The sequence below is a fragment of the Rhinolophus sinicus genome, chromosome 15 (genome assembly GCF_057876585.1).
Source record: "Rhinolophus sinicus isolate RSI-liver-muscle chromosome 15, RSI-T2T, whole genome shotgun sequence".
Lineage (NCBI taxonomy): Eukaryota > Metazoa > Chordata > Mammalia > Chiroptera > Rhinolophidae > Rhinolophus > Rhinolophus sinicus.
Window position 1 is genome coordinate 95,264,211 of NC_142515.1, and position 103,614 is coordinate 95,367,824.

General features: G+C 49.8%; 1 protein-coding gene, 1 long non-coding RNA gene and 1 pseudogene across 11 annotated transcripts; 1 reads left to right on the forward strand and 2 right to left on the reverse strand.

Moving 5' to 3' along the window:
• Positions 1-354: 354 nt before the first annotated feature.
• SMARCA4 (SWI/SNF related BAF chromatin remodeling complex subunit ATPase 4) lies at positions 355-86,280 on the forward strand. 10 transcript variants are annotated; one of them, XM_088792508.1, is made up of 36 exons: positions 355-644; positions 13,661-13,702; positions 14,487-14,739; positions 16,813-16,945; positions 17,696-18,106; positions 18,399-18,497; positions 19,424-19,682; positions 21,728-21,854; positions 22,405-22,578; positions 24,526-24,699; positions 25,899-26,066; positions 26,169-26,219; positions 31,020-31,150; positions 31,331-31,388; positions 41,514-41,635; positions 41,974-42,124; positions 43,533-43,696; positions 48,967-49,033; positions 50,074-50,184; positions 51,711-51,953; positions 53,584-53,697; positions 54,371-54,478; positions 55,564-55,650; positions 56,508-56,554; positions 57,632-57,798; positions 60,196-60,359; positions 62,430-62,657; positions 62,918-63,016; positions 63,250-63,327; positions 64,069-64,286; positions 68,527-68,790; positions 82,636-82,744; positions 83,088-83,189; positions 83,945-84,077; positions 84,282-84,424; positions 85,774-86,280. In XM_088792508.1, exons 3-36 carry the CDS (start codon positions 14,518-14,520, stop codon positions 85,804-85,806), a joined length of 4,959 nt encoding a protein of 1,652 aa, XP_088648634.1. In that variant the 5' UTR covers positions 355-644; positions 13,661-13,702; positions 14,487-14,517; the 3' UTR covers positions 85,807-86,280. The 10 variants fall into 10 exon arrangements, with proteins under 10 accessions (XP_088648634.1, XP_088648633.1, XP_074194273.1 ...); XM_088792509.1 differs by having other exon boundaries at positions 514-644; positions 14,490-14,739; XM_088792507.1 differs by lacking the exon at positions 13,661-13,702 and having other exon boundaries at positions 413-644; positions 14,490-14,739.
• On the reverse strand, positions 33,412-34,144 carry LOC141572711 (pancreatic progenitor cell differentiation and proliferation factor pseudogene; annotated as a pseudogene).
• A 6,391-nt stretch (positions 86,281-92,671) lies between the features above and the next one.
• On the reverse strand, positions 92,672-98,504 carry LOC141572816 (uncharacterized). The gene is made up of 3 exons (XR_012498306.2): positions 98,276-98,504; positions 98,001-98,117; positions 92,672-95,455 (listed from the first exon to the last, which is right to left on the reverse strand). It is a non-coding gene; the product is annotated as an uncharacterized LOC141572816 (long non-coding RNA).
• Positions 98,505-103,614: the final 5,110 nt, after the last annotated feature.

A 103,614-nucleotide genomic window follows, 5' to 3' on the forward strand; every position in this document is an offset into this window, starting at 1 on the left:
CCAGGGATGAAAGCGATTCTCAGGACCGCGCTTGGCCGACTTTGCTCAACCTCAGACCAGCTTCACTCACAGGGTCTCAGGTCCTCATTCCGACTATCAGGGCCACTCGGCCATCCCTTCCCTGCAGACGCCACCGCCTCCCCGTCCCATCCCCCAACCTGCCGTCGCCGGCACCACCACCGCCGCAGTGGCGCTCGTTCTGCGCACGCTCGGCGGCGTCGGGACGCGCGACGTGCGGAAGAAGAAGACCCCTGTGCGCAGGCGCAGGACCTTCCTGGACATCGGTGGGAGGTGCGTCGGGCGCGTATGCTCTCTCTGGTCCGGCCCACCTCCCCTGTCCCCCGTCCGACGCGCACGCGCGCTGAGAGCGGAAGGGCGGGCGGGCGCGCGCACGAGGCCGGGCGGGCGGCGGAAGCGAGAGAGGCCGTCCGTGGGGGGGAGGAAGCCGGTGACTGCGCGCGCAGCGGGGACGCGGGAGGCGTGGGGGGGCGGCCGAGGCGGGCGCGCGCACGAGGCTTACTCTCGCTCGGTGGCGGCGGCGGCTTCTTTGTTTCGTGAGGAGAGGCGAGAAGCTTACTCTGCCTCCGGCCCCGCTCGGAGGGGCGGGGGAGGTGCCGGGAAGGCGGCGGTGCCGGCGGCTCCCGGTAAGGAACGCGGGCCGCGGGGGGAGCGCCGCGCGGGGCTTGGGAGGGTGGTTTGAATGGAGCCGGGGGGCCGAGGGGGGAGTGGGCCACTGGCGCCCAGAGCAGGGCTGGGGTACGGCGGCGCCCGAGGGTCAAGAAGCCTGTCCGGCACCGCGCGCGCGGGGAAAGCCACAGTGTAGCGAGGCCGCGGCGGCTACAGCATCCGCGGGCGGGTGGGGTGGGGGCCCGGGCCGCGTGGAGGCCGCGCGACCCCCGCGCGCGCTCTCGCCAGGGTCGCGGGACAAAGCTTGCTACCCCCTCGGCGGGCCAGGGGTCTCTGCGGCGGCTGCAACAATAGCCGGGCTTCGGGGATTTTCTGGCTATGTTGTAAAAGGTCCGAACCGAATATTGCCCTTTAGGGAGGCTGTGATCGCGGCTCCGTAAGAAAAAAACCCAGATGTGTCCAATGCCTCCTGGCAGCACCCCTGGGTTAGCCGACCTAAGATTTTATTTTAAAAATCACGTATTCTAGATTTTCAAGGAAAGGTAAATAACTTGGCCCATCCCTTGCAAGTAGTGACTTCAGAATGTTTGCCCTGAGTGGTCGACAGCAAAGTGGCGGAGGACCGGCACCGTTTGCTATTGAAAGCAGTGTATTTGTTTTGCATCCTTTTCCCTTCCTCCCAATTGATTTTCCAGATGAAGGCTTTTATTTAAAGCATGGTCCTTTAAGAGAGTGTTTTGACGGTCTGGAAGACACCAGTCTTGATTTTTTTTTTTTTCTCCCAGTGAATCCTTGGAAAAGTAGGGAATAAATAAGTGAAAGAGCCACTTCCCAGGAATTTGAAACAAGTTTTCTGTTTGAATTGACAGACAGAATTAGGGTTTGATTCCTGGCGCTGTTGGTCACTTAGCTGTGTGACTTTAGGTAAATAGTTTAATCTATGTACCTTTTAGATTCCTCCTTTGTGAAATGGGAATAATGTCACAAATGGAGCTGGTGAAAGCCTGAAAATGGTTCCTGGGAAGTGAGAAGCCCTGTTGTTGCTGTCTGGTTCAATCTCCTTCTTCATTGTTCAGCAAATATCCATTGAGTCCCTAACTGGGTGTCAGATGATTGGTGGTTGGATGCCCTGAGGAGACTCTCCAATCTTGTAGGAGAACAGGTGGTAAATGTGGGAACAACTCCCCTTGGCTTTTCATTTAATCTTCACAACTCTTACTGTGAAAGGACTACAGTGGATACCCAGGGGAGTAGCTGGAGCCAGAGATCAAGGAGGCTGCCTGGAAGAGGGGGCCTCTACTCAAGAGTCAGGGAGGATGTCCAGGCTTGTTTTTTGACTGCCCTGTGATAGTCATTGTTCCCTCTGCTACACTCGCACATTGCCTTGATCCTTTCCTGTGTAGAAGTTAACTCCAGGTTGTAATTCCACATCCAGTCTTCTCTGAGGGCCATCAGAGTAGGGTGGTGTCTCCCGCAGTGTTCTTTGGGCCTGGCACATGGTAGGCCCTTAGCAAACGTTTGTGCAATGAGTAAAGGGCTCTTGGGAGGATTGAGTGAACATGTGCGTGAAGTGCTTGGTACAGGACTGATTAGTGGTGGGTTGTAAGCAGTAAACATTTTAGTTGTTGGTTTTTAACTTTCTAGGCTATTGTTTCCCAAACCTCATTCCCCCAGAAGGAGGGTGTGGGTTGGTAGTTAGTGTGGAACGGTGGTGAGGAGTGCTGTTCTGGAATCAGACCTCCTGGATTCACACTCAACTCTCTAAATCTTAGCTTGACCTTGGGCAAGGTACTTATCAGTGGGTCCCCCCACTTGTGAAACAGGCATGACAGTGATGCCACCTCAAACGGTGGTTGTGAGGATTGAATGAGATAACATACCGTGTTTCCCCAAAAATAAGACATAGCCGGACAATCAACTCTAATGTGCCTTTTGGAGCAAAAATCAATATAAGACCCGGTATATATTATATTATATTAGACCTGGTCTTATAGTGAAATAAGACCAGGTCTTATATTAATTTTTGCTCCAAGAGGCGCATTAAAGCTGATTGTCCGGCTAGGTCTTATTTTCGGGGAAACACGGTTTGAAGCTGCTTAACACACTGCAGCACCCCGCATATGGTGAGCTAGTTATATATATTTTACTAATTTGCCTTACAATCAATGCATACATAATTGTGAAAATAACAAATGTTTGTCCTCGTGCCTTCTAAAATCATTTTGTGTCTCACTCTTCTGGAGACATTGATCTTTCAGGGTTTGAGTTCGGTGGGGGTGGGTGACATCAGTGCCGTGGTCTCCAAAGTTTTTTCTGTCTGTGCAAAGCATCCCACATACACGCATTTTTATTTACATACCTTTGCCACTCCTTGTGGACCCTCAAAACCCTGGGAGGTAACCCTAGAGCACATGTGGGAAGGTGGGAGGAACCCCATATTTTGGGTGAATGTCTGGTGAAAACATTCTGCTAATGAAGAAACTGACATCCAGGGCTATTTCTTCACCTGGGGCTCTCCAGTCAGCCGTCCGGGGTTTTGATGCCAGGCTTTGCCACTTTTTTTCTTGGTGCCTCAGAGAAATGGGGTTGACAGTAGCTTACTGGCACATAATAAGTCCTCAGATTTGCCAGCTGATTTTGGCCTCGGTCATCAGGGCTGCCATGGCACAGGGGACCTATTCACATTGACAGTAGAACAAACACAATGTGAAAGGTGCCTCCTGGAGTTGTGCAAGATGTGGTCCAAGAGGGACCCATTCACACCGACCACAGATAGAACACAGTGTGAATGGAGTTGTGCAAGAAGCGGCCTAAGCACTCATTTCCCATTCATGCAGTGAACAGACGTGCACTGAGTGCCTGCCACGAGCCAGGCACTGCTAGGGGCTGGCGATTCCATCGGCAGCAGGCACGCAAGGGCCCCGTTCTGGTTCGCTCAGATCCATCTCCTTATTTGCAGAAGGGGGCAGTAATAGTACCCAGCTCGTGGGATTGCTACAGACTCAACAGCAAAATGACAAATGTAGAGTGCGTCGAAAGGTGCCTGACGCATATTGGTAGCTGTTGTCATTTATGAAGATTCCTACAATACCTTGGTGGGTACAGAATATATTTTTGTCCCTTTGCAGTAGTTCCATATGTTTTCAAGGTGGTAACGAAGGCATCAACTCCTTCATTTTGTCCTTAATACTTAAAAGTTTGTACGCTTTGCAATTTCACCATAAGGCACTAGAAAGAGGGAAGTGTGTTTGGTGGCATGGCTTTTGAAGATATCAAATGTTCATTGTTCACTTCATGTATTTCCTCATAACTTGTAACATTGATTGGAACATTTCAAAGCGAATCAAAGTTTTTAAAAAAAATTAGAATAAAAGGGGTGTGGAAAACCTATAAAAAGGAAGTAACAGCTCTAGGAATATGGGGGGAAATGTCAGAGGAGCAACATGTCAGAATTGGGTCTGAGGCCAAAATGGAGCTGCTGTTGCTGTCAACCTTATAGCTGTCACCCTGAAGAAGTATTAGGCTCATTAATATGATCAGTGATACCTTGGTTGGAGTTTTCTAGTTGCACGCGGCTGTTACTAATTTTTCAGGATATGGAATTGACAGACATGGGAAATTTGGCCTCTACTCATCTTCCTATATGGGAAAGGGCCTCGGGAAGCGCCAGGTGTAACTGGGTTTGTGGGGGGATTAGATTTCACAAGGCAGAGGAAGGGAGGGGATGCATGGGTTTCCCTCCAGTTATCTCACGGCAGGGGCTTTCTTTAGAAAACGGGATGTGTTAGCAGGACATAAACCTGCTCTGGCCCCTTCCTGGCCTTTGCACCCAGATTTGTTTCCAGAGCTTTACTTTGGGACTCATTTACTTTGCTGAAGGGGCACGTCTTCATTTTTGCATTTTGCTGAGAACAGTCTGAGTTTTGTTCAGTGTGAAGTTCACCAGCTGTGAGTGTGATCAAGGAGGATGGGCCCCAGTTTTAGTAGCAGTGGCCTTTCAAATGTCTCCTTGGGCTGCTTTAGATTCCTCTTTAGGCAGCAGGTCAGCCCCACTGGCTCAGGAAACAGGTGGCCACATGACAGTTGCTGCTTCACCTGTGACAGTTGGAGACTTGAGGCGGCAGGGTTTGAAGTGTGCCATCCTGACTTGCCCGGAGTGGTGTCCCAGTAAAGTATCACGGTCCTAATGGTGACACTCACTGCACCCTGTGAGCTGCATCTGGCCCTGGTGACCACTGATCACAGCCTGGGCTGCACGTGTGCTGAGTGCCTTGGCCACCTCCACAGAACACCCCCTATGTGCTCCTGCCTGGAGGAGGGCTTCCCTTTGCCCGCACTCCACACCCTGCCAGGCTCTCCTCTGCTTTCTGATCCTCAGCCGGAATCAGTTACTCAAGACAGACGAGGCAGGATTCTACTTCCTGTGTGGTTTGGGGCAAATGACTTAACCTCTCTGACCATACAATCCTGTTACTCCCGTAGTCTCCACACTTGTCAGTATTGAATGAAGGGGATGTGAGTTGGGGCTGAAATCTAGCCTGGCTGGGCTTTGCCAAGCTTGGCGTCAGGGCTGAGCAGCCCCAAGTCTCAGGAATAAGCCATTTCCGCAGGGTCACCTTGGTCGTCCTTGACCCCCCTCGCCCCACATCTGTTCCATCAGCCTGTTCAGAGAAATCTAAAACCATCATCAGATTGAGCCACTGCCCTGCCCAGAATATTCCAGTGGTTTCCCATTGCACCTGGAGTAAGACTTCTCCTTCCTCACCACTGCCTTCAAGGTCTGCTATCTGCTCTCCTACCCGTCTCCGACCTCATCTGCCACACACCCCTTGCCCCCAGGTCCCACCCCAGGGCCTTTGCACTTGCTGGTCCCTCTGCCCATAGATAGCCATGTGACTCCCATTTCACTTCAGGTCTCTGCTCAGATATGTCCCCATCACTGAGACCATTCCTGGCCACCATGATTGAAAGAGCACCTTCCATCAGCTAAACTGTTTGCTTGATTATTTTTTCATAGCACTTCTACCTCCTACATGATGTCATGTCATATTTGTGTATGTGCTTGTCTCTGTCACTCAGTTATCAGTCCCACCAGGCAGGGACTTTGTTCTCTGCTAGATGCCCATTGCCTGGAACCTTGCTCAGCCCAGAGTGGGTCTTTGGGTGGCTGGGAGTGCCTGTCCCAAGTGATACTCGGCAGGTGTGGGTGCCATGCCTCCCAGCTCAGTCTTGCCCACGCTTGCAGTTTCTGAGCTCCCACCTTGGAAGCCTGCTCTCCTGCCCTCTCCCCGCGTCGTGCTCAGTGTTGCGTATGCACAGCAGGCACCACAACATACCCAGCGGTGAGTAATGACATCCATCTAGGTTTGGCCAGCCTTCAGGGGACCAGGGTGAGGAGGGATTTGTAAAACTTGTTGCAATTACCTGAGGTGTGTTTGTGTTGGGCCATGTCCTGACTCTGGGTCATGATCAAAAGAGTTTGAAAAGCGTCCATCTAGTGGATAGATAGGACGGTGTTCGTGTTCTTACCGTGTGGACACTATACCTGTCTTCTGGATTAGACTGTGAACTGCCTCAGGGCAGAAAACCAGTGGTTTTCAGGTGAATGAAAAAGTTTTTAAAGAGTAAGGGGTGGATTCCAACGAATAAAGTGATACATAATTCCCAGTGCTAAAAATAATACCTGTTAACAATTTGGCTTGTCTACCTTTTAGATACCTACCCTGCTTCCCTGAAAGCAAGACCTAGCCAGACAATCAGCTCTAATGCGTCTTTTGGAGCAAAAATTAATATAAGACCTGGTATTATTTTATATTATACCTGGTCTTATACTAAAGTTAGACCGGATCTTATATTAATTTTTGCTCCGGAATACACATTAGAACTGATTGTCCGGCTAGGTCTTATTTTCGGGGAAACATGGTAGAACTGAGTTTCTCATTGATCATCATGACATGACTTTTTCCTTTCTGAAAGGCATTCCCTTTTAAATGTAGGGCAAGGTTTTGCTGCTTAATTATATTGCAAGGAAAATGCTACAGGACACCCAGCATTGGGGAAGCACAGTCTCAGGAATAAGCCATTTCCTCTGGATCCTTAAGACCACAGATGCCTCGCCCCTTAAGTCCATCCCAGGTTCAAGGACTAGAGCGCCCCACAGCATCAGGTCCCGTGTGGAGGCTTTTCTTAGTAGAGTGAGTATTCAGAGGGAAATGTTTTGTATTTTAAATGTAATGAAGGGGGCTGGTTTTGCCCAGCTGCCCTGGATGGCTTTGAGCACCCTGCCATAACTTGACTGCCCTGTTGTATCTGCTGATGAAACGTGTTGTATCTGCCGATGAAACGTGTTTCTCCACACCCAAAGACTACATGGCAGATATCCTGGGGCCAACCTGGGGCTGTTTTTCTGGCAGCAAAACAAACCATAATTCCAGCAAGCAGATATTAGAGGGTCCCTGCTACAATGGCTGGCCATCAGGGTCCTTTTTTATTTATAAGAGAAAAGCAAGGGTGTTAGGAAAGAAGAAACTAGACCTTTAATCCTCCAGCAGTCTGGTTCCTCATTTGAATGGCGACAGACGTTTCTATTTTAAATGATAATTTTGATGAAGTTGAAAGTAGATGGAAAATAATGCAGTCCTCAGACCCTTTCATTTTTCTCTTTTATTTCCACAGAAGGCATCTTTTCTGGGTATTTAATTCTCGGGTATTTTTCTGACCTAGGGTTGTTTTCTTTTAAGTGTTTTATAAAAATCTGATTACAAAAGTAATAGAGGATTATTGTAAAAGACAAACACACATAAAGGAAAAAAACACTAGAAATCCGTGATGTGGAAAATGTACGTTCCCCATCCAGAAAGCTGTGTGCTGCCCGCTGCCAACCAGTTTGGTATATATTTTCTTTGGGCTGGCTTCTAGGCTTAGATTAACGTGTACACAGTACAGTTGACCCTTGAACAATGTGTGGGTTAGGGGTCCCCCCTTCCCCACCCCACCCAGTTGAAAATCTACGTGTAACTTTTGACTTCTCCAAAACTAAACTAATAGCCTACTGTTGACCAGAAGCTTAGCGATAATATAAACAGTCAACTAACACATTCGTTGTGTGTTACGTGTATTATATACTGTATTATAATTTGGAGAAAAAGAAAATGTTAAGAAAATCATAAATAAGAGAAAAATATATATTTACAGTATTGAAAAAAATCTTCATATAAGTGGACCCATGCAGTTCAAACCATGTTCAGGGGTCTGCCTACCAAAATGGGGCTCATTCCAAGCACTTTGACTCTTTCCCCTGCTTCTTTTGGATCATCCTGTGTCCACGTGCACAGAGCTCCCTCATTCATTGTTAACGGTGCCACGACTTCTGCAGCACGGATCATGGGGGCATTTTATGGTGGTTTGGCAATTGAGGTGGTTCTCAGAGAAATCGAGGTACTGTGGCCAAGTCACTTCCAGACCCTTTGGCCCTAGGAACCCGGGAGCCTGTTTTTATCTGTGTCCTCCTGAACGTCTTAATTTTCAGCTTTTTGATTCTTGCCCCTAGTAGTTTTGACTTCCAGTCACATTCCTTTGGGCTGCATGCCTGGATTCCCAGGCTCCCTTCCTCCTCATGGAGCCGTGATGCACCCAACCCATGTGCCACACACATCTGGATTACGCTCCCAGACACACATGCTAGCGGTTTCGCCATTTTGGCCCCTGCATTCCCTTGTTCGTCATTTCTTTCTCATCCGCTTAGGTGCGGCTGTCTGGTTTGAGATGGATCTCAGTGTTGTGTGAAGACGCGTTCCCTTTCCCAGCCCAGAGACCAAGTGACAGGTCAGAGAGAGACTTGCTTCAGGAATCCGGGCAGCACCATAGAAGCCACCCGAAACCTCCGAGACCTGACTTAGCATGACCTCGGGGACCCAAGGAATTTGCTGGAAAAGCCAGCTCTTTAGTTTGCTGTAGAGAAAAGGGCACGGGTGTTTGGTGATGAAGGAAGGGGTGGCGAAAAGGGGCGTCCCTTGCCCTCTTTCTTCTCGAATTCCTATCTGGCCCTCCTGGGTAGGCATCTCGCTGGAGGACAGCGGTACCCCATCCCACACCCGTCCCAGCTCTCAGCAGGGCCAGGCCCACCCCCGCCCCTCAGGAAGGGTTGGCTGGCACATTTTGTGGCAGTGGGAACCTGGAGGTTAGGTTCCCAGGTTAGGAACTCAATCCTGCCCATTGAGTTCCAGGCTGGACTTTGCCCAGTGCTGTGCTGCTCTTCAGGGAGCCGCTGCCCCTCCAGTTCTGCAGTTTGCCTTGTGTAGACTCTGCTTCTGGACGGGACAGGCGAGCGAGGTGTCGTGAGCGCCGAGGGCCGGGAGCATTAATCCAGGTTTGCCCTGCAGGGAGGCTACACTTAGGGAGTTCTCCAGAGTGGTTACTTATTATGTGGCTCGTTCCCTCATCTCTGTATGGGGAAAGAAGGGTGGAAGGACTTCATCTGAGTGACACTTCTAGGACAGCAGTGACCAGTAATAAGCAATTGCTCGGTAAATGTGAGGACCCTCAATTTCAGCAGAAGTGTGGTAGCACATCCTGCCTGTCTGAGCCTTGCATGTGTTAGCTCATCTCATGCTGGCTGCGACCCCTGATGGAGGCACGGGTCTCAGCTCCAGCCTACAGAGGAGGAACCAGAAGCTCAGGTCACGTCACTCACCCAGCGTTGCGCACATGGCAGATGACAGAGTCCATGCTCGAAGTTTGGGTTGCCCTGCAGCCTGGCCTTGTGACCCCAGCTCCTCCACTGACCTGCTGTGTGGTTGCCGAGCCTCAGGGACCTCTCTGTCCGCAAGGCCAGTGATAGTCCTTGCGTGTCGTGTGGTGGTGAAGGCCTGGTGAGGATATCCGGGTCCTGCCCACCAAATCCAGGTCCTGCCCACAGCCCTGCTTCCCTCTCGGTCTGGATCCTCCTCCCTGTAATTTCTTTGTGACTCAGCAATTGTAAGTCACCAGGGGCAGGGGCAAGTCACAATCCCCTTGGATATTAAAGTATTCCTTCCCTTCTTCTATCCCATGAGCTTGAGGTAGTAGAGGGAAACCTGTTTCCTCTGCTCACACTTCTGACACCAGACGTTGATTTCCCGCATCAAGCAATTCTCCAAGTTTCTGCGCACCAACTGGGTATTCTGCAGTTCCGTTCTGGGAGTAAGTGCACTTAGTGCAGACTCCACAGGTTAAGGGCGCAGTCCCCCAACTGTCCCCACTTCTGATGCCAGTCACAGCTAGTGGGCCCTCAGGCTCCCCACTCTTCTGTCTGACTTAGCTGCAAATCAGGAGTTCCCAGAACTCCCTCCTCAGTTTTGAAAATGTGCTAGAACATCTCATAAAATTCAAGGAGACATTTACTTATGTTTCCCAGTTTATTCTAAAGAATTAGACGTACAGTCAGATGAAGAGATACAGAAGGTGAGGTCGGAAAGGGTCCTGGGTGCAGGCGCTTCTGTTCTCGTGGAGTTGGGATGCGTCCCCCTCCTTTCATGTGGGTATGTTCACCAACCCAGAAGGTTCTGGACGGTGTAATTTAGTTTTTATGGAAGCTGCACCACGTAAGTGATCAGTTAACTCAAACCCCAGCCCTTCTCTCCTCCCCGGAGGTTGGGGAGTTTGACTGAAAGTTTCAAGCTTCTAACCATGGCTTTGTCTTTTTGGCAGCCAACCCCCATCCTGAAGCTTTCTAGGAACAAACCTCATTAGAACAAAAGGCGTGTGTATCACTCAGGAATTTCTAAGGGATTTTGGAGCTCTATGGAATATGCTGCTATCACCCCTGTCACTTAGGAAATTACAAGGGTTTTAGAAGCTCTGTGTCAGGTATAGAAGGTAGAAAGCAAATACATATTTTTTGGTATGTCACAGGTAGACAAAAATCTCTTAAACGGGACCCCCCCCAAACCATTAACCATAAAGGAACAAACTTGATAAATCAGACATGATTAAAATTGAGAATCTCCTTTTCATCACAAGACACCAGTAAGTGAGCACATGTGAGTCATAGACTGGGACATGGTAATGCCAACCACTTATTCCCAATCAAATGTTAGCAAAAACGTAGAACCTTTACAGAAGTGGCTATTTCACTGGCCAGTAAGAATACGGAAAGGTGTTCAGCACCATTAGTCATAAGGGAAATACCAATTAAAACTGTAATGAGATATGATTATACATATGCCCAAAGGACGTTACAAACTAGAAAGACTGACAGCGCCCAGTGCTGGTGTTGACGTGGAGAAACTGGAAGGCTGACGCACTGCGGGGGTAGAGGGTTGGGGAGGGCGGTGTGTCAGACCTCAGTCCTAGTTGGGAAAAGCACACTATCCACCCAAGCTAAGTTAAGCTTTCCTTATGGCCAACAGTTCGAGTTTTGGATACCCAAGAAAAATGAGCACCCACGCTCCCCAGATGATGTTGTTTGTAGCAGCTTTATTCGCGCTAGTCCAAACCTAGTAGCCTGAGATCCATGAACAGGACAAATAAGCACAAATGACTGCTACCCAGCAACATGCATACCCCCGCCCAGATAAGCCAGAGGACGCTGCTGTGTGATCTTCTTTTCAGATGCAGTTCAATATCAGGTGAAACTAACGTGCAGTGGTCGAGGCCGGACTGTGGTTCTGCCTGGGAGGAGGGTCTTACTGGGAAAGGGGCCGAGGGTGCCTTCTGAAATGTTGGAAGTGCGATGTCGGGTCTAGGCTTCATGCAGCCGTGCACCTAGAATCGGGCACTTCAGGTATGCTGCACCTCAGGTCAGGTAAATGAAAGGAAGAGCCCCTCCCTCCTCAGCACTGCACTGAGGATCAGAGAGCCGCTCCCGGTTCCACTTGTCCTGTCGTCTCCAGCACGACGGCGCATGCCCACTTGCAGGCCAGCACTTGGTTGGGCACCTCAGTGTGTGATGGAGCCCTACCTGTTGTGCTGCTTAGGACAGCTTTGTATCGTGTCTGCGCTTTTGTTGGGTCCCCATTACTGTTGCTCCCCCATGTGTCTGAGCTTTCACTCCAGAAGCATTGCTGGTAGTGGCTCTGTGCGCTTCCTGCTTCGTTGCAGCCTGACCCTTCAGAGGTGGCAGCTTCTGAAGCAAATATCATTTTCAAAGTTGTGAAGTGCTGTGCTTCTCGGAAGCCAACATTGCCATATTTGGGCACGGGAGTCTTTTTGTGTGCCCTCCAGTATCTGTGGTGGCCTCTGTGTATTGTCGATGAAGTTAGCACTGCTGAGTGGAGGCAGGTAATTCCTAGAGGTGCCATGCGCTTTGATGGGAAGAAGAGGGGGAAAGGCTGATTCTAAGTATAAACCACCTTTAGAGGAGCCATCATTCCAAAGACACTTCCAGTGTTGGCTGGTTGGCATGTCTGCCTTTAGACAGGGAGATGATGTCCCCGAGGTGGCATGGAGTCTGTTTTGCTGTCAGTTGCAGTTGGCTTGACTTAGAGACCTCCAGGTGAGAAAGAAACCCTGGACTGCCAGATGCTGCAGGAATCCTTAAGGATTTGCAGGACCACTGTGCCTCTTCCCACCTCACTGCAGTGCTCTGTGGACCTGAAAGGGCCTGTGGACGAAGAGGGGCCAGAGGGGAGCCCTGGGGCGCCATAATTGTCCACGCAGCTGCAGCCATGTCCGTGTCATTTGGCTTCACCTGTGAAATGTGACCACAGGGGCATCCTCCCCTGGACTAGAGGTTTCAGACTCCAGAATCAGCATTTTAGCAAAAGAAATACAGGGCACAGACCTGTGTCACATGGCAGAGACTTAGATGGCATCTCAGGATCAAACAGGATTCTGTTTCCTTGGCAGAATGTGTGAATATCCACATAGAAGTGAATTAGATCAGGTTTTGCTCCCAAATGAATTTGTATCAAATATATCTGTATTTTAAAATTTGTGGGTCCCCCGTTCCCCAACCCCAGCTTATTGGGTTTGGATTTGTGGGGAAGTGATTGTGAGCAGACAGCAATTTTCCGGGACTCTGTATGGTTGATTTAAGGTCCAGTACGGAGGCTCTTTGCACTTTGGAGGAAATCCAGGACGCCCAGAGGCTGGGAGAGCGTTTTCCTCACACTGGGGTCTGTTCCCATCAGGCCACTGTGCCGGCCGCTGGTGCCTGCCCTGCCCTCCCTGCCGAGGTTTTGGACCCTCTCTGCTCCAATTATTTGATCAGGAAACTGGAATGAAGAAGTTTGGGCTTTTCATCTATTATCGAGGAAAATAACCCCACCTTTCAAATTAAGTATTTTATTAATCAAGAGAAGTGAAAGTGTTCTTACACTTCTTAACAGGATTTGTCCCTTAGAATCAGAAGTGCCCAGTAAAGTTTAGGGGCAACAAGATTCCTTTTGGAAACCAAAGCAAAAACCATGTATGTGACATGCCAACAGGAAAGGGGCTTTCCTTCCCCCCCCTTCTACCCCCCCCCCTTCAAGCCGCTGTTCCTTAGTCTAGTTGTGTAGGACACAGCTCCCTGGCCCTTGCTGGTATTGCGCTCCCCCGGCTGAGACAGTCGGTCACCGGTTGTCAGTAGTCAGTCGGCCTCTCACGGCAGCTCTCAGTGGCTGCCGGCCACTCAGGTAGCACATGGCAGCTCGGTCTGGCTGCCGACCATTCACGCTAGCCACTGGCCGCTCACAGCAGCTCACAACAGTCCATGGCAGCCCATAGCAGCTCACATCAACTTCCCGCTGCTCACGGCAGCCCAGCCCCAGGGAGAGCTGTTGTTCACAATCGTAGTTGTAGAGGGCGCAGCTCACTGGCCCATGTGGGAATCAACCAGCAGCCTCAGCGTTAGGAGGCTGGATGGCTCAGATCCGCCCTCACTGCTCTGGGGGCTCTGAGGATCCCCACCGGCCCTCTCTCCCCACACACCTCCTCCTCTGCTCTGCTGGGAGGGAGGGGTAAGGAGGGCGGAGTTGCTTCTTCCTCTCTTCAGGACCAGCAAGCGCTTAACTTCTGTGTCTGGTGGGTGATGAGTGATTTTAAGCTTCTGTATTCTTTTTGTGTTTTCCAGATTTCAGCACTGAGGCTGTATTACTCCATCATGATGAAAGAGGTTATTAAAGAGAATTTTATTTAAGGCTGTATAACTACATAACAGATTAAGGATTACCTGAAAATTGAACACTTACTGTAGAGAGCCTTTATAAAATTTATCAGCTCCTCTTAGCAAGCATGATTTATCAACATTAGATACTTTTTTAAGCTTATTTATTTATGGTTCTTTATGGAGGTTCTAGGTCAGAGTTCCGGGTATCAGTTTTTAGTTTACAACAACCGTCACCAAACTTTGCACACTTGATTATCACTGTCGAAGTATTTGAGATATCAGAGTGCCATTCATGTAAATACTTATTTTTAAGTGTACCTACTTTTTAAACTTAAATTCACTTATTTTAAAGGAAACTTGGTCTCGCTGCCTTAAATGGAAAACCAGTGTCACTTGCCATGACTGTTTGGTTTTGTTGAATTTACAAGGGTCCGGTCAGATGCTGTTGCCAGCAAAGGATTTGGGCCTTAGTCATGCTCTCCTTTTTTGTTCAGTTGGAAGGTGAGCATTTGAGCAGTGTGCTGTGAAGTGCAGGCCAGCGTCACCCTTTGCTGTAATCAGAAGCGAGGCACCCACCTTACTTAGGGGACTTTGATTTGATTTTGTGTGCCTGATGTATGCCCTCCTTCCAGGGGAATAGAGGAGAAAGATCTTGGTGACAGGGGCTTGCATGTCAAATGTGCCAGCTCCTTGTCAGATGGGTGCTTCTAACATGACTGGTCCTCCCGCGATACCCTGACCCACCTAGCCGATGGCCATGACCCCCAGACTGACTGAGACTTTTTTCCAGCAGGAGGCCACTGTCTGCAGCTCCTGTGAAGATGTCCACTCCAGACCCACCCCTGGGCGGAACTCCTCGGCCAGGCCCTTCCCCGGGCCCTGGCCCCTCTCCTGGAGCCATGCTGGGCCCTAGCCCGGGTCCCTCCCCTGGCTCTGCCCACAGCATGATGGGGCCCAGCCCAGGGCCTCCCTCAGCAGGACACCCCATCCCAAGCCAGGGGCCTGGAGGGTACGCTCAGGACAACATGCACCAGATGCACAAGGTAGGGAGCCCTGGCCCCCCGTCCTGACCAGCTCGTCTGCGTGATTAGAGCTGGGAGGGGGAGCCGTGCATCCTGGCCCCTGCTGGGGCTGGCGGCCATGTCTGTCCGCACTGCCCCCACCCCCGCACCCCAGCCCCGTGTCTCCCACACCCATTCTACATGGGAAATGTGGTAACGTTGCTCCTAAGTTGCCTTTGGATAAAAATGTTCAGATCCCTAAAAGATAGCTTAAGGCACGTGGTCTCCACTGGGGTTGCTCTGCGTACCCAGGGAACCCACAGAGCAGGGCAATGTAGGCCCTTTGTCCCACACTCGGGCACCACCGTCTCACCGCTTACCTGACCTGATCAGGTCTCCTTTTGCCAATGAGGTGAAAAAACCTCTCAACACAAATAGTTTTCCTTTCTTTCTCTGTGTTCCTGGGAGGTGGTTGGAGGAAACAAGGAACTATCTCCTTATATAGATTAGCATTAGCAGGAAAAGGTGCCATTTCCCAGCCTCAGGGACCACAGGAGGCCTTCAGGTGAAAGATGCCCGTGGTGTGGCCTGGGGTGAGGGGTCCTTGCTGACCCTCCGGGCTCCCTACCAGGGCTGCCCATGTGATTGCACCATATTCCACTTCATCCCCACCCCCATCCATCAGGTATAGGTGGGTGTTATGCCCATTTTACAGATGAGAACCAGGGTCTCAGAGAGATGGTCGCTCAGCTAGTAGGTGGCAGAGCTGTCTCATCCCTCCGTCGCTGTCTGTACCCCAGGCCTGTGACACCTCAGTGGCTTCTAGCATAGCAAGGAAACCCCCTCCCTGCCTTCCCATCTCCTGTACATTTCTGTTAACTTCGGGACAGTATGTCTCGTCACTGCCTTGCTGGGAAGCTGTTGGTGACTCACTCCTCCACACACACACTGGTTAGGCCAGCTTCTCCTTTAGCACAGCCCTCTCTATCCTTCTCCGCCCCTTTTATTTCTTCCTCCTAGAATTGCTCATACAAACATGCACGTTCACAGACGTCTGTCAGAGGCCTGCCATGTGTCCACCCAGTGTCCGGAGCCTAGGAGCCGCGTCTGATGATGACAGGACACCCCCCTGTCTGTACTGAGCTCATGCTCTGGGTGGAAGCAAGCCGATCGGGCAGCTCTTCCAGCCCAGGAAAGAGGGTGTGGAGGGCAGGCCCGCACCCAGGGCTCCTGTCAGCCTCCTGAGGGCCCCACTCATTTCTGGTACAGGCAGCTGCTCATGTCCCAGCCAGACACCCTCTCAGCCTCCTCTCACTGCACATACTGAGCTGCAGTTGACTTTGCTGGGTCACCCATTAAACTAAATTCCCGGAGAGCGGGACATTTGCGTCACCACGGCCTAGCAGAGTGCCCTGGGAGTGTCTTGGGACATGTCCCCATAGGCAGCCATTCCCATAGAGGAAGTGCTCCGTGCTGAGCGTTAGGAGGAAAGTAGGTGTCATCGATCAGCCACGGCCTGAGAGTGCCTCCTAGGAGGGACAGAACGATGGCACAGACAGACTCCCTCAGCTAGCGGGCAGGAGGCTGCCCTCGGCTCAGTGAGGACATCTGACATGTGGGTACCATACTTGTGGACAGGAGTTTCTATGTAGCCCTCTTATTTACAGTCTCGCAAGGAAGAGAGTCCCTAATCTAAAGATTTGTGGTTATGAGGTCTCCTTATGACAATGAACAGAGAGTCTTACGTCCTAGCTAAAACTGCCCCAACCAGAACTGTCACTCGTGTCCTTTCCTCATGGGGTTTTGGCCATCTGAAAGTGTCTTCCTGCTCTCGCCAGGCACCCTGGTCCAGTTGTCCCCTTGCCTCCGGACCCCCAGTTTCCCAGGCAGTCACCCTCCCCTGGACGGCATTATTTTATGCATCTGCGGGACACATCAGTAGCTGTCAGTTCCATGTCTTAGACATAAGCTGATTGGTCATGTTCGCGATTCAGTAAATACCGTGGCGACATTGGGTGGATGTTTTCAGTGACATTGAACTTCTCTCGGGTAATGCTTTGCTGTGACACCTCCTCCTGCTCCTGCTGATGGTGCCTTGTCATTGCCCCCTCGCAGCCAATGGAGTCCATGCATGAGAAAGGCATGTCAGACGACCCCCGCTACAACCAGATGAAGGGGATGGGGATGCGGTCGGGTGGCCACACAGGAATGGGCCCCCCGCCGAGCCCCATGGACCAGCACTCCCAAGGTATTACCTTGTTTCCCTTCTTGCCTCATGTTGGTCACCCCCCGGAGTCCTGAGGTCATTTTCCTAATCGGGTCTCCCCCAGGCAGGACTTAGGCCGGTGGGAGACCCGCTTCAGGAGGCTATGGAGCTTGGCCTTGGCTGGTGCCCTGCTCAGGCCGTCTTGTCTCAGGGAAGCCCCAGAAGGGCGGACGCTGGTGGGAAGGAGCCGTGTAGCACTGGGTGTGTGACAGCAGCCCGGGAGAGTGGGCTTCTCAGGTTAGCAGCTCCGCTGCCATCCTGGAGCATATTCTAAATGCAGATTCCTGGGCCTAATCCTGACCGGCCGAGTCACAGACTCTGCACTAAAGTGCTCCAGATGGCATTTCCAGAAGTTTGAGAAGTGATGGATAGTTGACTTCCTGTCATTAAGGCAGGAAGCTCAGGGATCCCCAGATAACAGAAGTGAGGGGAGTGGCCTGGCCAAGGTGAGGGCCAGGAGGGCAGGCCTAGAGAAAGCCTGGATCTATGTAACCTCTCAGTATGGACCATCAGCAACTTACTGAAAGGTGGGCCAAACAAAACTAATCATTCTAGCCACCGGTCAGGCTGCTGGTATGTGCACTCTGGGTACCTCTTATTTGGACAAGAATGAAAACATTTGGCCATCCCATGTTTCAGGATAGGTGCCAGTACAAGCCTTGTGGAAAGCTTACCATCTTTGTCTTAAAAATACGCTGCTGAGCGACCTTTCGGGTCTGCATTTCCCTGCAGGTTACCCCTCGCCCCTGGGTGGCTCTGAGCATGCCTCTAGTCCAGTTCCAGCCAGCGGCCCAGCCTCAGGCCCTCAGATGTCGTCCGGTCCAGGAGGGGCCCCGTTGGATGGCGCTGACCCACAGGCTTTGGGGCAGCAGAACCGGGGCCCAACCCCGTTTAACCAGAACCAGCTGCACCAGCTCAGAGCCCAGATCATGGCCTACAAGATGCTGGCCAGGGGACAGCCTCTGCCCGACCACCTGCAGATGGCAGTGCAGGGCAAGCGGCCGATGCCCGGGATGCAGCAGCAGGTGCCAACACTACCTCCACCCTCTGTGTCTGCAACAGGCCCCGGCCCCGGCCCCGGCCCTGGCCCTGGCCCTGGGCCAGGTCCGGGAGCAGCACCTCCAAATTACAGCAGGCCTCACGGTAAGGCCCGCTGTCCCGAGCCCTTGGGGGAGGGAAGGGTCTCTTAGTGAACCACACATAGTGGGGGCAGCAGTGTCAGGCAGACCTAGGGAATAGCACAGTGCCCAGTGCTCAGGGCGCTCGGGTAGGCAGGGCTGCTATCAGGATACATGCTCGTTCTCCAGCTCCCCTCCACCCCCGATGCCCACACGGGATTGTTGGGTGCCCCCTGGAAATAGGACAGTCCACGGGATAGGTGCAGGGAGGAGAACAGAACATGTTTATCCTCTTGTTTGTTTCTCCTTGTGTTTAGGAATGGGAGGGCCCAACATGCCTCCCCCGGGCCCCTCAGGCGTGCCCCCCGGGATGCCGGGCCAGCCCCCTGGAGGGCCTCCCAAGCCCTGGCCTGAAGGTGAGTTCCCTCTGTCTTGGTCGTGTCTGTGCCCTGAGTCCCATGACGAACTTGTGCTGTATCTATCCTAAGAGGAGCCTGGCCAGGTAGACGGCCGAGGACACATCCTCGCTTCTTGGGGCCTTACCTGTTCTTGGTTATTTCCCAGATGCTTGGGTTGCTTCCACTCCACGGTTCTTGCCCACCCTTGTCCTGTGGGTTGCAGAGATTCTGGGGTCTCTAAACAGATAACAAGAAGAGAATGATATGAATGAATGTATCCCCTATGACTCCAGGGAGAGGCCACGGGGAGGCATGGCTGCAGCCACAGACGCAGTCCTTCAGGATGTGGTGCTTCCAAGCCTGGAGGTCGCAGCGACCCCCTGATCCTGAGAATCCCCACTCCCTGATGCTATGGGAGGCAGGCATCCTGACAGCGGCTCAGGGTTCTGTCCTCACCATGTGTGGCCTCTCTGTCTGCTGTCAGTGTAGTTGTTAGCAAGTATTTGAGGGTCACTTCTGTTGGGTTGAAGCAGTGGGAAAAATGGACTTGTTTCCCATCCTCTTAGACCGGAGGTTTAGTGAGGGGCACTGACAAGCTAATCGCTGAAGTCAGGTTCTGTTGGCATCGTGGCGGATGGGAGTCAGGCGGATGCCGGTCCTGTGAGGCCACAGCCCAGAAAGCCCGAGCTCAGGGTCGGCCCTCGGATCAGTGCAGGGCTTTAGGAAAGGGCTTGGAGGCTGAGATCTGGAAGGGGCTTGGACCTTGAGACAGGAATGAGGAGACCCCTGAGTGAGAGCGAAGCTACCTGCCAGTTCAGGGGGAGATGGGGAGGTGCGGCCCTCGCAGTTCGTGTGACCCCAGGGCAGTGAGCACCCAGCAGGCTTTTCCTTTCCATCTGGGACTGAGCTGGAGCTCAGTTGACCTGCTGCTTGACTCTCCCCAGGACCCATGGCGAATGCTGCTGCCCCCACGAGCACACCTCAGAAGCTGATCCCCCCTCAGCCTACAGGCCGTCCCTCTCCTGCGCCCCCCGCTGTCCCGCCCGCTGCTTCCCCCGTGATGCCGCCCCAGACGCAGTCACCAGGGCAGCCAGCCCAACCCGCCCCCATGGTGCCGCTGCACCAGAAGCAGAGCCGCATCACCCCCATCCAGAAACCGCGAGGCCTGGACCCCGTGGAGATTCTGCAGGAGCGGGAGTACAGGTGAGGACTCCAGGGTGCCGCCCCCAACCCGCTCAGCCCCACACGTTGGTGTGGTTCACAGTTCTAAAGGCCAGTGGGGTTTGCAACCAAAAATCACCATCTGCCTCTCTCCCCAGGCTCCCAGTTCCCTGGTTGGCATGTATCCTTCCAGAGAAATTTTGTGCGTATACAGGCAGATAGGTGCAGGTAGCCCAGTTGTCCCCAAACGGTTCATGATGTATTTCCTCCCATAGCAACATTATGGAGATCATTCCCTATCTTTCCAAAAGGAGCTTTTCTTTTGCCTGGTTGCACAGTATTTTGCCTGGTTGTGATACCATCATTTATTCAGCCGGTGACCTGGCTAAATGGACATTACGTTTCTAATCAGTCGTTAAGACAATGCCGTAGTAAATATACTGTGTGTTTGTTTCTCATTTCACATGTGTACACATATGTCAGAATAAGTCCCTGAAAGTGGCATTGCTGGGGTACAGGGGACGTGCACAGGGAAATTTTGTAGATGCTGCAAAACTGCCCCCATAGGGATCGGGCAATGTGTGTTGGAATGAACGTGCCTGTTTCTCGTCGCCAACGCAGTGTATCCAACTTATGGTTCATCAGCACTCAACAAAAAACCCAAAAACCCCCCTGCAAGCTCTGCAGTGGCTCCTTCTCACATGTCAGTAATGCTGGCTGTTTTGCCAAGGCCTCCTGGGCGCCAGGCGCCGTGTGAGATGCCTGGGGCACAGCAGGTATGTGTGCTCCATCCCACACCGCCGGGGTTGTCTCAGAGTCACTTCCCAAGCACCTGACGCTTCCCGTTTCCCCACTGCATTCATAGCTTACACAGAGCAGGCCTCCCTTGGTGAATGTATGCTCCCTGAGGGGAGGGGCTGTGCCTCGTTCACTGTGTATCCCCAGATGCAGCAGTAAATCTGCCTGATGACCATCTAAGGTGCTTCCCAGCTGTGACAGTGCTTGGAGCTCCAGCTTCTGTACCCAGCCTCCCCCGCCGCCCCCCAGCTCCATCTGGATGGCTTTAAGATGGCCTGTCCAGGTGTCCTCATATCCCCTGCTTTCCCTGCTGTCTCTGTCCCATGTGCCCACCCGCCCGCAGCCCCTTGACTCTTGCTCGCCCTCCCTGACCCCTGTGTCCCATCGCAGGATCCTCAGCTCCCCTCCCCTCCCCAGCAATGGCTGCCCACCCCTCACTGTAACTCTGCCCCCTGCTCTGCACTTCCTCCCAGCCTCCCTGCCCTCACCCTTGCCTATACAGTCTGTTTCCCACACAGTACTTGGAAGTCTCTCTTTACACTTAATGTTAGATCTGTTCCCCAGGTTAAAACCTGGTGTGGGCTTCTCTGTCCCTATCCAGTAAACTCCGTTCAGTTCCGCATCTGCCCATGCTCTGTCCTCGCCAGCCCCACTTTCCTGGTTTCAGTTTCCGTTTCCTTAACAGTTTAGACCCATTTCTGCCCTAGGGCCTTTGCGTAGGTGATGCATGACTCCTTGTGCTCACCGAGGCTTCATTGCTGAGGTCACCTCCTCAGAGAACCCCTGCCCACTCCCTCACCTCCAGCCCCCTTCTCAAAGTACTTGCCATTCTGGAGTTCCCACAGATATTTTAACTCCTTAATGGCCTGTCTTTCTGATAAGGTGGTGGGCACACAGTAGGTGCTCAGTAAATATGTGTGAAAGACTGAGTAAGGGGATTATCTCTCTGAACTGCAGGCACAGCCTGTGGCATTGCTCTTGAGGGATCTCCCCAGTTTATAGATGAGGACACGGGCTCCCAGGCTAAGTCAGTTCCTAGGGCTGGGAGAGAGAGCCTGGCTCATGCCGCTGAGATGCCGTGAGCCAGCTGCACCCTGTCCGTTTTCCTGTGGCTCTGAGTGCTCGGTGGCCGCCATCGTTTTCTGAGCCATCTCCTGCCTCATGACCAGCATCTTCCTCTCTTAAAGGATGGATTCTTCTCAGCCTCCAGCTTTCAAGAAATGGTGTAGGCGGACTCCTCGTAAGCAGACCTCTCATTGCCTGTCCCTTTCTCTGTTTCTGCCTCCCAGGCTGCAGGCTCGCATCGCTCACCGAATTCAGGAACTTGAAAACCTTCCCGGGTCGCTGGCCGGGGATTTGCGAACCAAAGCAACCATTGAGCTCAAGGCCCTCAGGCTGCTGAACTTCCAGAGGCAGGTGGGCATAGGTGCAGGCCCGTTGCTTTAGGGAAAGGGCCCTTTCTGCCAATGCTGATGCTTAGATTCAAATAACTGTTCGTTGGGCAGTTGTTAAATGTACCTCAGCCATTAAAAGCAGCAGTGCGCACCGACACTCGGTAGCTCGCTGTGCCCTCCTTCCTCTCCATGCTCTGCACAGTGGTAGCACGTTGGCTGTTCCCTAAGGCGGCAGTTACCAGCTTGAAACAGAAATGTACATGGGTCTATTATCTGAGGGTGCTGAACTCTTGAGTGACCCATAAGAAATACTGCTGTGTGGCTGAGCGAAGGCAAAGCTGGAGACCGGCGGGTGTCAGAGGACCTGCTGCTTGGTGTCCAGAAGCAGTGTCTCCTGCTTGCTCCAGCCTTGGGCACTTCCCCGGCGTCCTCCACACACGTATCTGTGCTCTGGCGTTTCGTAAGGCCCCGTGTGGAAGCAGTCGTGGTCTGCCTAGCTTGTACTGTAATTGTGCATGTTGTGTGGACCTGACCAAGGTGTACCCATCCCAGTTTCTCCTCTTCTTCCGAAGCTGCGGCAGGAAGTGGTGGTGTGCATGAGGAGGGACACGGCCCTTGAGACAGCCCTCAACGCCAAGGCCTACAAGCGCAGCAAGCGGCAGTCCCTGCGCGAGGCCCGCATCACCGAGAAGCTGGAGAAGCAGCAGAAGATCGAGCAGGAGCGCAAGCGCCGGCAAAAGCACCAGGTGCGTCCCCAGTGGCCGCGTGGCTCTCCATGCCAGCCCACCTGTGTACCTGGGTCCTCACCTCGCGCATCGTTGAGTCTCGTTTGTTTTGTGTCTAAACATGCAATTTTTCTTTTCTGTTTGTAATAGTATTTTAGGCACTAAGAATGTATTAGTGAAAAGAACTGAGTGGTAGGGTAAGACGGGCCATAATCCAGTGGGCAGGCAACATTGGGAGGTGATAGGATATAGAGGAGCATGAAGCAGGGGTGGAGTGTGACGGGGAGCTGTTGACACAGGACGGCTGGGAAAGTTCGTTCTGTGAAGGTGAGCTCTAAGCAGAGACCTGAAAGAGAGCCACATAGATATGTGGGCAAAGAGCTTTCCAGATTGATGAGGAGGTGCAAAGGCCCTGGGGCTGAAATGTGCCTATGTGTTCTATGAAAGGCAAGGATCCCTTGGTAATCAGAGTGGAGTGAGCAAGAGGGAGAGTGGAAGGTGGTGAGGACAGGGAGGGGTGGCTGGAGCGTGCAGGTCCATTGGCTGAGGGGACAACTGGGCTATTGCTCGCAGTGAGGTAGGAGCCACGGACAGTCCTGAAGAGAAGAGGGACTGACCTGAGTTAGGTTTTTAAAAGAGCAGTCAAGGAGACCAAAATCTGTACTCAAGTAGGATTTTGATTGATTCTGTTTATTGTTCACTCATTTATATTTTCTTTGTTTTTTTTTGTTTTTTTAAGATTTTTTGGGGGAAGGGGAACAAGACTTTATTGGGGAACAGTGTGTACTTCCAGGCCTTTTTTCCAAGTCAAGTTGTTGTCCTTTCAGTCTTAGTTGTGGAGGGCGCAGCTCAGCTCCAGGTCCAATTGCCGTTGCTAGTTGCAGGGGGCACAGCCCACCATCCCTTGCGGGAGTCGAACCAGCAACCTTGTGGTTGAGAGGACACGCTCCAACCAACTGAGCCATTCCAGAGGCAGCTCAGCTCAAGGTGCCATGTTCAATCTTAATTGCAGTGGGCGGAGCCCACCATCCCTTGTGGGACTCGATGAATTGAACTGGCAGCCTTGTGGCTGAGAGCCCACTAGCCCATGTGGGAATCGAACCGGCAGCCTTCGGAGTTAGGTGCATGGAGCTCTAACCGCCTGAGCCACTGGGCCAGCCCCTTATTTATATTTTTTGAAGTTTTCCTATAATCAACATCTATTACTGGTATCATTTAACATAACAAAAAGTGGGGTGGCCAGTTGGCTCAGTTGGTTAGAGCATGGGGCTGATAACACCAAGGTTGCCAGTTCGATCCCCGTATGGGCCACTGAGCTGCGCCCTCATTAAAAAAAAAAAAAAGTCAACAATCAGTGTAGTCTACTGCTAATATTTGGGTATATGTATCATTCCAACCTTATTTTTTTCGGTATACGTATAGTAATCAAAAGTTAAATCGTGCTTTTTAAACATGTATATACACAAATTGACCTGTTTAAAGTATCGTGAAGCGTGATTTTTAATGTCTGCATTGTATTCCATCTCAATGTGTCCAGTGTCCAGTAGTTTATGTAACTGTTTCCTGTTTGGGGACATCTAGAGTATTCTCAACTTTCCGGTGTTAAAAATAACACTGGAATAGGCATTCTCGTACTTGAATTTTTCAGCCAGTCTCTGCTATTTCCTTAAAATTCCAAGTGGAATAACTTGGAGGGTGGGGGCATTTGGAAGCAGTTGATGTCCATTACAGCGTGTCTCAGCGAGGTTGATTGCCTGTCTGCGGTGTACAGTGGAGGGCCTCTCACCAGCTGCCAACACAATTTTATCCTCACACAGAGAATGCAGACCCACCAAGGCAAACTGTCACAGTACTGTTCTGATTATGTCCTCTTGGTTTTAAACAAGCTGCCTTGAAAGTTTTGCCTCTCTTGGGGAAGTGTGACAGTGACTCCTGTCGAGTAGTCTTGTCTTGTGTTTGTCGTTGCAGGAATACCTCAACAGCATTCTTCAGCATGCCAAGGATTTCAAAGAGTATCACAGATCGGTCACTGGCAAAATTCAGAAACTCACCAAGGCAGTGGCCACATACCACGCCAACACAGAGCGGGAACAGAAGAAGGAAAATGAAAGAATTGAGAAGGAGAGGATGCGGAGGCTCATGGTAAGATTCTGCATTTGTGACTTCGTGTCCCTTTGTATGCACTGGGGGTCGCAGGGACAAGAGACCCATCTCCCTGCATTACACTGAGTCGTTTTACTGCTCAGAGTTAGATGTGGGAGAGAGAGAAAGAAAGGGCTTGGGTTTCTTCTGAAAGAACTGGCCTCAGACCGTTGCCCGAATGGTCAGTGATGGGGTGACGTCAGCCGGTTAGCTGGCTGCTGCGTTCTCCAGCACATAGACGTACAACCCCTCTTTGCCGTCAGCTGCTGGTGGTGAGCCCCGAATCCCATACCGCACCCACTGTGCAGATCCTTCTCTGTGGGCAGATACTGCCAGGCACTGCTGTGTGTACGGGACACAGTAGTGAGGGTAGGACCCGCGCCGCCCTTGGGGCTGGTGCCAGCCCTGGGGAGAGAGAGGCCCGGGTGAAACCAACAATTAGTTTTGAGTGGTGGCAAGTGCACTGAAGGGAATGAAGCAGGATGAGGATGGGATTGACAGGGTGATACAGGAAGGGTGGGCATAATCCACAAGTGCGGAAATGTGGAGGAAGTGCCTCCTAGGGATAGAGGAACCAAGGGCAAGCATCCAAGATGGGGAAAAGCCAAGTGCTACGCACAGCAGGTGGTCCCTGCAATGGCGTCGTGCCCGGGAGGAGAGAAGTCAGTCCCAATGACAGGTCACGTGGAGCCATGACCCAAGGGAGGCCATGGGCAGGGCTTTGGATTTAATTCTGAACATGCAGGGGAACCATGGGAGGCATAAGCTAGAGGGTGATGTGATCCACCTTATTCTTAGAAAGCTGGGAGGGCTTTGCCCCGGGGGTCTGTGGGGGCCATGTGGCTTGGACCACGTGGAGAGAAGGGTTTGGATTTGGGGTGTGTCTGTGGGCAAAGGGGACAGAACTTGCTGTTGGCCTTTTTAAACATGTCAGAGCAGAGCTGTGTTCTGTGTAGCAGGTCCTCCAGGGCCTAGCCCTGGGCAGGAGTTGGGGAAATACTGAAGGGAGCATTGACGGTGGCGTGAAAGGCACATTTGGCACATAACAGCACAGTGCCGCAGTGCGTAAGCGCTACCTGAATGTGGGTCTGGCTGCTGGTTAACAGCCCGCGTAGACTTCTCGTTCTGGTTTGCCTGCCTTGGGTGCTAATGGACGAGCATGTCTCACAAGCAAGCGCTGTAACCACACACCTTTGCAGGCCGAAGATGAGGAAGGATACCGCAAGCTCATCGACCAGAAAAAGGACAAGCGCTTGGCCTACCTCTTGCAGCAGACGGACGAGTATGTGGCTAACCTCACGGAGCTGGTGCGGCAGCACAAGGCTGCCCAGGTCGCCAAGGAGAAAAAGAAGAAGAAGAAAAAGAAGGTTCGCTGGGGCCTGGCCGCGTGCCTGCCCCTTGGCGGGATGGGAGCGTGTGTTGCCTCAGCTCCGCCATTAGGTAGTGACCGTGTCTCTCTTTACTTCCAGAAGGCAGAAAACGCAGAAGGACAGACGCCTGCAATTGGACCCGATGGTGAGGTGAGGAACCAGGGGTTTCTTTTCGTGGCAATATCAGCCCTGGAGCTTAGGTCTGTTTCATCTTTTAAATTTTTTTTTTTTCTGTAAACTATAAATGCTGTATGTGATGATGGTAAGAAGCCATGTATGTCCCCTGCCACCATCCCACCCCCTCCTTGATCCCACTACCCAGAGAAGTGTTGTAAATATTCCAGATCTTTTTATGTTCACGTGCCACATTATTGATTTTTCAGTTTTGACTTTAACAGTTTTAGACTCACAAGAGAGGTGTAAGAGCAGTACAGAGAATTCCTGCGTACTTTTCACCCAGCTTCCGTTTTCACGTATCATTTTTTCGCCCATTTCCGTAGTGTAGTGGTCATCACATTCACCTACCACATCTCATTTTTTCCTAAGCCATTTGAGAGTCATGTAAACATGATGGCCCTTTACTTCTGTATGTTCTAGTGTATGTTTCCTAAAAATAAGGTCATTCTTTTCATAACTGTACAATGATCAAAAACCGGAAATGAATATGGACACGATACTATGATCTAATCCACAGCCCTTATTAAGGTTTTGCCAGTTGTCCTGTTGTCCTTCACGGCAACAGACAGCCCCGGTCACACATCACTCTCGGTGGTCCCTTTCATCTCCTTGGAAATTGAACAGCTCCTCACTTTTTCTTGCCTTTTATGACCTTGGCATTTCTAAAGAGCACAGGCCAGATATTTCCTATAGTGGCCTCCAGTTCGGGTGTGACTAATGTTTCCTTGTGATTAGATTCAGGTTACGTGTTTTCTCAGGAAGACCCTGAAGTGACACTCTGTATTTCTTGGTGCGTCACATCGAGTATATGGCGTAGATTTGTTCCATCACTGGTGCTGTTGACCTTGATCCCTTGGTGTCGGCCAAGGCATGTCCCCTGTAAAGTTACTGCTTTTCCTGTTGTAATTATTAAGTACCTTGTGGGGAGATACTTGAGGCTGTGTACACATATTGTAAACTCCTCATACTTCCACCCACTGGTTTCAGCATCTATTGATTATCTCTGCCTGTATCAGTTTTTGCTTCAATGGTTACGGAATGGTGATTTCCCCATCATTCTTTTGGGTTTTGTAGTTGGCTTTCTGTAGGAAGGAAAAGCTTTTTTTTTTTTTTTTTTTCCTATTTGGCCCATGGGCTGTAGTTCTCCAGCTCCTGGTACCGATTCCTGGATTGTCATTTAGTTTAATGGATTCACGTAGTTTAATCCTTCACTGTCATTTATGCTCAAATTGCTCCAGTTTAGGCCAGTAGGAGCCCCTTCAGATTGGCTCCTGCATCCTTTTGACATGTCCCCATCATTCTTTGGGGGCTTCCTGACTTCTTTGCACACCAGAATGGTTCAGGCTCACCGTCTGCTTTTCCTGCCTAAGCCCTGGAGTGAACCATTTCTTCATGGAACCCTGGCTCCTTTTCTTGGAGAAAGATATTTAGAAACCAGAGTCTAGGAGGGCTCATTGTTCTTGCAGTGTCATTGCTTCTAGGCCCTCTCAGTGGACAGATGTAGGAAATAGGTGTATGTGTGCTCCACATCTGCATTGCTAGCTATGTAAAAAACCTTGGCGTCACACTGATGCCAGCAGTTCTCACCCAGTACCATGGGGTTGTTGGTGTCCTCCTCCCTTTCCATGTTGAAACAGCAGAAACCTGGCTCCCATTAGCTACGATGTGTTTCCTTATTTGCTCAGTCCTAGAATATGCAGGATGTATATTCAGAATTGCTAGCGTGTTCCCCTCCGCAAAAGGAGTCTCCTAGCTAGAGGTCAGTTTTTGTTTGGCGATCTTCCTCCCGAGAGTCTGTGCTCCAAATACTGGGTACAAAAGTTACTTGGCATAGTTTCCTTCTTGTGCCCCAATGGTGTGGTTTGCTCTACCTTTGTTGGTTTTATTTATTCATTGTTTATTTATTTAGTGTGTGAAATACTAGCTTGTTCCAAAAGTCATAACCATACAAAGTGGCCCACTCAGAGAGAAGTGCTGTACCACATGCCCATCTTTCCATAACATTCCTGCCCGCCTCCTGAAGGCAGCCGTTCCAATGTAGTACACTCATTTGGAAGAGAAATGTATAAAACTGAGATGTGTCAATAAGAAGCATGTCCTAGTATACATCCTCCCCTGACCCCTCCTCGTCCCACTTCCCAGAGGGAAACCATTAGTAACCATTGGAGTATTTGCTTCTGGTTTTTTCTATGCATGAGCCACTGGATGGTTTTCTTTTTCATACCTAGCATTGTATCTCAGACATCTTCCCACATTAGCTCATGGACGTCACTGAAATGTCATATTTCTTACAGAAAAAATATAAATGATAACATGAAAAGTAAGAAGCCTCAGGCACGCATGGTGATCCCTGGGTGACATCTTCTCTGTACTTCCCAAAGTCTTTATGCTTATATCCTCATTGTTTTTTTTTGGGGACTATTTGGGTTAATCTAGGCATTAGCTAGATTTTTCCCATTTAGTCGAATATCTTGAGACACTTTCCATATCAAGCCAGTAGTTCTATTTTCATTTTATTGTGTTGATATATTAGAATCAATTTCATCATTCAGACTGATAGCTCTTTAAGTTGCTTCCCATTTATAGTTGTTACAAAGATCTGCACTGAGCAGCTCTGGTCTTCCTCCCCTATTGTCTATTTCCATTGTTTCCTTTTTCTCCTGTTGCGGACATTGTTGTAATGAGCCTCCTTGTACACTACCTTTTGATGCTCTCTTATCTTGGGCTGCCGTAACGGAATACCATAGCACCGTAGCCTGGGTGGATTAAATAACAGACATTTATGTTCTCATATTTCTAGAGACTGGAAATCCAAGATCAGGGTGTAGCAAGTAGCTAGGTTGGTTCCTGGTGAGGGCTCTCTTCCTGGCCGGTAGACGGCTGCCTTCTCCCCCGTGTTCTCACATGGGATGAGAGCATGAACTCTGGTGTCTTCTTAGAGGGACACTAATCCCATCACAAAGGCCCCTCCCTCATGACCTAATCTAACCCTACTCTCCCCACCCCCTCTCCAAATACAGTCACATTGGAGAGTTGGGGCTTCTGCATTTGAATTGGGGGAACACAATTCAGTCCATAGCAGATGAACACTTTTTCCTGTGGGCCATTTCCTAGGTGGTAACAACTAGTGATTAACTTGAATATATTTATTTCACATGATTTTATTTAAAATGTTGTATTGAATTTTTAGGGAAAAATATGGGGTGGCATTTTACTATAGTATAGTCTTTGTAAGACTGTTTGGGACGTTCAAAGGAAACGTCAGTTCAGGGAATTCTGTTGGGCAATTACTGCAGCTGTTCCTCTTGTTTAGTAACAGATGGCTGTGAATTGTCCTTGTTCCCAGCCAGTGGTTTTCAGCTTTGGCTGTACATCTGAATCACCTGGGGAGCTTTTATAAAACCCCAGAGCACTTGAATCAGAATGGGGGGGGGCAGGTGCAGGCATCAGCACCATTAAACACTCCCAAGGCACACTCAGGGGTGAAAGTCACAGAGGGTTTGTGTGGCAGGGATTGTGCCACCTTCCATGGTGGGCCACTCTGAGGGTGAAATTGTCATCTCTATGCTCTGTGGGTTGTGTTGATGGTGAGATACAGCACTTTGGAGAGAGGAGGGGGAGGTACAAGTACCTGGAAGATGCTGTTAATAAAATTTGAGTAAATGTGAAGATATAATTGGCTTCATTAAACGTTTCATGAATTGGGTAGCATCTCATGTAGCAAGCAGCTAGATAGCCTGAGGGATTACACAAGATGGAAGGCTTTTATAGAAACAAGGGTGGGGCAAGGAAATCATCAGCAAGAAAAAGGAAAATTCACTGGAATAAAGTAAAAGTTCAGGTGATGACAGCTTCTCATTGGTTGAGCTGGGTTTCAGTTGGCTGGGCTTGTTGCTGGGCAAGAGAAAAACCTTTCTGTTTGGGTCGTAAAGTAGATGCACTTCCTGTTTGGGAGTGCAAGGTAGGTCTTTTCCTGTTGGGGTCTGTAATTGACTTATTTGGTATAATTGCTGTTGAGTGGTAGGGCATTAGAGCTCCCTCTATAGGCCTTCTGGCCTTCAATTTTAGTCCAATTTAATTGTATCCAATTTTTCCTTTATTAATTTTCACAGTGAAAACTAAGAACTCCATCCTGATCCTGAAAGGATCAGGAAATTTGAAGGGGAAAATGTTCATCCAAAGTTGATATCTGAAAATGAGAAATCGAAGCGTTCCATATTTGTTGCTAACAGGAAATTAGTTGTTTCATTTTTCAAATATTCCAGTTAGCTATTTAACAAAAAAGAATGAAATATCAAACACAGTATGGATGGAAGAAAATCAAGGGCCAGAGAATATGAATAGTACAGTCATTTGTGTAAAAGGGAGAAACCAGTCCTTGTTTCTTGTGCATGGAATTGGTCTGGAAGGATGCACGAGAAGCTGAAACTGGTGGGCATCTGTGAAGAGAGAGCTGTCAGGCGGGGGGACAGGACGGGGGAGAATTCACACTTTATTCTACTCTTTCGAGTTTTGAACGATGAATATAGTACCTGTTTGGAAATGAAAACATGTATGTCAATTACCTCAAAGAAACTGCTGTCATCAATGGGTTATATATTTTTCCTGAATTATAAATATGCAGGTAACCCTTTTTCACAACTACTGGCCACGTGTGAGTGCCATTTTCTGGCCATGGAGTTGGGAGGGCACTTTCCCAGTTGGCCATGATTAGCGAACACCAGAGGTATGGACACCACCGAACCTACAGTCACACAGGTTGCTCTTTTTCAGCCTCTGGACGAGACCAGCCAGATGAGTGACCTGCCTGTGAAAGTGATCCACGTGGAGAGCGGGAAGATCCTCACGGGCACGGACGCCCCCAAAGCAGGGCAGCTGGAGGCTTGGCTCGAGATGAACCCGGGGTGAGTTGGACCTCAAGTTCCAGCTGCAAGTTCCAGGATCCTGAGTCAGCCTCGTTCCCTGGGAGCTGGCTGGCAGCTGGGGGCGATTTTGCTTGCGTTTGGAAACAAGCCAGTTTGCTAAGGAAAGTGAATCATGCCAGTCGGGGAGATTTATATTAAAAACAGTCATATTTTTTCTAGGTATGAAGTAGCTCCAAGATCTGATAGTGAAGAAAGTGGCTCAGAAGAAGAGGAGGAGGTAAGAATCCACTTCCTGCTGTTGAGGCCCTCAGCACTCTGTAGCGGTGACCTCTACCCCTTGTGCGTTTGTCACACCCCTGAATGCTGTGACCCTGTCGTACTCCGGCAGGGCATCATAGGGGGCAAGAGATGGGCAGAGGCAGAGGGCAGCCGACGCCCCAGGCCTGGTGGAAAGTTGGTGCTTTAGAGAAGCGATGTCCAATGCAGTAGCCTCTGGCCACATGACTTTTAATTTTAAACTGAATTAATCAAATTTGGTAGAATTTAATGTCCTTGATCATAGTTACTTTTCAAGTGCTCAACTGCCTCCTACGCCGTCCCCCCAAAATAACCAGTGTGAAGTTGTGAGCATTAGATCACGTACGTTTGCTTGTTATAATCTCTTCTTTGGAAACATCATAAATGGTTTTGTGCATATTCTCTAAGTCATTTAATTATGCCACGTTAAGGTGATGGCTATTTCCTCCCTGGTTGACAAAGCTCTGCTGGAGAGCCTGCTCCTCTGTCCGTCGTGCATTGCCTACTTGGGAGGGTAACTCAGGGAGCCCAGGGACAGAGTTTCTATGGCAGGCGTGCTTCGCAGTTAGCATCCGTCCAGCAAAGGGTTCTCCTGCTCTCCTCTTCAGCTGGGGTCAGTGTCCTGAGAGGCTTTTAAGGGCCTTCAAAAGCTTCGCCACTCCCATACATTTTTAAAAAGGACATTTTAATGGGCATTTCCTTGATTTCTATTAAGGTTGAACATTGTTTTAGGTGTTACCATTTAAGTTTCTTTTGTGAATGGTTTGCTTCATTTGCCTCTTTCTATTCAGTTGTATTTTCCAACTGAATTTTTAAGTGTTCTTGAGGTATTTACCTCGTCCTGAAGTCAGTTTTTGTTCACTTATACATATCTTTCTGTTTGTCCTGTTTTCACTCCCTTCCCTCCTTACCACTTTAGGTCATCTGGAATTTATGTGGTGTAGAATATGGGGTGGAGCTCTAACTTTTCCCCCTCCCAGTGGTACTAAGAGAATTGGCATGTCACGTAACCCATCCCTTCTCCATTGACCTATGGTATTTTTGAAAAATGGTGTATTTGGTATTTATATCCACAAGAGTCCTTTTAGGATTACCTGTTCGGTTTCTTTTAATATTCTAATGATTCTTAGACCAGTGTAACATTTTGTTGTAATTTTTTTAACAGAGTTATGGAGGTACAATTTACATACCATAAAATGCACCCATAGTAAGTGTACAATTCAATGATTTTTAGTGAATTTTTGGAGTTGTACGCGTACAATTATCGCTATATGCCATTTTCGTCACCCCCAAAAGCTCCCTCCTGTCAGTTTTCAGTTTGTTCCTGCCCCCTCCAGGCCCAGAGACCACCGATGTAGTTTCCGTCTCTACAGATATGCCTTTTCCAGGTATATCATGTAAATGGAGTCATGACGTGTAGTATTTCATATCTGGCTTCTTTCACTTAACATGTTTTTGAAGTTCGTCCATATTGTTCTGTGTATCAAGAGGTCACTTCTTTTTATTCCTGGGTCATATTTCATTGTATAGCTCCACCACATTTTGTTACCCTTTGACCAGTTGAGCAATTGTGTTTCCATTTTTTGCTATTATGAATATGTTGCTGTGAACATTTCCATACATGTCTATGTGTGGACATACGTTTTCATTTCTCTTGGGTAGATACCTAGGAGTGGCATTGCTGGGTCATATGGTAAGTTTATGTTTAACTTTTTAAGAAACTGCCAAACTGTTTTCTAAAGTGGTTGTGCCAGTTCACAGGTTCCAGTTCTTTCATATCCTTACCAACACTTGGTATTATCTGCCCTTTGTATTGTAGTCATCTTAGTGGGTGTGTAGTGATAACTTATTGTGGTTTTGATTTGTATTTTCCTAGTAACAAATGTTGAACCTCTTCTGAGGCTTATGTATCATTCATATAGCTTCTTTTCTTTTGCTGGATGATTGTTTATTTGCCACTTGTTGCAAGGCACACAGTTACGGGATGGCAGCAGGCTCACGTGTGGCTCAGAGAGGCTCAAGTTCCTTTTTTGTGTTTTGCTGTTTTGATACAAAAGAGCCCAACTGCTTCGCTTGCTGCAGCCTGCCTAGCCTGTGGGGCAAGGTGGGGAGGGGCTCAGAAGAGCCCAGCGTTTGGAAGTCTGGTGGCTGGTGGTGGCCACTCAGGATGGGGCCCGGCCTTGGCTTTGCTGGGCTGGCCACCAGGCTGCTTCCTTGTGGCTTCCTGAGCCAGGTCACAGGAGATCGTGCTGCTGGAGTCCTGGGGAGATTGTGGGTGCTCTGGGGACTCCAGCACTGTGGCCCTGAATGGGACAGTGGACTTCCCGAAAAAGAAACTTGCCCACCAGTGATCCGGTCAGCCTTGGGGAGACCCAGGTTGTGGGGGATGGCTTCCCCGGGGTACTCGGCACTTCCACAGGAGCTGTGACTGGAAGTGGAACCCAGGTGGCACCGGTAGTAGTTGTGGGTGGCTGTGAGCAAGCCACTGGAGGGATTGGCTGCCATGCTCTTGCTTGTGGGCTGGTAGAAACCTCGGCGCCGACCCCTCGGGGCCTCAGCGCGAGATCTCGGGTGATGGGGCGAGGGATGGAGGCGCCAGGCCCCGGAGCCCATTTGCAGAGGAGACCACGTGAGACTGCTCCACGACCAAGATACGCGGGACTCATGTATCTTCTTTGCTGAAAGTGTGCTCTGATCTTTTGTACATTTTTAATTGGGTTGTTTGTCATCTCATTGAGTTGTAAGAATTCTTTATATGTTCTTGATGCATGTCCCTGATCAGATATATCTTGTAAATATCTCTAGGTGGTCTGCCTTTTTTTATCAATGATGTCTTTTGGAATGCAAAATTTTTTAATTTTGGTAAAATCCAGTTTTTCAAATTTTTTTTTTTTTTTTATGGATTGTGCTTTTGGTGTTGTATCTAAAAACTCTGAAGTCACAAAGAGTTTTCTCCTGTGTTTTCTTCTAGAGGTTTTATAGCTTAATGTCTTGCATTTGGGGTCATAGTTGAGTTGATTTCTATGTCTAAGTTTATTATTTTGTATATAGATATCCATTTTACAAAGCACCATTTTATGGAAAGACTACACTCTCCGCCCATTGAATAGTCTTGGCACTTTTGTGGGACATCAGTTGACCATAAGTCTAAGGATTTGTTTCTGACTCAGTTCTATTCTGTTGCTCTCTGTGTCTAACATTGTGCCACTGCCACTCTATCTTGATTATTGTAGTTTCTAATTCATTTTGAAACCAGGTAGTGTTATTTCCCTAACTTTATTGCTTTTATTGTCTATTCTAGATCCTTTGCATTCCTATATAAAGTTTAGGGTCAGCTCATCAATTACTACAAAAATGCTTGCTGGGATTTTTACTATGTTTGACTTGCATCTATATACCAATTTGGGGAAAATCGCAACTTAACATTATTTACTCTTCCAGTACATGAACATGGAATTTATTTTTGATGATCTATTTACTTTGATAATCTTTAATTTTTCTTAGTGGTGTTTTGTAGTTTTCAGAGTATAGTTTTTATACTTTCGTTAAATTTTTAAATATTTCATTCCTTTGATGCTGTCATGAATAGAATTTTCTTAATTGTATTTTTGGACATTTTATTGCTATTACATGGAAATACAATTTTTTATATTGATTTTTTAAAATATTGATCTTTTATCCTGTTAATTTGCTAAACTCATATTGTTAGTTCTGAAAGTTTGGCTTTTGTTTTTTGTAGATTTTTTTTTTGGGGGGTAAGGGGAACAGGACTATATTGGGGAACAGTGTGTTCTTCCAGGACTTTTTTTTCCAAGTCAAGTTGTTGTCCTTTTCAATCTTATTTGTGGAGGGTGCCGTTCAGCTTCAAGTTGTCCTTTCAGTCTTAGTTGTGGAGGTTGTGGAGGGCGCAGCTCAGCTCCAGGTCCAGTTGCAGTTGCTAGTTGCAGGGGGCGCAGTCCACCATCCCTTGAGGGACTCTAGGAGTTGAACAGGCAACCTGTGTTGAGAGCCCACTGGCCCATGTGAGAGTTGGACCGGCAGCCTTCGGAGTTAGGAGCACGGAGCTCCAACCGCCTGAGCCACCTGGCTGGCCCCTGTTTTTTGTAGATTCTTTAGAATTTTCACATAAGGATCATGTTACTGTAAATAATGGCAATTGTACTACTTCCTTTCCTGTTTATGTGCCTTTAATTTCTTTTTTCTTGCCATATTGCACTGGCTGGATTCTTCAGTGCAGTGTTGAATAGAAATGTCAAGAGCAGACATCCTTGCTTTGTTTCCAAACTTAGGAGTAATGCATTTAGTCCATCAGTGCTGATTGGTGTTAGCTGTCGGTTTTTCACAGATGCTGTTTATCAGATTGAGTAAATTTCCTTCTAATCCTAGTTTATTGAGAGTTTTTATTGTGAACAGGCTAGGTTTTGTCTCATACTTTTTTTCTCTGTTAAGTTGATTGGTTTTTGCTCATTAATAATATGCTTTATTACATAAATTAGTTTTGGACATTAAACCAACCTTGCATTCCTGGGACAAGTTCTTCTTTGTCCTGGTGTACAATATTTTTTGTATGTCAATGTTGCTAATATTTTGTTGAGGACTGTTGAGTCTATATTCAGGAGGGTTATTGGTATGTAGTTTTCTTGTGATATCTTTGTGTGGCTTTATATTAGGTTAACATTTGCCTCATATAGAGTGGGTTGGAAAATGTTCCCTCCTCCTCTGTCTGGAAGAGTTTGTGAAGAATTGGTATTTGTCTTTTTTTTTTTTTTTAATTTTTTTAGTTTATTGGAGAACAGTGTGTTTTTCCAGGTCCGCTCAGCTCCAAGTCCAGTTGCTGTTTTCAATCTTTAGTTGCAAGGGGTGCAGCCCACCATCCCATGTGGGAATTGAACTGGCAACCTTGTTGTTGAGAGCTCGTCCTCTAACCAAGTGAGCCATCTGGCTGCACCTCTGGAAGCTCAGCAGCAGCTCATTGTCTTCAATCTAATTGTAGAGGGCACAGCTCACTGGCCCATGTGGGAATCGAACCGACAACCATGTTATTCAGAGCTCATGCTCTAACCAACTGAGCCATCCGACTGCCCCGGTATTAATCATAAAATATATGATTGAATTCACCAGTGAAGCCATCTGGGCCTGGTGTTTCCATTGTGAGATTTTTAGTTACCATTAATAATTCAATTAGCTGTTACAGGTTTTATTCTGATTTTTCTGCTTGAGTCAGTTTTAGTAATTTGTCTTTCTAGGAATTTGTCCATTTCATCTTAGTTATTTGCTGACATAAAGTTATTTACCATATTTCTGTGGGATCGGTAGTGATATCTCTTTCATTGTGCTAAGCTTGCGTTATTGATTTGAGGTGCTTAAAACTATAAATTTATTGACGTGTAGATGCTTAAAGCTATAAATTTTCTTTTAAGCACTGCTTAAGCTTCAGTCTATACATTTTGATAAGTTGTTTTTGTTTTCATTCAGTTCAAAATATTTTCTAATTTCTCTTATGATTGATTGATTGATTGTTTGACCCTTTGGGTAATTTAGAAGTTTGTTGTTGGGGCCTGCCCAGTGGCTCAGGTGATTGGAACACCATGCTCCTAACGCGGAGGAGGCCAGTTTGATTCCCACATGGGCCAGTGAGCTGCGCCCTCTACAGCTAAGATTGTGAACAGCGGCTCTCCCTGGAGCTGGGCTGCCGTGAGCAGCTAGAGGTTGGCATGAACTGCTGTGAGCGGCTGGCCTCAGCCAGGGGAAACCCAGGGGGAGTGCAAGGCTCATAATACAGCATGTGCCGGGAGCTGTGTCCTACACAACTAGACTGAGGAACAACGGCTTGAACCGGAGTGGGGTGGGGGGGAGGCAGAAGAAGGGGGGGGAAAAAATTTGTTGTTAAATTTTAAGCATTTGATAATTTCCCAGATTTTTTCCTGTTTTTGATTTCTAATTCTCTTGTAGTAGGAGAAGATACTTTGTATGATTTTTTTTTTTTTATTTTTTTTTTTTTATTGGGGAAGGGGAACAGGACTTTATTGGGGAACAATGGTCAAATTGTTGTCCTTTCAGTCTTAGTTGTGGAGGGTTCTGTTCAGCTTCAAGTTGTTGTTCTTTCAGTCTTAGTTGTGGAGGGCGCAGCTCAGCTCCAGGTCCAGTTGCCGTTGCTAGTTGCAGGGGGCACAGCCCACCATCCCTTGCGGGAGTCGAACCGGCAACCTTGTGGTTGAGAGGACGCACTCCAACCAACTGAGCCATCCGGGAGCTCAGCGGCAGCTCAGCTCAAGGTGCCGTGTTCAATTTTAGTTGCAGGGGGCGCTGCCCACCATCCCTTGCGGGACTCGAGGAATTGAACTGGCAACCTTGTGGTTGAGAGCCCATGCTCCAACCAACAACTGAGCCATCCGGGAGGCAGCTCAGCTCAAGGTGCCGTGTTCAATCTTAGTTGCAGGGGGCACTGCCCACCATCCCTTGCGGGACTCGAGGAATTGAACTGGCAACCTTGTGGTTGAGAGCCCACTGGTCCATGTGGGAATCGAACCGGCAGCCTTCGGAGTTAGGAGCACGGAGCTCTAACCGCCTGAGCCACCGGGCCGGCCCACTTTGTATGATTTTAATTCTTTTAAATTTATTGAGACTCATTTTATGGCTTAGCATTCTGGAGAATGTTTCATGCTCACTTAAAAAGGATCTGCAGTCTTTGGGTGGAGTGTTCTATATATGGTAGTTGAGCTAGTGGATAGTATTGTTCAGGTCCTGTATATCTGTGCTGATTTTTGTCTAGTTCTATCAGTTGTTGAGAATGAAATAGTAAAATCTCCAACTATTTTTGTTGAATTTATTTTTCCTATGAACTCTGTCAATTTTTGCTTCATATATTTTGATGCTCTGTTGATAGGTATACTTCGTTTTTATATCTTCCTGATGTATTTAATATTTTATCATTATAAAATATCTGTATTTGTCTCTAGTAATATTTCTTGTTTTAAAGTCTTTTGATCTATATTAGTATAGTCACTTCACCTTTCTTATGATTACTGTTGGTATGATATACGTTTTTCGTTTATTATATGTTACTTTAAACCTGTCCATTTGAATTTAATTATTGATATACTTTTGTTTACATTTGCTATTTTGCTATTTCTTTATTTGTCTCTTGTCTTTTTTTGTTTTTCTGTTCCTCCTTTAATGTCTTCTTTTGTGTTGACTTTTTTAGGGTAACATTTTATTCTGTATGTTTCAATCATTACTAACCTTTTTTAGTTATTTGCTTTATACTTGCTCTGAGGATTACAATATGAATCTTAATTTATCACAGTATACTTCAAGATAAATAATAACTCCATTCTGGTTAAATATAGAAATTTTGCTCCAGTATAACTTCTTTGCTGTTCTTCATTTGTGCTGTTATTGTCATATATATTACATCTACATATGTCATAAACCCAACACACAGTCTTCTGATTAATACTTTATGTAGTCTCCATACTTAGTCTAAAGAAGTTATTAGGGAAGAAGTAAGGGAAAATGTATTTATAGCGTCTTTTATGTTGATGCATGTATTTACCATGTATGATGCTGTTTATTTCTTCTTGTGGATTCGAGTTACTGTCTGCTGTCACTTCCTTTAGGCTTAAAGACTTCTTTTATCATTTATTGTAAGGCATGTTTGCTAGCAACAATTCTCTCAGTCTTCGTTTTTGTTTTAAACTTTTATTTTTATTTAAGTGTGTTTTTACAGGATCCATCAGCTCCAGTCAAGTAGTTGTTTCAATCTAGTTGTGGAGGGCGCAGCTCACAGTGGCCCATGGGGGGATTGAACCGGCAACCTTGTTGTTAAGAGCATCGTGCTCTCACCAACTGAGCTAACCAGCCGCCCCTCTCAGTCTTTGTTTATCTGGGATGGTATTTCTTTAGCTTACATTTTGGAAGAATACTTTAGCAGGATATAGAATTCTTTGTCCACAGCCTTTTTCTTTTTGACTATGTCGTTCCACTATTTGCTGGCCTCTTGTATCAGATGAAAATTTAGCCACTAATTGTATTGATGTTCCTCTGTACTTCATGATTCATTTTCATCTTTCTCGCTTTCAGGATTTTCTATTTGTCTTTGGATTTTAGCAGTTTGTGAACCCTCTCTTTGTATTTATTTTCCTTGGTGTTTGTTCAGCTTTTTGGCTGGGTAGTTTTATTCTTTCCATCAAATTTGGGAGTTTATCGTTTCTGTCTTCTATTGATATTCTGTATTTCTTGATTCATTGTGTTTAAAGATGGTTTCCTTTAGTTTTTTGGACTTGTTTACAATATTTTTGAACATACGTATAATAATAGTTTCAAAGGTTGTATGCTAAGTCCCAACATCTGGGAATAAAGACTGGTTCAATTACTTTTTTCCTGAGTACTTATCACACTTTCCTCCTTTTTGCTGGTATTGTCATTGTTAGGGGAAGCCTATTTTAGCCACTCTAGAGTCTGACTTCACCTCTAGTGGGGATTGTTTTGGTGGTATTGTTTGTTTGCCTGTTTAGTAATTTACCTGGGCTAAATATATGAAATTATTTTCCCTACAGTGTGTGCTTCCTTTGGTGTCTCTGATCAATTTATTGTTTGTATTTTATTCTCATTTTTTTTTAATCCTGACTCTTAAGGAGAAGTCATTCGATCGGGCAGAGATTGTACTTAAACACCTAGAGCCAGCCAGTAAGGCTTCTGTCTCCTGCCAATGGGTTAATGTGTATAGCGGAAACAAGTTTCACATTTAGGCCATTTTCAAGTCTGCCCTGGCTTTTACTTTCTGCCAGGCCCTTTCTCATTTCCCCCGCACATAGTCACAGCCTCAGCTACTAATATGCTTTCCCAATGACTGCTGAGAGCCTCACCGCCACCAATAGTGCCGCTGGAATGGCGATTGCCCACCGCCACAAAATGAATTAGTTCCCCATCAGCTTCAGCAGCCAGCCCTCACAGCCTGCCTGCCCGCAGAACCTTCATGACGGAGCTGTGGGGCAGGAGAAATGCAAGCAGTCCCAAGTAAGAACACTACAAGTTCCCACTCTTCTTACCCATAGGTCAGTGGTTTTTCAAGCATTAATACTTCTCAGTCTCCTAGAGCTCTGAAATGATTGCTTTTGCCAGTTTTGTCCAGTTGTAAAGTCGCTTTTTGAGGAGAGAAATTGCTGACCACCTCACTCAGACTTAGCCAGAAGTCTCACCCCTGTTTTAATTTTATACGTGTTACTATCAGTTAGGATGAGTCTGTACCAGTTATGGTTTGTTTTTTTGGGTGGGAGGGAGGGGGCAAAACGTTTGTGCTGTTATCATCTGTTCATTATTCCAAGTGATCTATGAAATCATTTTTCATGCCCCAAGGGAAATCCCACTGAATTTTGATTAATTACAAATACATTTTTTTTTAGTTTTATAGCAGTTCCATTATACACAAAGAAAATAATCTGGTGGGATTTTGTATATAACTTATACAGGAATCTAAGGATGATTTAATATTGGGAAATACACACATGTGTATTTTATCAACATGTCATGCAAAATCCCTTTATCACCTGCTCAGTAAATGCTGAAAAATCGCTTTAATGAAACACAACACTCATACTTAATTTATATGTTTATAGAAAACCTCTTAGTAAACTAGAATGCCTGTTATCACCAGTATTATTTGACAGTTTTAGGCGTTTTAGCCATATTAATAAAACTGGAAGTAAATAAAGAGCAATAAAGATTGAAAATTGGCTACGAAATGTTTAATACTTAGAAAATCCATGAGATTCAAGTGAAAAACTGCTTGAATGGATTGGGCAACAAATGTGTAGTATACTTTGTTTAATGAGTACAGGGGAGCATAAGGAATCTACTATTAGTAACAAAAGTACAAAATACCCTGAGATAGCCTTAAAAAGGAATGTCTGGACTCTGTGCTTAGAAAACTAAAAATAATATACTGAGCAATTAAAGATGCAAAGAAGAGTCATGACACATTCCGTGATAAGAGGCGTGAGGGTTGTAAAAGCATCACTTGCTTCCAAAAGTGTGATTTCCCCTATGAGTCCTGTGCCCGTCCCTGTGGGGTGACCTGAAGTGACACGGGCTCATCTATTGGTAGGAGGAGGAGGAGGAACAGCCACAGCCAGCGCAGCCTCCCACTCTGCCTGTGGAGGAGAAGAAGAAGATTCCAGATCCAGACAGTGATGACGTCTCCGAGGTGGACGCCCGGCACATCATTGAGTAAGACGTCCCTGCACACGCTCCTACTCCACCAGCTTCCCGCAGGGGGACGGGCAGGACCATTAGAATCCCAGCTTCTCCCTGGATGGCACTCATCGCCATCCAGACAGCAGCCAGCGTGGAAACACAAAGGGGAGTCCAGTCTTAGCACCCCTCTCCCTCCCCTGGGTTAGTAGTCGCTACCTTGTCTCTCCTCAGACTGTCTAGTTACACTTTTATTTACCCTAAGGCTCAGGTTGTGGGTCATCAAGCAGGAAGGGCTCCAGAGTCTTCTGTCAGAAGTACATTGTCATAAATGGCGATGTGTGTCCTCACACAGTGCTTCTGTTTGCTTCCAGGAATGCCAAGCAAGACGTTGATGATGAGTATGGCGTGTCCCAGGCCCTTGCTCGTGGCCTGCAGTCCTATTATGCAGTGGCCCACGCCGTCACTGAGAGAGTGGATAAGCAGTCGGCGCTGATGGTCAATGGCGTCCTCAAACAGTACCAGGTGAGGCGGGGTAGGAGGAGGACATGCCCACGTGGCAGTCTTGGCAGAGGGGTTCCCAGGTTGTGGGAGGCTGCTGAGGTCAGGTGAGACCCAAGTTCATGTTCCACTCTTTGTCTTTGGGTACCTCGCTCTTTCCCTCTAAGCCTCAGTTTCCCTGTCTGTAATGCAGACACGTGATCTGTTAGGTTAGCCACCAGGAGGAAGTGAAATGGTGCAGTATATCAGTATCTGCTGGGTGCTTGATCTGCCTGATGGGCAGGATAGCAGTGTGTTCTATGAGGTTAGCTTCTGAATCCCCAGCAACTCTAACAAAGGGATTGTCATCCTCCGCATTTTACAGGTCGGGGGGCAACTGTGGAACAGCGAGGTCGGTGATTCCTCAAAATCACACAGCTCTGGAGTGGTCAAACCAGGACAGGCCCCAGGTGTGGGTCCACAGTCCCTTGGTCCATGTTCCCTGGAGCTCTGTGCAGTGTGAGACAGGAGTGAGCTTAGAGATCAGGAGCCCAGAGCCCTGGGCTCAGCCACTTCGTTCTGTGAGGGTGAGGTGACGCCGGTGCTAAAGCTCTTTGTGAGGCCTGGCCTGGAACAGCCATGAACCGGAGTTGCTCATGCTAGTTCCCTTTTCTGTGTCCCCACATCCCAAGCTCATCTGTAAGCTCCTAAGAGGCATCTGGTTTATCTCCAACCAAAGAACATGTCTCCCTGATTTTCCATTTGGTTGTGACCCCTGAACCCCAACTTTTCTTGAAAGAACTCTCAGAACCTCCAGGCCAATATCAAGTTCCAAAGAGTCGAAACCAGTGACCAGTGGAAATTTCCACTGACCAGTATAATCAAAGGAATTAAAGCTTGGCCAAAAGTAACTTCCTTAACCTGGTACAAAATATCCAAGTTTTCCTTCATAACATTATATTCAATTTGGAAACTGTCTTCTCTGTAACTGCCTATATTGCAGGAAGATCACAGGCTTTGGAAAGCTCTCAGTGAGTCTTGACATAATGGTTAGGCAGCCGTTGGCCAAGTGGTGGATTCATCGGCAGGCTCCCCTGAAGCCCTCATGCTCCCCTGAAGTGTGTGCCGCGTGGTTGTGGGCAGGTTTGTCCCAGTGGCTGTGTCGCTTGGTGTCAGTGACAGATGTTGTGACATAGAAACTTAGCTATTCAGATGTGCACCCGAAGAAGACATTTTCTATACTGTACATACATTACTAACACAGCAGCCCTGTGATTTGACGGGGATGATTGCTGAGGATGAGGCTAAGAAAAAAGGACCAGGATGGTTCAGAGCAAAGTACCAAATAAAGACGACCGTGGTGGTGGGTGGCTGATGTGCTCGAGTCCCCGAGGCGTGGGGAGCGTGCTCAGACCCAACGGGGGCTTCAGACTAGCCACCCCTCTCCTTGCAGATTAAGGGCTTGGAGTGGCTGGTGTCCCTTTACAACAACAACCTGAATGGCATCTTGGCCGACGAGATGGGCCTGGGGAAGACCATCCAGACCATCGCGCTCATCACGTACCTCATGGAGCACAAGCGCATCAACGGGCCCTTCCTCATCATCGTCCCTCTCTCGTAAGTGCGCCCGCTGCTGGCACCCCGCTGTCCCTGGCACCCCAGCCTTCACTCAGACATCTGTGGGTCAGTGTGCTCGGGCTGCCCCAGTCAGCACCACAGCCTGGTGGTGGCTTCAACGGCAGGCACTGTTTTCCCGGGGCCACAAGTCTGACAACAGGGTATCAGCAGGGTTGGCTTCTTTTGAGACCTCTCTCAGCCTTGCAGATTTCCATCTTCTCCCCGTGTCCTCACGTAGTCTTCCCTCTGTGTCGTCTGTGTCCTGGTTTACTCTTACAAGGATGCCAGTCACTGGATTAGGGTCCACGCTGATGACCTTAGTGTAACTTCATTATCTCTTTAGAAACCCTCTCTCCAAACACAGCCCTGTTCTGAGGTCCTGGAGGGAGGACTTCACTATGTGGATATTAGGAGGCCACAACTTAGCCCCTAACAGCCTGCCCCTGGTTTCAAAGGACATGATAGGAAAGGGGCGGGTGACAGTCTCCATCCATTGTCTCCACTGGGGGAGCTCTCCCAGGATACCATTAGGGTTCTTTTCAAGCCTGCCAACCAGCAAATCCCACACAAGGGAGTCACGGGCTGAAGATCCTCCTGCTAGGAGAGTGGAGTGGAGCTGTTTGAGTAAACCCAGTTTCCACTCCTTACTAGTGGCACTGGAACCCTGGCAGTCATGTCCGCGCCCGGCCCAGGGATCACGGATGCTCACGTGTGGATGTGTGGTAGGGCCGGGGTACCCACACAGCGTCCCAGGAGGCTCTCATTCACCACCCTTTTGTGTCGCTGGCCTCTTCTAGCAGACACCGCTCTGGGTCCAAAAGTCCACCAGCCTCTCTAGGCACCCCCTTCCCAGCTCAGCCTGTGCCACAGAATGTCTCACCTGCACCAGGGTGTTTCCAGAAGTCTGATGGCCCCTTCTCATTGACCCAGAGCAGGTCACGTGTCGGTCCTGGGGATGGTTTGCTCTGATGGTGGCCAGGCTTCTGTGTATACTTGGCCTGGCCTGGAGGGGAACCCCCTTAACTTTGGCCCAGTGCTCAGTGGGGACCCCGTCACCATCAGACCAGCAAATGAAGGGAAGAGTACTCGTGCCCTCCTGCCTTTAAGACAGCCAGGCCTCCAGCCACGCGCCCACAGCTGGGAGGCCCCAGAAGCCTCCCGTAATTTAACTTGGAGAAATTTATTTCTTCTTTCTGCCTTCCCTTCCTCGTGGTATAAAATGGTCCGCCTTGTCAGGCTTCATGGAGAGAGCTGTTTCTGGTGCAATAGGAGATCCCAGGCTGGCAGATGGCCTTGACTCCTCCTACCTCCAGGTCAAACCCAACTTTGCTTCTCAGCTTCCTGCTGCACTTGCCTGCACACTGTCACCTATCACTGCAGAGATTGAAGTCCCCTCTCTCTGTTTATTCCCCCGAGACGTGTCTTCATCTTCATCGGGATAGCTCTCTCCCATGTGCTGTACTGCGGCCTGCGTTTTTCGTTTTTAACTTTCCATTTTGAAATGATTTCACACTTACAGTGATTGCAAAAATAGTATAAAGAATTCCTATATACATTTCACCCAGCCTCTCAAATCTTAACCCCAGGAAGGGAGCAGTGATTTAAAACTGTTAATGAATCTAGAGACCTTATTCTGTTTCCCCATTAATAACCTTTTTGTGGTCCAGAATCCCACTTTGTGTTTTGCTGTCCCGTTTCTGTGGCACATCTGTGCCAGTTCCCCAGTCCATCTTTGTCCTTCATGATCTTGACACTTGAACCCTGGCCAGGCATTTGGTAGACCGTCCCTCAGATGGTGATTGTGTGATGTGCTTGTTTCTGACACTCTGGAGGCATGCTGTGCCCTTCTTGGGGCCTCTTGTTGGGAGGCGCAACGTGCCAAGGGGCCCCATCACGGGAGGGTTATGCGGTGCCTGCTGGTTTCCTCACTAAGAGTTGTCCTTTGTAATCCTAACTATCTTGTGGGAAGGCACTTAGAAACCATGTAAATACCCCATTTCTCATCGTACTGTCCCAGTAATTTCAGCATCTGTTAGATAGGTCTCACCTGAAATTATTACCGTAGGAGGGACCAAATAAATAGTGGATTTCTCTTTTCATCATTCCTTCCACGTGTATGGCAATTCCTCTGGAAAGAACTGTCTCTTCTCCCCAATTTATCTATTTAGTCAGGGCATTCTTTATATTACAGTGGGCTCTTACCATTATGAGAACCCAGAATGGACACTGTCATTATTTTTTTCCTTAACTTGTCACAGATGTGGCCTTGGGGGACCCTTCCAGTTGGTTTTAACATGTCCCTGTCATTGTATTGTGGTTGTTTATTTGAATACTTTTAGATTTATGGAAAAGTTGTGAAGATAGTACAAAGAGTTCCCGGATACCCTCCCCTCAGTTTCCTCTGCTGTTGATAACTTCTTACATGACTGTTACGTTTGTCACAACTTGGGAACCAGCCCTGGCACATTACTGTTCATTGAACTCCGAACTTTGAATTTCAATGGTTTTTTTCCCCCCTAAGGTCCAGTTTCTATTCCTGGATCCTTTAATTCATGTCTCCTTAGCCTTCACTGGCCTGTGACTGTCCCTCAGACTTTCCATGTTTTAAATGACTTTGATGGTGGTAAGGACGGCACAGGTGTTTTGTAATTTTCTCATGTTTATGCGGCATGATGGGTTTGGGGGTGGAAGACTAGAGGTGAAGTGCCCCTCTCATCGCATCACATCAAGGGCAGTTACTCTCACCATGACTTCTCACGGTTGATGTTGACCTTGATCTCCTGGTTGAGGTAGTATTTGTCAGCTCTCTCTGCTGTGAAGTTGCTCATTTTCCCCCCTTCCATACTGTATTCTAGAAAAAAGTCATTACCTTCAGCCCGTACACATGGGGTGGGCTCTACCTCCTTGAGGGGGAATAAATACATAAATTATTTGGGATTCTGTACAGAAGATTTCTTCTCCCAATTGTACATTTATTCAAATCATTTCTATCAGCATGGACTCACAGGTATTTATATTATACTTTGGGCTAAACGCCCATACTCGTTTATCTGTTTTGTCGCTCAAATCATGCCAGCTGTCACCATCAGGAGCTCTGTCCCTGTAACACGCCCCCATCACTGTGGGGTGTTTTGAGCTCTGCTCTTTAGCACCCAAAGAGGCTCCAAGCTCTGCTTGTCCGTTTCCTGCCCCAGGCCTAGAATCCGCCTGGTTTGTCTTGTCAGAGAATGGAATTGGAAACCATGACGTGGGGATGCTAGGTGTGCTCCTTGCTTCTGGGAGGTCCTGGGCCCTCTGCGTGAACAGCACTAGGGCTTAGTGTGTGTGTGTAAGCCTTGTACGCACCTGCCTGCCATCACTGCTGTGTCTAGTCACCTGACATTTAGTAAGTCAGACACATGTTCGTACTGTTGTCTCCGACTCAGCTGGGACCCCGCAGTTCATTCTACGGCTTTCGCCTTGTTCGTTCCCAGTGTACAGCACTTTCAGAATAGTTAACCCGTGAGAACCAACTTGACCAACTAGAGTATTGTGTTTAGATCCAGTTCCTTTCGTCTTTCGACTTAGTTTCCGGTTAAAACCCCATTTCCCAAGGTCATTTACGTGCGCTCCTTTCCCTCGTTCCCTTCAGTGAGGTTATGCCATGTGTTCACCTTCAGCCCGTTACGCCCATGTGCCCCCAGACAAGGGTCCAGTCTGTCAAATGTCATGTTCTCCATGCCCTGGAGAATGTTTTTAGACTGTGAGCATCCTGCTCCACCCTCCAGTGGTTGGGGTGCAGCTGTCCCCCATGAGTTTGCATGTCCTGCCCCCTTCTTGACCTCTGGCTCCCCCTATCTCCTCAGTCCCCCCCCCCCCCCCGACTCTTTCCCTTCCTGCTGCATGTGCTCCCACCCCTGAGGATTCAGCCCTTGACTTCTCTTGAGCTGCCCCCCATTGCTCCCTGCGGTAGCAGCCAGACCTCGGTGACTGGGCCGAGGCGATCTTGCTGACGCTCAGTAAGGGGGAGTCCGCAGCCAGGCCTTCTGAGGCGGCGCAGTGGCTTGAAGCTGCTGTCACGGCCCCAGGCTCCTGCGTTGTTTTGCTCAGTCACTCTGCGTGTGGTTTCCGCTCTCAGACTTCTTACCTCATGGCTGCAAGATGGTTGCACTGCCTCTGTCATCTTATCTCAGTTCCCAGCATAATGGGCAGGGCAAAGGGGAGCGGGAGCATACGGTAGCTGAGTCTCCCCACTCCCCACCTCCCTTCAAGAACTTTCCCTGGCTTTCCCCCCAGCGACTTGAGCTTCCTTCTCATTGGCTCCGACTGTGAGCACCTGGTTGGCCCTGGCTGCCAGGGAGCTTTGGAGCTGTGGGTTTAAGGTGGAGACGGCACCACCTTCATGGAGCTCCTTGGAGGGAAGAGCTGGATGAACCGGTAGTCGCTACCACTCATCCTTTGCGTTCTGGCTTTACACACCACCCAGCCTAGACTTTTTGAGGTCCCCCACCGAAAATCTGTGTCCCAGTATTTCTCTGAGAACTCGCCCCCTTGTGAACTTGGCTTTATTGTTGCCATCACCCTCTCCTGAGGCTGCCTCCATTCCTAGTGACCTGTGCCTCCTCACCAGCCTCTGCCCACCCTCACGTCCAGTCACTGCCTGTCTCTCTCCCCCCTCTTCTTGGCCTTGCTCAGAAGTCCCCCAAGTTCTCACTCCCATCCTGCTCCCACTCCGCCCTCTGCCTGAGCCCAGCTTGGTCTCACCTGCTCACTGTCCTCGTTCCGTTTCTTACTGGGCCAGAGCCCCCAGTGGCTCCCATCTTTGTTTCAAAGTGGCAAAAAGATACAGATGGTGTGTCCTGTTCTCCCAGTTCTCCATAGCATAGCATGGTCTCTAGCACGATTTTGAACCTGAAACGAAGCACCGTGAGTCTGTCTGGTTTTTCTGGCAGTAGGTCTGCAGCACATGGCTTGTTCTCATGGGGCTGTGACCCCCACAGTGGTGACAGAGAACTGGTCTGTGAGGTCCAGCCATGGTTACAGCCCACTCTGGCCTCCCGGTTTCGGCCGAGGGTGACCCAGGCTCTTCCCTGTCCCTATACCCACCCCCACCCTTGTGTGTGTCCCTGTTCCTCCTTCCCTCGCTTGGCCACCGTTGGAGATGGTTAATTACTCTGCCAGCTCTGAGGGTCACAACTATGTGGGCCTCACCTCCCAGTGGACATCGGGGTGAACAGTGAGCTGCTGTTCCCGGAACTAGAACCTGACTGTTGCTTCCTTGTTTCTGTCAGAACACTGTCAAACTGGGCGTATGAATTTGACAAGTGGGCCCCCTCTGTGGTGAAGGTGTCCTACAAGGTATGTCCCAGCCTGACGAGGTGAACGTGGGTGAGGGCAGGGTGGGAGAGTGGGGAATGCAGGTGAGTGCAGACGGATGTCAGCCTGCATTAATACATGAGGCATAGGTGCGCATGTTCCTATGTTAGTACATACATAGGATCGTGTTATTGACACCGGTTTGAGATCACTTGTTTATTTGGGGGTAATGCTCATTTTTTTAAAGTGAAGTTATGCGCTAATTTGTGAAATCTGGTGACTGATGCACTCACTGGAAGCTTTCGTCCTTCTCACCTGAGCTTTGGTTAAAACTCATTCATCATGTATGAGGACTTACCTAGATCATTTCACCCTGTGAAATGAGGCCTAAGTGTACCTGTTGTCCTGGTGGGGACACTGAGGCATACGGCCTCACGCAGCCTCTTAGTGGCAGAGCCAGGTGATGCCTGACCGTTGGGCTCCCTGGCCCACGCCCTTCGCCCTGTGCTGTGAGGCTCTTTGCTGTGGGGTAAAGGGGGTCCTGGCAAAGGGAAGAGCATGTGTGGGGAGAACTTGGTATGTTTGGAGAGTCAAGTGCAGTTCTGGCAAAAGCTTATGGGACCTAGTGAAGATCAGTCTGGAATGTGAGCCTGGAGAAAACTGGGGCCTGGGTCACACTGGCCAGGAGTTTGGAACTGGGAGGGTCTGGGCAGCTTCGCTAACTGAGAAGAGGCTGGAGCCGCCGTCGAAGTGATCTCGATGGCTGACGCTCGCGTGGGAGGCAGTTAGGGGGAAGCTGTGGTTTCCAGCTTGGAGGCCTGAGATGGGACCCAGGAAGAGGTGGAAGCTGATTGGCCACTGGAACTGGGGCAGAGGGTGGTGCAGGCAGCATGCCCCCCAGAGGGTCCGGGCTGCCAATGCCCCACATGCCTTTCTCCGTTCCCTGCAGTTGGCACTCGCGCGTTGGGGTTGGAGGGCAGGAGCCAGCAGCCTTGCCCAGCTCTCCTCCGTCATCGGGGTGCTGGGACTCGGCCTCTGGGGGCCTGGGAGGCTCACGTGTTCATGTCTTCTTTCCCTCACAGGGCTCTCCAGCAGCCAGAAGGGCTTTTGTCCCCCAGCTCCGGAGCGGCAAGTTCAATGTCTTGCTAACAACGTACGAGTACATCATTAAAGACAAGCACATCCTTGCAAAGGTAGCGTGTCCTCGTGTAAAGCAACCAGGTACTCAGTGCTGTCAGGGGCACGTGATCCTGCCGATCCAGGGTTGTCATGTCTGTGTCACACGTCTCATCATCTCAGAGCCCCTTGCAAGTAATTTTTTAGTGATACCCCTGCACGTGTGTTTAAAGACAGCTGCTCTGTGTGTGTGAAAGGTCCTGGTCAAGGTGACCCTGGGTTTGCCTCTGGCTGTTCCCAGGTTCAGGTCCAGAGATGGGACCATCTACACAGCCTGTGGGCTCGCTCCTCCCAGTACTTCTGCCCAAAGAACCTAGTCATACAGGTGCCTCTTGACCCACCTGCAGAGTCCCTGGCAAGGCCACGAGAAGTCCAGCCTTGTCTCCACCTGTCTCTAGAGGCCTCGGCCCTCCCTCCATGGTGGCTGTGCCTCCCCGATCGCAGCCACGGGAAACCAGCCCATGACTCGCTCTGAGGCCCTGTGTGGCGTGTCAGCCTTGGGCTGCGGGGCTGGCGCATTCAGTGGAGGCTATGCAAGCCTCTTAGCTGACGTAGTTGTGAAGGCGGCTCTAGTTAAGCCACATTTAATTACTGAGAAGAAACTGTGACCCAGATATAAAACACACCGTTCCGTGCCTGCCTGCAAGAAGCTGGTTTCCTGGTTGGGGAGGTGTCAAGGCTGAAGATGTTGCACCTGGCCTTGCACTAGCCATCCAGTGAGGTCACGGGTAGAGTCTGACCCAGGGACCGAGGAGGTGTTTATATGCTGCCGCGCCTCTGGGACTCGGTCAGAATGCTACTGGGGGCTTGATGGGCATCCCGAAGTCAACAGTGAGGAAAGTGAGGGCCAGGGAGCAGACGTGCGGTGGGGCTCACCCTCTAACTCAGTCCAGAGCCGTCCTGTGCGTCTCTGGCAAGGGCTTTAACTAACGTGAATGCCATGTGATGGAGGTTCTTCGTGGGAGGTGGCTGCTGTGTACTGCCTCACTCAGGCCTCACTGTGTCCCCGGGAGACTCACGCAGGGTGGTTCTGGGGCTCCCATGCACCCATAGGATCAGCATGGAACCCGTACCCTCAGGTGTGGAGGCACCAACAGGTTGTGGGGCGCAGCCCCAGCCCCCCAGAGCTCACACTCTGCGCGTGTCTGTGCCACTTTTGCCTTTAGAGGCACAACCTACTGATTAGAAAATGGACTCATTACCGCACCATGTCCCCTCTAGACCTCTGGGGGCCTCTAATCAGCGAAGGGTGTGTTGTTGGGGATTTTTCTTGCTCCATACTAGCATATGTCATTTTGGGGGGAAACCAAAGTACTTTTCTGCAACATGCTTTTGTCCATCCAGCAGCCTGTCTGTCTGTCCTCACTCCGTGCTGACTTACGGAGGTGCATTGTGTGGTGCATCTATGTGCTGGTCCCCCCGTAGGGACGTCATGCCCACGTTCTCCGCCTCGATGGCCCCTCCCCTTAGAGCCTCTTGCTTAGTGGCTGTGAGAGTCTCGCCCTGCGGCCTTTCCACTGAACACCTGCTCTTGGGCCTGCAGATCCGTTGGAAGTACATGATCGTGGACGAAGGCCATCGCATGAAGAACCACCATTGCAAGCTGACACAGGTCCTCAACACGCACTACGTGGCCCCCCGCCGCCTGCTGCTGACGGGCACGCCGTTGCAGAACAAGCTCCCTGAGCTCTGGGCACTCCTCAACTTCTTGCTGCCCACCATCTTCAAGAGCTGCAGCACCTTCGAGCAGTGGTTCAATGCACCCTTTGCCATGACCGGAGAAAAGGTGTGTGTGGGTGGCTAGCCACGTGGACATGGTGGGTCATGCTCAGAGGACCTGTGCCTGTGTTGACGGTCCTGGGCCAGCTGCTTGCCTCAGTGGGTGCATATTTAGTGCCCACCACCATGGGCCAGGCCTGTGCTGGGTGCCGGAGCTCGAGTCCATGTGTTCATGGAACAAATCAGCCTTGGCCTTGAGGCTGCAAGAGCCACGAGGGCCCCAGAGAGAGGCAGAGATCGGGAGGGTGAACTGTGGGGAGACGCTCAGGGCTTCCCTAACCCTGCGCTCCAGGCACAGGGCGGGCACAGTGAGGAGACGCTCAGGGCTTCCCTAACCCTGCGCTCCAGGCACAGGGCGGGCACAGTGAGGAGACGCTCAGGGCTTCCCTAACCCTGCGCTCCAGTGCGGGGAGGGCATAATGAGGAGTATGGCCTTGAGGCAGCCGTGGGGCCAGAGCAGGGTGTGCCTGGCAGCTGGAGTGTCTGAGGGGCCTGTCGGTCCCTTCAGTGTGTTCAGGTTCCACCCTCAGGGCGGTGGGAAGTTCAGGAGTTTTCATTCACAGAAGCAACATGGTCAGATTCTGTAAGTTCTGTTTTAAATAGCTCTGTGACCAGTGTATCTCATTGTATGGCCATGGGAGGCACTGTCAGTCTGCAAACCAGATTGTGGCATGTGGCCTGTCAGCAGTCAGGTCTTCATTATGTGATGAAGTCCCCAAGCCAGCTCCAGAATGAGCCTCCTGTTCTATTGGCTTTGAGCTATGTTTGTGGGCGAGCTGCGTTTTCTGTTGAAGGCAGTTGAGCCGCCAGAGCCTGGTGACTGAGGAAGTGGGCACAACTGCAGATGGTAACAAGGAGTGTCACTGCTCTCTAGTTCCTGATTAGGAGGTTTTCCTCAGGCAAATGCAGGACAGCTGGGGCCACCACACCATGTGTGTGGTGTGGCTTCTGTTAACCTCGTCCCTGGGGTCCTCCCTCCTTGGCGTCAGTTGAGACTGAAGCCCTTCTGAAGAAGAAACAAATCTCTCCCAAGAGTCCCAGGACCCCCATCTCAAGAGTTGGGGAGCACACGTTCTAGTTTTATCCATTTTCAAGTTGAGCAAAAGCTTTGCCAAACGAGATTTTTTTTCAGGGAACCCAAAGAAGAAACGTTTAGGTGTCGTCTTATTTTCACTTTTTAAAAATTTGATCAGAGTAGCAGGTACCCTGGGAGAGCAGTATTTCTTGCCTTCCATTCACTCTGGCTGAAAGGAGAGCGGATATGGGGCTCCAAGTGATGGAGCCTCTGTGAGAATCATCCAGTATATACCTTTTATGAATGGCCCCCACGGTGCCACTTAGCTTTCGTTTGGACATGTTGGTGGGTGTCCGGGCACGAGTTTGAATTACTTTGGGGAAGAAACACGGCTTGCTGCCCAGGGGCCTTTAGTGCCACATCCCAGGATTTCCAGGGAAGGACCAGATCCTTGCTGTTTTCCAAAGGCAGAAGTGCCCTGCCAAGCCCCATAAAGAAGAAAGCAGTCTAAAAAGGAGAGGCTGGGCGTAGGCCGACTCCAGATAACCTTTAGCTCGCCTGCACACGGCCCTGCTCTACCTTCAGAAGTCACACTTCATTTACATCTCTCTCGGTGTGCCAGGTGGACCTGAACGAGGAGGAGACCATCCTCATCATCCGTCGTCTCCACAAAGTACTGCGGCCCTTCCTGCTCCGGCGGCTCAAGAAGGAGGTTGAGGCTCAGTTGCCCGAAAAGGTACCGGAGTTTTAAGCAGAAGCAGCTGCAGTGTAGCACCGTGAGGGCTCCCCAGTGGGCCAGGTCAGGTGCCTCTCCTGTGCGCCTGGGCCTATGGTCTCATGGCCCTGGCCTTGCCCCGTTATTCTAGAGTCGATCCATCCTGATGGCAGCCACTCACCCCCTCTGGGTCACTAAAGCATCTAAAGCAGAAGACAGAGGTGTTAGATTAGAGCACAGAATCCCACGTTGTCAGTGGGCCAGATGCTTGGGCAGGTCCTGCCCAACCGTGTCACAGGAGCTCGGAAGCCATGGGCTTGTTGTGTTGGGCAGCTCCCCACCATGAGATGGCTCTGGGTTCTTGCTTAGGGAACCAGTCCCAGAGCAGCCCCAGGATCCCCCTTCTTCCCCTTGGCAGGGTTTGGGGTTGCTGGCTACAGTACCCCGTTCAGTCATCCTTGCCCTTTGTTTCTGGCCAGTGGTGGAGAGGCCTTCTGAAGGTGGCCAAGCTGCCCCTTATGCCCAGGACACCCCCGCCCCCCGCACAACATTTCTGTCCTGGTACATCTACCTTAGTCCATGAGTCCCCTGATGCCCCCAGCTGTGGGGGCTCCTCACTATTACCTCTGATCAGAGCACACATCCCAGGGCCCAGGATGCTTCTGAGAATCTCGAAACCATGTGCCCCCTGCAGGTGGAGTACGTCATCAAGTGCGACATGTCTGCCCTGCAGCGTGTGTTGTACCGGCACATGCAGGCCAAGGGGGTGCTACTGACCGACGGCTCCGAGAAGGACAAGAAGGTTGGCCTGGGCCCCACTGCTCCACCGGGTTGGGCGCAGCCAGGTGTGGGGAGCCTCAGCGCGCTGTAGCCAGCAGGCGGGCCTTCTACCTCCTTGATTCTTACTGGCCCAATCTGCTCGTGCTTCTGAGGGCATGGCAGAGCCACTGATGAAGTCATAGCTGGTGTGAACACACCCCGTCAGTAGGACTGCGGGAGCAGAGGATCATGGCCTGTTTCTGGGGCACACTTACTTCCCCAAGACCCTCTTAAGTAAGCTGTTGTCTGGTGTCCCCTTAGTTTATGAAATGTTGGCTCCTACAGGTATGACCATTGGCAGCCTGGGGCCCAGTACTAACTCCAGCAGAGTTAGAGGGTTCTAGTGAGCCCCACCTTCCCATCTGGGAAAAATCTGCCTCAACAGCCATGACCACTTAGCCCCTCACCTTGTCACCAAGTGACTTGGGGTTGGGGAGGGATTACAGTGGAGAGGAGGGGAGCTGGGCAGGCTTCTGCTTTCTGGGATCGCTCTGGGGTCCCAACCCCACCCCACCCCTAGCTCCCCTTACGAGGACTGAAATTATCCCAGGTCCTTTGATTCTGTGCCCAGTACCTCAAGCTTGACCCTGCCTCCCCATTTCGTCCTCTAGATGTTTTGTTTGGGCCCTTTTTTACCTTAGCTATGGCAGCAGTGTGTTTGTTGGTTTACTTCTGGCCCACGGCACCCAGCCACCCCCACATCCTCCCTTCACCCTGCAGCCAGAGAGCTTCCTGAGTCATCATGGCCTATCTGGCTGCAGCCCTCCAGGGACTCCCCATAATGCCCAGGACAAAGCTGGCCTCTTAGAGTTTTTGTGACTTGGCCTTAGCTCTGTCGGTCTTATTTCCCTTCCTCCCCTCCTCCCACCCCTCCAGTGCACCAGGGAGGCTGTGTTCCCTCCAGAGTTGGTTTCAGGCCTCTGAGCCCCTGCAAGAGCCAGCTCCTCACTCGTGATTTCCCTGCTGTGAGCCACGCCTTCCCCCGAAACTTCTCCCTCCATAGTCCTCCCCCCACCCACCCACCCAAGGACAGGACCCGATTTAGAATCCTCTCTTCTGCCTCTCCAGGGCAAAGGCGGCACCAAGACCCTAATGAACACCATCATGCAGCTGAGGAAGATCTGCAACCACCCGTACATGTTCCAGCACATCGAGGTGAGGCCCGCTCTGCCCAGCCCCCGCCCTGCCCTGAGGACCCATCCATCACGGGGGACAGCAGGCCCAGCAGCACCCCACAAGGCCCTCCTCTCAGAGACATCTGTTGGTGCTGAGCCCCTAGGCAGAGCTGTGTTGCTTTTCTCTGACAACTTGGAAGAAAAATAATTTTTAATATTTTGAATAGGTGATGCCTGTATGTTTGTCTATTGATTTTCTGTTTGCAAGTGCTTATGGGAAAGAATCTAAACAGTGTAGGGAAATGTGTGATGAAAATGAAACCCCCTGAAAGCTCGCCCTCAGGTGGAAGTACCCAGAAACTCTTCTTTGGGGTCATTTCCCACCTTGTGAGGTCACACTGCCTCTGCTCGTCAGCATACTAGCTTTTCCTGCTAATTGACACATGGGGCCGTCCTGGGGCGATGCATTGAGAGCAGCTTTCCTCTTCGTGAAGTTTCTAGGTCAGAACCTTTTGGGCCACAGTGCCCTTGAGAATCGGGATTCCTGCTTCTGGAAAGCACGTATATGTCCATATTTTTCGGCGTAATGTTTAGGGTTGTTGCAATCCCCTGGTGCCCCTGGGATTCCATTTTTAGCACTCCCTGGATGACCTCAGGGGCACACTGTCTTTGCATGCTGATTTGGGTGGTTAAGAGTGTTACATTGTCACTTCCAGTTTTTCATCGGAGGATCATGAGGGAAGGGACAAGGGTGGGATAGAAAAGCAGCATTCGGTGTCGGTGTGTGGCCTTGGAGCCACTGTGGGTGGTCGCTGAGGACTGGTGTGAGGGCTCAGAGGCACGGCGCCGGGTGGCCTGTTTCTGCCGCCCACTGAATTCTCTCTCATTCCATTGCAGGAGTCCTTTTCTGAGCACCTGGGGTTTACCGGCGGCATTGTCCAAGGGTGAGAAGCTTCCCAGCTGGATGGGACGGGCAGGCGGTGTTTCTCACTTGTTTTGTTGGCTTTATTGCCATTGTTATATAGGTCAGATTTCAAAGCTCTTATTCATGGCAGAAAATTTTAGAAAATATAGACAAACTCAAATAAAATGAAGTCCTCCACACTTTGAGAGTTGCCCACCATTAATCCCAAGAGGCAGAATTCCTAAGGGAGACTTGGCTTCCAGGCCCTACTCTGCCACCTCCAGGCTCTGTGAACTTTGACAGCTTTCTTAACCACTCTGAGCCTATACACTATCTACCAACAGAGAGATTCTCTCCCCACCTTGCTGTGGGTGTGTTTTCTCCAGTATTGTTTATAATTATAAAGTACAGCCCCTGGTGTTGGACATGGAAACTGCCTCTAGATTTCACCATTGCCAGCAGCCTTGCTAAAACATTCCTATAGCTAAAGCCTCAGTCATTTCTGGGGGGTACTAAACCACTTCCAAGAACAGAGGCACCACATCAAAGAGCAAAAAGTTATTTTTGGTGTGTATTTTGTCGATACCAAATTGTATAGTAGGATCCCACAGACGTGGGTTTGAGTCCCTACTGGGCCACATCAGCAGCCATGGCCCCATCAGCACTGTCCCATCAGCCTCAGTGTCCACATGTGTAAACCAGGGGTTCTTGACGGGAGTGACTTAGAGAAGCTGCAATGGCCCCTCAGCCTGCTATGGCGTGGGGTGGGCTCCACAGCGTAGGCCTTTGCTCCTGCTTCTTGAACGAAATGGTGACATTGTCCCAAAATAGTCACTAACAGCGTCTCTTCTCACTCTTGCAAGTATCCCAGTTGGATGATGATTACAGGGTCACCCTTGACCAAGGATGGACTGAGATGATTTTAGCTCGGTAGAAATGGCTTTGCTGAAACTTCATTGGGTGGGGGCGGTCTGCCTAGGAAGCATTTCTGTGCCCTTGACCATGGTGACCAGCCCCCGTAGGCTGGCCCAGGTCAGGCTGGAGGTGGGAGCGGCCTCCTCTGCCCACCGACAAGGTGCCGTTAACACTGTTCTTCCCTCCTCTCTCCGCTCACCAGGCTGGACCTGTACCGAGCCTCAGGGAAATTCGAGCTTCTCGATAGAATCCTGCCCAAACTCCGCGCCACCAACCATAAAGTGCTGCTCTTCTGTCAGATGACCTCCCTCATGACTATCATGGAAGATTATTTTGCATATCGTGGCTTTAAATACCTCAGGCTGGATGGTGAGTGTGACTGAGAGAGACATTTGTTAAGGGGCCTCATTATCCACTGCTGCTGGAACTTCTGGCCAGCGTTCCCGCCCTCGCAAGGCAGGGTGAGGCCCTGAGACGTGGGGTGTTTTGGTCAGAGTGAGCGTCACAGCGTGCTCAGTGACACAGGCTTACGGGACTGGGAAGTCCTGTGGCTGGATCAGCGCCCAGGGCCTGGGAGACTGGCTGGGTCTTTGTACTGCAGCATTGGGTCCAGTGGGTGAGGGGTCCACAGTAGTCCTGTTTTGATTGGAAGTGACAAACCCATTTCCTGTGTGCATAAGGAGAAAAGCGTACACACATAACTGAACCCCAGTGCTTGCTGGATCCGGGTGTCCAGATGACGGAGCAGATTTTCTGGAGCTCGAGGCTTCATTGTCTCCAGGCTTCCCTTCTGCCTGCTCAGTGTACCCAACAGAGAGGCAGCCCGTTTCCCCAGAGGTTCGGGGGCTGGCTCTCATTAGGCTGCTGCAAGCCACATGCGCATCTCTCTCCACTGCCCAGGTGGCCGTAGAGCTGTCACTGGTCAGGCCTGGAGCTGGAATCAGGCTTGTCCCGTCGGAACCGTGAGCACCAAGAGCAATAGGAAAGGGAGGGAGGGGAGCACGTCCCCCTGGGACACAGCACTTCTGCTGTGACCCCGTACTCATGGGAAGTTCTGCATCCCTGCCTTTGTCCCAGCACATGGGAGCTTGGGGGATAGGGGGCTGAGTGAGATGCTGACAGCACGCAGGACGTGGTGTGACATGTCAGCTGGGCAGGGAGGCCATACAGAGAGTCTCCACCCTCTGTCAGATGGTGGGAGTGAACTTGGGAGTTGCTGGGGCGAAAATGGTTAAGCAGGTTTCTTCTCTCCCTACACTTCTCAAAGCCGTTATCTAAGCTCATTGCCAGGTGCGTCTCCATGGCTGAACACCCCAGTCATCTGTGCCCCTGTTTTGTGCAACTTGGGGAACTGTGGTTTCACAGACCACGAACTTGTGGTTGCTGGACTGACCATCTGTCAGTGTGTGCCCTCCTCGTCCCCACCCAGAACCTGCTCTGTGTGCCCAACGTGCCTTCCTCGTCTTGTTCTTGGAACTCCGTCCCGGGCAGCTTTTACTAACACACATCTGATCGTGTGCCTCACCTCATCCCTCCCTCTGTTCTTCGGCCTCTCCAGCTGCACCTCCATCCTTCAGGGGCCAAGCCTTTGGGAGGACCCATTCTTGTCTATCACTGTCCCAGCTCCCCAGAGAGGCCGTATGCAGAGTGAGTTCCTTCCCATCCATTCCAGTACCTGTATATCCCTTTTTTCCCCATCTTTTTCTCTGCGAGAAGCATTCTTTGCAAAAGGATGAATACTTTTTGGCATGGTTCATCCCTAGTACTGCTCGTGGTCATTACTACAGAGGTAGAAACTCTGGTGAAGAACGGAGGAAGGGTGGGGGTTAGTGACACGTGAAATGGAACCTTCCACTATCAGAGTGGTTAGAGTGAGGGAGCAGGCTGGGCGTCTGGGGAGGCAGCCCCTCCACTTGGGCCTGCCCGTACCCTGGTCAGCCTCCACGCCTGCTCAGAGCTGGGGCAGCTGTGGACACGTCTGCAGCCCAGGCATGTCCTGTAGGTGAGTGGCAGGAAGTGTTTAATTTTTGTTTTACCAAAAATGACTCCTGAATTTGCCAAAAGCAGCTCTGCTATGAACTGACAGCAGCCCGAGGAGCTTAGATGCTCATGATGCTAAGGCTCTCGTCCTGGGCCATCTTCTGAGAGTCCCTGTGACTTGATGAAGAGGGGAAGCCTGTCCTGCCCAAAGGAAAAGGAGCCCCTGATATAAAGCGTCTGTGTGCTTGCCTGTCTTTGTGGACCAAGAAAGCCCATCGCAGTAGGCTTGAGGGCAGTGCTAGGCCTCTGGCTGGTTGCTTGGTTCACGTCTTGGGAGTGAGCAGTGTCACCGACCTCAGCGAGGGTGTATCCCATCACCTGGGGGAAGAGCTGGGCAGGGGTAGAGCTAACAGCACGGATGACACGAGTGACACGGATGACAACACTTGGGGCCCGAGTGTTGCTAGCTCCAGCCCTTGACTCGTCTACTTCTTGTCGCGGTCCCGCTTTATGGTCCTGCTTTACGCAGAGGTGCAGACAGCCCTGGGGCTCCTTCTCACCTGCTGAGGCAGGAGTGTGGCGTTCAGTAGTGTCAGCGTAAATCTGAGTCGCTCGGTGTCATCGCAGCTCCGCCACGAGCTGAGGAGAGTGGCTGTGGCTTAGGTGGCCCCCTGTGGGGCACATGCATGCTGTCTCTGCTCTGCAAAGTCTGGCTTCCTCTGTGTCTCCTCACCACCGTCCACCTTCCCCGTCGCCGCACTAACCGGTGTTCCCTGCGCCCGGCAGGAACCACGAAAGCGGAGGACCGAGGCATGCTGCTGAAAACCTTCAACGAGCCCGGCTCCGAGTACTTCATCTTCCTGCTCAGCACCCGGGCCGGGGGTCTCGGCCTGAACCTCCAGTCAGCCGACACTGTGATCATTTTTGACAGTGACTGGAACCCCCACCAGGTAAAAGCTGCCAGCACGCTGTGGGGAGGGTCTCGAGGCCTCAGGGAGACGCTGCCCGTCGTCATGCGCCGCCAGCCTCCTCGGTCCTCTCTAGGCCTCGGAGAGAAGCCCAGAGTATTCCTTTCCGTTTCTCAAACCAAAAGTGGCTTTTTGTTCTGATGGTGACAAAAATATATTCCTTTGTTATGTGTTTGTAAAAATCCTAGTATTTCATAAATTTGTAAAGAAAGGGGGCAAGGCCGTAGACCTGTCAGCCGGCAGTACTCACGCTGTTGCAGTGAGACAAGTCCTCCCGTCCGTGTTTCGCGTGGGTGCTCTCACTTACACTGCTTTGTAAACAGCGTTGGGCGCACGTTGTGTGCACTATACTGCTGCTCTGTTTCTTACCCGTGCGTCCTCCACGGGGCTCATGCCAGTAGATACCGGGATGTGGTATTTTATAGGTACAACAGTTTTAAGGTATTTAACTTTTTCTATGTTCTATTATAAAAGTAATGTGTTTTTTAAATGTAAATATCAGTGACTCAGAGTTAAGAGTCCATTCTCCCCCTTCCCGACCTATCCCTCTCTTCTCTGAGCGTATGCCGTCATCTGTCTGTATGTTCTGTTTTCCACAAAATTACAGCATGTTCCAGCACATGTCCCTTCCCATGAGCAGCTGGTGTCTTTTACCTCCGTGTGAGCATACTGGGTCTCTAGTCAGCCATTAATCAGCTGTTGTCTGTCCCAGCTTATGGCGGCCCTGAGACTTTTAATCCTGAGACTTTTAGGTAGGCATCTGGGTTTCTTTTTCTCAGCACGACCTCTAGCCCCTCTCAGGAAGCCCTGTTGTTCCCGTCTTGGAGCACCGGCCAGGCGACCCTGAGAGATGGGATTGCCTGGTCCATGAGTGTGTCCCCTTCATAATGATGTCACTTCTGCCTAGGTGGCCTCTGAAAGGCTCTCCAGGTTTCTCTCCCACTGACGACGTATGAACGTGCCCATACCATAGCCTGGTGGAGCCAATTATCAGTGTGTAAACTGTAGCTCATCTGATGGGCGAACATTCTGGGTGGTTGTAGTGTCTCTACTGTCAGCCTGGGGAATAGTTCGGGCCCAGATCTCAATGACTGGCCAGTTTCCTGGGAGTTGATTGAGATGTGCTTCCCCCATTAGCAGACAGCAGACAGTGGTTCCTGTGAAGCCATGTCCTCCCTCTGTCACACTGGGAGGCACCAGAGGCCACTAAGCTCACTGCAGGGCTAGGAAGTGTGTCACTGAGTGCTGGCCCTGCCAGAAAGCCAAACAGTAGATACAGCACACTCCTGTTTCCCACCAGTTGTGGCCTCTGCCACCCCCGTTGTGTGCGAATCTCGAGTTCAGCTCCACACAGGCCAGGCCCCTGGCACAGGATTTCGTGGGAGCCCGTCTGGTAGTGTGTTGGGGGTGATGATACAAACAGCATTGGCAGCCATAGCTACCACTTTCACTGCATCTTGCTTCACACCAGGCACTGGGCTGAGCACTAGATGCCCATTCTCTCCTCTCAGGCTGCAGTAACCAGGAGATGGGATTGTGCCGGCAGAGTGGTCCTGAGGCTCGAGGGTTAGACTCAGGCCCGGGTTGCACACAAGGAAGTAGCAGGGTCCATGGCCAAAGTGGGCATCGCTAGCATGCTGCTCAGCATTGGCCCTGTCCTGTGAATGGTGCCCTCACCGTGTTACGGCCACGCTGAGCACAGGGCCCTCTTAGGGCAGGCGAGGGGCCCCTTGCTGCTCTGACAGGAGCTGCTTGGGAATATAACCCCCCACAGGCTTTTCCTCCAAAACTGCTTTCTTCTCAAGAATCTCTTAAATCCCACTTGGGTATAAAGTGACACTTCTGCAGGAACTTGGGGTGAAATCGCCCTGGCACAGGCTCTATGTCCTGTACCTGAGCTGCCGGCCGTGCAGCTGCTGGTTGGGGCAAGCAGGATGTCCAGGCAGGAGGCAGGCTTGGAGAATCAAGGTCCACACCACTCCCGATGGCTTCACAAGGTCCCCTTAAAACTGGAAAGAGCTGGCTTGGGACTGACCGCGCTCTCTTCCCCAGGACCTGCAAGCACAGGACCGCGCCCACCGAATTGGGCAGCAGAACGAGGTGCGCGTGCTCCGCCTCTGCACGGTCAACAGCGTAGAGGAGAAGATTCTGGCTGCGGCCAAGTACAAGCTCAATGTTGACCAGAAGGTGATCCAGGCCGGGATGTTCGACCAAAAGTCCTCCAGCCACGAGAGGCGCGCCTTCCTGCAGGCCATCCTGGAGCACGAGGAGCAGGACGAGGTGAGGGCAGTGCCGGCCCCGACCCCCTCCCCCAGCGTGAGTGGTGGACGCATGAGCAGCTTTCATTTTTGTTTTTTTACCTTTTTTGCACTTTTTTTTTTTTTTTTTTTTTGCATCCCTTTGGAGTAAAGGGAGTGTGGGCTGAAAGGAAAGAGGATGAGTACTTGCTTTTTCTTTGAAGTGGTTTTTTTTTTCTAAACTGCTGGTAAAAGACGCCGGATTGACAGCCCTGGAGACTGAAGTCCTCTATTTATCCACAGAGCAGACACTGCAGCACGGGCAGCGGCAGTGCCAGCTTCGCCCACACTGCCCCTCCGCCAGCGGGCGTCAACCCCGACTTGGAGGAGCCACCTCTAAAGGTGAGAGGGGTAGTTCAGTCTCCATGCCCATTCAATCCTCGGCTTCTCGGCTGAGACGGCCAGCAAGGGCCCTGATCCCACGGAGCGTGCGTGTGCGTGTGCGTGTGCATCTCTCGCTGCCGTGTGGCTCCCCATCCACCGCAGCCGGACTGGGACCACCAGCTCATTTCCCATGGACGCCGCCGCCCACCCCGGCCTCTCCGCCCTTGAACTAAACATGTGAAATCTTGTAGGAAGAAGATGAAGTGCCGGACGATGAGACCGTAAACCAGATGATTGCCCGGCACGAGGAGGAGTTTGACCTGTTCATGGTAAGCACTGTCGCCAGGGGCAGAGTCGCCCTTTTCTGCCTTGCACACATTTATGGTGCTCCGTCTCCCACCTACATGAAGCAGGGCTCTCGGGTTCACATGCCCCATCCTGATGACCTCAAACAGCAAGAGGTCTCAGTGACAGTGGTATCTCTGGCAAGTGATGGAGCCAGGGGTGGCCTCACAGTGCCTCCTAACTGACCTACCTTCTGTGTCCTAAGCGTGTCAAGGGGGTCGTGAGACACACACACACCCCCAGCCCTCCTGTTTGTGACCCTCATCCCCAAATGCCTGTCCTCCTTAGTCTGTTGTCCTTCATGCTCCCTTTCAGAGGGTATTAACTGTCCAAGGCCAAGGAGCTGGCATGGGCCTTGGTCATAGATGCCTTATGCCCCTGGGTGGAAAGCATAGAATCGGATGGGGCTCCTGGTCCCGGCAGGCTTTGTGCCTCTTAGCAAAGCTATACCTGGAGCTGTCACCCCATTTCAGCCCCCTTTCTGTGGCCTTCCCATCCTTCCCAGTTTTCTCTGCCCCCCAAGCAGAGCCCCTAGCCAGGGCCTGACATAGCAGTCAGGCTGTCTTGGCCACCACAACACCCAGAGCTGCTGTTTTAACTACCGTTGCAGCATTGGTCCCTGAGGCAGAGAAGCAGCCCCTTGTCAGCATGCCCCCTCCACATCCCACTGGCCCTCGCGCGCTGACGCCTCTCTCCCTGTCCCCACCCCTTCCCTTGCTCCCCAGCGCATGGACCTGGACCGCAGACGTGAGGAGGCCCGAAACCCGAAGCGGAAGCCGCGCCTGATGGAGGAGGACGAGCTCCCCTCTTGGATCATCAAGGACGATGCTGAGGTGGAGCGGCTGACCTGCGAGGAGGAGGAGGAGAAGATGTTCGGCCGCGGCTCCCGCCACCGCAAAGAGGTGGACTATAGTGACTCACTGACGGAGAAGCAGTGGCTCAAGGTACATGCCAGAGAGGGCCGGCAAGGGGTAGGGCTGGGGGCAGAGGCTCGACCATTCTTGCTTTTCATTCGTCACTTCTAACACAGGATCAGGTTCGCTCCGTTCCTCCTAACCTGATGCGGGAAGGAGCACCCATGCCGTCCCCAAGCAGCTCAAAACTCACTGCTGGGTGTAACTGGCCTTTTCAGGTGTGAGGCTTCCCCTCTTCACGAGGTTAATACAAAACATTGCCGATCTCAGCCCGGTGCTGGCCTCCTGAGGGCCTGTCCGTGCGAAACCCAGCGAGAGACTCGTGAGAGTCCAGTTGCCCTCTGAGGTGCTCAGGAGGACTGATGGGGTCAGGCAGCCCACTTTGGGCACGTCACCCCCCGTAGCACATCACACCTGGGGGCTGGACTCCTGGCCGACTGTGAGGAAGGGGCAGAGGGGCGCAAGCCCCTCATGCGACTGGCAGCCGAAGCTGCTGATAGAGGTGACATGAGCACTCATTTTCAACAAGTGGCACCGGCCCTTGTAGCCGCAGCTGCAGAATTCCGAGTCAGGGCCGTGGGTGCCTGGGGGCCCTCCTGACTCAGCCCCTCAACCCTACTCCTCCCCACCCCAGCCAGGGGCCCACTGCATCTGCATATTCCCCAGCAATGAGGTCACCACTGGGGTTATGGTGATAAATCAGACCCCTCTCCATGTTCGGGGCTCAGAGTGCAGAGGTGACAATTAAGAATCCAGTGACAGTTGTTTCATCAAAATGTCTCTGAAGCAACGCTTCCCAGAAGGCAGATGGCAGCTTTCAGCTGCACTCTGCTGAGTGCCACACCCCAGAATGAGACATGTGGCCCTTGGGCATACACCCTGAAGTTCCCCTGGCTTAACTACAGCCCCAGTCCCCTCCTGGGAGTTCAGATGACCCCAGACTTGTGACCTCGCCCACTAAGGTGTTTGTGGGAGTGGCCATTGAAACATGCCGGGGAACCAGGAGAACCTTGGGGTGGGGCAGGTGGGGTGTCCTACTTTCCAGCCCAGGGCTCCAGAGCCAAGAAGAAAACCCCTGACGAGGGAACTTGGGCCCAATTATAGACCCGTAACAGCTCCTATGGCGCGTCACCGGCCCCGCATTTTTGACAGTGGCTGCCTTTTGCCCATATGTTGTTAATATTTTGTGCACATTTCTTTCTTTTTATGTTTTTGAGGTGTAATTTATATCCCACAGAAATCAGCCATTTAAGATGTCAGTGGTTTTTACTATATTCAGTCATGCAACTCTCGTCACGAGTCAATGTTAGAACATTCTCATCACCCCACAAAGAAGCCCTTTCCTCTTTAGCTATCTTCCTATTTTTTTGTTCCCCCTGGCCCTTGGCAACCACCCTATCCTGGACATTTCATGTAAATGGGATTGTGGAATATGTGATCCTTTGGTGTCTAGCTTCTTTCACTGGGCAGAATATTTTCATGGTTTATCCACGTTGTAGTACATCTCATTCCTTTTCAAGGCTGAATAATCTTCCGTTGTGTGGATATACCACATTTTGTTTACCCACTCATCAGTTGATGAACACTTGGGTTTTTTCCAGTTTTGGGTTGTTTCCACTTTGAATAATGCTGCTGTGAACGTTACTGTACAAGTTTTGTGAGGACATATGTTTTGATTTGTCTCGGGTATATACCTAGAAGTGGAATTGCTGGATCAAATGGTAGTTCTGTGTTTAACCTTTTGAGGAACTGCCAAACTGTTTTCCAAAACGGCCGCACTTTTACGTTTCTACCAGCAGAATATAGGGGAGGTTTTCCATATCCTCATTAATTCTTATTAGCTGTCTTTTTGTTGTTGTTGTTGTGGGTTTTTTTTTATCGAACCGGCAACCTTGTGGTTGAGAGCCCACTGGCCCATGTGGGAATCGAACCGGCAGCCTTTGGAGTTAGGAGCATGGAGCTCCAACCGCCTGAGCCACTGGGCCGGCCCATTAGCTGTCTTTTTGATTCCATCCATTGTAGTGGGTACAAAGTGGTATCTCACTGTGGTTTGAGTTGCGTTTCTCCGATGGCTAATGGCATTGAGCATCTTTCCATGTGCTTGTTCGCCACGTGTACATCGTCTTTACAAGATTCTTATCAGATGTGTGATTTGAAATGTTTTCTCCTATTCCGTGGGTTGTCTTTCACTTTCTTCATGGTGTCCTTTGGAGCACAAAAGTTTTTCATTTTGATAAAGTCCTGTTTCTCTATTTTTCTTTTTGCTTGTCCTTGGGTGTCATGTCTGAGAATCCATCACCAAATGAAAGGTCACAAAGATTTACCCTTATGTTTTCTTTCAAGAGTTTTAGAGTTTCAGCTTTTACATTTACGTCCATGATCCTATTTAAGTTCATTTTTGTATAGGCATTAAGTCAGGGTCCACTTTCATTCTTTACCATGTGGATAGCCACTGGTCCTGGTACCGTTTGTTGAAAAGACTATTCTTTCCCCATTGAGCAAGCACATGCCTTTTTATGTGTCATACGCAATAAAATTTACATTAATAAAAAATACATTTGCCTGAAACAGGTACTCTCCTCTCTCAGTGGTGAGTGTGTAGTTGGCACCACTGTTTTGGTGGCCACTCTGATGCCATATGCACCCAAACCCTTCCGAATGTCCTGGTCCTAGTCTCGCTGGCCATGCAGCCAGAGACTCTGGTGTTATCATAGATATCCCTAGGGCTGCCATTGCAATTACCACAAACCTGGTGGTTTAAAACAACTGTCATTTATTCTCCCACAGTTCTCGGGGGCTAGGAGTCAGCAGGGCCCTGATCCCTCCGCAGGCTCTAGGGGATGGTCCTTGCCTCTTTCAGCCTGTGGTGGCCCCGACATTGCTTGGCTTGTGGCACATCACTCCATTCTCTGCCCCCGTCTTCACATGGCCTCTCCCCTGTGTCTGTCTGACTAGCCTTTTCTGTCTCTCTCATTGGTTTTGGAGCCCACTCTAACATAGGATGAACTTATCATGATTCTTTAGTAATTACATCTGTAAAGAACCTATTTCTAAGTAAGATCACATTCTGAGGTTCCAGGCAGATACGAATTTTAGGGGACACCATTTAACCCACTACCCCTTCACCCCCCATGCCTGCCTTCCCCCATGCCAACCTTGCTTCAGTCCCTCCTGCCTGCCAGGTACCCTCCCTCCACCCTTCAAATCTCAATTTAAGTGCCACCTCTTTTCCCCGACCCCCAAACAAGACATGTCTGCTCCACAGTCAGAGCACTCACCCTTCTACTAGCACTCAGCACGCTTGCCACCATGTTTGCAGGAAGTCTGTCTGGCTCGTGCCCACCTGGTTCCATTGAGTGCTGTGTCCTCAACACCGGGCCCCAAACCCAGCTCATGGTCATGGCCAATAAATGTGAGATGAGTGACCAGCACATCTCTTTGGGTCCAGGCCCCACTTCCTTTTCTGATTCCAAGCTTTCCTGGGAACCTGACTTCCCTTCACTTTGTTTTCAGAGGTACAAGTGCAAATTACTTATTGAGAATGGATAAATCAAGATTATTTTAAAATTATTATTGTTCACATTCATGTCCTTCAACTCAGCAGTTTCGCTCCCAGGAATCTGTCTACAAGAAAGATAGAGATTGGTCACGGCGTTATGTAGACTAGCCGCCTCTGCCCAAGTCATGGAAACAACCCAATGCCCAAGAGCAAGTAAAGCCCTTTGTACAATGAAATACTAAACAGGCATTAAAAATTATGTTGCAGAAAAACGACAGGAAATATATCCAGGATGTAGTAATCAAAAACATCAGTCACGATGTGGTATGTGGATGCAATTCCGTGCGGTCTTGATAGTGCACAGTGTGTGTGGAGCGGGTGGGAGGGCCCTGAGGTGGTGGCGGTGGTGGCGGTGGTGGCCACACACAGTGTGAATATACCTAGTGCCGCTGACCTGTGCACTTAAAATTGGTTAAAGTGGTGAATTTTACATTATATCTGTTTTACTCCAGATTTTTTAAAAATGTGCAAGCAGAAGTATTAGCACTGTCACCTCTGGGTGGAGGGATTTCACGAGTCCCTTCCTTGGGCTCCGCACAGTGAGGCTGTGACACTTTAACTCATACAGAGCAACCGTTTGTGTGTGCGGGGTACACGCTGGGCAGGCAACGCTGGTCTCTCGGCGTCTGGGAGCCGCGCCCACCTCTCGGGTTTGCGCCGCGGCCTCTGCTTGTCTACCTCGGTGCTGGTTGTCCTATTTTACCACTATTGACCCTGAAGGCCATCGAGGAGGGCACGCTGGAGGAGATAGAAGAGGAGGTCCGGCAGAAGAAGTCGTCGCGGAAGCGCAAGCGGGACAGCGATGCCGGCTCCTCCACCCCAACCACCAGCACCCGCAGCCGCGACAAGGACGACGAGAGCAAGAAGCAGAAGAAGCGAGGGCGGCCGCCCGCTGAGAAGCTCTCCCCCAACCCACCCAACCTCACCAAGAAGATGAAGAAGATTGTGGATGCCGTGATCAAGTACAAGGACAGGTAAGCCGAGGCCTGGGGCGGGCGGACGTCCGCGGGTCCTCCCGGCACCTGGGAGCTGGTGTTGGTTGGCTCGCTCGCTCCACAGACACTGGTTGAATCTGTGTCTCGGTGCCCCTGCCCTTGTGAATCTTAGGTTCTGGAAGAAGAAAGCACATGAGCAGTGTCAGCGTGAGAAGAGGGAAATAAAGCGAGGTGGGGGGGGGTAGAAAGCCCTGAGGAGGGGAGCTCTGGGGATGAGTTCTCCAGCAGAGGCAGGAAAGGGGTAGCCGCTGGGTTCAGGGGTGGGATGGAGCAAGGTGGGCGGAGAGGTGGGCGTCTGCGCTGTGGTGGGTGCCTGTCTCAGGCCGGTGGACTATGGTGGAGGCTGGTGTGGCTTTTCTTCTATAGACTCTCCCGCCCTTGCTGCCATCTCCCCATACTTCACGACAAGCAAGTTCTCACCCTGGGCCTCTGCGGGTCAGCCACGTTATAAAGGCCTCGCCCCAAGCACTGGTACCCGTCCTCATAGGCACCAAAAACAGGACAGTACATGCTTTCAGCTGCAGTGGATCTGTATGTGGATCACAAGTACCATTTAAATAATAAGAAAATAATGGTTCTCCCATAGCCCTCCAAGGAGACGTTACACATTCTGCCAGCGCAGGGTGGGTTGTGTGGAACTGCAGAAGGTGGCCAGGGACGCAAGGCCTGCACCTTGCCTAGAACTTGGCTTATTCTTCTGCTCCCATGTCTTACTCCACTTCCTGATACGTGCTGGCTATTACGTTTGTCCCCATATCACGGGGGTTGTATCGCTCGACTTTATAGTAGCGCTTTGCAGTTAGTCATAAAGCAAAGTAAGGGAGAATTTTAATCAGTTGCAGAGAAAAGTGTCGAGATGTGAGCCCTTGGTGCATCTTTGGAGAGAGGCTTAACAAGCACAAAATTTTAGTGATTTAAGGATACAAATTGACCTTTAAAAATAGTTTATTAGAAGAGCAACAGTTAAACTGAAAAATATTCATGTGCAAGTTCAACTGCTGAACCTAAAAATGTAATTAGTATCAGTATTGAGAAGAAAATATTGATGCTAATGTGCAAACTTGACCTTTGAGGCAAATTCCACAAAGAAAATTGTAGAAGGTAAAATATGAAATGTGCAAAAATCCAGTAGACCCTGGTGTCTTCTTCCCAATCATGTTCTTGTGGGGGGAACTTAAAATTACAAAGTGAAGAAGACCCTCGAAGGTCAGTGGGGCAAGGATGGACTTTTCAAAAAGTCATGCTGGTCATTGGCTATCATTAACCCTGCCTCACACCATACAAGTATTAATTTGAAATGGATAATAGACATAAATGGGAAAGGGAAAACAAAGTTCTAGAAGAAGGCCTGGGAGAAAAATTTCATGGCCTTGAAGTAGACGTAGACTTCAACAGGACGCAAACACCACTTCTCACTAAAAGTCAGAACATCAAAGGACGGAGGGCAGTGAAAACTCCTGCCACAGACTGGGAAAAGCAAACCCAATTTTAAAATGGGGCAAAGGCATGAACAGACACCTCCTGCAAGATGTCCTGATGACCAGTCAGCATGTGAAATGGTGCTCAGGACCTTTGCATCGACCACACCAAGGAAATGCACAGTAAAATGAGGGTGAGATGCCTCTACACACCCAACAGGATGGCTGTAATGCCTTTAGGTGTTGATGAGGACGTGGAACAATCGGACCTCACACGCTGCTCATGGGAGCGTGCAGCTCTTCGGCAGTATCTTCCAAAGCTCAACAGAAGGAGGAACAGAACCTTCGAACCCAGCAACTCCAGCCCTCGTTGTAAACCTGAGAGGGCTGATGCGTGTCCACCAAGAGACTTGTGCAAGCGCGTTCACTGCAGCTTTTATTGTAACTGCCCCAAAGGAAACAGCCTAGTGTTCCCCCCGGGAGAATGTGTGGAGTTCTCACCGCCTCAAAAACAAATATCACTGCTCCATGGAAGAATCTTCCAGATGTTTTCATTACGTGAAAGAAGCCAGACACTAATGAGTACCTACTGTGTGCTTCCAGTTCATACAAAGTTCAGAAGCTGGTCCATTATAATGGGCATTGAACAGTGGTTACGTGGAGACAGGGGAATTAACAGGGAAGGACCACGAGGGAGCTTTCTGGGATGTTGGGAAAATTTATCTATTAGTCTGAGTTTATACACAAAAACATTCATCAAGGTGTACATACACGTAAGATGTGTGTGCTTTCCTGTGTGATGTTACACATCTGTTTGTAAAAAGCTGAACTCGTTAATGAGGCCTGGGATATTTTCAGATTTAAAAAAATATGTCAGGTGTCAGTCCACTTTCTTAGTCATCCTGTGACTTTACTGAAAAACCTTCCTTAGCATCATATTTAGCTGTATATCACGTGCCAAAAGAGAACAGCTTCCCCAGCTGCTACAAACAGTTGTTCTTCCAGACTGCGTAAGATGGAGTGTTAAATCAGGCAGTAAATTACAACTAGCTTTTCGGGTTCAGTGACCCCTGTGCGGAGACTGCTGTTACAGGGGGCTGAGATCCTCGTAGGGATTCTGACATCCAGTTCAAGGAGAGCAACACTGGGACGCGGCTGCTCTCCCGGCTGACATCACAGCCATGTGGCGGGACGTGATGCTTGGTTTACATTTAACCTCAGATCCTCCTGGAACAGATGACATCACAGAACTGAGAATTCTCCATTTACAGGGAAAAACTGTAGAGGAGTTAATAAGGGGGCAACAAATACAAGCATTGAAGGAAACTACCGCGTGCTGGCCTTGAGAAACGTTTGGTTCACGGTTGGAATGGGGCTGTCGATTCACGGTTTTGCTGGTGGTCACACAGGAAGAGCTCAAGCAGGCACATAAACTCAGGAAAATACTCATGTTTTCCCGGTTGAAAGCTTTCGTAACCTGGCAAATACCTTCAAAAGATGTTTGGGTACAAAGTTGACCTATTTAATGGATATTTTTGTTGTTCGTGACAAACTGAATTTAAAACCACGGGGAAAACAACAATATGGTTCACTCGGTCCACAGACTGCCCTCACTTCTGACCCCACTGCAGAGTTCAGGGGTCCCAAAACCACCCTCAGGCTCGATGATTCTCTAGAAAACTCGCAGAACTCTCTGAAAGCTGTTAAACTCATGGTTGTAAGTTTATTACAGCAAAAGCATACAGATTAAAATCAGCCAACGGAAGACGTGTGTGGAGCAGCATCCAGGAGAGCTCCACGCCTGGCGCTTCCTGTTGTCTTCTCCCCATGGAGTCGCAGTGCCGGCAGCTGTATGAAACAACATACGCAGAGCATTGCCAGCCAGGGAAGCCTTGGTGTGTGGAATTTTTACTGGAACTTGGTCACATAGACTTAACCAACTGCCCACATGGCTGACGTGTCTCCAGCCCCTCTGCGGGTCGAGCTGATACCATGTGACACAACATACCTGCCCTAAATCACATTCTTAGACTGTCTGGGCCCAAGGCACCCGTGAGGCAGACACTCCAGGGGCTGAGAGATCACCTCCCAGGAGCCAAGGGCAAAGGCCAAACCTCTCTCTGGGCCAGGTTGCATTCTTTATGAGCCACCTGTCACACCTGGAAGGTTCCGAAGGACCGGCCACTGCACCACACCAAAGGGAACTGGAATGGGATACAATTACAGGTCGCTTAACTTGCACTTTCTTCTCTCAAACTTCCAGTTAGTTGCTTCTTTCCAGAAGAGAAAATGAAACATTGGATTTTTTTTAAAAATGCGTTTTCTGGAACCAAATTATAATTAGCTAAATTCTATACTTGAGTTAAATCTGGAGCCTAAGGAGGAAATGAATTGTTACAGCTTAGTTCTTCCTGGACACCAAAGAATGATTTCACAGTGTTGTCAGCATTTGGATTCAGTCAGGAGCCTGCTTTGTGGAGCAGGAGGGTGTGGTGCCGCTCTCACTGCCCAGTGACCACAGGTGGGAGCCAGGGTGGCACCTGGGTGCGGTGCCTCCATGGTAGCAGCCCAGCTCTGCCTCTGCTGCGTGTCTCGGCAGGGCCGCCCTTCCATCAGCTTGGCATCACTCCAGCCGTTGTTTTTCACTGTTTATTTCACGATCCCCCCGTTGTATTTAAATACCAATGCAGTCTTGTATGATATTCCCTTTGTATGTACGTCTTCATTCACCGGAACGTAACGTCCTGTGTTGGAAGCTTTGCTCCCTTCGTGCTTCCAGAGGTCCTCCTGGAGTTGTGTGGCATCTGGCCTTTACAGCCATAGCCCTCTACTGGGTTGTGGTACAAATTCCCTTTGCACTCTGGGGCCACAGCAGGAAAGCTTGGAGAGCTTGCAGTACTCTGCCTTTGAGCGGAGTTGGCGCAGATGGCCTGGGTCCAGGGCGGCCTCCTGGAGAAGCGCCTTATAAGCAGAGCCTGAAGTCGAGCAGGGGCCACCAGGAGAAGCGGAGGGAATAAACCTCATGGGCAGAGGCATCAGCACATGTAGGGGCCTGCAGGCCAAGTGCACACGTGTTCCAGGCCTAGAGGAAGCTGAGGGCCCCAGAGGGGCCAAGCCAGCACGCAGGGCCTGGGGCTTGGAAATCTCAAATGGCATCAGAGGACTCGCTGGTCAACACCCAGAATCAAAACCAGAATTCAGGAATTAATTTGGAAGGAGGAGTTTGCACTTACACGCAAGTAAGTCAGGCACGCACAGGATCCTGGGTCAGCTTTGGGACCTTGTCTTGGGGCTATGCGTGCTGCCAGTGGTCTTTGTCCCTGATCCTTCAGGAGCGTTGGTGTACGATCTCCACATGCCAGTCAGCGGAATATGCTCTGGGCCACACCCCTGGGGCCCTTGAAAGGTTTCAGAGAAGTACATCTGCTGGAGATATGGCCTCAGCAGGCAGCCTCCAGAGGACCCCACAGAACCTTCTCCGTGCTCCCCAGGCCACAGTATAGAGCTCAACTACTACCAGCAACAGGGCAGAATCGTCTCCTGTAAAGACTGCATATGGGGCAGGTGTCAGCACCGAGACTCCTGAACTTGTTGACCATGCTGAGACCACAGAAGGAACATCTTTCTTCTTAGGAGCCACTCGCAACTTGCACCCAGGCAGCTCAGAAAGGTGGTGATGTATACAGCCCAGGCTAAGTTCTCCACAGCTGAGCCTACTGGGCAGGCCCTCGGGGTCCCCTTCCTTCTTCCTACGGCCAGAGACAGGCAGCAGCCCTATAGGGATCTCTGCCTCAGTTTCCACGTCTGCAGCACAAAGTAGAAGTCTCTAAGTGGGGTGAGGGAGACCCCCAATAAGATAACGTGGGCCAAACATGCAGCCCAGAGACCAACCCACATCCACTGTGGGTGAAGAAGGGCACCAGCCAGATTTATGGCGACACCTTCGGCCCAGGCCTGGGACTGGCAGCACTTCCCTTCTGCTCTTGCATTTCCTTGATTAAAATCAAGAAGAAGGTGGCTCTTCAGAGTTGAAATGTTATGCCTTGATTTCCAAGAAAACTGGAACAACATAACAAGTCCCAGGGAAGCATTCTGCAGGAGAGGTCACTGCAATTGGCTCCTGGCCCCTCAGGACAGGCTTCTAAGGGGAAGGGAGAGGCCAGAGTGTAGGCAAGTATGGGAGCCCTTCCTGGAAGGGGCTGGGGCCTCAGGGTTCTCTAGCCTCAGCCTTTGGAAGGCCAGATCGCCCTTCATCTGGAGGCTGAGCTCAGAATGAGTGTGCTCCAGGAGGAGGATGTGGGCGTCTGCCTGCGGGTCCAGGACTGAGGTCAGCCCTATCTGCCTGGCGCCCAGCCTGGAACCTGGCATAAGAGGTGTGAGGTAGCTGGGGAACAGCGTGATCCCCGGCACAGCGTCAGGCCCTGGGCCAGCCTGAGCGTGGGTGCGGGCCAGGCTAAGGGCCCAGTGGGGCTCAGAGCCACAGGAAGATTAGCCAGGGTGGCCTTGGGGAGCCATGCAGAGGTTCTGAGCCTGCCACAGAATTTGCTGGAAGAAGCTCTACCTGCCTTGTTTATCAGACTGATTCTATCCCCAGACTTCGCTCTCTGCCAGTGATCACCATGGTAGACACAGATCACACCAAAAACAGGACAGCAGGTTTAGAATGGTTTTAAACTAGAATTACATAAAGCTTCAAACAGGACAGGGCAGATACCTGGACTCTAGAAACAAGTAGATTTGGGTGAGCAGGTTGCACCTGGATCCCCTGCCCCCCTGCCTCCCCTGGAGATCCATCCATGTGAGATCCTTCTAAAGTGCGCAGTGCATTTCAGCAAGCACATGCCACTCCTTTGCGCAGGGAAAACAGTAAAGAGATGTTTGTGAAAGGAGGATAGTAACACAGGAGGTATAAAATGGAATATTCCAAAGGGCTAAAAAACGAAAGAAAGGAAAAGGATGAAAAAAGAGGTGTGAAGACAAGGGCGAGTAAATGAGAAATTGAAAAGGAGGTAAAACTTAAAATTAAGCCAAGAGACAGATAAGAGGATAGAAAGATGAATTGAGAAACGTTGAACTGTGGTGAACCTAGTAAAAAAATGTAAATCAGCTAAGGTGAAAACTTAGCAGGAGGAAGGAAGAGTGCGTGTGAAGGTCTCCAGATGGGTGTGGAGGTGAGTCTGTCAGCCTCATCCTGCAGCACCTTCCCAGCCCGCTGAGCCCCAGACACACCCCTACTCATTCTCTGGATAGACCAGAGAAACCCCGGCACCCTGGATTCCCAGGGTGGGGGTCCTCTGCCGTGTGCCTGCTCAGCACTCGGAGCTGCTGACGCTGATTAATTCAGAAAAGCAAGCTCGCTTCTCCAAGCCCCGGTCCCCCCAGCCCTGCACAAAGTGGTCTCGGACCTCCCTGCACTCACGTGACCAACTCCGCCCGCCATAAACTGGTCCTGGGTGCTCCATTCATTGTCCTGTCACCCCAGTGAATACCTTCTGAGCGTGTCACAGCAGAACACAACACAGTGCCATCCCTTGTGGCATTCACTGTCTGCTTGGGGAAGCCAGCGTGTACACGCAAAGTCACTGCCACACTTAGGAGCATGCGTGGATGACGATGCGGCTTCTCCCCTTGCTCTGTGACCCTGGCTGGGCCTTCTGTCTCTCCTCCAAAGCTGAGGATCTGGCCTCCAAAATAAGGTTTTCAAACTGAGTGGTTTCCCGGCTTAGGTTACCGTGGCGGGGGGGCGGGGGTTCTTTAAAAGGAGATTTGGATTGTATTGTTGAACTGTATTAAGAAATGTGTCCCCCAGATGTGTCATTGGCTCATTTGAAACTATCAGCTTATTAGACAATCACCCTCAGAACCTATAGCCAATCTAGCCCTCTGCACGCAGCTGCCACAGCAGAGCTTCCCCAAACCTTCCCTTTACAGGAAGAGTGCTGACAGGGCAGGCGGTCTACAGACCATTCTCATTGGCAGGCTCATTGGTGAATATCATTTTCTTTCACTCATGCTTAGTCAGGATTTTTTCTGTACGGCAGAGCCATAAATCCAACACTGAGATGCATCTTCTAGGGGTGGGTGGGTGGGTGCCCCGCAGGTGGAGGCTCTTAATAGATATTTGTAAGTAAATGGATCTGCCCCAGTTTGCTCGCTTTTCTAATCATCAAGATATCCTTGACTTGGTCATGTGTCCAAAAATTGAACCTAAGAAATAATTCTGTACATTAAATGTGTTTCATTTTCCTATTTCGGTTAGGAAGTATCTTTTGAGATTCTATTTCAGGTAAATGTTCTGCTAAATCAATCTTGAAAACCCTGAGCTGCTCAAGTCCAGGGCCCTTGCTGGCTCCATTCACTGATTAAAAGTCAAAAGAGAAAATCGTCCAGGGCTAGATGTCATTGAGAGATATCATAGGAAGATGGTGAACTGGACTCCAGGAAGGAGAGCAGGGCTGAGGGGCACAGGGATTCCTTCCAGGCGGCTCGGGACCACTTCTATACTAGACAAGTCTTATCTGTCTTGAGTACCTTCCGTTGGTTGCTGGTGCCTGGCCGAGGCCATGGGAACTCAGTGCCTGGTGCTGTGTTCCACTTGTGGCGTCTGCCCTGGTCCAAGGATGCAGAAGTAAGGACAGCGAGCAGTAGGTCACCATCCCTGTCACAGACATTATTCCTCTAGTTTTCACACCTGGGATTAGCAAATCTGCAAATCGGCAAAAAAACAAACCTGGCCCACCGGCTGCGTATGGATAGCCTGTGAATTAAAAAGGGTTTTTCTTAGGTGATTTGGAATTAGAATTAAAAGGAGAATGATATCATGATGTGAACTTATATGAAATTAAAAATTCATTGTTTATAAATGAACTTTTACGGGAACACACCCAAAGCCATTTGCCTACATAAAGTCAGTGGCTGCTTTTGTGTAACAATGGCAGATTTGAGTAATTGCAACAGATACGGTATGAGGCCCATAGCCTAAAATATTTACAGTGGCTATTTACAGAAAAGGTTTGCTGACCCTTGGTTTAGAGCAGTGGACGCGAAAGGGTTAAGAGTCCCTGACTTAGCCTAGGGGACCTCTGGGTCCTGCCTGCCACCAAGTTTCTATGTGTCTGCAGCCAGCTTTCATAGCCTCTTTGGTTTTTCCATCTGTTTAGAGAGGGCTATGGATGGGTGATCCCTTAGATACTAAGAATCCATGGTTCTGTCCTATTCAGGGCGCTGTTGGTCTCTTCTGATTCTGTTTGTTTCTTCTCTGTGTGTTATAATTTTATCTTCAAGACAAATATAATACTATAGTCAAAGGGATGTGTCAGTTTGGACTTTTTGTCTCTATATGTCAGGAACCCAGTTCTAAGTCCCTCGGCAGAGGAGGGATTCCTTTGTCCTGGAGGCCATGGAGGAGTTAGTGAAGACTAGCTCTCGAGGCCCCGCATCATCAGCCATCTCTCCTCTCCCACCCAGTTCTCAAAGCTGAACCGTGACTACCACAGCTCTGGGCTCCTTCCTCAGTGCCTCATATCCCAAGAGGAAAGTGACTGTTGCTCCCCAAATCCTGGTAGAAAATCCCAGGGAAGGGCTCTGATTGGCTGGCTGTGTTTCAGGCCCTTGCCTGGACCAATCACTGAGGTGAGATGGGTGAGGTGTTGTGCTTGGTCCTGTCTGTGTCCTGGTAGAGGATGGGACTCGATGATGGGTCGCCCCACCAGCACCCAGAGTCGGTGTAGGGGAGGGCACATTTCCACAGAGAGGCAGACACTATCTAGGCAAGTTAAATAAGAAGGGTCCCCACCAGGGCTGTTCAGGCTCCAAGAAGAAGGTCTCGTGAAACTACATGGGGCCTTGGTCTCTCTGAGCCTCTCCTGCCTGTCACGTCCCATTGTAATGATGGGATGGCGGTAACGAGGTTGAGGAAAGTCCCTGCTATGGGAGCTGACATCTAGAGGCATCACTATTCTCGTCGTCATACGCCTTGTCAGCAGCAGCCACTGTTGTTGCCCAACCAGGTGATCGCCCAGGCTGGAGGCATTAGGGCCAGGGCGGGCACTTCTGCCTTCGTGTCTAAATTAGAGTCAGACCTGATCCTGCCAGCCTCAGGATTTTTCCAGGCTCTTTCGTTCCCATCCCTATCCCTGCCAAGGCAGGCGGACACGGGACAGGGTCGGGGGTGGACTTCCAAGCAACTCTGCCTGCAGAAGCTTCTTCAGAGCAAGTGTCACAAGACAGGAAGCTGACACCGCGTGCCCTCTGTGCAGTAGGACTCCTGGTCGTTGCTGCCAGAGTCTTTTCTGGAACAGGGTGGTATATAACTGACCACACAGGGTTTGAGGGGTAATGAGGCACCCTGGTTAGAGGTGACTTTGGTGAGACCCAGGTTCAAACCCCGCCCCATGACCCTGAGACTTTCACCCTGAGCTCTTTCTTCCTCCATTCAGCGAATGTTTATTAAGCACCTACTGTGTACTAGCCTTTGTTTCAGGTGCCGAAGATAGAGGTAAATAAAACAGGCAAGGTCTCTGCCCTTGTGGTTCATATTCTAGGTGGTGTCGGGTGGGGTAGATGGTAACTCTACAGACAGAAACTAATCAGGGTAGCTGGCCTCATAGCTAATGCAAAAAGGTGAAAATATCAAAGCTTCTAAGAAGAAAATGCTATATAGCTCTTGGGTTATATGTGACCTTGGGTTAGGCAAAGATTTCTGTAACAGGACAGGAGAAACATCAAGTATAAAAGGAAATGTTGATAAATTGGACTTTGATTAAAACTAAGATCCATTCACCAAAAGACCACCAAGAGAGTAGGAAGACACACCATAGACTAGAGAAGGTGTTTGCGATCAGTGTGTCCCACAGAGAACTCCTGGGAAAGCAAAGATATGAACAGGTACTGCCTGAGAGGCCTTCAGCTGACCCGTACGCCTGTGAAAAGGTGTCCAGCGTCATGTTCATCAAGGAGCTAGGAATTAAAACCACAGGGAGATAGCAGTTCCCATGTAAGATGTAGAACAGCCACATCAAGGAGTCGTGACAGGGGCGAGTGTCAGTGCACAGAACCACGACAGCTTGCCCGCTGCTGCAGGGGTGGACACACACTCAGTATCTGCTAAAGCTGAGTGTCCCCCACTGTGTGCCCAAGCGCTTCTACCCCCGGGTAAGTCCCCGAGAGATGCGAGTCCACAGCCTCTTGCTTCGTAATATCCCAAACCAGACACAGCCTGGGTGCCCTTGACAGCAGATGGACAAGTGGGCTGTGGCAGGTGCCACGCTGGGGCACAGAGCAGTTATCTGAGCGCATGAGCGCACGCCAACAGGGATAAATCCCACAGGTGGTGATTGGGGGGAGGGGGTTGCTGCCAGGCCTGGGAGCTCGCACCCTGTGTGATCCCATAACATGAGGAAGGGGCCAAACTGAGCTGGTATCAAATGTGAGGGACGCTCACAGGAGTCTCAGACCCCTCAGGAACTTGAGCGCTGAAGATTTGTGCCTTCGTCTTAACAGCTCAAGATGCCTTTTTTATTAAGACGTGTGAGGGCTAGATGGACGAGAGCACTCGCAGGAGAGGTGACATTTGTGCTGAGGTAAGGGTGGGCGTCTCAGGTCCTTGGGAGAGCAGTGGTTTCATGGGCCCAAAGGTATGTGTGAGGAGGTGCAGAGAGGGACACCGACATTAGAGGCCATGGGCAGCCCTTCCTGGAGGATCATGGGACCATTAGAAGGACTTTGGGATTTATTCCCAGGAGGTGGGGAGCTGTGAGGTGTCCACCTCTAATACAGAGGTGAGGAAATTTGGTGAATCAGCCTGCACGGCGCTTGGCCCCAAGTGTATTGCAGCAGCCGGGGGGACGGGTGGGGGGCTCTCTAGAGAACTTAAGAGCAATTAAAATCTTACGGCAGTGGCTTTCCAAGAGGTCTGGGCTGTCTGAGAGTGGACAATTTTAAAAGTCCCCTGTGGTCCTGGCACTTGTCCCTCGCTCACGTACACCCAGTTCCAGGCCATCGGCACTCAGAGCTTGTTGCAGCAGACAAGGCTTGTGGGGCCCGGTGCTGGGTGTGCGTTTATGCACAATTTCAAGGTTTATAAGAGGAGCGTTTGTTTGTTCCCGTTCTTTTCTATCAAACAATTTTTTAGCCTGACAGGAGAAAGGGTTTTTTTACGAAACTTTTTGCTGCATTACAGCACTAGAGTCCCACTTTCAGAGCTCCTTGGAGGGCCACACCCCCCCGAGGCTGGCCACCTGTGTGGCTGCCATAGATGACGGGGCTGCAAGCAGGGCTTTTCAAGCTGGGAGGCTACCCATTAGCGGGCTTCGAAATGAATGTTTTGGGCCCCAACTGGCATTTCTCAACGAAACAGAATAGAAAACCTCAGAGTCCTTTGTACTTTGTTTGGGAGACAGACTGTCACCCTGCGGAACTTGTTGTTTTAGGCCTGTGGACAGGAGTCCTGGGTCAGAGTGTAAAATGGAGGGCTCTTTGCTTAGAGGGTTCCACGGGGAGAGCCAGATGTGTGTAGCTGAGTTGTGGGCCGGGTTCCGATCCAGGCTCTGCCTGAGCTTTACGACCAAAGTTTCCCAGAGCGGAGCTGGGCTGACCTCTTTTCCCTTCTCCCCGGTCTGTTTATCCGTGGTGGAGCAGCCAGCGTGTTTTGTTACCTGTTCTCATTTTTGGAGTTGACATAAATTCCGATTGCCTGTGGCCAAACTTTACCCACAACCCATTCATGAGAGAAAAGAAACCTGTGCCTCCCGGGAGGGGCTCGCTGACTGGGAAGGTGGCCTAGAGGTCGCACGTCCTCCCTTATCTGTGACAGCTGGACCCTGCACAGGGCAGGATGTGGCTGAAAACGCCACCTGGAAGGGAAGCTGCCACTTGCTGGCGTCATCACGTAACACTAGGAAGGAAGGTTTGGAAGGCAAGGCCCAAGGTGGGCTGTGCCCAGCCAGGGCCGGCTGAACTTTTGCCTCAGGTTCCTCATTGCAACAATTAGAATAACAGAGCTTGGTGGGAACCAGTGTTAAGGTGCGCTTGGCCCAGAGCAAGGACTGAGTGATGGCACTTGTGCAAGGCAAGTGAGGTGCAGGGACCAGGTTCCAGCCCGGCTGCTGGGCCAGAGGCCTCGTGATGCACAGAAACCCCAAGTGAGCAATGGGCCGCCCGCAATCCAGCTGGGAACAGCCTCAGGGGGGCAGTCCTGGCCAAGCTGCTCCTTAAGGGCATTGTGAAATTGGAGTACCCGGGGACAAAACCCAAAAAGCAGTTGTACTGTCCCTACTGTCTTCCACAATAGTCGACAGAAACAAGAATGGGGTGCAGTCAGGATGGGCAGCAGCAGGATGGAGTGGGCGGGCTGCTCTGTCCTTTGAGAATAATCTTGAAAAGAAAGTATGAGAAGTGGAGCAAAACAAGCTTAAACAGCCCGCTGGCAGCGCTGGGCCCAGATCGACGGTCTCTGAGAAGTGACTGCAAAGCCCAAATGGTGAAGCAGCAGAAGGCGCCATGGGCAGCAGGGCAGACACCTTGGCTGTGGAACGTGGGTGAAACCACCGCCATAGTGTGTGGGTGCCTGGGTGAGGAAACGGCACCTGTAGAACAGGATCGGCACCAACTCACCAGCTCCCTGGGCCGTAGCCCTGGGCTTCTGCTGCCTGTCTCAGGAGTCCCAGCAGGACCCCTGGGGCGGGTCAGGCAAGGCTGTGGGAACAAAGAGAAATCGCACTAGTGAGCTTGTTTTCTATCCTGGTCTTTCAGTCCTTGATGCGCCTGCTCGCTCCCTCCTCAGGCAGACCCCAGGAGTGGTGTTGCCTCTGAGTTCTGTCTCCAACACAGCCAGGCTCAGGTGTGGCATGACCTGGCTCAGTGCATGGATTCTTCCAAAAGTGAGACCCAAGAGACGGTGCATGAGGCCCGTTGCCTCTCAGGACCACAAGTGGCACGTCTTTTCTCTGATCCCTTGTGGAAAACAAGTGCTTTCTCAGGGGAAAGGACTAGAAACAGCCTTTTGTCTTCCATTAACGTCTTGGTGGGCGGCATCTTCCCTCCTGGGGTTTTTGCAAAATGCTCTGAAGTTCATTGCTCTTAAGTGCTGCCCGCAAGAGACACACAACATGCTCGTGGGGGTCGCACAACGTGCTTGCAAAATCCATCTCTGAAAATGCTGGCACTTAATGCTCCCAACGTGAGCAAAGTGATTTTTGCATCGTGCATGATTGTGATCTTCAAGTGCCAAGGCCTCTGCCTGGTTGCCTCTCGGGAATGTTCCAGAACTCCCAAGGCAACACGTGTACAGGAAAGAACTTCCAAGTTGCCTTTGATTTTCTCACCCTCTCTGTCCACAAACAATGACAGGTGGGGGCTGCCCCAGTGGGCAGGGCCTGTGAGTGACGCCCACTGTGTCCCCTTGCAGTAGTAGTGGACGTCAGCTCAGTGAGGTGTTCATCCAGCTGCCCTCTCGCAAGGAGCTGCCCGAGTACTACGAGCTCATCCGCAAGCCTGTGGACTTCAAGAAGATTAAGGTAACGACCAAGTGCGGGGTGGGCGTTTAGGGGAATCTGACCCAGGACCTTGGGCCCCCTGGCCGGGGATCCCACCATTGGCTCTTGGGGTTCCTCGTGGCCTTGAAGGTCCTGGGGCTGTGTCAGCAGGCAGCCAGCGCTCAGGGCTCCTTCAGGGTTACCCGCAGCTCAGGCCTCCAGTCGTGCATGTGGCCCTTGTGTTCAGTGGGTCTGGACTTCTGCATCTACAGAGGAGCCTGGAGCCTGGGCTGTGACCTTGTTAGGAGAGGGAGTCCCCGCCTGAGTCCCCAGGCAGGAGGCAGGGTCCCCAGGTAAGGCTGCTTCTCCCGCCCCCCACCTGCAGGAGCGCATCCGCAACCACAAGTACCGTAGCCTCAACGACCTGGAGAAGGACGTCATGCTGCTGTGTCAGAACGCGCAGACCTTCAACCTGGAGGGCTCCCTGGTGAGGACGCGGGGGGAGGAGGCACCCACTCCAGGCCTTTGCCACCTTCACAGCTCCGCCTCAGGCCAACATGCCCCTTGCTCCCTTTTGAATTGATTGGTTTAAAAATAATTCCCAGCAACTTGGAATATTTTACAAATTACAAAAGCAATATGTGTTCGTTACTGAAAAGGCAGAAAAACAAATGATAAGTGAAATACAGAAAATAGACTCAGTCCCATCCATCCAGGAGGGGTCTGTGTATATCTTGGAATTTAATTTTGAATTCACTAGGGGACTGCTTGGAAATCCTGTGGATGTGTCTTTTTCTATGATGAGATGAACAACACACACACTCACACTCACACAGCCTAAACGTAGCAAAGTTTTCCCAAGAGTGTTTGGAACAGGTGCCTCCTGGAAAAGAGATTTTACATCAGAAGGTTGGGGGCAATGCTGGCTTAAATGGGGTGTGCGTTTCTAGTTGCTTTAGACCTCAGATCCTTTAAAAGTGGATGCTCACTGTGATTCTGGGGGAGGAAGGAACCTGCGGCTGTTTCTAAACTAACACGCCTGATCTAAACTAACACGCCTGACCTTTTGTCCAGGATGATTTCATAATCCTGACGTGCTCTCAGACACCGATAGGGAAAGGATTATTGAGCTACCCCTGTCCCCACGTGGGCTGTCCTGGCCAGAACTGTGGCTCAGGTGGGGTGGCATGGGCAGGCAGCCCCCGTCGGGCCCCAGCCCACTCGAGCCTGTGTCTCCACCAGATCTACGAAGACTCCATTGTCCTCCAGTCCGTTTTCACCAGTGTGCGGCAGAAAATAGAGAAAGAGGATGACAGTGAGGGCGAGGAAAGCGAGGAGGAAGACGAGGGCGAGGAGGAAGGCTCGGAGTCCGAGTGTGAGTCCTGGGGTGCCTGGGTGGGTGGATGGGGCTGCCGGAGCCAGTCGGCATCTTGGGGTTCACACTCACCTATGGGAACCAGAGAGGCCTTGCGGCGCCGCCTGTTCACAGCCCACCCAGCTCCCAGATGCCCCCAACCCAGGAGGTGCCGTGCTCTCCTGAGCTCATCTCTTTTTCCCCTCTTTCTGGTCGCCACCCCAGCCCGCTCAGTCAAAGTGAAGATCAAGCTGGGCCGGAAGGAGAAGGCACAGGATCGGCTGAAAGGGGGCCGGCGGCGGCCAAGCCGCGGGTCGCGGGCCAAGCCTGTGGTGAGCGACGACGACAGTGAGGAGGAGCAGGAGGAGGTGAGGCCACAGGGCCCTGGGCAGCAGCCTGTCATTGGAGGTCCATCCCCATGCCAGGTCCTGGGCCCTTACCCCACGGTCCCTGTGGGGGTAGATGCTCTAACACCCCCACTCCACAGATGGGGAAACTGAGGCTCAGCGTTCCCTGGCATGTAACTCAAGCCCAATTCCATGTGACACTTAGCACCAGTGGGCACCTGGGAGATGAGGTGGGCCTCCTTTTCCCGCTGCAGCAGCTGCAGAGCTGCCTGCCCAGGACGCCACCTGTCCTACCGCAGCCCTGGGTTGGGGGGCGGGGTGGTGGCAGGAGACACTGGGATTGAAGATGCCCCCACACAGTCCCTGCCCCCTCGGCATATGTCCTCCCCAAGCACACACAGTGCCATCCAGTCACGGCTGTCATGATGTCCTCCTCCCACATGACACACCCCAGGCCCCTCTGCTCCTGCCTAGGAGGATTTCCAAACAGTGTTAGTGGGTTAAAAAAACAAGAACCCCTGGCTCCGCAGTTATAAAAACAATGCGGAACAAACACGGAGTGGGGCTGAATGGTGCCGTGGTGACGTGTGTCCCCTCACACGAGCTGCAGTCCCCACAAATGGGGGAAGCTACATGAGCCCGCAGTGGACAGTTTCGGGGGTGTGGGGGGCAGACCCACTTGCTGGGTTTAAGTAAGCTTTGCCCCCTGACCCTTCCCTGCCGTGGGTCCGGGGCAGTTCACTTCACTTCGAATCCTCAGTTTCCACTTGTACTGAGCAGGGTGGTGGAGTGGATTATGGGGCCAGGCTCCTGGCCAAGCTCAGTAAGCGCCTTTTCCGTGTTGCTGGTCTTCTATAGACATTTGCGAGAACAGCAAAACCAAGTCCCTTGGCATAGATCTGACCAAAAACACACATGACTTTCTGAGGGTGTCAGTGACATCCTGATGGGGAAAGGTGGCCCGTGTTTCTGGAGAAGACGGCTGGGCTATAACGGTGCCCCATGTGCCCCGTGCGGACCCTGCAGGCCGTTTTGTGACCTTTCCCAAGCTGCTTAAAATGTTTAACAGGGCAAGCCAAGAGCCTACGTGGTCAGGAACAGCCACAGAGAGGGCAGACAGCAGTGAGACTCCCAGCTCCTGAGGAAGAGTCAGTGTGGGCACAGGGGGCCCGGCCTCAGGAGAAAAGTGACGTCGGGGTATGGTCGTGGCAGAAGGGCTGAGGCCAGAGGCCACTGCACCTCGAGCCTCACGGCACCTATGCTGCTCACGCAGCCCCAGGAGGAGTGGCTCTGTTGCCCACATTGGTGTTTCCGTTTCAGGGATCCCTCGAGGGTACCCACTCATGCTCTCTCCTCCTGTCCCCCCACAGGACCGCTCAGGAAGTGGCAGTGAGGAAGACTGAGTCCCGACATTCCAGAGTCTCGACCCCGAGCCCCTCGTTCCAGAGCCGAGACGGTGTAGCCCTTAGCAGTAATGGGTAGCAGCAGATGTAGTTTCAGACGTGGAGGAGAACTGTATAAACTAAAATCTTCCATATTTATACAGCAGAGAAGATGTAGGACTGTTTGTGTCTGGCCCTGCCCTGGCATCAGTAGCATTTGTAACAGCATTAACTGTTTTAAAATGACAAAAAACAAAGTTGAGAATTGGGGAACACACGACATCTGTTTTTCTTTTCCTTTCCTGACAGTACTGTTGCGACCGCAGTTTGGAATCACTGTAGTTTAAGCCGTGGATGCATGTGTGTAGCCGTCCACTCCTTGTACTGTATTTTATTGGACAGGTCACGCTCGCCGGGCCCGGCTTCCGCAGGCCCAGCGAGGGTATGTCAGTGTCACTGGATGTCAAACAGTAATAAATTAAACCGACAACAAAACTCACAACCGTGCCTTCTTCTGGTGGACTCGTCCCGGGTCCTGGCGCATTGGCGGTGCAAGGCCCTGGCAGCCTGTATGGAGCCTCCTGTCCTGTCACCAGATCCCAGGGGACCTCTCCCAGGGGAGGATACTGAGGCAAAGGGAAAGGACTTAACCCAGGCCTCAGACTGTCTGACAGCAAGTTCAGGTGCCTGACCCTACGGGGGTCACTGTCATTCCCCATGACCTATGCAAGCCGCCCTGCCGCACACAGCAGCTGGGTCCCTTCCCTACCTGCAGCCCAGGCGGGATCAGGGCGGTGTCACACGAACAGGCAGGTGCCATGGCGAGCAGTGTCGTGATGACGAAACCCGGGGCACCTGGGAGCCCAGTGAGCAGGGAGGGCTTCCAAGTCCAGAACTCCTTTGGGTTGTCTCTGATTTTCATCTCTTCATTAAGACCTTGTGTTCCTGAGTCACTGTTGTCATACTTGCCTTTAATTCTTCAAACATGGTGTCCTTTAGTTCTTTGAACATATTTATAATGGTTGATTTCAAGTCCAACATCTGGACCCCCTCAGAGAAAGGTTCTATTGACTGCTTTTTGCCCTAGTGTAGGTCACGGCTTCCTATTTCTTCGCATGTCTTGAAATGTTTTTGTTCAAAAGTGGACATTTTAAAAATAATCGGTTGTAACAAGTCTGAATTCTGATTCCTCCCACAGGGAGTTGTGGTGTTTTGTGTTTCTTTAGTCATTGCTGAACTGACTGTAGGATCTGTCTCCCCCGCAGTGTGCAGCCACTGGTGACTCTATTCAGTTTGGGGGTTTTGTTTTAATTCTTATTTTCAATCTGGCTTCCTCTAGAAGTCACCCCGGGTCGGCCAGTGATGGCTCAGAGGTGGTGCTGGAACATACCGGTGGCCTCGGCTCAGGCATTTTGCAGGTGAGACCTGCCTTTGCCCTCTGCCTCTTGAATTTTCTGTCATGCACATGGCCTCCCGTTGAGCAGGTTTAAATTTGTGGATTGCGGGGCCCTCTCCGGCTCTCCTGAGCATGTGCGCAGACCCTCGGAATGCATGGGCCCAATTGAGGCTGTCTGGTTCCTGGACCTCCTGGCAACTGCGGGCCAGTTAGGAGACCGTGGCCTGGCCCGTTCATTCTACTGTGAGAGCCCTGCTGTTTCCATTGTGCCCAAAGGCCTGAGGGTTTGCCACCCAGCTCCAGATCAAATCAGCACCACTGCCCCAGCAGTGATATTTACGGTCTGCAGGCAGGAACCGGGAGTCCCAGGCTGGGGGCAACCCCAGGCAAAAAAACACCAGTCTCCCACTGCTCGCCATTCAGGCAGTTTTCTTGAGTCAACACTTCTTAGTTTGTCAGATGTCATTGATAAATCCTGAAATGGTTGTTTTTGACAACTCTGTCTAGTTTTATTGTTGCTGTTAGGAAACAGATTTTCCAGGATCCTCACTCGATCATTTTGGAAATCCACACTTTTTTCTTTGAATAGCTTGGACTTTATTTTAATAGATTTGCATTTACTTTAATATTTACAGAAAGTCAGTTCACCAAACCCTTGATTTCATGGTATTCGAAATGAGGTCAATTGAAAAATGGGTCCTTTGAGAAGGGAAAAAAGTACACTCAGAACTTGAATGAGAAAAGTATGATGATACAGTTTGTTGGTGAATGGGAGCAAAATCCAAAGTAAAATTGACTTTAGATGTGACTTTATATCTCTCATGTCAGGGTGTACAGTTGGTGCCTAACAGTGTCGGAGAAAAACTCCTGTTTTGTTGCTTCACTATGTACCACCCTTATGTTCAAAGTTGCCTCATGGCCCAAGATGGCTGCTGATGCTCCATCTATCCATTCCACGTTCCAGCTGTCAACAAGGAGGCAATTGGGGAGGAGAAGGGCCCACTCTACTCCCCCCCTTTAGAGACCCTCTCTGGAAACTGACACATCACTCTTACATGCCCCTTGGCATAGTAGTCAAATGGTTACATCTAGCTGTATCACACCCTTCTCGGGAAGCTGAGAAATGCCACCTTTCCACTGTTGCCTGTGTGCCCAGCTAATGTGGGTTCAGTCGCTGAGGGGCCAGGCATTGGGGGCCACATTGAGAAGGAGGTTCATGAAGCCTGAAAACACAGGAAATGAGGTGTGAGCTCACTACCCACTGGTGGTTACCCCGTTTTCAGATGAGAAGCCAGCACAGAGGAGGGAAGCATTTGCCCAAGGCTGCACCCAGTCCTGGAACCGGTGGTTCTCAAGCGGTGCTCAACTTCCACTCCAGGTGGTCATGGGTTTGAATCCTGGGCCTGCCACTTCCAGGCTGTGTGACCTTGGCCAGCTCTCTGCACTTCTCAGCCCAGTGGGAGATAAACCAAAAGATGCTCAGGAAGGTTTCTACTTCCTTCTTGAGGCATTTCTGTATTTTGTATGGTGACTAAAGGAAAATAATTTTTTTGAAGGGAAAAGGAAGGGAATTGACAGGAGTTAGTTTGGCTGAGCATCCACATGTGCAAAGCCAAGTGTCATGGTCACCCAGGGCCACGTGGACTGTGGTGGGGATGAGAGGTCAAAGCTGCGGGCCTGCCTCTCCCACGTCACCCTTGACCTGAGGTCCTGGAACCAGCTTGGCCCTCATGTGGACACTGGCCACAAACCCAGGACCTCCACCAGCCTGAACTGCCACTCCTGGTGACAGCTGCTTGCTGCCTCCCCTCCCTGCACCCATCTATCTGGACGGCCCTTCCCCTCCATCTCTGCCCTGCTGGCCAGTGCCTGCCTTCCCCATTTATTCCAACAACCCTGAGGGGTGAGGAGACTTTATTCCCATTTTGCAGATTGCAGGAGGGCTCAGAGAGGTTGAGAGACTTGCCCGAGGCCACACAGATTTGAGCCCAGGTTTGGGAGGCACAAGAGCCCTCAGGGAGAAAAGTCTTGCCTGGGTCTGGCAGAGTGAAATAGCCCCATGGAAAGGGTGGTGGGTTGAGCAATGGGGTGCAGGCTGGGGACAGAGGAGGCCTCAGTAAGTCATGGGTGGGGATGTCCATGGAATGGCTTAAGGCTGGAATGTCAGATGTCAGGGCAAGATGGGGGCCATGGAGTGCCGTGACAACTGAGACTGGGAGGGGGGCAATCAGGTAGAGTATGGGACCTCACATGTGACAAAATGCCACAAGAATATCCCCCATCCCCCCATCAAGACATAGACTAATTCTCTTGAGTTTAGCTTGGGACTCACTGGTAACCCATGGAGAGCAGTGGAAATGATACCATGACTGCTGAGAGGGAGACAAGGCACCACAGCTTCTACCTTTGCTTGTTGGAATACAACACCTGAAGCCACCAGCTGCCATGAAACAGCCCAACTGCCTGGAGACTTCCATGTTGTGAGGAAGCCCAAACAAGCCTATGCTGAGACCACCCAGACCACATGAGAGAGAGAGCTGGCCAATCTCCAGCTGCTCCAGCTCTTCCCCGAGCTGTGGGCACCAGCCTAGTTGAGCCCTTCCCACATTCCCAACACGTGGAAACCATGAGAAAGACTAAACTGTTGTTTTAAGCCACTAGGCTGATGGGTGATTTCTTGTGCAGCGACAGTAACTAGAACATCCTAAAACAACTTTTCCAATGACACCAGTCTAATTAAATTAACATGGAAAGATCTATAGAGCATTATTAAGGATAGAAAAGCAAGTGGCACAATGAAATGACCAGCAAGATGCCATCTTTAGTGCACACCCAGGATCCCAGATATTTGCTCTGGGTCATGTCACTGCCACATTTAGAGAAAGGTCTATCAGGATACATCCCAGACACACCACATCCCACACTGCTGGTACCCCTGGGGCCAAGGGGTAAGAGGATGGAACTGGGAGCTTCTCCAAGTTGATGAGGTTCTGGACACGTGTTCATACAATTTAAGAACCATTTCTAGATTCCTCATCAATGTTTAATTCAACAGAATAGTTGGGTTTTAAGTTTATGTCATGGTCTCAAAGATTTCTACTGCCATAAGGCCATTTGTATCTTCCGGAGAATTAATACTTACGAGGTGGCCAGAGCCCAATTCATCACGTTCCTCTCACATCTGATTCTGCTCCTGTATCGCCACCTCACAGGTGGCCCCAAAGGCCCCAGCCATCCAAGTCAGTGGTCATTCCTTTCCTTCAGGCTCCGTCATCCAGTCAGTCCCCCAGCTCAGCCCTTTCTCAGTAACTCTCAGTCTATCCACCTCTCCTCCCCCACCTGGTCCACCACCTTCACCATCACTGGTCTTGACCCGTGTGGTCAGCTCCCCCCTGGTTCCCTGGCTGCCATCCTCACTCCCTGCCGGCTGCTCTTCCCACGTAGCCAGAGGCTTCTAAACTATTGCCATTCCTGAGTGCACATGGGCCCTGATCATCTGAACCTGGCATCTCTCCAGCCATAGTCTAACCTCAGCCGCACTGAAATTTTGTACCGCAGACTTCTGAGCACTTGCACGTGCATGAGCCTCATCTCAAATGTCTCTTTCCGCCCCTTCTTGCCTTTGTTGACAATCTGGGGGAGGAAGTATGTAGGCCCTCCCTAAGAGAATCCTAAAAAGGTGTTTTCAAAGTACACTCCATGACACCCATGAAGGCTTGTTCATAAGTAACAAACGAGAAGGCTGTGGTAAATATGAATTGGTGGAAACTGAAAAATAAATGCTAGCTTGTTTGCTGACTAAACACACACTTTGAGGAACTGACAACCGTGAAGTTCTTCCTATTTACTCCACAGAGGAACCACAAAGAAGAAATACAAGTGCGTGAAACAGGATTTTATCCTATTAACCACCAAGTAAATGCAAATTAAAACAATGATAAAATTTATTACTATTATTATTATTATTATTATTATTATTATTATTATTATTCGGCTTAGCAAATTGGTAAAGATTTGTGAAATGATAACATGCAGTGTTGGCAAGGTGGTGGAAGGCAGGCCCTCATATCCACAACTGCACCCGAATGTGGCTTTCTAAAAAGCAATTTGACAAGATGAGTTAAAAATAGACCCTTTTCTCAGGAATTTCTCTTAAAGAAATCATTTGCGATACAAAAATATATGAACAGGTATCATTTCCATGTTTTTGATGGGAAAGTGCTCAACAGGAATGGAGTGGCAATGCCTGCCAAGGTGCATCCAGAAGATACTGAACAGCCATTAAATTTCATATCACGGGCATGAGGAAGGGTTCATGACAGAAAGGGGGGGAACGGGCCACAATATGGTATCGGTCATAAAACCTAAGTCAAGTCTATAGTCTTGTTAATTGTTTTATACTAATGTCAATCTCCTGAGTTTAATAAAGTACTACAGTGAGGTAAGATCTTATCTACCCTGAGGGATTTTAGGGGAAGGGGCTATGCGGGGCCTCTCTCTACTATTTGTGCAACTTCTTGTGAGTCTATAGTTATTTTAAAATAAGAGTAAGAAAACATGTTACCAGTCAGGACAGGCTGGTTATATGCTGCTGTAACAAACATCCCCATCATCTAACTGGTTTACATCAGCAAAAGGCAATTTTTTTTTCTTCACACACGAGTTTGTGTTGTGTAGTCACTCAGAGACCCAGGAATATGGAGGCTCTGTCTTGACATGTGCCTCCACGGGTTGCCAAGCTAGGAAAAACTCTCTGGCTCAATCAATAAGGCCACACTAACTTCACTTGGGAACAAAAAAAGAGCAGTCCTTTTTGGATCTAGAAGAACAAGCTTAGTGACTACCACATTGTGCATAGAGAATAATCCCATTTCATAAAAATCTACATAGCTATATATTTTTTAAAGTATACTTAAAAATATATACATATATATCGAGAGAGAGAGAGAAGACTAGAAGAAATACAGGGGCCCGCCCAGTGTCTCAGGCGGTTAGAGCTCCATGATCCTAACTCCGAAGGCTGCCGATTCGATTCCCACATGGGCCAGTGGGCTCTCAACCACAAGGTTGCCAGTTCAATTCCTCAAGTCCCCCAAGGGATGGTGGACTCTGCCCCCTGCAACTAAGATTGAACACGGCACCTTGAGCTGAGCTGCCGCTGAACTCCCGGATCGCTCAGTTGGTTGGAGCGCGTCCTCTCAACCATAGGTTGCCGGTTCGACTCCCGCAAGGGATGGTGGGCTGCGCCCCCTGCAACTAGCAACGGCAACAACCTGGAGCTGAGCTGCGCCCTCCACAACTAAGACTGAAAGGACAACTTGAAGCTGAACAGCACCCTCCACAACTAAGATAGAAAGGACAACAACTTAACTTGGAAAAAAAAAAAGGCCTGGAAGTACACACTGTTCCCCAATAAAGTCCTGTTCCCCTTCCCCAATAAAATCTTTAAAAAAAAAAGAAAGAAAGAAAGAAATACAAACAGCAATCACCTTGAATTCATTGTGGGTGTCTGTCTATTGGTTTCTTCTGAGAAGCTTCTAAGTTTTCTACTTTCTAAGGTTTTTACATTTAAGTACGTGCTATAATTAAACAAAGATAACAATGAAAATAAATGGAATTCAGATCAACCTCAGAGGAATGTTCTAAGTAGGAGATCATGAGACCAAGAATTTGACATTTGAAGTGACATGAGTGGTTTTTTTAGCCCCAGACATGGGTTACTTCAGTTCGGTTTTAATCTAATAGACATTTTATCAAGCAGATTCTTGTTTGCAGATGTCACAAAACGGATTGGGTGGTTTCAGAATCAAAAGGACAATGGGTGCCAGATCTGCAGTCTGGCTCTGGAGTCAGTCTTGGGTGTGAGGATATAATTGGCTGAATCCAGGTCACATGCTCATGTTCTTGTGCAGTGGATGCTGGGAAAGCAAATATCTGGCCTTTGGAAAGTCTAAAGTGGCAGGCAGCTGGCAGATCCCCAAACAACAGTAAAGAGGTTCAGATCCTGAACAAAATAAAGGGGGGGGGCATAGCTCAAAGAGGGGGAGACCAGCTCTGCTACCAACCTGCTCTGTGACCTTGGGCAAACCCCTTCCCTTCCCCATGTCTCAGTTTCTCCATCTATTAAAGTAGGGGATGAACGATTTTTCTCATTCTCCTTAGGAAGACAGACATTTAATATTTTAAGGACACTAAAACCAGTTTACCCAAGGAAAAAAGATGTTCAAACTCTGGCTGTTTTACGTAAGAGGGACACAATTAAACTCAGACTGAATTAACTTCCTGACCTCCATCTCCTAGAGGGACTTTTTCCGTAAGGCAGAGGTTGTAAAACTTATTCTTTGGCAATCTGATGAAAACTAGGACCCCTCTCTCCATAAAAAATTCACATTGCACAAAAGATTTCATTTGGTTTCAGGGCGTTTTAAATGAATAAAAACATCAATTTTCATTCTTTAGGTGATTCTTGAGGTGACTTTATGGAAACCCCCACTGTCTAAAAAGGCTTCTCAAGGAAGTATTGCATTTATCATTCATTCATTCATTGTGTATCGAGCTCCATCTGGGGGTTGGGGGCGCTGTCATGAACAAGAATGAAGTCCCCACCCTCAAGCAGTTCCCATTCTAGTGACCATGTGGATGTACAGGGTGATCGTGGCAGAGCACTGGAGGGACACTCGGGCCACCAGTCATGGAGAGGAGGCTGGTGGGGTGTGGGGGAGGAGGTGATACTTGAGCTGAGCCTTAGAGGATAAGAGTTAGTTTGTCATGTCTGGCAGAAATTCAACCCAAACTGGCTTATGCAAAAAAGGAAATATACTGGCACACGTAACTGAAAAATCCAGGGGGTGCCTTTCAGGCATGGCTGTATCTAGGTGCTCAGATCTAGCCATGAGGTCAGGACTCCCTGCCTTGTCTTTGTTCCTGCCTCTCTGGGGGCTTCCCTCTTGGCAGGCCCTCCGCTAGCGGTGGCAAATGGGATGCCTTCCCCATTGCTCCATCCTCCCTAACCCAGCTATTCCAACAGAAAGACAGCTCCTGTTTCCTAATCTTCTCATTGGCTGGCTTGAGTCACATGCCCATCCATAAATCAATCTCTAAGGTTGGGAGTGATTTTTTTATTTTGTCAGGCCGGGGTCATGTGGCCAGTCCCTTGAGATTGGAAGCAGAGACTGGCTATTCCTTCCCCAAAATATATGAACTGAGAATCAGGGAGAGGTAGTCTCTCCTTCCCCTGTTACGAGAAGTAGGGAGAATGGCTGCTGGGCAGGGAAAATCCCAATATGCCCACTAAGGTTAGATGAGAGGCATAGAAAGAAAAACATTCTGAGAGAAGAAACAGCATGAACAAAGTCAGAGTGTGCAGTGCCTAATGTTCAGGCTGAGAGATGAGATCTCAATGCCAGGATGAGGCGTCTGGAATCTCCACAACGACAATAATAGTAAGACCAGCTAGGGGCGGCCCGATGGCTCAGTCAGTTAGAGCGCGAGCTCTGAACAACAGGGTTGCCAGTTCAATTCCCATATGGGATGGTGGGCTGCGCCCCCTGCAACTAGATTGAAAGACAACCACTTGGAGCTGATGGGTCTTGGAGAAACACACTGTTCCCCAACATTCCCCAATAAAAAAAATAAAATATATATATATATTTAATAATAATAAGACCAGCTAATACCATTAACACATTTGACCCAAATGTTAGTCCTAACAAGTGAGGGTGATCCTCATCCCCATTTAATGAAGGAGGAAATAAAAGCACAGAAGAGTCAAGTATTTGCCCAAGGTCACACAGGAAGTCTCAGAGGTATGTGCTCACCATGGTTCTTTACGGATAAAAATCAAGGCAAAGTTAAAACACTGTTTCCAAAGATCCCTGAAGCGCAGTTACCTCAAACCTTTCAGATCAGTTAGGATTGCGTTCAGCTGCATGTAATAGAACAGCTGACTTAAATAACTTGGGACTTATTATTATTTGCAAATAACATGGCAGGCAGTCCCGGCTCTGTGTGCTCTTAGTATTCTCAGAGTATGACTTTCACCTCCATGCGGTTGAGACAGCAGCTTCACTTCCAGGCACCAATGTAACATCCAGGCCGGAGGAGAGGAATACCAGGGGCCGAGAGCCAACAGTCAAGGATTGTATTTTTAACAGGGCAGAGATTTCCACCTGCTTCATTGGTTAGATCTGGGTCTCAGGACCACCGGCTGTGGCAAGGGAGTCTGGGAAAGTATTTTTAACTGGGTACATTATAGGCTGAAACAGAACTGGGATTCTATAAATAAAAAAGAAAAGGAATGTCAAATGGTGTAGCTGCTGCAGAAAACAGTGTGAAGTTTCCACAAACAATTAAAAATAGAATTACCATATGATCCAGCAATCCCACTTCTGAATGTATACCCGGAAGAACTGGAAACGGACTCACAGAGATGTCTGCCCACCCATGTTGATAGCATTATTCAACCCAAGTGTCCACTGATAGATAAATGGCTAAACAAAACGTGGTGTATCAATACAGTGCAATATTATTCAGCTTTAAAAAAAAAAAAGAAATTCTGACACCTGTTACAATATGGATGAATCTTGAGGATATTAAGCTAAGTGAAATAAGCCATAAGCCAGACACAAAAGGACAAATACCGTGATTCCCCTTATATGAGGTCCCCAGAGGAGTCAGATTCATAGAGACAGGCAGCAGATGGTGGAGCCAGGGCCTGGGGGAGGGGAGTGAGTGAAGGGAAAATGAGAAAGTTCTGGAGATGGATGGTGGGGATGGTGACACAACAGTGTGAATGTGCTTATTACCACAGACCTGGACACTTAAAATGGTTAAGGTGGTAAATTTTATGTTGTGTGTATTTTATAATTATTAATTAATTCTTTAAATTTGGGGGGAAAAAGGAGAGCGCTCTAGCTGCCGGCAGCCTGCAGACAGGTGTGACGTCTCTACCTAACCTAAGATCAAGAGTTGCATCAATTCAACCCCAGAGAAAAGAGCCCTGGATTCCAGGCGGACAACAAATGGCCCAGACGTCCTCAGGTGCAGAATGAGAAGAGCCAGCACAGGGCTGCAAGTCCCTTTCAGAAATTTCTGATGGGCTTTGTTTATCTCCCTGGATTCCCATGGGTTCCTGGCAGCAGGGTGAGGGTGGCCTGAAAGAGAGTTCTGGGAGGCTTCGCTGCCCTTGACCCTGAGGCCTCTGCTTGCGATGGCTGATGGCTGACGTAGGAAGCTGAGAGCCAAGGTCGTACATGTGGCTTGCGGGAGCTTTGACAGAAGGGTGTTTTTTCCCCTCTTTTCTTTCTTCCCTTCCTTTTTTCCTCCCTCCCTCCCTTCCTTCATTTCTTTCTTTCTCTTTTCCTCCCTTTCCTTCTTTTCTTTCTATTTCTTTATGTTCTTCTTTTTCTTTCTTTTTCTATTTTTAATTGTGGCAAAATACACATAATGATAAAAACTACCATTTTAGCCCCTTTTAAGCGTCCAGATCAGTGGCATTCAGCACATTCACACTGTTAGGCAGCCATCCCCACCATCCGTCTCCAGAACTTTCTCATCTTCCCTTCACTCACTCCCCTCCCCCAGGCCCTGGCCCCACCACCTACTTCCTGTCTTTATGAGTCTGACTTCTCTAGGGACCTCCTGTAAGTGCAAGCACTTGTCTTTTTGTGGCTGGTTTATTTCATTTTTTTCTTAATCACACAAGTAATAAATTATACATGAAAATGTCACATCCTTGTGAGACATCAAACATCATAGAAGGATATGGAATGAAAAGCACCCTTTCCCACTCACCTTCTCAGATTGGAACTCAGGGCTATGCGCTTCCCAAGGGTGTAACCACTTTCTACCCAGACAGCTGACGTGCATGCAGTCTTGACTGGAGTCAGGACCTTCATCCCACCTTCACTCCTGCCTACATCTGTGTCTCGACCTTCTTTCTTCAGCAGCCAGGGAAACTCACATACATAAGTCTGTTCCCAACAACCATAGGGAGATGCACGCCCAGCTCTGCCATCCAGGGGGATCTGTGCCTGGGAAGCCTTGTAGCCAGGACTTTGCAGACCAACAACAAACTGCTGGCAAATGAAAACCTGATTTGGCCTTTGGGACCCCCTGTGGCATCTCAGCCAAAATGTAAACAGAATCTGACCATCGCTAACCTTCATGGCCCCACCTGGGTCCAGCCCTGTCTGTCATCACTCACCTGGACCAGTGCAGTCACCTCCTCCCTGACTTCCCAACTCCCACCCTGGACCCCTTTGCTCCCCAAAGCAAACAAAGGGACTCAGGTCCCATCCCTCCTCTGCTCAGAATCCTCCATGGCTCCCACCTTACTTGGGGCAAAAGCATCCTCCCTGCCACCCACAAGGCAGTGCACAACCTGCCCCTGTCACACCTTGCCCTCGCCTTCCCCCACTCACTCCATCCAGCCACGGTGGCCTCCCTACAGCTGCAATGTGTTAACCTCAGTCCCTCAGGTGCCTTGCACCTGCCCTTCCCTCGGCCCATGATGCTTTTCCCTCAGCCAGGTCCATTTTGTTCTCCAGGTCTCACCTTCAATGTCTCCATCCTCAGACAGCCCACCTTTCCTTTCCGCCATCTAAGGTCAGCCCAGTGGCATGAGGGACGATACTAATATTCTCTACCTTGCTCCAGGTGGTGGCTACACAGCTGTAATTATTTAAAACAAGTCTCTGGAGCTGAACACCTGAGGTTTGTGCACTTTATTGTACGTATGTTATGTCTCAATTAAAAAGTAATAAAAATAGGCACCTCCCACACCAATCACTCCTCCTCATGTTACCATGAATTTGGTTACCAAAATCCTCTTGCTGAAGTGTCTCCTGCCTTTCTCCCCAACTGGAACATCAGCTCCACGTGCAGTGGGATCCTTGTCTAGTTTCAGCTGTGTCCTCAGCACCTAGAATGTTCGTTCCTGAAACAGAGTAGATACTCAGGAAAAGTTTGTTGAATGAGGGATAAATAAGAAGAAACAGAGACCCAGAAAAGGGAAGTGATTTGTCCAAGGTCACAGAGGTGCATTAATCGAGATGGAACGCTGATTCTTCCCACTTCTGGTCAGACTTCCCATACCTCCGAAGCTTTCCAGGGTCTTCCAGATCATTCCAGATATTTCAAAACCATACAGGAAACTCTCCACCTGGGAGCAGCTGTAAGCAATGCACTCCACATGGATGTAATCCATAAGCCATGACAAAGCCAGGACCATTCATGACCAAGCTTTTCATTTCAGGGATCATGGGGATTAATAACCAGCCCGTGACTTAAATATAAAGTACAACGTAAGAGGTGTGAACTTCCCCCTCTTTCCTGTTCTCCCTGCCCCGCCTCAACTCTCACCCAGGCCTCCTGTCACTCTCCCTTCCTCTTCCCATGACCTAATTACTAGGCCATCTGCCCAATTTACCACTTCGATCCTGCCACTCCCAGCCTTGATGACCTCAAAGCATTCTCACTAACCCTAAAATAGTTTCCGCATTCAAGAGGCATGCCAAGGCCTCCTGTGTCACCCCAATTTTATTTGCACCTCCTTCAATTCCACGAAGCACGCACCCTGCCCTTCAGCTAAACTCTCCCATCCTCACCTCAGTATCTCTCCTGTCTGCGAATATCCTGTCCATCGCTGGCCGGATTTGAAACCCACCTTCTCCTCCAGAATATTCTTTAGGAGAAAGCTGGGGTTGCTGAATGGGTGCTACACTTTTATAGAAGAAAAAAGGAGGGGGTTCCAACATGCTTACTTCCTTATAAATCCTTAAAATGTTTCTAGAAGGATACACTTGAAACTGGAGCTGACCCACTTGTCAGAGGGGAGGGTGATGATGGTTGGAGAGCAAAGGGGTTTTTCACTATATTCACCTTTTGGACTTTTTAACCTTTTTTTTTTTTTTTTTTTTTTTAATAGACTTTATTTTTAGACCAGTTTTAGGTTCAGAGCAAAATTGTATGGAAAGTTACAGAGATTTCCTATATACAGTAGTGCCCCCTTATCCGTGGTTTTGCTTTCCTCAGTTTCAATTACCAGCAGCCAACTATGGACTGAAAATATTAAATGAAAAATTCCAGAAATAATCAATTTATACCTTTTATGTTGTACACCGTTCTGAGTAGCGTGATGAAATCTGGCACCGACCTGCTCCATCCAGCTCAGAACGTGAATCACCCCTCTGTCCAGCGTGTCTGTGCAGTATATGCTCCCCGCCAGTTAGTCCCTTCGCAGGTGTATTGGTTCTCAGATTGACTGTCACGGTATCACAGTGCTTGTGTTCAAGTGACTCTTACTTTTCTTAATAATGGCCTCAAAGTGCAAGAGTAGTGATGCTGGCAATTCAGATATGTTAAAGTACTTCCTTTAAGTGAAAAGGTGAGTGTTCTTTTTTTTTTTTATTATTGGGGAAGAGGAACAGTATTTTATTGGGGGAAGAGTGTGTACTTCCAGGCCTTTTTTTTTTCCAAGTCAAGTTGTCCTTTCAGTCTTAGTTGTGGAGGGCACAGCTCAGCTCCAGGTCCAGTTGCCATCGCCAGTTGCAGGGGGCGCTGCCCACCATCCCTTGCGGGACTCGAGGAGTTGAACGGGCAACCTTGTGGTTGAGAGCCCACTGGCCCATGTGGGAATCGAACCGGCAGCCTTTGGTGTTAGGAGCACGGAGCTCTAACCGCCTAAGCCACAGGGCAGGCCCAAGGTGAGTGTTCTTGACTTAATAAAAAAAAAGAAAAGGGTGGCCAGTTAGCTCAGTTGGTTAGAGCGTGTTGCTAATAACACCAAGGTTGCCGGTTTGATTTCCGCATGGGCCACTGTGAGCTGTGCACTCCTAGGAAGGAAGAAAGGAAGGAAGGGAGGGAGGGAAGAAGGGAAAGAGGGAGGAAGGAAGGAAGGAAAGGAAAAAAAAAGAAATCAGATGCTGAGGTTGCTAAGAGCTACGGTAAGAATGAATCTTCTGTTCATGAAATTGTGAGGAAGGAAACAGAAATTTCCTTCCTCAAACTGCAAACGATCTCATCTTAGCAATATTAACCCTTCCAATCCATGAACTCAGCATGTCTTTCCATTTATTTATGTCTTGTTTTCTTTCTTTCAGCAACATATTTTAGTTTTCAGTGTACAAGTCTTTCACCTTCTTGGTTAAATTTATTCCTAAAAATTTTTTTTCTTTTTGGTGCTATTATAATTGGAATTGTCTTCTTAATTTCCTTTTTGAATTGTTCTTTGGTAGTGTGTGAAATGCAACTGTTTTTCACATGCTACAACTTTGTTGAATTTGCATATTATCATGTTTCCCCGAAAATAAGACCTAGCCAGACAATCAGCTCTAATGCATCTTTTGGAGCAAAAATTAATATAAGACCATGTCTTATTTTACTTTAATATAAGACCAGGTCATATAATATAATATAAGACTCGGTCTTATATTAATTTTTGCTCCAAAAGACACATTAGACTGATTGTCTGGCTAGGTCTTATTTTCAGGGAAACGGGCTAGTTCTAACAGTTGCGTGTGTGTGTGTGTCTGTGTGTGTGTGTGTGTGTGTGTGTGTGTGTGTGTGTGTGTAGACTCTTTTAGGGTTTTCTACACATACAACTTCTACTTCTTTTCTACCTCTTCCTTTTCCATTTGGATGTCTTTTTTTTTTCTTTCCTTTTTGGCCTAATTATAGTATCTAGAACTTCCAATACTACGTTGTTGAATAGAAGTAATGAAAGCGGCATCCTTGTCTTTTTTCTGATCTGAAAAAAAATCTTTTTGCTTTTGAACCATGGGAATGTTTTCAACTCTTCAAACTAAATGCAAATATCCTTTTCCTCTAGTACCCTTCCACTTCTTGTACTAGAATTGGCCTCTGCATTCTCAGGCACTGCGTGGCCTTGTGTTTATAGGTACATCCTGCCTTGCTCTCTCTCCTGAAGTCCTTGAGGACAAGGTGGTATCTTGGTCAGTGTGGGGACAGAGCCAGGAGTGCAGTTTCCAGGCTCTCGGCCTCACGTGGAAAGGTGTTGGCTCAGGTAGTAAATGGCCATCAATTGTGATTGGATGGCCATCAGCTGTGGCTAGTTGGCCGTCAGCTGTAACCAGTGAGCCATTGGCCGCTAATATAACTGCTGTGGCTACGCTAGCAGAAAATGGGGGGTTTAGCAAGAAGATGGTGACTGAGCTAGCAAGCGCGGATTGCAGTTAGCACAGCGGGTTGCGGCTAGCAAGGAGGTAGGTTGGCAGAGAACCGGACGGCGGGTTGCGGATCGTGTGGCTCCTGCTTCCTGTGTCTCCAACCCAGCCGCCAGCGAGAATATAGTGGTATGACTCCCCTATCTATGGCTCCGTGGGTGCTCCTTTTTGGCCTTACCATGTCCTGCGGTCTTATGTGGGGAGTGGGACGAGAGACCCTGCATGACACCCGGCATGACAGTCAGTTTTGAATCTCCACCAACCACCGACTCAGGGCTGTCTCTGTGTTCTCAATATAGACATGTTATCGAGTCTAGAGTTCTATTTGAAAGGAAGGACTCATAGCCCAGGACAAAATTTAAATTCCAAATTATCAAAATCCCAAGGACAGTGGAATTTAGAAATAGCGCATCTCTGATGTTGCAGCCACTGCCATGATACTTTCTCTTATTTTCATTTATTTATTTAACCCTTGCTACAGACAGGTGCTGGAGATATAAGCCATGGTCTGTGCCCTCACGTGGCTAACAGGTATTTTATGGAGATAATTGATGGCAACCAAGTCAAGGCAGGTCCCTAATCGCACCTATTAAAAAGCACCAAGGCACCTGTGGTTGGTTACTCACCCTCTCTCTGGGCCAAAGGCCAGACTGCAGTGCCATGGCTCACCTCTGCCAAAAGGCCTGACTTCCTTGGGTGGAGCCTTATTGTAGTCTGAGCCTCCTGGTGAATTAGCGAGGTGAAGACCGGGACAAGGCGGGCTGTCCATTAGAATAAGGAAAATGCCTAGCCTGGGTTGTTTTAGACGACTTTGCAAACCCAGGAACTTTCAAATGAAGCAGATTCCAGGGAAGGATTACTTTTAAGAGCCAATGAGAAAGAAACTCTTCCTTGAAGAGAAGAAGAAAAAAAGCTGCAGTTGTAACACAAAGACAACCAAAAACAAAAAGCGAACCCATGTATGGTGTTTATTATGCCAAGCATGGCTCCAATCACTTCATATACATACGTATGTAAATTCACTTAATTCTCACAACCCTCTGAGCTAGTTGCAGAAGAGCAATGGAGGCTCCAAGAGGTAGAAGTTGAGAAATGAATCAGCATGACCCCTTCACAGGGTACTATATGACCATGTCCATGCGTGGTGTTAGGGACAGAAGGGGCTTCACGATTTCCGCAGGCAGGTCAAGAGAGCCGGGGAGAGCTATCCTGGAGAACTTGCCCAGGCCTTGGCACCCCAGCAATGTTCAGAGTTTCTGTGGCTCTTTTCCAGGCCTGCCCTTTCATCTACATAGGACTAGCTCCGGAGACACATTAAGCTAAGTTCCCTTCCTGAAGAAAACCTCTTCCTGGTCACTCTTTCCAGGCCTGTTGAGGGGAAAGGACCTCCTACTCCCAGGCGGTTAAGAGAAAGCTGGGCTCACAATAGAAACAACACAATATGTCTTGTAATTTTTCTGAAAGGAAATCAAACCTATGATCCTAATTGACTGAAAAAAAAATGTAGCATATGGTATAAGGGATGGAATTTAACGGTGACACATTGAACATTTTGCAACAACTCCCAGAACTTGTCTATCCTTGTAAATTTATCTAGGTGATGGCTAATTATTGCATTTGACTCTGACATTGAACCTGCCAAGTAAGGGAAACAGGCATATTTTCTCCCCTTTCCAGGTTGTGAAAGCTAATTTACTCACCCAAGCTCTGTCTGATTCTGGAGTTGGGGCTCTTAACTGCCAAACACTCTGCTTATAAATTTCTTCCTCTGGATTAATCACCATTTTTCTTTCTGAGTGTTCTGAGTGTTTCTGAGTCCCCTTTTTGTCTTCTCTCATGGGTTTCCCCATCAGCGTGCTGAGAGCTTAGCATGCCCCGCCAAGCTCAGTTTGTAAGCCCCAGAGAACTCTGCTCATTCTTGGGGGAACCCTCCAAGAATTCCAGATGTTGTGGGAGTCTTTTTTGGCAAGGGGCCACTGGCAACTAACTGCAGGAATCCCAAAAGAGACTCTGAGTCTTAAAAGCTGCTCTCTATCAGCTCTGTTTGCTATTCACTTGATCCAGAAAACCCCACAAAGTCATGCAAATCAAGAGATTCAAATCTTTGTGTTCACTTTAAAAACACTCATGATACTGCACAGGCCATCAAGGGTATGCAGATCTAAAACGCCACCACGTATGTGAAGAATGTCACTTTATAGAAGCAATGTGTGCAATTCCGTCTTACAATAGTGGAGTTGGGAGGTGTGC

Bases quoted from the DNA above. Each gene is read 5' to 3' on its own strand.
- SMARCA4 (XM_088792508.1), top strand. From the start codon at position 14,518: ATGTCCACTCCAGACCCACCCCTGGGCGGAACTCCTCGGCCAGGCCCT. The intron at 53,698-54,370 runs GTACCGGAGTTT...TGCCCCCTGCAG, and splicing joins AGGCTCAGTTGCCCGAAAAG to GTGGAGTACGTCATCAAGTG. The intron at 54,479-55,563 runs GTTGGCCTGGGC...CTGCCTCTCCAG, and splicing joins GCTCCGAGAAGGACAAGAAG to GGCAAAGGCGGCACCAAGAC.